General features: G+C 49.6%; 2 protein-coding genes across 8 annotated transcripts; one reads left to right on the top strand and one right to left on the bottom strand.

Annotated features, from left to right (window-relative positions):
* The first annotated feature begins 17,001 nt into the window (after positions 1–17,001).
* SLC4A5 (solute carrier family 4 member 5) lies at positions 17,002–79,016 on the top strand. Of its 7 annotated transcripts, XM_084901277.1 has the most exons (27): positions 17,174–17,266; positions 20,287–20,367; positions 22,171–22,353; positions 29,949–30,078; positions 40,508–40,668; positions 41,623–41,778; positions 43,092–43,187; positions 43,999–44,054; positions 47,592–47,749; positions 48,402–48,489; positions 49,632–49,786; positions 50,179–50,364; positions 51,475–51,649; positions 54,026–54,159; positions 54,825–55,096; positions 57,689–57,747; positions 60,534–60,734; positions 62,637–62,750; positions 63,698–63,859; positions 64,847–65,025; positions 66,739–66,811; positions 69,299–69,367; positions 70,274–70,447; positions 72,023–72,178; positions 73,671–73,755; positions 74,736–74,803; positions 76,649–79,016. In XM_084901277.1, the coding sequence occupies exons 2-26, from the start codon at positions 20,289–20,291 to the stop codon at positions 74,768–74,770; spliced, it is 3,336 nt and encodes a 1,111-aa protein (XP_084757403.1). In that variant the 5' UTR covers positions 17,174–17,266; positions 20,287–20,288; the 3' UTR covers positions 74,771–74,803; positions 76,649–79,016. The 7 variants fall into 7 exon arrangements, 6 of the variants coding, with proteins under 6 accessions (XP_084757402.1, XP_084757399.1, XP_084757401.1 ...); XM_084901276.1 differs by lacking the exon at positions 29,949–30,078 and having other exon boundaries at positions 17,002–17,266; XM_084901274.1 differs by lacking the exon at positions 73,671–73,755.
* Positions 79,017–79,264: 248 nt separating this feature from the next.
* Positions 79,265–95,668, bottom strand: MTHFD2 (methylenetetrahydrofolate dehydrogenase (NADP+ dependent) 2, methenyltetrahydrofolate cyclohydrolase). Its single transcript, XM_084901305.1, has 8 exons — positions 95,488–95,668; positions 88,868–89,052; positions 86,786–86,908; positions 85,358–85,510; positions 84,648–84,755; positions 83,640–83,732; positions 82,898–83,023; positions 79,265–80,402 (listed from the first exon to the last, which is right to left on the bottom strand). Exons 1-8 carry the CDS (start codon positions 95,586–95,588, stop codon positions 80,239–80,241), a joined length of 1,053 nt encoding a protein of 350 aa, XP_084757431.1. The 5' UTR covers positions 95,589–95,668; the 3' UTR covers positions 79,265–80,238.
* Positions 95,669–110,256: the final 14,588 nt, after the last annotated feature.

The raw sequence follows: 110,256 nt of genomic DNA, 5'->3' as shown, positions 1-110,256 counted from the left end.
GTTCGGAGGCCCTGGCCGTGTCTGCGCATGAGACCTGGGGTCCCTCTGAGGGAACGTTGGCCAAGTGAGGGAAGACCAAAGGAGCAGACTGGTGAGGAAAAAGTTGCAAAGTCCCTCTACAAATTAGTGTCTGGGGCGTTTCTTTAATGTACACATTTCTTTTTTTTTTTTTTTTTTTTTTTTTATATGTAATATTTTATTTTATTTTTTATTTTATTTTTATTTTTTTTAAATCAAACTTTATTGTTCATATTATTACAAAGGTTCCTCATTTCTTCCTCCCTCCACCAGGTTCCCACCCCACCCTCTGCCCCCTCCCCATCCCCCATTGTCCTCATCCATAGGTGCACAGTTTATGTTCAGTCTCTTCCTCCCTCCCTTTCCCCGATAGTAAATCCCTTTTCAGATAGTAAATCTGTTACTTAGCATTTTCTCATATCAATAATACCTCCACATGCCCAATGATACACTTCACACAAAAGACATTTTCAAATAGGTCAACCAGCCTCATCCAGGCCCCACCCAAGGCACTCACAGATCAACACCCCAGCGCTATACTAACTCAACACATCCAGATCTAAGCCTTCATCACTTGATTCAGCAGACCCTCAAGTTCCCGCAAAAGTTTCCAGCCATGTCAGAGGCAGCCGTGGGCAGGTACAGGCGAGGAGCAAGCTGTTTCGGGCCTGGCTGCTCCGGGCCTGGCCTCTGTTGCTCTGGTTCGTTCCACAACCAGCTGCTCCGGGTCTGGTCACTGCCGCTCCCGACCTAGTTGCTCTGGACTTGGCTGTTGCTGCTACAGGCCTGGCCGCACCCGACCCGGCTGCTCTGGGACCGGTTGCTCCGGTCCCGGCCGCTCCGGGCCTGGCCGCTCCCAGCCTGTCAGCCGCTGCTCCGGGCCTGGCTGCTCCCAGCCTGGCAGCCACTGCTCCTGGCCTGGCCGCACCAGACCCGGCTGCTCCGGGCCTGGCCGCTCCCAGCCTGGCAGCTGCTGCTCTGGGCCTGGCTGCTCCCAGCCTGGCAGCCGCTGCTCCTGGCCTGGCCGCACCAGACCCGGCTGCTCCGGGCCTGGCCGCTCCCAGCCTGGCAGCTGCTGCTCCGGGCCTGGCCGCTCCCAGCCTGGCAGCCGCTGCTCCGGGCCTGGCCGCACCAGACCCGGCTGCTCCGGGCCTGGCCGCTCCCAGCCTGGCAGCCGCTGCTCCGGGCCTGGCCGCACCAGACCCGGCTGCTCCGGGCCTGGCCGCTCCCAGCCTGGCAGCCGCTGCTCCTGGCCTGGCCGCACCAGACCCGGCTGCTCCGGGCCTGGCCGCTCCCAGCCTGGCAGCTGCTGCTCCGGGCCTGGCCGCACCAGACCCGGCTGCTCCGGGCCTGGCCGCTCCCAGCCTGGCAGTCGCTGCTCCGGGCCTGGCCGCACCAGACCCAGCTGCTCCGGGCCTGGCCGCTCCCAGCCTGGCAGCTGTTGCTCTGGGCCTGGCCGCTCCCAGCCTGGCAGCCGCTGCTCCGGGCCTGGCCACACCAGACCCGGCTGCTCCGGACCTGGCTGCTCCCAGCCTGGCAGCTGCTGCTCCGGGCCTGGCCGCTCCTAGCCTGGCAGCCGCTGCTCCAGGCCTGGCCACACCAGACCCAGCTGCTCCGGGCCTGGCCGCTCCCAGCCTGGATGCTCCGTGCTTGGCTACTGCTGTTCTGGGCCTGGCTGCTCCCAACCCGGCTGCTCTGGACCGGGCTTCTCCGGGCCCAGCCACTCCGTGTCTGGGTGTTCCTGGACTGGCCACCCTGGGCTTGGCCGCCTCTGCGTCAGGCCTGGCTGCCACTGCCCCAGGTCTGGCTGCTCCAGTGCTGGCCGTTGATGCTCTTGTTCTGGCTGCTGCTGCTCTGGGGCCTGGCCACTGCTGCTCCGGGCCCAGCTGCCACTGTCTTGTGCCTGGCCACTCTAGGCCTGGTCGCCGCTGTTCCAACATTCTGTCCCTTTTTTCTCCTTTTTTTTTTCTTTTTTTAAAAAAAAACAAAACGCATTTATGTTGCAATGTTGGCTGGTGCGTTGAGTTCTGACTTAGTCTTTGATTTTTCAAGATCTTCTTTGTATTCTTTCTTAAGTAATTTTACTATCATTTGCTCTCACTTGATTTCTTCACATTGAGAACTTCTTTGGTTTCTTCCTCCTTGTCCTGGGAGCTCAGCAGGTTGGCCTGTGGCACCCCTTTGTTCTCCGCGGGCTCCCGCGCTGCTCCAGCCTGTTGCCGGGGTCGGCGCCGCCCAGGAAGCAGCCCCCGTCCTTGGCTCCGTTGCCAGCGCTCAGCAGTCGAAGGCTCAGGGGCACCCCCCCCACTGGGGGCCCCGTCGCCCGGCTCCTTGCTGGCGCCCGGCTGGCCGGTGTCCGGCAGGGGCTCCTGCTCCTCGTGGCGTTCCTCCAGTCTGGAGCTTTCTTTCTCCCTCCCACTAGGGGAGTCCAGGATCAGAGTCAACAGACTGTCCTCTGCGCACAGTGTGCGCGACTCCGGGGGCTCGGCCTTTCGCCGCGCTCCCAGGACTCCACCTCACAGCTCTGTCTCCCCCTGCCCGAGCCTGGGTCCCCAGGGACTGGCCCAGACCTGGAGTTCGGGGTGGTCTGGACTGAGGCTCAGAGCTGCCGCCGGAGGCTTTGTTTCTTCCGGCTAGGGTAATCCAGCATCAGAGTCAACATTCAGTCCTCTGCGCGCCATGTGCGCGCGACTCCGGGGGCCCCGCATTTCGCCGTCCCCCGGGATTGTCTCCCCCTGCCGGAGCCTGGGTCCCCAGGGTCTGGCACATATCTTGGGGCTCAGCGCTGCCGGTTCGGGGGTTCAGCCCAGGCTGGGGGTTCTATTTCCTTCCTGCTAGGGAATGCCAGGCAGCACCCAGCCCTCTCCTCCTCTCCGGCTGCGACCTCTCCGCGCGCGCGTGCGTGCGAGCGCGCAGCATGTCTCCGTACCTTAGGCTTTTTTTCAGCTCCTCTGATTTTCCTTCTGGTTTTCTCCCTCCTTCCTATTGTAGAGTTTTCAGTCAGTCGACTACCTGTAGGTCTGGGCAATGTCCACTCTACATTTTAGTTGTATTCCCTTGAAATTGTTGTGAGCTGCTGCGGCTAGGTGTATACCCGAGCAGCCATCTTGGATCCCTAATGTACACATTTCTGAGCCCTGACCCAGACCTGCTGAAATCACATAGATTTAAGGCCCTTAGGCCAGGACCCCAGCATTTTAGAGCTTAGACCAGTTTAGTTCTCTTATTCTTCCCCAAGGCCTCCGAACCAGTTGGAGGAAGAACCCCATGGCACTTAGGAGCATCTCCAGCTAGGCCAGGCCTCTCCGCGTGCTTCCTCCAGGGCAGGAGGGAAGCCACAGGATGAGGAGTTGGAGCCCAGTGCCCATGGCGCTGGGCACGTGTCCAGTTGAGCACCATCTGGGGAGGGCAGACGCTCTCTGGTGTCTGATAGCTGTGTGGTACCTTAGCCTTTCTCACCTGGAGTTCCAAGAGAAAACGATCTGGTGACTTTCCTCAGGGCTCTCAAGGGTGCTTCGTAGCTAACACCATTCTAGATGCACAGGAGAGAATCTGCGCCACACGAGGGACACGGTGGGGTGTTAGGGCTTAATTCTCACAGAACTGATTGAGAAGGGCTGCTGTGTCTCCACACCGGAGTCTGCACCTCACCTCTCCTAACCAGGCTTCTGGAAGCAAGGACAGGGCAGCCACTGCCCTTCCTTTGGGATTGGATTGTGTTCCTGTCCTCTGCCCAGCTGCTGGCCTGCCCTCTGTTGGCGGTTAAGGCACTGAGGGCAGCTCCCGGAGGCTGGTTGAGAAGAGGACAGGGCTTGTTCCTTCTTTTGCCTCGGGCTCACCGCTGCTCTCTCAAATGCCAGACTCACTCACCCGGTTGCCTCAACATCAGCATATCTAAGCCAGAAATCATCTTCCATGTCCTGGGTGCGAAGAGTCACAAACCTGGATTTCTGACGCCTTCTTTGCTCTCTCTAGCTAATTTAGTTACTCAGTCCTGTTTAGTATTTCCTTCATTACTATCTCTCAAATCTGCTCCCTTCTTTCCAACCCTCCGCTGCTAACTTTGTGTACAATTTCTTGCTCTGTGTTCTTCAGCAGTCTGTCAGCTGGTCACTGCCTCCCTTGTCTCCTCTCAACCAGTTCTCGTTGGTGCCAGAGGCACCTCTCAGAGTGCAGACCGGGCCATGCCACTCCCTGCTTTAAAGCCCCAAATGGTTCTTCCAACTAGAATTGGAAATGGAAATTCACTAGAGTGGCACATCCCTGATTTGGGTCTCGTCCAGCCTCTCATACAACATATGCTTTAGTTGTATACATCTTAACTTTCATTTTCAATGGGTCAGCACTTCGAATATATCCTATATTATCCTGAGAATACAAACAATACAACATGGAGAAGACAGAGAACAGTGTCCCAGGACTTGGTCACTGGTGAGAATAGTAACATTCATCTATTCCTTTAAATACAATAGCAATCCTTATTTTAAGCTAAGTGCAACAATAATTGAATACAATATAGCTAAATACATACAATTTGTATTTCCTGTACTACAGGGAGTCGGATGAGTGGTTTTCCATAGCCATATTTGGTTTCAGGGCCTTTGGACATCTCAGATACCTGTTTTGCTCACTTGAAATGATTCTGCAAAAGGATATTAAAGGCATTGTCCTGCTGTATGAAGGGAATGCCAATGAAAGCACTATGTCCAGTGTCCATCCGGGAACCAGAAGCTAGAATCTGTCACTGTCTCCTCAACAGTGCTAGGGCATTCTTCTACTGGTGCCTGAGCAAAGAGCTCACGTGATATTGATTTTTTACAGAGAGGAAGGAAGAGGGATAGAAAGTCAGAAACATCGATGATATCAGCTGCCTCTTGCACACGTGATATTTTATACTCATGTTGACACAGGCACTCTTCCCATTTAAAGTGACTTCCCATGACCAGTCTAAGCAGTTTGGGCCAAATCCTAGACTCTATCTGCTGCCGAAGGCCACGGCAGAATAGAAAATGTGGGCATACAGCTCCACATGCAAAACTAGCTGTACTCTGGGAGCGACTAATTCCTATCCCAGTGGGGTTAGTCAAGGTCACCATCTGGGTGGGGTAAACTATTGGGGTGGCTGTAGGTGAAATTCTGGGTGAGGTAGGGGTTGGGCTATCGATGTGTTGGCATACAGGTATTTCTAGGTTTTTATTTCCTAACAATGAAGAAAAAAAAAAACTTTTGAAAATGTCAGAACAGTTGGAATGATGGGCCTATGGTTAGATAGTAACTTAGCTGATTTAACATGCTTTGAAAACTATATGATGACTAATGGTCCAATATTCCTTGCCTTTCTTTTTTTAAAATATATTTTATTGATTTTTTTACAGAGAGCAAGGGAGAGGGATAGAGAATGAGAAACATTAATGAGAGAGAAACATTGATCAGCTGCCTCCTCACACCCCCTCACTGGGGATGTGCCCACAACTAATGTACATGCCCTTGACTGGAATCAAACCCGGGACCCTTCAGTCCGAAGACCGATGCTCTATCCACTGAACCAAATCAGGGCTGTTCCTTGCCTTTCTCAGGGAAGTGAAGAGACGAGTTTTCACTCTAAGTGCTTAGGCCATCAGATTGTGACACTTCCCATATGACAAGGGAGCTTAGGTGTGGCAGCTCCTCCTCTGGAGCTCTAGGTCTCCTGAGTGCTTGGCAGCCAAGGGCACCCCCTGGTTTAGAAAGACCCTTGGCGGGCCCTCCGGCGGCGGCACTAATGGCTTGTCCAGTTTTCGTAAAAAGTGAAAGCCATGCTGAAACCGGTGTGGCTCAGTGGATAGAGCGTCAGTCTGTGAACTGAAGGGTCCCAGGTTCGATTCCAGTCAAGGGCATGTACATTGGTTGGTGGTGGTGGTGGGGGGTGTGTGTGCAGGAGGCAGCTGATCCATGTTTCTCTCATCGATGTTTCTGGCTATCTATCCCTCTCCCTTCCTCTCTGTAAAAAGTCAATAAAATATATTTTTTTAAAAATGTGAAAGCCAGGCCGTTTTGCAAGAAGTGACACTTCTGTCTTTAGTGCGAAAGGTCAGGCCAGGGCTGGTCATCCTGGCAGGCAACCAGGACCTCAAACAATTGAGCAAGGACCGAAGGTAGGACTGGACCTCATGTACTCAAGGAGTAAAAACAACTTGCTTACCCAGTTGTGAAATCGAACTTTGTTTTCCAAAGCCCCAGGGAACAAAATCCAATATACATTACTTAAAACCCGTCTTGATACTCGTTTGTAAAAAATGAAGAGGCCAAAGGTCGCCGCGGGGAAACTGGGATGAGCTGGTCACGTAGTCTGGCGTCTTTGGTTCCATGGATCATTGAGAGGAACTAGGTTGTGGGGTGACTGGTATGTCAGCCACAGGGCTGCTGTTCGTGGCCCTGGGCCCCAGGGCGTGGTTGCTTCACCGAGGGAGAACTTGGCCTTACCTAGGGAGAGAGTGAGGACTTTAAACCAGAAGATACATTTCCTACCTGAAAGGGAAAGCAAACCACAAGATATGGGCCTGAAGGCACTTAGAATCCACAGAAGGGCCTGAGGAAGAAAGAGGCAGAGTTCATTTTTTAATGGAGCTTCCAACTCCTGCTCTCTCTCCAATGTCTAGGAGCCCACGGGCAAGTAGTATTCTCTGAGTCTTATATCTACAAGGTTGGGGATGAAATTCTCTTTTCATAGGACAGCTGAGAGAGTTAGATGAGGGAAGGCGTGTGTAGTACCAGGCCCAAACCTGGCACTTGGATTTGCCTCACTGCTGGAGATTTCCCAGAATGCTCCTCTTCACCTCTCCCACCTACTTCCCCCTCACTGTCTCTTCCTTTGTTCCTCTCTCCAAACGTCCTGTTGCCCACTTCTTCCTCCTCCTCAGATCTTTTCGAAAAAAGAAAAGGAGGGAGGATCCAAGATGGCTGCACAGGTAAACACCTAACCGCAGCCACACACAACAATTTCAATAAAATACAACTAAAATATAAAATGGACATTGCCCAGAGCTACAGGAAGTCATCAGATCTTTCCTACTTGCTGAAGAGGAATTAATAAAAACGAGGCCAAAATCAGCATAAAATTTAGAAAAACCATTCGTAATGTTTTTTTCTTTCAGGGTTTGATTTGTTCAAATGACTTATTGTCCTTGTCTGTATCATTCTCTGAAGAATCAGGATTTGGGGTTGGAAGAGCTAGAGTGGAGGTGGGATTTGGGAGGTTCTGGCCCATGGGGAAAGGAGGCAAACAGTCTGACATTTTTCTTGAGAATTGTCTATTTTAGAGGAGCCCATTCTACCCAGGGAACTGCCTTCGCTGGCTCCATGGTGACTGGATAAGTGAATGGGGCACGTAATAAACCTCCCTAGGACATGCTGATTAGATAAACCAATGAGAATCATGGAAAACACTGACAGTAGATTAAAAAGCATAAGACCAATGTTACTTTTCCAGTGTCTATGAATAGACAAAGACCTTTTGGTTCTAAAATGGTTGGTGAGGCAAGAGAGGAGGGGCTATGCTAATTGCAGAGGTAGGCAAAAGGAGAGGCGGGTGGATCCCAACCGCAAGACCTACCCAGGAGCTGCGGGCCACTGCAGGGGTGAGTACAGTGGATTTTAATGATTGAGTTAACAGATTTGTAGGTGCTGGTTTGGGATGTGAATGAATGAACTCAACAGTATGGAGAGTATCCCCCAGCCCACTGAGGGTCAGGTCAGAATTTGATCCCTTTTTAAAAAAAATATAAATACATTATATTGATTTTATACAGAGAGGAAGGGAGAGGGATAGAGAGTTAGAAACATCGATGAGAGAAAAACATCGATCAGCTGCCTCCTGCAACCAAGGTATATGCTCCTGACCGGAACTGAACCTGGGACCCTGCAGCCTGCAGGCCAACGCTCTATCCATTGAGCCAAACCGATTAGGGCTTGATCACTTTGCCAAAGGCCTGTGCTCATCGATTTAGAAAGATAAGGGACAATCTGTTTAAGTGAATCTGTAGCTATTCCTACACAGTAAAGGACAAGTAGGACAGTGGCCAGGTTGTCTGGAGCAGTGTCGCTTTCTATGCTCTTCTGTCCCCACCTTCGGAGAGGGGAGCATGTCCCTGCCTGGGCAATGTCAGGCCTGCAAGTGGGAGGCTGAGATCTATGCCTGGTTACATTCTCCGCACGGAGATCGGACTACCTCTCTTCAATCTAGGCTTCTCACAGTGGTTGGTCCTGTGCCTACTTCACCCTTCTTCCAATTCAATCAGGTCATTTAGGGCATCATCCTGGGAGCTCCTAAGAGCCCAGGAGGCACGGACTTGTGTAAAAATCCCCACTTCAGCCAAGCTGGTGTCCTTTCACTGCTTGTTGGGCTCTTTAGGGGATGAGAGGAGAGGGATGCCTGAGAAGCCCGGAACCAGTCCACATCTGTCTCCCGGGATGTCACAGGCTGCGCAGTTCTTGCATGTCAGGAACCTGGAGATCGGTTAGCTTTCCAAGAAAAGGGTCATCCAGCCCTTCATGGAATTCTGGCTTAGGAACACAGAGCCCTCTGTCCCCAAGGCGGGGGGTTTCACCCCCCCCCCCCTAAGCAGGCGCTGGGGCACTTGGAACTGAGCCTTGAGCTCATGATCTGGGGGATGTTCGCAGGAGTACCCGGATGACCCACCAGCTATGCTTCTCCTCCCCTTTCCCCAGCTAAGGAGAGCCCTGTAGGCGCTCTAAGTGGCTGTGGCTTGACTGAGTGCCTGCTCACTCTCCTTGCAGTCAAGTGCCTCTTCCCAGAGAGGCAGGAATGGAGCACTTAGACCTAGCAATGGAGGCACTCAAACACCTTTTTCCCTTCCCTGCTCCTAGACCAGGGATGGTGGCCATGGCAACAAAGGAGATACATCAGCATGAGTGATGTTGGCACAGGAAATGGGTGAGACAGTATGTTCTCCAATGTTACCAATCCCCAAACCAGAATCAACTGGCCCTGGCTTTCCTCTTCTTAAATGTAGAAAAGTTTGCTTTTTGAGCTTCTTGAGATCTCTGTCCCTATCTGAAGAACGGGGCTCTGTGTTTCTGCTAGTGTATTATCTCAGAAGTACATCATTTGGGATGGTTGTGTATAACCCTGAGGACAGGAGCCCTTCAAGATTCCTTTACTCAAGGCTTAGCTGGTTTGACTCAGTGGAAAGAGTCTCAGCCTGTGGACCAAAGGGTCCCTGGTTCAATTCTGGTCAAGGGCACATATGTCATCTGTAAATGAGTGCTTACACTCGCCACGCACTATTCTAATGTTTTATGTATATTAGCCCATTTTATCCTGACCATAAACCTATGAGATACATAGTAAAAGCTCAATAAATTCTAGGCTGATATTTTAATCATGATTTTTGGTCATTTGCATCACAAATGTCATTGGAATTGCATTTAAAATGTATAAAAATTTTCTGAATATTTAATATATTTGCCCTATTCAGTTTTCCCATCCAGAAATATGATACCTTATTTTATGTTTCTTAGCAAAATTTTATCATATATCCTCATATAAGACACTAGGGGCCCAGTGCATGAATTCATGCACCTTGAAAGGAACTGTGGGCTGTGGTGGGCACAGGGGCGGGTCTCAGCCCATCCTCCATGCCCCTGCCCCCCATTCCCTGTTTACTAGCAGCCCTGCTCCCAACACTGTTGCTCCCTCCACCACCACTCCCACCACTGATGGCGCCAGCAGTGGGGGCAGGAGGGGCTGGCACCATCAGTGTGTGGGAGCTGCGGCTGCTGCCCTGATCACCTCTCAGGAGCAGGGGGAAGCAGAGAAGCCCTTAAGGGTGATAGGGGCCAGCAGCCGCCACTTGCACCCACTGATGGTGCTGAGCGATTGGTGCTGGGTGCCAGCAGCAATTGCAATTGGCAGCTCTGGCGCCGGCTGCAAGTGCGAGTGGAGCCAGTGCTGGTAGCAGGTGTGAGTGCAAGATGAGACCGCAGTGCATGGAACAAAGAATTTTCAGTAACCACCAGAGGCTCGCCCTAATGACAGCGACTGGCCCCTGCCTTGGTCTGGCGCCCCAGCTCACCTGCTCCACTATCCCGCTGCGGCCAATGCCCACCATGTTCTATGTTCTGCTGCCTGCTGTTAACACCTGCCATGTTCCATGCGTGCCCCCTGGTGGTCAGCGCACATCATAGCAACTGGTTGTTTGTTTCTGCTGTTCGGTCTATTTGCATATTAGGGTTTTATATATGTAGACATGCATTTCTAGATAAGTTCATTTATATATGTTTTAGGAGTTTTGTTACTATTGAAAAGAAAATATTTTCCACATTGTCTTTTTTTAATTAAAAAAGTTTTTCAATTATAATTGACCTACAATATTACATTAGTTTTAGGAATACAGTATAGTGATTAGATATTTATATAACTTACAAAGTTATCGCCCCAATAAGTCAGTACTCACCTGATGCCATACAGTTATTACAATATTATTGACTGTATTCCCTACCTATCCCCATGACTATTTTTATAGCTTTCCCCTCTATTATATCTTTTAATCAGTGTTGGTGTTTCCAGGTTGTCATGAATGAATCCCACCTCTGCTCCCCCCAGAGGGCCCACAGCCCTCTCATTTTAGGTTGACAATGTGAAGATCGCATACCCTCTGGTAGAAAATGAGCCTCGGGTGGCCAGAGAGCTGCCCCATGGCCTGGGAAGTATAGCCTGGGGTGGGGAGGTGTGGGCTAGCGCTGAGTCTCTCCTGGGGCCTGTCTGAGGGATGAGTTCCCAGGTACCTGCAGTTCCTCTGTGACCTCAATTATTCCAAACACGTCTGCCAAACAATGGCTCCAGTGGCAGCCTTCTTAAGGGCCAGCCCGCTTAGATAAAGGGTCTTCTATCCAGTAGTAAAGCCTCATTCTTCTCTGGGAAATACAGCATCTGTAGAGTCCCTAACAGTCCACCTTTGCCAGATTCCACCCCAGGCCTCCAGAGGGCAGCAGAGAGCAGGCGCAGAGGAAGGAAAGGTGCCTGGTTCTGGACCTGCAGGGGGATCTTGGTTCCCTGAGAAGCAACAATGACTGCTCCACTCCTGCAAACTGCCAGGAATACCTCTCCCACCTCCTCACGATAGACATGCCGTGAGCTTCCTGGGAGTGTCATAATTATAATAATATTGCTAGTTAACACTAATCATTTCCTGTAGGCCAGACATTAACCTAAGATTATCCTATCTAATAAAAAAGTAATATGCAAATTAACCATCACTCTGCTACACCCACCAGCCATGCCCACCAGCCAATCATAGCAAGCATGCAAATTAACCCCAACCAAGATGGCTGTGGCCCCAGAGAGTAGGAGGGAGGCTTGGGTTTCCCTGGCAATGGAGGAAGCCAAGCTTTCCACACTCCCTGGCGGGCCCAGGCCTCCACTCAAGGCTACAAACTTTCAATTATAGAAGGTAAATAAATTCCAACAGAAATGGCAGCAGTCATGGAACTGGAAAAGCAGGAGGCTAGAGTTGCCCCGGGCAATGGAGGAAGCCAAGCTTCTGTAGCCCTGGCTGGTTCAGATCTCCACTCCAGGTTACAAAGTTTCAATTATAGAAGGTAAATAAATTCCAGATACCAGGGCTTCTGCTTGGATCACCCAGAGGAGGGAGTAGGTGGTGGTGGCTGGCTTGCAAACTACCACAGGCCCCTTGCCCAGGCCTCCCCATGCCCCGGGGGAACCCCTACCCTGATCCAGGACATCCTTCAAGGCAAACCAGCTAGCCCCCACCCATGAACCAGGCCTCTATCCTATCTAATCCAATCTAATAAAAGAGTAATATGTAGATTGACCATCACTCCAGCACACAAGATAGCTGCCCCCATGTGGACACAAGATAGCCAGCAGGAGAGGGCAGTTGGGAGGAACCAGGCCTGCAAGGGAGGGCAGTTGGGGTTGATCAACCCTGCAAGGGAGGGCAGTTAGGGGTGACCAGGCCGGCAGAGGAGGGAAATTGGGAGCAAACATGCTGGCAGGAGAGCAGTTAGACATTAATCAGGCTGGCATGGGAGTGGTTAGGGGTGATCAGGCTGGCAGGCAGAAGTGGTTAGGGGCAATCAGGAAGGCCGGCAGGCGAGCAGTTGGTAGCCAGCAGTCCTGGATTGTGAGAGTGATGGGCAGTCGGACCTAAATGGGCAGTCAGACATCCCTCAAGGTGTCCCAGATTGGAAATCGTGCAGGCTGGGCTGAAGTACCCACCTCCGCCTATCCACCCCCCCACCACCCGACCTGTGCACATTTTATGCACCTGGCCTCTAGTCCAGTGTTTCTCAACCTTCTCTCATGATGAGAATCACCTGGTGGAGTTGTTAAACCACAGATTCCTGAATCCCAACTAAGAAGTGCTAAACTAGAATTTTTGGGAACATATAGGTAAAATTGTATACTTAACTAGTGCTCTAAGACAGATTTTATATACAGAGCACTAAGTTAGGTATGCAATTTTACCTATATGTTCCCAAAAATTCTAGTTTAGCACTTCTTAGTTGGGATTCAGGAATCTGTGTTTTAACAACTCCACCAGGTGATTCTCATCATGAGAGAAGGTTGGGAAACACTGCTAGTCTTACCTAGTAATAGACAAACATGTAAATTGACTGTACCTTTGCTATGCCCATAGCCAATCAGAGTGAGTGTTCAAATTAACCTAACAAAGATGGTGGTTAATTTGCATATGTGCCTGGGTCCTGGGACCATCCTCGGCACCAGGTCACTCCCAGCTGGCCAATGGAGGAGCGGGGGTGGAGGGGCTGCCCAAGCCTAAAGCCTCGGGCCAAGGCTTTGGGCTTGGGCAGGGGCTCAGCTGGAGATCGAAGGGGCAGAGACCAAGCCTGCAATTGGAGGGAAGGTGAAAAAAAATCAATGGAAACATATTCTCAGGTGAGGATAAAAAGAAAAAGAAAGAAATGTCATAGCCTATGAAAAACTCATCTTGAAAATGCCTAAAGAAAGTTGTCATTTTTTCATGGTGAAGGGACAGGAGTCCATGTTGATCAAAATATCTTGGCAGCTGCAGTGACTGGCAGTGGCTGCAGCAGCAGGGTGATGGGGCTGGTGCCTTCCCCTGATCAGCCCGGTCACCTCCCGCAAAGGGAGGCCCAACTGAGGCTTAGGACATCCTTTGAGGGCTCCCAGTCTGTGAGAGGGGGCAGGCTGGGCTGAGGGACCCTTCCCCTGTGCACAAACTTTGTGCACTGGGCCCCTAGTGTATATATAGTTCTCATAACAACTCAAGGTAGAAACTCAGTGGTAGAAATTGAAGAGAGAGACGGGGGGCGGGGGGGGGAACTTATCCAAGATCCCATAATTAATAGAGCCAGTATTTGTGTTTGGTTCCCCCCACCTCTCACCCAAGGATATTTTTCCATTGATTTTCAGGGAAAGTGGAAGAAAGAGGAAAAGACAGAGAGAAACATTGATTAGCCCTGACCGGGACCAGGGGAGGAGCCTGCAACCAAGTACATGACCTTGACTGGAATCGAACCCGGGACCCTTTGGTCTGCAGGCCCACACTCTATCCACTAAAATCAGCTAGGGCTAGAGCCAGTATTTGAACACAACCATTTATGAACCTCTATCCAGGTACCAGGAATACATCAGTGAACAGGACAAAGTCCCTGCAATGTTAGAGGAACAGACAATAAATGAGTAAACAAATAAATACATAATATGGTTTTGAGCAGAAATGCCATCTAGACAAAAGCAGAGTTAAGCACTAGGGAGGGGCATTTTGAAGGTTGGTCAGGGAGGGCCTCTTTGCGTAGATGGCATTTGACCAGAGAGCTGAATACATACCCACGGTTGGGGAGACAGTACGTGCAAAGGTCCTGAGGTGGGAATGAGCTTGAGGTGTGAGAGGAGCAGCAGGATGTGCAGTTTGGCTGGTGCAGAGTGAGCTGAGGTCTGAGCTGTTGCTGGCTGGTCCCAGGTCACAGCAGTGATGGGGGGGAGGGGTAGATGAAATGGGGCAGGGAGAGGCCCTGTCCACCTCTTTGGCCTCCTCAGCTTCCCTATAATATATCTAATCTTTTTTTTTTTTCCCCTCCTTTGCGGTTTTGACACCATCACAGTATGTTCCCAACTCAACCCTGGATGCAGTTCAAAAGCCGCTAAAGTCGACAAGAATCTGGGACAGCCAGTCTTGTAGCACCCGCCAAAGCTTGGCGCAAACAATCCGAGAGCCAAAAATTACACACACGTACTGAAGTAGTCTTACCCAGCTCACAGGGACTTTCTTGTGGGTAAATTCTTGATAAGCCTGCTGGGGCCCTCAGTGAACTCATATGGCCACCAACACCCGGGCCTGAACCACAGGCCTCCCCCGTTCTCTCTTCATGGAGCCTTGCCCCACCACATGCCAGGGCCCCAGGTCAATCCTGCCTGAACCCTGCCATGTGTTAAGCATAGGTGGGTTTCTGATGGCATTTGGCCAGGAGATGGAAGGAAACCTGTCGCTGTGAGCAGCCACCCCTGTCAGCCAGATCTCTAAAGGAAATGGAGGCACAGAGGCCAAAAGCTGCAGATTACCAAGGCTCTTTAACACACACACACACACACACACACGCACACACACACACACACACACACACACACACAGACACATATGTGTGTGTGTGTGTGTGTGTGTGTATATATATATATACATATATATATATATATATATATATATATATATATAAATTGATTTTTTACAGAGAGGAAGGGAGAGGAATAGAGACTTAGAAACATGGATGAGAGAGAAACATCGGTCAGCTGCCTCCTGCACACCCCCTACTGGGGATGTGCCCGCAACCAAGGTACATGCCCAGAACCAAGGTACATGCCCTTGACTGGAATCGAACCTGGGACCTTTCAGTCTGTAGGTCGATGCCACCTCTGGTCTGGACCTCACTGTGAGGTCCAGACCAGCGGTGGCAGTGCACGAAGCCACGAGGGACTATGGAGGGGGAAGAGGAAGATGTTTGAAGACTCAAGGTCTTCACTGGATTGAAAAGCAGGAAGGAAGAGAGTCAGAGGTTAGGAAGTCATCCACAAAGTCTCAACCTTCACCCCAGCTCCATAAATGTCTGTTATGCTCCAGAGACACAGATTCAACATCACCTGATGTTAGAGCTTGAAGGAAACCTAGAGACCATTTAGTCCCTCGACTCCACGCAGGTTCTTTGATTGATCCATTGGCTTTGGAATTTGGGGATGATATTTACTCACAATCTTTCCCTTGTGCTTGAAATCAAATGAGAAATACGATACAGAAGTCAGACACCTAGAACTCAAGATAGCTTTATAACATGTAAAGCTGATGGGAGAATTTGGTTTAGGATGTATATCAATCAAGCTTCCTAACTTTTCCCTAGAATCAAATGTATCTATGTAGCACTGGAAGACTCCCTACTTGGGTAAGAACCTGTCCTGGGAAGTTCACTGTAAAGAGGGGAAGTGCTTAGAGGAAAAGGGGAAGTGCTTGGAGAGAGGTGAGTTCCCCATAACAAGCCACTATTTACTAAGCGGGAGCTCTGCTCCACACAGCTCTGGGGACAGAATAAGGTTCACTAGACTCCTAATGCCGAGGCTTCACCATTTTATTCTTTTATATACTCGCAGCAGGTCACATGAATCTCCTACTTCATCATTTAAGAGGTCTTCTTGTCCCTTCCTCCAACACCTTTCTGCTTCCACCATCTCTATCTTCATCTCACCACCACCATCTAGATTTCTACCATCTCCATCTACACCTCCATCTACACCTCACCACCTCCACCTACCCTCACCACCTCCATCTACCCCTCACCACCTTCATCTACCCTCACCACCTCCATCTACTCCTCACCTTCATCTACCCTCACCACTTCCATCTACCTTCACCATCTCCATCTACACCTCACCACCTCCATATACCCCTCACCACCTCCACCTACCCCCCACCACCTTCATTTACCCCTCACCACCTCCATCTACCCCTCACCACCTCCATCTACCCCTCACCACCTACACCTACACCTCACCACCTACACCTATACCTCACCACCTCTACCTACCCCTCACCACCTCCACCTACCCCTCACCACCTCCATCTGCACTTCTACCACCTCCATTTACACCTCACCACCTCAATTTTTGCCCAATTACCATATTGCCACACCCACCATTTCCACCTCTGCCATTTCCACCATCATTACTATCACTTTCCCTCTGTTAGCAGGCAGCCAGCATGGACCATGTGGGTGGAGAGGCAGAAGTGAACTAGAAGGTTACTTACAAGGCTCTGGTCTCAAAAAGTCTTCAAGTCTTTGAGATCCAGCACCTCTCCAGCTTTTGATCTCCCCTGATCCCTCAAAAAAGATAACCTTGACCGAAACCGGTTTGGCTCAGTGGATAGAGCGTCGGCTTGTGGTCTGGAAGATAACCTTGGAGTATTTAATGAAGATTGTGATAAGGATAAGAAACATAAGTACACATGTTTATACAAACTCAACATTGATCACGAGTACAGATTGCCACAACTTCTAAGCCATGTCTGATTCTGATAGGTGCAGATTTAGGCACCTACAATGTGGTAAGGTGTTCTATTGGCACCTCAGCAGTTCTCATAGGTAATTACTTACAGGTTAAAGATATTCAAGGAAGTTGTAATTTTGGGTGCCAGCCATCGGGGTCACCTCAATAGGTAATGCCAGACCCAGGCCTCTGCCGGCTCCTGGATAAGCCACCACTTGTCTGTAATAATGGGTGACCCTGGGATGGGGCTGGGTCATCGGTAAGGACTCTCAGACCTCCACCTCTAACATCCCTGCAAGACAGAATCTGAAAAGTATCTGGAATACCAATAGAAACTATGCAGGGAGATAAAGCAACCCTTCGGAATCCAGGCTGAGACCTCACACTCCCATAAAAAGATCACCACGTTAAAAATAAATGAAAATAAAATAAGAGATCACCAAGTTAAAATCCAAGAAGAAATTTAGAGCAAAGACATCTGCCTATGATCTCGGCCTGTCTGTGAGCCAGCAGGCTCACCCTGCCGGACTGTGCCTGCCCCCACCCTGGTCACATGGCTGGCCGCCTCGAGCCCACAAGTCAATCTCCCATGCCCCAAATCCCGTTCAGCCTAGAAATCACAGCGTGTCCCTCTTGCCATCCAACAGCAACAGAGCGAGGGAGTCTGGCCTTCTGGAGACGTGGGCCGTGGTTCCTGGGGCTAAGACTGTGGAGGTGAGTTTGCATCTCGGAGCTTCTGGGGTGGTGGACAGTGCTGTGAGTGCAGGGCATTTAAGACTGAACTCCACGCACGCAGAAAGAAAACACCATGAAAGGTGGATAGATGCTCCCAAAGGCCATTGGACATTTGCCTTTCCTTAAAAACGATGATACTGTATTAGTCATCCTGGCACCTTGAGTTCGCTGGTTTGGGGCACAAAACATCACTCCATGAGAACAGAAATGACAGGAGACTCATTTTCTCTGACACCCTGGTGAGCTAGTTTTTTGTTTTTGTTTTTTGTTCTCTGATGGAGCTGAGACTTTTTTCTTTTAGTCATGTGCATTTCTATTGTCTTTGCCAAATTTATGAGACTGGCTGAAATATTTATAAAGTAGGAAAACCCCCTGAGATTTTCCTCTTTCCAAGAAAACTATGGGAAAATAAATCGCGTCTGTTAATGTAACATATTGGGGTAGAAACTGAATCATGGCTGGCCTCCTTCAATTACAAATTTCTTTTTAAAAAAATATTTTATTGATTTTTTTTTTTTTATAGAGAGGAAGGGAGAGAGTTAGAAACATCTATCAGTTGCTTCCTGCACACTCCCTACTGGGGATGTGTCCGCAACCAAGGTGCATGCCCTTGACCGGAATTGCAGGTTGACACTCTATCCACTGAGCCAAACCAGTTAGGGCTCATTATGCATTTCTGTTGTTAGGTCTTGAATGCAGTACCTGTTTTTGTTACTGGTAGTTTGCTTAGGGATATTCTGTTTGTTTGCTTTGTCTTTCTTCTCCTGGGGTATGCCTGGGGTGGGGGTGGGGGTGGAAGGGAAGGTGCAGGTGCAATGTTGAGTGGTAGCCTTTTTCTAGCTTCTAGTTTAGCTTTTTTTTTTTTTTTTTTAAATACTTTTTTAAATGATTTTATTGATTTGTAGAGAGAGAGGAAAGGAGAGGTATAGTGAGATAGGAACATCAATGATGAGAGAGTATCATTGATCCGCTGCCTCCTGCACGCCCCCTACTGGGGATCAAGCCTTACTGGGAATCAAACCGTGACCTCCTGGATCATAGGTCAACGCTAACCTCTTGGTTCCTGGGTCAATGCTCAACCGCGGAGCCACACTGGCCGGGCTCTCGCTTAGCTTTTTAAAGCCCAGCATGACCCTGTGTCATTCTTGTCAATTTGGTTTATAAAATAATCCCAGATGAGTCCTTCAATGAACTACTTCGGGCTCTCAGAGGGGCTCCCTGGGTGCATTGCTGGGCTGGTCCCATTTTCATGAATACAATAAGGTCAAATGGCTTAAAAGATAGGATGGGAGAAAAAGCTCTCAAAAGACTGATGGACATGGCACAACCTAGTTAATTTTCTTCCAGAGACATGATGCCTAATCGTTAGGGCTTTTATCTCAATGAGGACCTATTATGCCCCTCTTCCCTAGCAATTGAACTATTTGTTCTGCTTCCAGTGTCTACGCAAACACCTGGAACAAAGCAGATGTGTTGGACTAAGTGGATGTACCCTTGTGGATGGGGGCTGGGTGGGGGGAGTGTTAAGTGGCAGGTGATTTGGTCACCAGGGCTTTGATGGCCAAAGTGTGCTGACCATCCATAAGGTTGGCTGTATCTCCATCTCCTTGTTGCAGGAGATGAGAAGGCCGCTTGGGCAGGGGCCCTGCATGTCTGTGTGTGGGTGTGGCACCCAGTCCCTAACCTTACAGTAGGATTCTCAGGGAGCCCAGATACGGTTCCAGGCTGCTGGCAGGGGCGGTAAAGCGGAATGGGGCCCTTAAATGACTGAGCACAGAAGATACTTTGATCTGATCTCTCACTGTCAAGCCATGTTTCCCACCAACCATCCCTGATCTAAAGGTGGGTGGAAAATAGCCGGTGGCTGGTTGGGCAGTAGAGGGGCTGGGGTAGGGAACACTACTGCTACAGGTTCTTTCATTTGCTGCGTGGCAGGGGCTGGTGTGTTGCTGACACAATTCCTTAGGTGACATTTTACTGTGGATGGTTGTATTGGTGAATACTCATTGGATACAAGTAACTCAAATCAATGGAAGGTAGCTGAAGAGAAAAGGGGGCTGCTGGGAGTGTCAAGAATTGCTAGACCTGCCGAAGCCGGTTTGGCTCAGTGGTAGAGCGTCGGTCTGAGGACTGTAAGGTCCCAGGTTTGATTCCGGTCAAGGGCATGTACATTGGCTGCGGGCACATCCCCGGTGTGGGGTGTGCAAGAGGTGGCTGGTCAATGTTTCTCTCTCATCGACGTTTCTAACTCTCTCTCCCTCTCCCTTCCTCTCCGTAAAAAATCAATAAAATATATTAAAAAAAAAAAAAAAAAAAGAATTGCTAGACCTTAGGAAGGAAGGGCCTGGAACCCCGAAGTGGGGGGCTTACCTAGACCATCTTCCCTCCCATCTCCCATGTCTCCATTTCTTTCTGTCCTCCTCTTCCTCCCTCCCATCCTTGGATCCAGGAATCTGGGAGATTCCGATTTTAATCTTGGCTCCAACATGCCTGGCTCTGTGACACAGAAAAAATGGCTTAATTCTCAAAATTCTTAATTCTTCAAAATGTACTGAGGCTTTTCTGTGACCTGGTAAACATGCTCTCTTTGTAAATGTTGCATTGGTGATTGAAAAACAGGTGTGTTCTCTTTTTGTTGGACATAGTTGAGCTTTTTCAATGGGTCTATACATTCTTTTTAAAAATACATATTTTATTTATTTTTTACAGAGAGGAAGGGGAAGGGACAGAGAGTTAGAAACATTGATCAGCTGCCTCCTGCACATGCCCGCCACCATGGTATATGCCCTTGGCCAGAATGGAACCTGGGACCCTTCAGTCTGCTCGCCGATGCTCTATCCACTGAGCCAAACTGGTTAGGGCTATACATTCTTTTGCCTGAAATTTTTAATCTGCATTAAAGTCTCCCACTGTGTATGTAAATTTAACCATTTCCCCTTGAAATCCTAGCTTCTCGTGTCGTACACATACTGAGGCTGAGTTTGTCTTTTACTTTACAGTCATGAAGGTGGAGGAGGAGAAGGCTGGGGTGGGGAAGCTGGACCCTGCGAACTACAGGAGGCGATGTCAGGACCAGCAAGGTAAGGTCGCCTTGAGAGCTTGATGCAGATCCCACGAGGGTCTGAGAATCCCTTGAATATTCTTAAAACAACCTTTCCAGCTGGTGAGTCTGGAGAGCTCGCCCCTTTTCCTGACTCACCCACATTGTCTCTTCTCCATCCTGTAGAGCCAGCTTTCCCTGGATCTTAAAGGGACCACGTGGTCAGGCTGAAGCTAGGAAGTGGCACTTTGCTTGTGTGGATTAGGGCACAAAAATAAACTCACCTAATTTTACAAGATCTACAAACCATACTAAATGCCAAGTATCAACATGTTATGGATTCTAAAAATGGCAGTTCAGTTAAAACCAGTTATATGCTATATATATATTAGAGGCCTGGTGCATGAATTTGTGCATGGGTGGAGTCCAGCCAGCCTGGTCAGGGGGAGGGGACATGGGCTGTTGGCCACCCTGCCTGCTGGTTGAACTCCTGGTCAAGGGGACAATTTGCATATTAACTTGTTATTATAAAGGATATACACTGAGTGGCCAGTTTATTATGTGTTCAGATAATAATCTGGCTACTCAGTGTATATGAATATTATTCAGTCATTAGAAAGAAGGAAATCCTGCTACTTACAACAGCATGGATGGGTCTCAAAGGCACTGTGCTAGGTGAAATAAGTCATACAGAAAAAGACAAATACCGCATGAGCTCATTTACTGGTATATGTGCAATCTAAAAAACCCAACTCATCGAAAAAGAGAACAGATCAGTGGTTGCCAAAGGCAGGTGGGGGGGAATGGACAAAATGGGTAAGGACTGTCAAAGGCACAAATTTCCAGTTATAAGGTAAGTTCTGTGATGTCAGGTTCAGCTGTAGTTAATCTGTGGTGTATACTTGAGAGTTGCTAAGAGAGTAGATCTTAAAAGGACTCATGCTAAGAAGAAAACGTAACTGTGTCGTGAAGGATATTAACTAAACTTACTGTAGTAACCACTGCACAGTGTATACACATATCACATCTTTATTTTGTACACCTGCAATGAATGCAATGTTATATGTCAATTATACCTCAATTAAAAAAAATAGAGGGAACTTTGTGGAGGTGGGGGCATGGGGGTAGCTACATGGAATTCTATGTACTATCTGCTCAATTATTCCATATGTCTAAAACTGTATTAAACAATCTATTAATTACTTTTAAAAATTGTCTGCAAGACAGCACTGATGAGAAGCTAGGCAGCTCATCCTTCCTCAGGGCTGGGAGAATTCCGGCTGTCTCTGTGGCCCCAACGTGGGAGGCACGGCGGTGTGTGTGTGTGTGTGTGTGTGTGTGTGTGTGATTGCGCAGCAGCCAGCCTTCCTAGTAAATATTGAATTTAAGGTTCCTGGTGACTATAGTTCTTGAAAATTCTAGTTTACACAACCAGCTTTGAGAAACCCTTAATAACTTGCTTTTCTGGTAAGTGGTTCATGTAGCCCTTGGGTGTTAGTAAAAATGGCCCTCGATGGGGGTGCACGCGGCTTTTCTGTACCAGCCAGAGGGGCTTGGCATTTTGGACTAAGCCTGGGACTCCCCCGAGGGCCTCTGTCCTGCGTCATAGGCCGTATGTGGTCATCGCTGCCCGGATGAGCAGGGAGCTGGGAGCTCTGCTCATGCTGCCAGAGTTCTAGTGGCAGCGCCAAGGGTAGCTTTTCCTGCAACACCGAGTGGGGTTTTGTCAAGCCCAGGCCAGGAACCCCAGGTCTCCCTTAGCTCTCTGTGCCCGGAGGCTGTCAAGGAGAAATGTCAACTTTTCGTCACTCCTGGCTTCCCCCCTCTTGTGTTGTGCCCACAGACGGCCATTCCATCCACGTCGGGCTTTCAGTCCCCAGTTACTTTCAAAGGAAGAGAGACCAGAAGGGACATCCTGCAGGCCAGCAGAAGGTCTGCTGGGGCCTGTGGCCGGACAGGGACCCGACCGGCATGGGGAGCAGGGCCAGCAGCCGGGACAGCGGTGTGGATCATGCCAGCAGGACCCGTGAGTTCTGGAGGGGTGCATTCTGGGGAGCCGTCCGCTGTGGGTGCAGGCGGGGCGTGGCCAGGCAGGAGGGAGTATCCCGAGACGTGGCTCCGTGTCCCATTCCCCCTCTGCTCCGTCGCTGCCATTGCTGATTTATTTTATTTTATTTTTAAAAATATATATTTTATTGATTTTGTACAGAGAGGAAGGGAGAGAGATAAAGAGTTAGAAACATCGATGATAGAGAGTCATCGATCAGCCGCCTCTTGCACACCCCCTACTGGGGATATGCCCGCAACCAAGGTACATGCCCTTGATCGGAATCGAACCCGGGACCTTTCAGTCCCCAAGCCGACGCTCTATCCATTAAGCCAAACCGGTTTCGGCGATATAAGAAAAATTTTAAAGATTATCATCAAAATGGAAGCACAAACTTTAAAGCTTTCCATAGAACCCACCTACCCCTAAGAATACATTCCAGACCCAGTTCTAGATGCGCTTGACTTAAGGGAGCCACAAAGCCTGCTAACGAAGTCAGCAGCTGACCTGTTCCTGCCGTTCTCCCTGGGCTGTGAAGGTGGAAGAATGACCCCTCCATCATTCACATCTTCCAAGCCACTGGGCACTGCCTCTGAGGCAGATACAGTCCCTGCTCGCAGGGCCAGGGACAATGACCTGCAAAAGGAGGCAAAACATGGCAGAATAGCCTGGTCCCTGTGGCTCAGAGACTGAGCGTTGACCCAGGAACCAGGAGGACACAGTTCAATACCCAGGCAGGGCCCATGCCCGGGTTGCAGGCTCAATCCCCAGAGGGGGCATATGGGAAGCAGCCGATTGATGACTCTCTCATTATTGACGTTTCTCGATCTCCCTCTCCTTCCTCTCTGAAATTTAAAAAAAATAAATAAATAAATAATAAAAAAAAAATATATATATATATATAATTTTTATATACTGATATATATATATTTGCCAGAATCCTTTTACCTGCACCATTTAGATCTGTGGTCGGCAAACTCATTAGTCCACAAAGCCAAATATCAACAGTATAACGATTGAAATTTTTTTTTGAGAGCCACAGTTTTTTAAACTTAAACTTCTTCTAACACCACTTCTTCAAAATAGACTCGCCAAAGCTGTGGTATTTTGTGGAAGAGCCACACTCAAGGGGCCGAAGAGCCGCATGTGGCTCATGAGCCGCAGTTTGCAGACCACGGATCTAGATAATTGTCTGAATCTCCCGCTTCTCCTTACTTTAGAGCACCTGACCACGTGTGTTTCTCCTCTCTGAGTGCCCTGTATATTCTGTGAATCCATCCAGACAGCCCAGGCAGGAGGTCCAGCTGGCCTGGCCACGTAGGCCCAGTGGGAACTCCCGCTACACCAGACGGGGTCCGTGCAGAATGTGGGGGCCTGGGCCGGGCCGGGCGGTTAGATGTGGCAGGGCCTGAGCGTAAGGCGGGCTGTGCGGATGCAGAACTGACAGGAGTCACCTTCAGCTCCCGCCTCCCGGAGTGACAGCCAGGATCCAGCGAGTTGTACCACGAAATGGCAGTTCATTATAATTCTGTTAACCGATTGTATAGTATTCGCAACAGGGAACTGTTACTCTCCCATCTGCAAATGGAGACATCAGGGCTCCAAGGGTGAGTGTGACCCTGCTGTAATCAGTGAAGCTGGGGTTTGAAAACAGGGCTGTTGACTCCAAAGCCTGAGGGTGCCCCTCCGGCCCCACGGCTGTCCTTGCTGAGACCGCGTGGCTCAGTCACCATATTCCGCACAGGCTGCAAGGCCACGCTTCCAAGCAGCCGGCTGCCGTGCGGTGAAAGGAATGGGTAGGTAGTGAATGAAGTGCCTTAGCAGTTGGTTTGTTTATTCTTTCCCTCTCCGTACCTCCCCTTCCCCCAATGGGAGTATAATTTTAGAAAGTCAATACTCGGCAGCCCATCGATTGAAACTCAAGCAGAGCGTAAATGGGGAACAGAACTGTTAAGCTGTGGTGAGAGCCAGTAAGAGCGATGCTTCCTGCCCTGGAGACAATGCCTGTTCTGGCCCCGAGCGCCTCCGGAGAGGCCTGAGGAGCAGGTGGACAGAAGCAGCGTTAGAAATGGGGTTGCATTTCCACTTTTCTAGGCCGGTGATAAGACCCGGAGCCAAGATCCAAGAGAAACACAATCAGCCAAGCCCCCCAGGCTGTGCAGTCCCTGGAGTCGGTATCTTCATCTGTAGACGGGGAGATGGTTGTGGGATGACCAACTGCCTCCGTTTGCCTGGGCCCCTGGGGTTTTCCAGGACAACGGACGTGGAACCTGCAGTGCTAAGGCCAGGTCAGTTCCAGGCAAACCGGGACGGGTGGGCACCCTAAGGTGCTGTGTGTCACTAAATGCTATAGAACGCTGCACGTTACAGCCACCTGGTCCAGGAGCCCAGCACCTGGTGGGCTAACCCTCCCCGGGGCGGGAGGGAGGGGCAGACAGAGGAGAGGGGTGCAGGGTGCAGCGTAGGAGATCGCCTTGGGGGTACCATGGCAGTGTAGAGGTTAAGGAGGATCGAGCCCTTGGAGTGTTAGCAAGGCCAGGCTGGAGATGGTCATCAGGGAGGAAGGTGTCACTTGTTGGCAACAACAAAAATCGTGACGTCATTTCTTGGGTGGCTGGTGCGTGCCCAGCACTGTGCCAACCACACCGCGCATCGCATCTCATTGTCCAGCACATCCAGCGAGGGGAGTGGGGAAATTCCCACTTTTTAGATCATGGGGAAACGAAACTCAGAGAACGTAATGCTTCGCCGAGATCCTTCTGCTCGTAACGAACGGGAGTCAGGAGTGGAACCCAGATCTGGGCTGAGGAAGAATCACGCGAGTGGAGAGAACCCTCTGGCACCTTGGGTGGTCTCTGGCATTTCTCGGAGGGTCCAGGTCGCCCACAGCGCCCGGCGTGCGGTGTGCAGAGGCTGCCCTGCGGTGCAGGAGGGGCTGGGCCCACAGCAGCCCCAGCGTGGTGTGAGCCGTGGGCCTGGGGGCCCCAGAGGGGTCCAGCCGCTCAGGGTCCTGCCTGCTGAGGAGTCTGCTAAGGCAGGAGCTCCTGGATGGCGGGATTTGCTTAGATTCTGCGCCGAAACACATGCCCCTGGCCCTCTCTGCTGTTTTCTCAGCTTTAGAGCGACCATACTAGACCCTCGAGCTTCAGGTCTGGAAATGTGGTGAGTGAGGCAGCCAGTGGGGTGGGGGACGGGGGGGGGAAGCACGGGGGGGGGACGGTCAGCAGACTGGGCTCTCCTCCAGGCTCCCCTCGCCCGGCCTGAGGGCCCTTCTGTGCCGTACACTGGGGCTTGGTTTGAAGGCTTTGTGCTGGGCACCTGCTAAGCTCCCTGCCAGCTCTAAGCCTCCGTGAACTCAGGCTTCAGTGCACCGTGGAGCAGCCTCCGCGCGGTGACCTCTAGTCGACCTTGGCGCGCTCTGAGTGCTCAGTGAGCACCCGCTGGACTGAGCCCAGGAGATTAGGAATTTCTCGGCAGAGCAGTGATTCCCGGTGGGGTTTGCCACGCTCCCAGAGTGACCGGTTCCCACCGTCCGTCCGAGGACTTGCAGGGAGCTCCCCCTGAGTGGTGACATCTGGGACTTGTCTTAGTTAGAAGTGGCTGAAGGGGAGGAGAAGCGTTTAAAGTTAGGAGGAGAGAAACTAGCACCAGGCGTGGTTGCTGTGAAATGTGAGAGACCCCCAACCCCTCCTGCCCCAGCAGCCTTCTCCCCAACACCCCACCTCCACGCCAGGGCTATGGGGCCTAGCCCTGCCTGCCAGGCCACTCCAGCCAGCTCACCTGCCGCCAAGGCTCTTAAGGAGGCCCCGGGGAGTCTCAAGGCAAATCCTACCTCTGCCTTATAAAGGGGCTGAGGAGAGGTGCCCGGGGCTCCAGGAGAGCCGGGCACTGTGGGAAGGGCTCATGGGGGAGGGGGAGGGGCAGTCTGTCAGGCCCCTCAGAGCCGGGGCTGCCTTCCTGAGCTCTGCTGCAGCCACGGAGCCCTTCTCTCCCAGGACACCTGAGTCTCCCTCCCTTCTCTCTCTCTCTCTCTCTCTCTCTCTCTCTCTCTCTCTCTCTCTCACACACACACACACACACACACACACAATCTCTCTCACACGTACACACTTCTCTCATACTCACATTATCGTTATTTCCCTTTCAGTATAGTTTTTCTCTCTCACACTAACTACATCTCTCTTCTCTCTCACAGCTAGTCCTCTCTCTCCAGCTTCCCAGTCACTCATCCTTTTCCTTCTCTCTCTCCCCCCACCTCCCTCGCCAGCCTCTCCTCACCCCATGCCTCCTTTGGTGCTTAACTGGAAACAAAAGTGAGTTTGTTGTGCCTCGGGAAGCGGACCTGTGGAGGCAGTGGTCGGGGTGGCAACAGCAGAAACAGGCTGGGGCCAGAGGCAGTGCCGGCAGCCGGAGACCCCCGCACTCGGCCGTTCCAGGGAGCAGGTAATGCCCGGACAGGGCTCCTTCAGGGATCCTCTCCCGGCCCTGTCTCGTCTTTCCAACACTTTTCCATTTATTTGCTTTCTTATCTGGCCTGGAAGGGAGAAAGGGGCTCCGGACTCAGGGAATTGTAGGCGCTAAGGTCCCAGGAGTGATCTGTCCTTCTTTTCAGAGAACTGTATGTGATCGCTGTGTCTGGGTCAAGGTCATGTGGGGTGAAGGATGGCTGGGGTCTAGGGCAGTGTTTGGCAAACTGCCTTAGGGAAAAACACTTAAAAAGAAAAACACATTTTAATAATGTACTAAAGTCGTTAACCTGAAGTCAAAACTTCTGGGTAAGGGTAATGCCTTACCCAGTGGTCGGCAAACTCTTAGTCTACAGAGCCAAATATCAACAGTACAATGACTGAAATTTCTTTTGAGAGTCAATTTTCTTAAACTTAAACTTCTTCTAACGCCACTTTTTCAAAATAGACTCGCCCAAGCCGTGGTGTTTTGTGGAAGAGCCACACTCAAGGGGCCAAAGAGCCACATGTGGCTCTCGAGCCACAGTTTGCCGACCACGGGTCTAGGTTATCTGGGTTCAAGTGTGGCTGGAGTCTGGCATCAAGGATGGCTGGGGTGAAGGGTGGCTGGAGTGAAGGGCGGCTGGGTGAGGGCCATGACAGAACCTAGAAAGACAAGTTAGGTCCAGATCACAAGGAATGTTTGAGCCATGCCATTGAAGGTTTTTCACCTAGAGAGTAACGTGACCAAAACTACGTTGTAGAAGAGTACCGGTAGTTCTTGAACTCTGATCACACGGAGAATTAAGGTGCTAGCAGTCAGCCTTCTCCCAATTAAAAATAAAAGTGAGATTATTTGTTCAATTGTTAGTTTTTCTTCTATAAAGTTTCCTTAGACCTCTGATGTTTGCTAGCAAGTGTCAGCTTTTAAAAAGCCAATGGGGCCAAAACCGGTTTGGCTCAGTGGTAGAGCGTCGGTCTGCAGACTGAAAGGTCCCAGGTTCGATTCCGGTCAGGGGCATGTACGTTGGTTGCGGGCACATCCCTGGTAGGGGGTGTGCAAGAGGCAGCTGGTTGGTGTTTCTCTCTCATCGACGTTTCTAGCTCTCTATCTCTCTCCCTTCCTCTCTGTAAAAAATCAATAAAAATATATTTAAATTTAAAAAAATTAAAAAAAAAAAAGCCAGTGGGGGTGGGGGAGTAAGTTTAAAGTAATAGAAAATAAAACAAATAAAGTCTATTTAAATAAATGAGATCTATTGAACTAGATACAGATACACAAATAGTCTTTTCTGCTAGTAAAATTCTTTCTAACTCATATGCACAGTACTTCATGGTGCTGGCCTGATTCTCTGGAGTCTGCCATGTGAACAGGTTTGAAATGTTATAAAAGCAAACTCTGCTGCTACATAGGAGATGGAAGTGGATGGGGCACCCAGAAGCTGTGGGGGCAGTTAGGTGGCTAATGCAGTGACTGGAATAGGAGATAATGGGAACCTGAGCCAGGACTGTGGCAATGGGAGGGTGGGGAAAGAGGGAGCGGGATAAAAAATATTGAGGAAGCAAATGAACGAAGTCAGGGTCTGATCGGATTCTGGATGGTGAAAGAGAAGGAGGCTTCTGGAGTGAGTCTAGCATTTCTCCGCTGGGTGGCTGGGTAGCTAGCGGTGTATTAATCAAACAGAGGAGGGCAGGGTTGGGGTGTTGCAAGAAGGGATGCAGATCTGTTTTTGAATATGCTGAGTCTGACTTGATAAATCCCAGGTGGAGCAGTCCAGTTGGCAGTGGGAGACGCTTGATTCAGGCAGGGCCTGGAGACATGGGTGACCTGGGGAGAATCAGGGAAGAGGGACCAGGGAAGGATAAGGCAAAGCAGTCCTCAAAGAGACAGGAAAAAATATCAAGAAAGTGTAGCGTTGTGAGAGCCAAGCGTAGCATTTCCGTTCCGAGGGAGTGGGCAGCACCACTGATGTCCCAGAGAAGTACAATATAATAAGCCCTAGCATCGCTGTATAGTCCTGCTGGTTTGATTGCTTGTATTAACTTACTGGTTCAAGAATAACAAGAGATAGAAACATCAATGATGAGAGAGAGTCAGGGATTGGCTGCCTCCTGCACACCCTCATTGGGGATCGAGCTCGCATCCCAAACAGTGGCTCCTCCTTTTCATCACAGTTCAAATACCCGCCACCCCCTTAAAGAGGCCACTCCTGACCATGCTAACGCAGCTCCCGGTCATTTCATTTTATTTTTTTCAGAACACTTATCACTACCTGAAATAATTGTTTATGGATTTGTTTATTGTCTGTCTCTCCCACTATTTAAGAGAGCAAGAACATATGAGCCTTCTTCATAGCTTTGTTTTCCAACACCTAGAACAATGCCTGGTGCATAATATACAATCATTAAATATTGAGAGAAAGGAAGGGAAGGAGAAAGGAGGGAAGGGAGGGAGGAAGGGAGGGAGGGAAGAAGAGGGGAGGAAGGGGGGAAAGGAAGGGGGGAAGGGAGAAAAGGAAAACAGGAGAAGCATGTCTGGGGAAGGGTACATGTTCAGTGTCGGAATGCCAACTTCTGAGTTTCCGGAGAGTCATCTGAGAGATGACATCCGCGGGCAGCTGGAAAGCAGACGGAGCTCAGGAACAGGCTGCCATCTTGCCCACGTAGGAAGCTGGCCCAGGTGGCTCCTGGTGAGGCACGTCCTTGTGCGTGGCAGTCTCTCCTTCAAGGCCACCTGTGGGAGGTGACTGGCGTGGGGCCGGCGGGAAAGAGGTCCCTCTGGGTTTGTTGCACTGAAGTGAGGCCGTAGATTTTCTCGCTTCACTTTTCTATCCTGTTCTCCGTCCTCGCTGCTGGCCTGGCGCTGGCCACTTCCCATCCTTCATTATCAGCTACAAGACCCTGGGTTTTGAATGCAGACTAGATCCTTTCATCTCTGTTCTCCCAAAGAATATCTCACGCACATGCAACTCACGGAGGCTTGAACCCAGCTTGGCCCAGAAGCCGGCCCTAGTTTTACTTACTTAGGAAGTGTTTTCCCTTGTGCTTGGCTCCTGCACCATTTCAGTCGGCCTTGCAGCCCTCTGTTCCCCACGGGGCGCTCAGCGGGCCTGCTGTCTCCGTTTGCAGGGTCTCCAGCTGCTGAGCAGCTCCAGGACATCCTGGGGGAGGAAGATGAGGCTCCCAACCCTACCCTCTTCACAGAGATGGACACTCTGCAGCACGACGGAGACCAGATGGAGTGGAAGGAGTCAGCCAGGTGAGGAGGAGACTGGGATAGGGGGGCGGCCCACTGCAGTCTGCCTAGGCCCAGGCTGGGCTGGCTCTTCTGGTGGGAGGATCATTGACCAGTGGTGCTTGGCAACTTGAGTTCTGCAGGGCATTTTCTGGCCCATAAAGACCTTCCCATCTGCCTTCCTTGGTATCCAGAACTGGGCTGGACACCAAGGAACAAACAAAGACTTATGACCTCGTCTTTATCCTCAAAGAAATTAAAATCCAAATGGGAAGATAGATCTGACACCCATGAGACCATGAGAGACTAATACAAGGGCATATGTTATTTTATGTCAAATGGCTCAAACTAAACGCTACAGGAGAAGGGGCTGCACTAAGCCAGCCGGGGTGGACAGGAAGGGAGAGAATGTGTGTCAGGAAGAATCCAGATGGTGTGCTCCAGTGGGTGCTGGAGCCTGGGGCAGAGTGAAGCTTGTGTGGGGAGCAGAGAGCTGTCTAGGGGGCAGAAGAAGGAAGAGAAGAGCCAGAAGGCCGGAGGGGGGAGCCACATGGTGGAGTCACAGGCGCCAAGGGAAGATCGGGGTGAGGAGGAGTGCTGGCCAAACCCTGGGACAGAGTGACCTCTGAACTGGACTGGTCAGCAGTGCCGAATGCTGCCAGGAACCCAAGGAGAAGTAAGGATATGGTAGGAGGCAGCAGGAGGGGCTGGTGAGAGGTGGAGGGAGCCTGGGAAGGAAGTTGAGAGACTCTGGAAGACAGACCATACCTATTTCTTGACCTTCTTTCTTTCTCTTTGTATATACCTATTAATTGATTTCAGAGAGGAAGGGAGAGGGAGAGAGAGAGAAACATCAATGATGAGAAAACATCATTCATTGCTTGCCTCCCACACACTCCCTACTGGGGTTCAAGCCCACAACCTGGGTGCATGTGCCCTTGACTGGAATAGAACCGGGACCCTTCAGTCCATAGGCTGATGCTCTATCCACTGAGCCAAACCATCTAATCTTGACCTTTTTACAATTAGCGTCCCCACGCCAAGGAAATTTTAATGTAAGCTAACTTTGTTAAATTAGAATTGACTTTATTTCTAATGAGAGAATTTGTTAAATAAAGAATTGACTTTATTTCTAATGAAATACTACTAAGAAATCAGATTTTGCCAGGGAGGGTTGAGCTTTGGAGTGCCACAACCATGGTAATACCTAAAACGTGTTTGCTCCTCCAAGATCCATGTTCACCCTGTCGGGGCTCACATCTCCCAGTAGAGAATGCATGGACCACCTGTGCCCAGGACTGGCTCGGCCTGGTGGCTGCCATGATGCCCAGAGCCTGGCAGCTGCTCCCAACCATGGCCTGAGTCCTTCCCTGCCCACCACCCTCATTCACCTGGGTAGTTGCTCTGCAGAGCACAGAGAAACGAATTTTAACATCCCCAGCTCCGTCGCTCTTGGAAGAAAGGCCATTGGGAGGACTAGCAGGTCCTTGTTGGCCTCAGGGAAGGAAGGAATTTCTAGCCTTATGGCTGGGCCCAATCTCTATCTGGAAGCCACGAGGCCTCTTCTAATCAGCCCATTCAGTGAGCCCTTATCACGTGCTGAACAGTTCACAGGCTCATCTCATTCAGGCTGCACAATGACACTACAGAAGGTGGGAACCATTATTATCCCCGATTTACAGATGAAGATGCTGAGGTTCAGAGGGGCAAATAGCTTGCAAGGGTCAGAGTGTGCAGGTAGCTGATCTGGATTCCAGCCCAGGCCTGTATGACTCCCCAACTTGAAGACTTAACGCACTTTGTCATGCTTTCCTTGTTTTGCCAGTCGCCTCTCTCTCCTTCCTCAAACTTCCAGGAATTCTTGATGCCCATGGGAGGACATAAATCTGGAGGTAATTCCGCTGAATGGGAGATAAAGGGGGGCAGCCACAGAACCTGGGGAGTCTATCCAGGTCTGACAAAAGTTGGGAGGACATTCAAATGACCAGGGCCCTGCCTGGGCTATTGTGGCTTAATGCCTGTGAGGGGCTAGTGCCTCCCTGAGCAGGGGCCTTTCTTGTTCAAGCGAACAGATAGAAAGAAGGGAAATTGAGAATGGCCTTCTCAGGAGCCTAGGGAAGGGTGCCTTCTTCCCACCATGGCCAAGGTCTGCATCCAGAATCCTGGCAATAACTCCCAGAACCAGACTTCCCTGAGGGCCTCTCTCTCTCTCTCTCTCTCTCTCTCACACACACACACACACACACACACTTGGCCCTTGCTGCTAAGGCCTCAGGGCCCTCAGAGACCAGACTGTCCATCCCCATAAATAGAATACCCACATATAGTCTCTCAGAGACCTGATTGCCCATCCTTGTAGATAGAATACCCACTTTCCAGAATCCACCGAGCATCCACACTACAGACCTGGCAATGAAATTGATAAATTATAGATGATGACGTTCCTAGAAGGAGGCTCCTGAAATACAAAGGTGCCTGCAAGCTGGTGGCTTCCCACAGGGTAGGTTTCCTAAGGGCAGCATCGAAGGATGCTGGGGGTGGGGAGCGGGGCGCAGTATAACTTCAAACTAATGGTGAGAGGCAAGTGGTGACGTAAAATGGTTGAACAGCCGAAACCTGTTTGGCTCAATGGTAGAGCGTTGGTCTGCGGACTGAAAGGTCCCAGATTCGATTCCGGTCAAGGGCATGTACCTTGGTTGCGGGCACATCCCCAGTAGGAGGTGTGCAAGAGGCAGCTGATCGATGATTCTCTTTCATTGATGTTTCTAACTCTCTATTCCTCTCTCTTCCTCTCTGTAAAATATCAAATATATATATATATATATATATATATATATATATATATATATAATAAAAATAAAATAATAAAATAAAATGGTTGAACACATTCCTGGCAGATCTGAGAGGCAGCAGCTTGAGGGACGACCTGGGGGTGAGAAGTAGTGGGAGAAGGGGAGTCAGGGCCTCCTTCCCAGGGTCTCCTTTCTCTGCCCCAGCCTCCTTTGATCTTCTCTCCAGCTAATCCCACCTACTGGGGCGTGGGGTCACGCCTTGCCCAGACACGCAGGCCCTGAGAGGGTCCCTGCCCACGTCAAAGATGACGGGGGAGGGGACCCTTTCATAAAAGGACTTAATTTGCTGCAGGGGTGTTTGCTTCCTAGCGTTAGGAGATTAACAGTGAAAATCTCAAATCCGCAAGGAATTTTCCCGGCAGCGCTTTGCTGGGGGTCATTCGTGGGGGGGGGGGGGGTGTTTCGGGACCTTGGAGAAGTCACCGTGGGCGGATTGAAGTGGCTTTTTGAGCTCCTCTGGGCCTTGCCCCTCGGAGCACAACGGGGACTGTGTGTGTAGGCATCAATGCGAGTGTGATCGATGCCGGTAGGTCACGCTGTTCATGAGATAGATTTTTACGGACGCTGGCTCTTCAGCTTTCCCGGGAGGGAAGCGCAGTGGCTGCTGGGACTGACCTTGCCCGGGGGGTAGGGCTGTGCCAGGTGGGGTGTGGACAGGCGACCCTCCCCGACAGCAAACAGTTCCCCCAGAATTCCATCCTGTCTTAAGCCCAAGTCTGCCTGGGTACGAGGGCCGGAAGGGAAGGAGAGTGGCCTGAGCTGGAACCCGCCCAAAAGTGGAGGGCTCTTCGGTGTTACTCAAAAACGCCCGGAGCTGAGAGCCTTCCAAGAGCTCCAAAAGCCATTTCAAACCCAGGCGCCTCTGACCTCAAGTCGGAGGAGACCAACAGCAGGAAATCGACAGACGTTTCCTGTGAGACACACAGCTCTGAGAACATGTGACGGGAAAGGGACAGGGAGAGGGGCCGGGGAAGGAGGTCAGCTGAGTTGGGTCCATCCAGATCCGGACATTTTCAAAAGCCCTGATTGGTTCTCGGCACGTAGGTGGGGATGCTCTCTCCCTCTGTGCCTGAGGAGAAAGCCTGAGCTTCATCTCGGCTCTGAACTGCTCCTGTGCGAGCTCATGTAGGCTGCCCTCCTACCATCATGAAGCCCTTAGTCTGGGACAGAACGCACCCCAGCCCTCTGCTCTCACCACTCACCTGGGGTCACCCTCTGAGGCCAGAGCTGACCACTTCATGCATAAAGCAGAGGAGGAAGCTGAGAGCTCTTAGCGCCGAAGTTAACACACCTCACCCATGCGTTCAACTCATAGGTACTCAGGGTTTACTACTGTGGGCCCGGAGCCAGGAGCTGGAGGTACAAAAATCCACACAGCAGGTGCCGTTTCTCCTCTCAGGCCAATGAGGCACGGAAGTGAACAGTGGGGCGTTTGGTCTGGGGGTTCTCTGTAAGCACAGCACAGTGGCACCTACACAGACACGGGGGGCCAAGGGAGGCATCCAGGAGGAGAGGTGGTCACACTGAGACCTGAAGCGTGGGCCGAGGTTGGCCAGGAGAGGGTGCAGGAGGGGGAGAGGCCCTGGAGTGGGGAAAGCAAGCACACAGAGGAAGGGGCAAGCACACAGGAAGGGGCACAGGTCCCTGTGCTGCACTCCAGAGCAGGGCCTGGGATGGCAGAGGCTGGCAAGTCCTAGGCAGGCCATGTTGTGGGGTTTGGGCTTGATAAAGCACAGAGTTCCCATAGGCTGCAGAGGACCGCTGAAGGGTTTGGGGAGGAAAGAGACGGGATTGACTGTTTGAAAGAGATCAGTCAGGCAAGACCTGGCCAGTTAGGAGGCTGGTTCAGGTGACACATGACAAGACCCTGAACCAAGATGTTGGAAGTGAGAATGTTACGCCCAGACTTCGTGATCCCCAAGGACCACCAGGGAGCCGAGTCCGATGCAAAAACAAAAGAGCCTCTTCCATGCTAGCATGGGCTCTGTCCCACTCACGCCGGCAGCATGGCGGAAGAGAGCAAATTTCGCCAAGCCCTGGGGTTTTACTCCGGTGGTGATGTCACTGCTTTGGCTGACCCTGATTGGGCTAGGGTCCAGTTAATGGAGGATAACTCCTCCCTGCCCCACAGTGGAGTCAGGAGTTTTATCCTCGCCCCGCCCTGCCCTCTCATCAATAAAGAAAGGGGGTGGGTTGTAGACATATTTTTTTGAGCAGATAATTTAATATTATGGATCCTTTTTTAAACTATATTTTTATTGATTTTAGAGAGGAAGGGAGAGGGAGAAAGAAACATCAGTGATGACCTAGACTTGTAGATTTAAAGGCATTTTAGCCATGTTCATGTGCAACCAAGTTTAAGAATTGTCGTTCCAGCCGAAACCGGTTTGGCTCAGTGGTAGAGCATCGGTCTGCGGACTGAAAGGTCCTGGGTTCAATTCCAGTCAAGGGTATGTACCTTGGATGTGGGCATATCCCCAGTAGGGGGTGTGCAGGAGGCAGCTGATCGATGTCTCTCTCTCATCGATGTTTCTAACTCTCTGTCCCTCTCTCTTCCTCTCTGTAAAAAATCAATAAAGTATATTTAAAAAAAAAAGAAGAAGAAGAAAAAAAAGAATCGTCGATCCAGGAGAGTGGTTCTTAAAGTGTGGTCCCCAGAGCAGCAGCAGCAGCAGCACCAGTGCCAGGGAACTTGTTAGAAATGTCCACATTCTTGGCGTTCCCTCCCCTCCACCCCAGACCCATGAAATCAGAAGCTGAAATCTGCATTTTCCCAAGGCTTTCAGATGACACTGATGCCTACTTAAGATCAAAAACCCTGTCCCAGGTGTTTGTTATAGGAGAAATAAGGGGGATGTGTGAGAGAGGCTTTTAGGAAAGGTGATCCCCAAGGACCACCATGAAGACTGAAGGGTCCCAGGTTCGATTCCGGTTAAGGGCATGTACCTTGGTTTGTGGGCACATCCCCAGTAGGGGGTGTGCAGGAGGCAGCTGATTGATGTTTCTCTCTCATCGATGTTTCTAACTCTCTATCCCTCTCCTTCCTTCTTCTCTGTAAAAACAAACAAACAAACAACAACAACAACAACAAAAAAACACACACAAACTCAATAAAAAAATATATTTAATAAAATAAAAATCAATGGAGAAAATACCCTCAGGTGAGGAGAATGGGACCCATGTGCCAGAGCGGCTTGCCTGCGGTGGGAACCCAGACAGGTCCAACCACCCCTCGTCACACAGCAAGGCCTCCTCAACCTCAGGGCGCAGTCAGATAACCTAGGAGCTTCCATGGCCAGGCCGCCTCCTGCGGGGCCACCATCCAGGCTGCAGGGTTTTCTATTCTAACAGGCAGTCAGCGTTGGAAACCTCTGTTGCAGGGGTTGGGTCCTCCGTCTGTCCATGTCCCACTCAAGGTCGGAGTGAGCTCTGTCTCTAGCTGTCGCCATTAAAAACACAAAATTAATGTTCTCTGGAACTAACCAGAACCACCACTCAGCCTCCTTTTCAAACTAGAGAATAAAGATTTGGTTTTAGAAAAAGAAGAAAACCCCCCCACACACACACAAAATCAAGTTCCAGTCGCAGGCTTGCTGTTTCCACATCTTGATTCCCAAAACTGTTGCAAGGAGAACGGGAGAGGTGTTCCTCCTGAAGTCCTCGGGTGTTTTTGAAGTCGTCATGTGAACTTTTGGAAATCAGGTTAGGGGTGCCAGCGGCAGAAACCTAGCTCTGGCATTTTCCCTGAGCCCAGGAATGGGTAACTGGGCTTTTCTGCAGACAGCTCGGGCGGGTTGGTGCTCTGGTCTGAGTGTGTGTTGAACTGATGCTTTGTAGGTGCCAGACACAGTGGAGGTGGAGAGGACTGACTGTCCTTGCTATCTGGAGTTAATAAGAGGGTGTTTCAAAGAGGAGGTGTGCTCTCACCCCTCCTTCCAGGCGGAGGTGCACTTGGGTAGGTGGAAAGCAGAAGAAGGGGATGTCATGGAGAGAGCTTTTTAGAATGTCCCCCAGGATGTTTGGGGGGACAGTGTAGAGTAGGGGTGTCGAACTCAATCAGAGAAGGGGCCAAAATCTAAAATCCAGCCTAAATCGCGGGCCGAATGGTTTACTGAACAGTCATAAACTGACAATGTCATAAACTGACAGCGGAGTGCAGTGATGACAGCGCGGTGCGGGCCACATTGCAAGGCCTGGCAGGCTGGATTTGGCCCGCAGGCCTTGTGTTTGACACATGTGGTGTAGAGAGAAAGCAACTCAAGTGCACTGGGACACATCACCTTTGGGGGAACAGAAGGGTGGGATGGGGGGGAGGTGGGAGGGGAATAATGCCAAGGAGTAGCAATAGCATCTTCAGTGACAAAGTAACAGTATAATTTATTTTTTGTATTTTAAACAAGATTTTTTAATTGAATTCAGAGAGGAGGAGAGCGGGCTAGAGAGCTAGAAATCCAATGATGAGAATCCTTGATCGGCTGCTTCCTGCACGCCCCACACTGAGGACTGAACCCACAACCCAGGCATGTGCCCTGACCGGGAATTGAACCGAGACCTCCTGGTTCAGAGCCGTGTCGGCTGGGCTATTCTGTGCATTTTTAAGAGGGAAAAAAGGGGGAATGTGATTGTTGAGTAGAAGAAAGACTCTCAGGGAGAAGGTGAGCATCTTCTTGACCAAAACATTTGACCTTGTTCTTTCGTCTCTTCCTTGCAAGTCCTTATGCTAGTAAAATGTTTAGAAAAGCTTTGGATCAGTATCACACAGACTTGGATCTGCTATAATTTAAATGGTGTTCGCCGAGTGGAGCTCCCCACTTAAAAAGTTAGCTGCACTTTGGTGAGTCTCTGACAAGTGTCTGCGTGGTCTCTGCTCCAGCCCCTGTGTTTTAGGTCTTCACCTGCCAGGTCTCCTCTAACCAAACCGCCCACCCTGTGTCCATTCCAGCCCTCCAGGCCCCACCAGGTGCCCGGTTAACTGATGTCAAATGAGGATACTGAATCAGAACATTAAATATTGATAATGCAAAGTGCTCATGCAATTGTGTCCAAAGGGAAGCTGGCAAAGGAAACCATTTTCAACTCCATTAGTAACCAAAAGAATGCAAATGTAATATGATTTTCAGTTCCAGAACAAAGGTGAAAAAATGGCAATGCTAGAGTTTGAGAGACTTTGGAGAAATGTGAGGTGACCTAGACGCTGGTGGAAGGTGTAAATTGGCACAATTTCTGGAGGACAGTTTGGCAATGTATGCCATATACTTAGAAATATGCAGACAGCATTTACCTTTTAGAGCTTATTCTAAGGAAATTATTGGGCAGGGGCCAAGGACATCCAAACCAATCTATCTATACTAATAAAAGGGTAATATGCAAGTTGGCCACGACACCCTCACAGTAACAACCGAACAGCAAACTACGTGAGGTAACCAGGCTGGCAGGGGGGTTAGCAAAGGACAACCAAATGACTGACCAGCAGGCTGTGTGGCATCCCAGGCCAGCAGATAGGGCAGTTGGGGGCGACCAGGCCAGTGAGGGGACAGCTGGGGGTGATCAGGCCAGCAGGGGAGGCATTGAGAGGCGACCAGGCTGGCAGAGGGGGACAGTGAGGGCAACCAGGCTGGTGGGGGTGGCAATTGGGGGCAACCAGGTCAGCAGGGCAGCAGTTGGGGGCAACCAGGCTGGCAGAGGGGGCAGTGAGGGGTGACCAGGTCAGCAGGGGGAACAGTGAGGGGCAATCAGGCTGGCAGCTGGGAGACAGTAATGGGCGACCAAGCCAGCAGGGGGGGGGAGTTGTGGGTGACCAGGCTGGCAGGGGGGGGGGGGCAGTTATGGGTGACCAAGCCAATGGGGTGGGGGGGAGAGTTGGGGATGACCAGGCTGGAAGGAGGGGCAGTTGGGGGTGACCAAGCTGGCAGGGAGGTGGGGGGGGGCAGTTGGGGGCTACCAGGCTGGCAGGGGGGGCAGTTAGAAGCAATCAGGCTGGCAGGCAGATGCAGTTACAGTGATCTGGCTGGCAGTTAGGGGCAATCAGGCAGGCAGGTTAGGTGAGCAGTTAGGAGCCAGCAGTCCCGGATTGTGAGAGGGATGTCTGACTGCTGCATCCAGAGAGGGTCCAAGCTGGGCTTAGGGGACCCCTCAATGCATGAATTTTGTGCACTGGGCCTCTAGTTTATAATAAAGAATAATTAGAGAGAATCTAAATAAATGTCCACCAAGTGAGGATTATTCATATCAATTATGGTCCATTCATACAACAGAGTACCAAAGATCTTTTAAAATGATATCAGTTTAATAAACACGAGAGGATGTCCATGAGATATCATCCCCCAGGTGTCCACAATGTAAAATTGTGTGTGCACACATGTGTGTTCATGCACACAGAGGTCTACAAGGATAGTCATCACAATGTCAACCATGGTGTCTTCTGGTTGGGAGAGCTTTGAATGGCTTTACCTCCTTATTTTTATTGTTTCTAACATTTTGAAAGCAGTGTGTCCTGACCTGGAATCGAACTGTGACCTCCTGTTAAGAGGTCAAGGCTCAACCACTGAGACACGCTAGCCAGGCAGGTTGGTCATCTTTAAAACAGCTCCTCCATCAAAACCCAAATTCCCATGGGGGTTAAAGTTGTTTCCGTCTGTCTTTATCTGGACTGGAACTACACGTTTTAATGACTGAAGCCTTTTAGAAAATTTTCTGTCTACTGGAATGTCCCATCCCCGTTCTTCTCCTTTTACAGACTTTCCTCACCGTTCTCAGACGGTGCCTTTTTCAGAGGAACTTTAGAATTAGGCAGCCATGGTCCACAAGCACTCCCTTGGGGTTGATTGGAATAGCTGGAAGCTCCCCACTAATTTGGGGCTGACTTCTTACAGAGCTGGGCTCGTGGGCCTTGCTCTCCAGGGGCGATCAGGTGCTGCCCTCTGCAGGGAGGCCCAGGCAGGTGCTACCTCTGTCCGGGCCTTCCCACTTGGCCCTCCCCACCCAGCCTGATTCCAAGGCTTCTAGAAAGGACAACTTCTTACACATCCGTGGTTTAACGTCTTTCCTTCCCCAGCTGACATTTGGATTTTAACCTGAACATTCAGGATAAAGACCCAGGGCACATGCTTGGGAACCACAGGTCCTGCGGTAGAACCCGTCAGGAAGTGCTCCCAGCAACCTCAACCCATAAGGCAGACACTGCACACACGAGCCCCAGGTAACCGGGTTCCAATGGAAGCTTGAACAGCTTTGTTGTTCCAGAACACCTCAAAGGTCCCTCATTGTAGGTGTGCAGTTGAAGGCTTTTTGGTACATGTGCGAAGTGGTGCCACCATCACCAAATCCAGCTCCAGAGCATGCCCACCACCCCTGCGGAAGATCCCTGTGCCCGCTGGTGGTCACCCTCTGGATGCCACTCTGCCCTGAGCACAGCCCCACGAGGAGTGTGGACAGGGGGAAAGGTCCCTGAGAGATGCCCTGCCTGTGAGTCTACAGCCAACGCCCCAACGCCGTGCACAGAACAACTTGCAGGGCAGCACCCTCTCCCGAGGAGACCCAGCGAGGCCCCCCCCCCCCCCCGAGGACGCCGCCCCGCTGAGCCCCATCCTCCCGCCTTCCAGGTGGATAAAGTTCGAAGAAAAGGTGGAGGAAGGAGGCGAACGCTGGAGCAAGCCCCACGTGGCCACGCTGTCCCTGCACAGCCTCTTCGAGCTCCGCGCCTGCCTGCAGACCGGAACGGTGCTGCTCGATCTGGACAGCGGCTCCTTACCGCAGATCATAGGTGCGTGGGGACCCCGGAGGCCCCCCAAAACCAGGGCCCTCTCCCCCCTCCCGCCTCCTGCCCATCCCCAGTCCATTCTCACCTCTGACGCTGCCTGAGGCCGCAGTGGCTCCGGGGTTCAGTCCCAGCGGAGGAAAAGAGCATCCTCTGAAGTGCAGTGTGGCCACCGGGAGAGGGCTTCTTCGTGCGGTTGCAGACACCTGTGGCCGCGGCAAGGTGTCCGAGTGTCTGTTTAGGCCCTGTTTAGATCAGCTCCCGTTTTGCAGAGCGGCAGAAGGAGGAGGCGGCTTGCCTTGTCATCGCTCAGACTTTTTGTGAATTTTGTTCTAGCAACACTCAATGTTGCCAGAAGCATTCTGCCCAAAATACTTTCCTAAAGAGACTTCATGTTAGGACTGAAGGTCCCATACCATGGCACTTTTGTGCTTTTAAGGGTATTTCCATATGTCTGATTACATTTACTTTAAAAATATATATTCTAAAATTGATTTTTGAGAGAGAGAGAAAGGAAGAGAGAAACATTGATGTGAGAGCAAAACATCAGAGGTCTGCCTCCTGCAGGCCCCTACCAGGGATCCACCCACAGCCCCGCCTGTGCCCTGGCTGGGAATCCCACCGGCAACCTTTCGGCGCACCGCGCACAGGATGCCGCCAGCCAACTGAGCCACACCGGCCAGGGCTGGCTTCACTCACTTTTGAGATAGGATTGATAGAGCAGAGGATTCTGCTCAGATGCACACATGCCCACACGCGTGCACGCACATGCACACTCACGGACATGGGGGAGGCTGAGGGTTCATGATGAGCTCGAGTTTGTGGGTACAGCTGGGACTGTGTCCGCATCCTGCCTCCTTCAGCTCACTGTTAATCCCACAAATGACAGATGAAATGAAGACCCTCCACCCTGCTCATTCTGTCCGGTTCTGGGCGGACGAGGCGTGTTTGTTCCCTTAGATGACGTCATCGAGAAGCAAATCGAGGACGGCCTGCTGCGGCCGGAGCTCCGGGAGAGGGTCAGCTACGTCCTCCTGCGGAAACACCGGCACCAGACCAAGAAGCCCATCCACCGCTCCCTGGTGGACATCGGAAAGTCCGTCTCCTCCCCCACCAGTGAGTGGGGCCGTGCTGGGCGCCCCGGCACGGGGGAGGGGCTGGTGCCGGCCCTGGTGCCAGCTGATCCCAGTCAGCGAGAGCCTGGGCACCTGGGAAGCTTCCTGCACTTCACAAAGCCGGAGACGTTCTGGGGGTTCCTTTACCCTCCTTCTCTAGCCGCCTGCAGGGACCCCAGCCTCACCCCGGTTTGTTTCCACCCACAGCGTTTCTAGGAAGAGAGCTGATTCTCAGCCTGGGCTGGGCCTTTGGATCCCGGGGGTGGAGGTGGGAGTGGGTGCAGGGGCTGTGGGGACATGGCATGTGTCCTAACGCCTCGGCCCCACCCTGGAGAGTGGTATTCGGTTGGTCTGGGGAGTGGCCTGGAAACGGGGCTTTGGAACGCTCTCGTGAGCAGCCGGGGTTGTAAAAGGCTGTAGAGATGGCGTGTTTATGGTAAGCGCTTAAAGTTCTTCCCACTGAGCCCCCCAAGAACAGCCAGGAGCCCCGAGAGAAGGTGACCCACGTTGAGATGGTGGAAGGGGCTGGGCCATCTCAGGTGCCAGGCCCTGTAACCCTGGCAGCTGGTCATTCTGATTAGCAGAGGCGGGGTGGGGTGGAAGGGGTGGGGGCGGGGGGAGCACTGGGGAGAGTGGCTTGTTCCATTCACACATCTCAAACCTGCCACCCTCCATCTTGACCTCCCAGAGTTGAGATGCCCAGACACTACTAGCCTTGCTGGACCTGCTGGAGAAATGCAGTCCGCAGAACCAAGTAGCGAAATAGTGAGCCTTGAGGAATTTCTTTAGGAACCGTCTGAAATGGGGGAGTGTTCAGTGTACCCTGATAGCGGCAGGCACACACGCGGCACCTGCCGTGTTCCAGCACTGAAGAGTGGCTCACACCTCACCATCACCCGTGACTAGCTACTGTTCTCATCCTCCCCATCAGACACATGAGAGGCCTGGGGCACAGAGAAGTTAAGTTACCTGCCTAAGGTCACACAGCCGAGCCAGAGGTACCACCCGGGGTAAAGCCAGGCCTTCTACAACACCTGTGCCTATTTGAGGACTTGGTCATCTGTCTCGCGTTCAACAGTACAAATATTTAATCTTGTTCAGACTGTTAACTTGCTTCCAAAAAAAAAAAAAAAAAAGACCAAAAAACAAACAAACCCCCAAAACAAGAACAAGAAGCAGAACTGCCAAAAACACCCTCTTTCCTGGAAGGAGAAAGGACAGGGCTTGTAGCCCAGCTTTATCGAGGAGAAGTGACAGTACACTTAGTGCCACACGGACGGGGGCGGCAAACCCCCTCTCTCCTCCTCCTCCCAGGCCGCAGCCTCGCCCGGAGCCCCCCGGCCGGCCCCAGCCTGCACCGCTCCACCGAGGACCTGCGGCTGCAGCCGAGCGTGAGCTACGGCCACCTGTGTGAGTGCGTCCCCGCCGCCGCCCACCGCGCCTTCTCTCCCCTCCTCTCTGAAATCAGTGAAAATATATATAAAAAGAAAAAGACTCACATGGGTCATGGAGGATGGAGGTGAAACTCATCTTCTCTCCCCAACAAAGTCCAAGCTTAGCGACGCCTCCCCGCCCCCAGGGTCTGGCACAGAACAGACATCTGTCTCTGCCCAGGAAAGGCGGGTGAGGGTAGAGACAAGAATACAGCGGGCTGAGTAGTGAGAAGGGAGAGCCTGGGGTCTGGCAGCTCTTCTAAGAGCGCCGCCAGCCCTGGCTGGGCAGCTCATTTGGTTAGAGCACATGTGTCAAACACAAGGCCCGCGGGCCAAATCCAGCCCGCCAGGCCTTGCAATGTGGCCCGCACCGCGCTGTCATCACTGCACTCCGCTGTCAGTTTATGACATTGTCAGTTTATGACTGTTCAGTAAACCATTCAGCCCGCGATTTAGGCTGGATTTTAGATTTTGGCCCCTTCTCTGATTGAGTTCGACACCCCTAGGTTAGAGCGTCGCCCCAATAGGCCAACATGTTGGGTTCGTCCCCGGTCAGGGCACATGCAAGAATCAACTGCTGACTGCGTACATAAGTGGGACAGCAAACCCATGTCAATAAATTAAAATCTAAAAAGGGAGAGAGCTGCCGTTGGAGGGAAGAAGAGAGAGCGGAGGCCAGCTCGGGGGGCTGCAGGGTGAGGGGAGAGGGGCTCTTCCTTTGCTTATGAAGACGGAAAGCCATGCGAGCCCGGCTTCCCCTCATGGACCTGCTTTTCCTTCTCTCCCAGGCCACGTCCAGAGCAGAAGCATGAGTGACATTCCTCGCACCCAAAACCCAGACCAGGTAGTAAAGCCCTCGCCCTGGGCTGCAGGGAGGGGCCGGGGCTGGAAGAAAGAAGCCTTTGGCTCCAGGGGCAGGGAGTCCCTGTGGGCAGGGCTTCATGCCCATGAAGGAGCGGGAGTCTCCAGGAAGGACATGGGAGTGTGGGGGGGGTGCTCTGGGCGGCCTGGTGATTCTTCCCACTTCATCGCTTGGGTGTTGACTGAGCCCCAAGTACTGGCTCTGTGCCTGGCCCTGGGAGGGGTGGGGGACAGAGCAGCTTGCCTCTGAGCTTGGGATTTGTTGGGGAGAGACCAGCACACAGTTCCACCTGCCGTGTGGCACACAAGTACCTCTAAAGATGGAGCGGGTATGGGCCGGTACAGACTCGCAGTGGGGCCTCCCTGGGGGGACAGCAGGGGTAGGGAATCGTTGGGACCGCCCAACAGCTCGTCTCCTCTGTGGCTGGGCCAGGAGGGGGCAGGCCGTCTCCCACCAGCCTGACTGACATCTCCTGATGAGATTTCCTGCAACAGGTTGAGTCCATGTTCTAAGGCCCACAGCCCAGGAACCCTGTGGCTCTGCCCCCCTTGGGGAATTCCAGAGGAACCCCCTCAATTCCAACCCCTGCACCCCTCCAGGGCAGAGTCTCAGGGTCCCCTTGCCTGTGCCCCCAGGAGCAGGGAGAAAGGTTATGAAAGAGACCTGGAATTCGGTGAAGACTTCTCAGGAGCCCAGGCGAAGGCCTGGCCTTCAGGGCACCCCGAGTTTGGTAGCTGGCAAAACAAAAGCAGCCCCTCCCGTCAGTATCACGAGGACCGTGCTGTGGCCAAATAATAAAATAGCAATAATAAGAGCATCAAGCCAGCACTTAAACCCACACACAGGCGCGCCGCCACGCATGCATCTGAAGGTGCTATATCGTCTCCGGTCTCCCGGGGAGAGCGTTGAACCTTAAAGCAGTTGAATCACGTGCCCACGTCCATGCAGCAGAACCATGACTTGACCCAGACGGTCTGCCGAGAGCCCTTCATTTGGAAGTGACCGAGCACTGAGTATTCTGGGGTGTTATTTAGAGAAGATCCCCACTTTAGCACACAGACAGCGGGGCCAAGATAAGAAGGCGCTGCCTAGTCAGTTTTTTTGTTTTTTTAAAAATATATTTTATTGATTTTTTATAGAGAGGAAGGGAGAGAGATAGAGAGCCAGAAACGTCTATGAGAGAGAAACATTGACCAGCTGCCTCCTGCACACCCCTCACCGGGAATGTGCCCGTAACCAACGTACATGCCCTTGACCGGAATCGAACCCGGGACCTTTCAGTCCGCAGAACTCTGCCACTGAGCCAAACCGATTTCGGCCTAGTCAGTTTTAATAAGTGTCCCAGTGGTGATAAGAATAGCAGCTGTCAGAGCGTTGGCTTGGGGACTGAAAGGTCAAGGGCATGTACCTTGGTTGCGGGCACATCCCCAGTAGGGGGTGTGCAAGAGGCAGCTGATCAATGACTCTCTCTCATCGATGTTTCTAACTCTCTCTCTCCCTTCCTCTCTGTACAAAATCAATAAAAATATATTTTTAAAAAGAATAGCAGCTGTCACTTTCCCGGCAATGCTGCCTTGACTTAGGGACTGGAGCCACGTTCCATGTCCCTCTCTCCTGACTGACCAGCTGATACTGCTTCTCGGTACCATTTGCAGTTGCAAAGGCTTGTTGTGGGAACAGCGTTTTGTCTGCCAGGGGGCGCTCTTTAGGCTCAAGCCCAGAGGCGTTGGCTCTGCAGGCTCTTTCTTCATGGCTCCATGCCTGTCCGTGGGATCCCGGTGAAGCAGAGGGTGGATTCAGACACCATAGTTGTGTGTGTTCACTCAAGAGAGCTGGACCAGACTCCCTGTGGGTTCAGCAAGTAGAGTCAGCAAGGCCCCGGTCCAAACCATGGCCAAAGCCAGGGGCCAGAGCGGCAGCATGGCCCGTTTCTGGGATGTCCCCGCCCCAGCCAGCCTCTCTAACGAACCTGTCACCACCTGCCAGGGAGGACCACGGCCCCGTTCCAGCTCCTCCCCTCCCCTGGATTCTGAGTGTGCTGTTGAGCTGCCCCCACGCCTGTTGCTTTCAAAGACTCCTTCTCCAGGGCACTCCTGCCACCCCTCCACTCCTCCTGTCCCCTGGGCCTGCTCCCCGCCTGATGCTTGTGGGCACAGAGCGGGCAGGGGGCTGCGGCTGCCCTGGCACACCCAGCCCTCCATCCTGAAGAACGCTGCTTATGAATCCATCAGCCGACTGGCTGGGACAAAGGGACTTTCTGAATTGTGAGACCGCTGGCCTTCGCACTAACTCCTGGCCTCACTTGTTCTCACTGCGTTAGGGCCTTGGGGCTGCTGCCTGGGTGGCTGTACAGAGTTTTCGTTTGGGTTTGGGTGTCAAAGATTCCAAGGGTGCAGCTCTGGCTCACGTGCCCTTTCTCATGCTGGTAGGCCACCCAGCCCAGTGTGCAGCGCACCCACCATGAGTGTGAAGCGGGGACATTGAGCTTATGGGAAACGGACGTGGCTGTGCCCACAGGAGAGACCTAGCAGAAATGGGTGGCAAGCTTGTGGGGTCTGGAGGATCTCTCTGAAGAGCTCACCTCTGACTTCCGGGCCCTTTCTCCCTTTGATGGCCACTGTGCACTTCCACCAGCCTGCCCTCCCAGATGCTCCCCCCTCCACCATCTCTGTACAAAGCTGTCTCTGTCCCTGGCCCAGCCCCTTGCTGCCCAGGGGAAAGCGATCTGAAAAATGAGAGCATCCCAAGATGTGAGCTTGTATGGGACCCTCCCTGGGCGTTTTCTTCCTAAAAGAGGGCCCAGACGGAATGGCGTCATGAACGCAGGCGGCGGGAATGCGTTTGGGAAGAGGACTGTCTCCAGCACCTCTCCCCTCAGCCCCTTGCTCTGTTTGACCTCCTGTGCTGCCGACACTGGCCAGAGGGGCTGGCGAGAGGGCACCTGGGAGGTCTCAGTTGTAAAGTCTCAGACGCTATGAGTTTCCTGGGAGGTCCCCTCCGGGTGACCTGGGGGCCCAGAAGTCTCCCACAGACTTGGAGGTGTGGTCCAGGGGTTCCTGTGAGCCAGGGAGCGGTGGCAAAGGGAAAACACGGTGCATGAGCCTGGCCATCGGAAGGGGACCCATCCCTTCCGCGGCCACCCAAGGAGAAGGCAGAGGGGGAGAGGGAGGAAGCTGCAGTGCAAGGCCGAGAGTCCCTCTGCTTGAGCCACAGGGGCTGCGGGATGAGACGGGACACCCAGCAAGCCCTCAGCTCACACTTCGGTTGAGCTAAGTTTTTACTCAACAAGGAATGTCTTAGGGATGAGTCCTTGCCTGCTCCTCCCCGTCTTCACAGGCTTCGCTGGTGCCTGGGGTTGAGTCTCCTCCCCTGCAGAAGCGGGGACAGTGGTTATTTCTCTCTGAGACAGGCTGGGGAACTTTTCCAAGGTGGGGCTCCACAGCCATCTGCAGGGGATGCGGGAGAGCTGGAGCCCCTGCAGGTGAGTGACCATGGCGCCCCGCTCCCCTCCTCGGCCAGCGGAAAAACAAGTTCATGAAGAAGATCCCCAAGGATTCAGAAGCCTCCAACGTGCTGGTGGGGGAGGTGGACTTCCTGGACCAGCCCTTCATCGCCTTCGTGCGGCTCGTCCAGTCGGCCATGCTGGGAGGGCTGACCGAGGTGCCGGTGCCCACCAGGTGAGGGCCGTTGAGATCTGCCCCCCACGACTGCCTTCAGGCCACTAGCTGTCCATGCAGGCAGCATGCGGGGCCGGTGAGGACAACCCTAAAGCAGAGAGGGACCACAGGGAATTGGCTGCGGAGGGAAGTCTTTTGACGCGGGAAGAGTTTTAGAGTGTTTATTTAAAGCAATCACTCGAAAGCAGGAGCCCACAGCTGGGAGAGATGCTGTTGGTGGCTCTGGGACACCAGAACAGAGCGAGGACGCTCGGGGGAGAGCTGTGGGAGTGAAGAGAAAATGTCTCTCCAAAGCAAACATGGGCGTCAAAAGAGGGAAGGGGCCCAGCTGCTGTGGCTCAGTGGTTGAGCATCGACCCATGAACCAGGAGGTTATGGTTCAATTCTTGGTCAGGGCACATACCCAGTAGGGGGTGTGCAAGAGGCAGCTGATCAATGATTCTCTCTCACCAATGTTTCTCTGTCTCCCCCTCCCTTCCTCTCTCTGAAAATCAATTTAAAAAATATGTTTTAAAGAAGGAATGGACACATTTACAGCCAGTTAAAAAGTTAAGAATGGATACTGTTTGGAGCCAGAGAACCCTTCTCTTCACCTGCTTCTGTTTTTCCTTCTCACATCCCTTCTCCTCCTCCTCCTCCATTCTCCTTGCAGATTCCTGTTCATCCTGCTGGGACCTTCCGGGAGAGCGAAGTCCTACAATGAGATTGGCCGAGCCATTGCCACCCTCATGGTCGATGATGTAAGTGGGAACGAGGAACGTTATCCCAGTGTCATGGCTTCTGAGTCAAGCCCTGAGCCTTCACTCATTCATTTAGCCAATAGGCACATTGAGTACCTACTGTGCGCCAGGCTCTGTGTAGGTGCTGAGGATTATGAAGATGAGGGAATAGTCATCCTCAGAATAGTTGATGCCCTTTAGGAGCGTCAACTGGGTGGGGAGACAGGCCTATAATCCAGGAAGTCCCAGCAGGCTCCACACGTGAGGGGCTTTGAAGCTACGATGAGCCGGAGGAGGTAGGTAGACCCACTATGAGCCCGGGAGGCAGGCATTCCGGACAAAGGCACCGGGGGCCAGGGTTGGGAGACAGAGGAGCTGGATGGAAGTGGTTCTATGTAGGCTCAGTGTTAGAGCTTCAAGAGCAGGAGGTGTCTCAGAGAGGCGAGTCAGAGACCAGCTGAGCCTGTGGGCGGAGCCGAGCGTGGGCTCTTCCAGGAGTGACGGGAGCCTACAGGCCTAACCACAGGCAGATCTGTAAGTCAGAACGAACACTCTGGAGACGCTGTGGAATGAAGCAGTGGTCGGCAGACTGCGGCTCGCGAGCCACATCCGGCTCTTTGGCCCCTTGAGTGTGGTGGCTCTTCCACAAAATACCACGGCCTGGGCAAGTCTATTTTGAAGAAGAGGCGTTAGGAGAAGTTTACGTTTAAAAAATGTGGCTCCCAAAAGAAATGTCAATCGTTGTACTGTTGGTATTTGGCTCTGTGGACTAACGAGTTTGCCGACCACTGGAATGAGGCAAGGATGAAAGGCTGGGGCGGTACAAACAGATTTGAAAAAGCTGAGCTTCTCGCGCGGGCTCTGCTCAGGTTTCCTAATGAGCGTGCTCGGAGCAAAGCCGAAAGCAGAAAGGTTGCCGCTCAACAAAAGTCCGGCAGCTGGACCGCGGAGACCCGGCCTTCATACCCAAGAGGGACCGCCGCCCTCAGGCTGCTGCTTCCCAGTGGCCTCGTAGCACCTGCCGGGTGGTTGTTCTCATTTCAAAATCCGAGAGCAAATTGGCCGCAGGAGCCGCGGATCAGCGTGATCTCCTCCGGGCGAGCTCCCGGGAGCGGGGAGCGCGGAGGCGCCGCGGAGAGCTGACCGTCCCCTCCTCACGCCAGCTCTTCAGCGGCGTGGCCTACAAGGCCCGCAGTCGGGAAGACCTGATCGCTGGCATCGACGAGTTTCTGGACGAGGTCATCGTCCTTCCCCCCGGAGAATGGGACCCCAATATCCGCATCGAGCCCCCCAAGAAGGTGCCCTCCGCAGACAAGAGGTGAGCACGTGAACGGAGGGGTGGCGAGGGCAGGGAGTGGCACAAAGGAAACTTCAAGTCTGGCCCTTTTTTTTTTTTTTTTTTTTTTTGTCTCTTTTTGGGTTTTAAAGGAAGATGTCAGCATATTGGGGTTTATACCACCCCACCCCCCTCCAAGTTTCATTTTATTTATCTCTAAAAAAAAAAATCAGAAGCAAAAATGCTGAATTTAAACATCTATAAAACCTGGGTGACCTGTGTGTGGGTATTGTTCCATCATTTTCCACATTTCTCTCGGTAGTTTGAGATATTTTATAATTTTTGTTGGAGACATAAGAGGTATTCTGGGACAGTCCTGGGGCAGGGGGGAGGGTTGAGAGCCATACTGCCCCCCGTCCCCCTTCTCCTTCCAGGAAATCCGTGTTCTCCCTGGCCGAGCTGGGCCAGATGAACGGCTCTGTGGCGGGAGGCGGTGCGGCCGCAGGAGGAGGCCCCGGAGGTGGCAGCGGCAGTGGCGGGCTCGGCGGAGGGAGCAGCACGGATGACGGAGAGATGCCCGCCAAGCACGAAATCGGGGAGGAGCTTATCTGGACAGGAAGGTGCCCACCCAGGCCTGGCATCCTTTACACGTGTCTTCTTCCCCCCCTCCCTGGAGGAACCTCCCCCCCCCCCCCACTCCCTGCAGCGCCCGCTCCGCACCCTGAGGTCTGGCCCGGGGTCTGGCCATTGCCCTCTTTCCTTCCTCATACCCTCAGAGCCCCTCCTGCACCCAGCAAAGTGTTCCCCAGGAGAGGACAGGCGGGACCCAGCACAGGAATGGAGGAACCCAAACTTTTCCTTAGACGCCCCTTTTACCTCCATTAGTTTTCTAGGGCTGCCACAAGCAAGTGTCACAGTCGAGGTGGCTTGAACCACAGAACTTTATTCTCTCATAATTCTGGAGGCTAGGAGTTCCTAGTCGGAAGGTCAGCTGTGCTCCCTCTGAGACCCTGGGGAGAATGTTATGCTAGTGGGCACAGAGCGGGCAGGGGGTTCTGTCCTTGCGTCTTCCTAGCTTCTGGTGGTGCCGCCAGGCCTCTTGTTCCCTGGCAGCAGCTGTGCCGTGCCCCCCTCTGCCTCCATTGTCACACAATGTTCTCCCTCCTCCGTCTTCACATGGCATTTTCCTCTTATGAGGACGCCAGTCATATTGAATTTGGGCCAACCCCAATGGCCTCATCCTAGCCTCACTGCACCTACAAAGGCCCTGTTTCCAAATGAGGTCACGTTCACAGGTGCCAGAGGTTAAGATCTGGGAGAACACGATGAACCTGTGTTATGCTCAGGGCTGTCTCTGCCTCAGCTTCGGACACAGCTGTGTTTACCGAGCACAGGTGCCCTGCGGATGACCAGGGACGTGAGGGGGCGGCCGTCTGTGGGCCCCATGGAATGTTAGGTCCACCCCAGGGCATATTCCCATCAGGCCTTCCCTCTCCCACCCACACTGTTTGTGACCACGCTTCTCCTGGGAGATGGCGCCGACCACAAACTCTCAGCCCTGGTCCTCTTCGTTCCCTGGTCCTCAACGTTCTGGTGGGAAGATCCTTGCCCCCATCCACGCCTAGTCAAGTTCCCTCCCTCTCCCCGGACGCTGCAGACTCCTGTGAGCGGCCCTGCCCCCGCCCTGGGGTTGGTGGGGAGAAAGCAGCACGTGGGCCTGTCTTAAGCAGGTGCTTCGGCGGCCTGTGCCTGGACGTCAAGAGGAAGCTGCCCTGGTTCCTCAGTGACTTCTATGATGGCTTCCACATCCAGTCCATCTCCGCTGTTCTCTTCATCTACCTCGGCTGCATCACCAACGCCATCACCTTCGGAGGGCTCCTGGGCGATGCCACTGACAATTACCAGGTGTGTGTGCAGGACGTGCGCCAACCTCGGTAAAATCCGCTGCCACTGGGTGGCAGTAAGGAGCTTGGTCCTAGAATCTCCAAACCAAGTCTGCCATCCAGGCTCAGACCATCACTTTCAGTAATCCTTTACCCTTCAAAAGGTTAGTAACAAGATCTTTTTATATATACCGGTAATCAATAATATATATATATATATATATATATATATATATATATATATATATATATATATATATATATATATAATTGATTTTTTTACAGAGAGGAAGGAAGAGGGAGAGAGAGTTAGAAATGTCGATGAGAGAGAAACATCGACCAGCTGCCTCTTGCACACCCCCTACCGGGGATGTGCCCGTAACCAACGTACATGCCCCTGACCGGAATCGAACCTGGGACCTTTCAGTCCGCAGGCCAATGCTCTACCACTGAGCCAAACCGGTTTCGACTAGTAATAAGATCTTAAAAGATCTAAGGCTAAACCGTGTTACTAACGACTAAATTTAAGGACTGTGTAAACCAAACGTTTAAGGGGAATCGTCTGCTCTGTTTGATACTTTCCACACTGCTTGAGTGAACTGAATCAACACAATTAACGAGTTGTTGGTTGTGGCCTTCTCCTCACCAATCTTAAACCTTTAACTTGGAGTTAAGACATTTTTAGAATGATGGTAAACTGTTGCCATGACAATACAGGCCTCCCTGGGGAAAACACCCGCTCAGCAGACATTAGCTTGAGCTCCAAACAAGGGTCTTCTCTGAAGGGGGCCCTCAAGAGAGAACCACTAGAAAGCTCAAAACATTAAGGTGAAGACACGGTTTCCCAGATAAACTGAGATGAACCCCTATCACCAGCCCACTCCACTCTCGAGCTGCAAGTCCAATATCCAGCTGCATCTGACCATATCCATATGGAATCCCCCAACTCACAGGGTCTACATGTGACCACCATCTTCCCTCCAGACCTGCTGTTCTACCGTCTCCGCCGGTGACACCGTGGTTCACCCCGTTATCCACATACTGACTCATAACCAGCTTTCCCCAGTGGCCCTCGTAGCATGGTCATACCTGCTCTCACATCGCATCTTCCAGTGTTTCCTTCTCAGATCCCTGTCCACCACGCTCATTCTGCATTGATTTCCATCAGCCTTTTGTCATCGTTCAGTTCCTCAAAGCCATGCTCTCTTCAGGTCCAGCCTTTGTATAGAGCAGTGGTCGGCAAACTACGGCTCACAAGCCGATGTTTGCAACTCTGTTGACTAATGAGTTTGCCGACCACTGGTATAGAGTGTTCCCTCTTCCCAGGTCACTCACATCACTCCATTTCCTCTCTTCTCAGTGTGTGGGTATCAGCTTCCACATATCTATCTCTGGAGAGGCCTTCCTCACCACTCCTTTACTCCTACTGTGTGCTCCTCTGGCACTCTCGCCTGATCCCAGCTTCTCACACTCCTTAGCAGTGGTTCTCAGCAAGGGATGGTTTTGACCCACCAGGAGACATTGGGTAATATCTAGAGATAGTGTGGGTTGTCATAACGGGAAAGGGGTGCTACTGGCATTTAGTGGGTAGAGGCCAGGGATGCTGCTAGACACCCTGCAATGCACAGCACAGCCCCCACACAGCGACTTATCAAGCTTGAAATGTCGGTAGTACTGAAGTTGAGAAACTGCTGTATAGAAATTGCCTGGTTACTTGTCTATATCTCCCACTAGACTGAAAAGGCATGATCTTGTTTACTGATGGGTCCCCAATAGTTAGCACAATGCCTGATACTTAGTAGGCACTTAATGAATCATGAATGAATGAATGAATGAATGGTCTAACCTCCAAAAGCACCCAGCAGAATGACTGAGAGACTGAATGGATGAATGGGCTGTCCTCTGGGAGGAGAATGGGCACGGGGACAAGTAGGAACACTGGCACCCCTGTTTCCTAGGTCCTAGGGTGCGGAAAGGAAGTCACGCAGGACCTCTACCCCAATGGGATTGTGATGTGGGGGATTTTGGAGGAGGATATGGGGAGCAGAACTTGGGAAATAGAGGGCCTAGAACCATGGTCAGCAAACTGTGGCTCGCCTGCCACATGCGGCTCTTTGGCCCCGTGAGTGTGGCTCTTCCACAAAATACCACAGCCTGGGAGTCTCTATTTTGAAGAAGTGGCATTAGAAGTTTAAGTTTAAAAAATTTGGCTCTCAAAAGAAATTTCAGTCGTTGTCCTGTTGATATTTGGCTCCGTTGACTAACGAGTTTGCCGACCACTGGCCTAGAATAAAGGGCAAGCACTGTGGCCTGGGTCCCTGGTGAGAGAGGTGTGATGTGTTTTGTGCCATAAGATGCCTTCTGCCTCCATGGAGCCTCACAGTCCTTGTGCCCCCAGGGGGTGATGGAGAGCTTCCTGGGCACTGCCATGGCCGGCGTCCTGTTCTGCCTCTTCTCGGGACAGCCGCTCATCATCCTGAGCAGCACGGGGCCCATCCTCATCTTCGAGAAGCTCCTCTTCGACTTTAGCAAGTAGGTGTTCCTCGGGCAGTCTGCCCAGACCGGGGCGGGGGAAACCCCAAAGGGGAGGCCGGGCGAGCAGGTCCAAAGCTGTCTGTACCTGTCCAGAGAGAACCTCCAGGTGGTCCCTCTGACTTCCTCTAGCCACCTGCCTCTGAGTCACCTTGGTGTACATTAGCATAGCGGACAGGGAGACATCCAGGCAAGACGGGAGGAGAGAATTCACAGCACTCTGCTTGTGAGCAGTGATGACTTGGAAGTCAGTGCAGGGCATGAAAAGTTGAGCTGGAGGTCAGAAGGCTCCAATCTAACCTGGGCAGCCAGGAAGCCATTCTAAGGCCTGCCCAGCCATCAGTCTGAAGTTCTTCTCTTCCTTCTCTTACCCACACGCCCCCCCCCGCCCCGCCCCATTCACGATTGTTACCAAAATGTGAGAACTGAGGGCACCTTCCTGTCACCCCATGAGATCCTTTTTCAGAATTCTCAAAGACCAGACAACCCCACCCAGAAACTGTCCCAAGTGTCCCTGTCTCCAGTCCTCTTGCAGCTCCTAGGAGGGCATCTGTGCCAGAGGAGTCATTCAGGGACAGATGAGGAGTCATTCAGGTGGTGCCTGGGGAGCCAAGCACAGCCCAGAGCCCCAGGCTGGAGGCCCTCCACTTTCCTCTGCCTTCCAGAGGCAATGGCCTGGACTACATGGAGTTCCGCCTCTGGATTGGCCTGCACTCAGCCATCCAGTGCCTGGTCTTGGTGGCCACAGACGCCAGCTTTATCATCAAGTACATCACCCGCTTCACTGAGGAAGGCTTCTCCACCCTCATCAGCTTCATCTTCATCTATGATGCCATCAAGAAGATGATCAGTGCCTTCAAGTACTACCCCATCAACACGGACTTTAAGCCTGACTCCATCACCTCCTATAAGTGCGAGTGTGTCGCTCCGGATACAGGTGAGCAGTGACCTCAGTGGTGCCCTGGGCCCCCACCCACCCTCCTATCCCCTTCCCCTCCTCTTGTGTCTCTTCTCAAATGCAGGAGGGTGAGCTTGCTTGGAATGGGCACCTACTGACCCAAGAGAGCAAATGCAGAGTCTTGAGCCCCGTGTTTGGGAGAAAACCTGAGGGGACAGTAACTCTAAGGAGGGTCATGCCACCAGAGCCCCAGGGTGTAATCAGAGAATAAAGGAACGGAAACCAGGACAAGTTGTTTTGAGTAGAAAACTATGAAAAGAAAGAAAGTTCTAGACATGTAGGAGACTGGGGAGGAGGTAGCTAAAAGAGGAGGGTTTCTTTCCCAGCCCACGGACCACTTGCTTGTGAATGGTTCCATCTCCCCGGTGTTCCTGCAAAACCGAGTCCGATGATGGCATAGTCACTCACTGTCACTCTTCATCACAAAGGCTTGTTCGGGGCACTTTCTTTTTAAATTTCACCTTGTTTCCATCGTAACTGGTTTGTATTCTGTTTATGGATGCTGCACACACTGACTTGGCTGCTTTCAATCCCAAGTGAGTACCATTTGCAAACACTAGAATTTCAAACCGTTTGATCCTGGGACACTCTCTGGACGATTCCATGCTATAATCCTTCCTTCTTCATCTCAAAGCGGCTTTCCGATAAATCCTACAAAGTTCCCTATATAAAAGAATGGCTAGCCTAAGCTGGTTTGGTTCAGTGGATAGAGGATCGGCCTGCGGATTGAGGGGTCCCAGGTTCGATTCCGGTCAAGGGCATGTACCTTGGTTGTGGGCACATCCCCAGTGGGGAGTGTGTAGGAGGCCACTGATCGATGTTTCTCTCTCATTGATGTTTCTAGCTCTCTATCCCTCTCCCTTCCTCTCTGAAGAAAAAAAAAAAAAAATCAATGAAACATATTTTAAGAGAGAGAGGGGGAGAGAGAGAGAGAGAGAGAGAGAGAGAGAGAGAGAGAGAGAGAGAGAGAGAGAGAGAGAGAAAAGAATGGCTAAGCCTAAGCAGAGGATGCCACAGGAGTATCTGGTGTGACTGAGCTGAGGGGTAGACTTGAGCCTGCCTTCTTGCCACCTGGTCTATTCCGTTGTTAATTATGCATCACGCCTTCTTGGTCAGTGGCGTGAGGAAAGGCAGCAAATGTCTCTGATTTCTAGGAAATGAAGCTTTCCTCAGAATAATGGTAACAACCCTCTAGAGCAGCCTTTCGGACCTCACGGGCCACCCGTGATCCACGGATCACTGGTTGGAACCACCAGTTGGCGACCGCTTCTCTGGGATGTGAAGTTGCTAGGAGTGTTGTGACCCAGGTCGAAGCTAAGTCCCTTAGCCACATCCAGCCCAGTTTACCCGGAAGTGAGCAACTCAGAGGGCCCTGTGGTCACATCCACCACGACCGCTTGTTGGGGCTGATGGAAGCTTCAGGAATAGCCTCTTCTGCCCTCTGGCTCCTAACCGCAGCCAGCAGGAGCTAGATGGGGCTGGCAGCGCATTTCAGACTTGTCACCAGCAAACTGGCGGGCAGGCCTGCTCCCTCCCCAAACCTGCTGCAGAGGTTCTGCTCAGTCAGCGCCCCCTGGAGGAGGAAGGCGGGAGGACGTGGCCCTTGCGCACCCCTGCAGGGCAGGACAAGAGGGAGGGCAGCAGTGGCCCTCCAAGACCTGCCTTGGTAATGAGTGGTCACAACCCCCAGGGCAGGCCTCACAGTTCCTCTCCACTCTTCTCACTGCCCTGGTGGGCCCCTCACATGCTCCACTCAGTGTTAGGGAAGCTGAGGCTGGAGCGGGTTTAAGCTTCCTCTGCTTCCACTGGAGCAAGCGCAGATTAGAGAAGACAACAGCAAAGCCAACCAGCTCCTCAGGCCAGCTGACCTAAAAACCAGCCAACCAACCAACCAACCAACCAAACAAAAATGGCACATGTGGGCGGGGCCAGGCCGGGGAGAAGGGAGTGTGTGGGGAGAGGAGGAGGACAGGAAGACGCTCGCTGGGTGAAGCTGGGAGGTGTCTGGGCTCTGGGCCTGCCTGGGATGGGTCACGGCTCCTCCAAGTACGCGCTGTATGACCTTGGGCCAAGGGCAGGCTACTTGACCTCTCTGGGCCTCAGTTACCTCATCTTTAAAATGGGGGGACTTCTTTCAGATTTAGGCACTTAGCCAGATGGTGTGTGTAAAGGTTTGGCAAGGTGCATGGCACAGAGTTAGGTTCTTTGAAAATGTTTGAAGACGTGAGTCCAGTGGCCGGTAGGGATGCACAAGGCACGTTATTCACTGATTTGTGTCAGCCCTGGGTCTTGGCAACAGCTCCCTTCCTTCAGGCTGTAGAGCCAGCCCTCCAGCCTCAGAGAGCGGCTGCCTTAGCCTGGCCACCACCACCGCCTCCCTGCCCCTGCTGTCCCTGGACTAAGTGGGGAGAGTGCAGAGGGCAGGGCTCGATGAGGACCCTCACCACGGAGCCAATCCCTGGCTCTATGGGACTGGAGGAGGATGGGAAGGGTGGGGGCCCTGTTGGGGGGGAGTCACAGGCCCCTGCCCAGCAGTTGCTGACCCTCCCCATGTCCTACGCTCGCCCACAGCGAACATAACCGGGTTCAATGCCTCAGCCCTGCTGCCGCCAAACACCAACACTTCTCTGGTAAGTCCTTTCTGCTTACACTTGAGAGCTTTGTGGGGAGAGTGGGAAAGTTGGGAAACTGAGGCCATCTTATGGCACCCCAGACTGCAGAGGTCACCCAGCTGCCCGTCAGGGTCCCCTGTGGAGCCTTTTCAATGCACATTTTAATTTTATGTACATTCTGTCAAAATCCCTTTTTAGAACATGCCTTATTCCATAAGATGTATGTGCATAAATATCACACACACACACACACACTCACGGGGGAGGTGGACATGTGGAATAAATAAGGCTGCATAAACAGTGCTGTGAACAGTTTCCCACCCATCTTCCTTCCTCTTCCAGCCTCTCCACCTGGGATCCCCAATTCCCACCTGCAGGCCCCTCCCTGTTTACTTCCTATTCATGCTCCCCCCTCACTGTCTGATCTGTCCTTGGTGCTCAGGGGCCCCAGGCCCTCAGACCTGGCCTGCTTTCCCCAATAATAATAAGCAGTAGCCCTCATGATTAGGACAGTAATTTATAGTAAAATTGAATGTATATTGTAAAAATTGAATGTGTAAAGATTCAGGCTCCAATGGTGGGAAGTCCAAAACCAGGTGAAGGGTAGGTTGGCGCTTGGGGAGGTTCTTGAACCTCTCATGTCCCCAAGGTCTCTCCTTCAGGCACCCCCACGCAGGTAGCTGCCAGCTCAGTTGGCAATTAACCTAAGATTTTTCAAATATCTGATCGTGAGAGAGGAAGAATGGAATCAGCCAGCACCTGTGTCTGCATACTTGTTATCTGCAAGGTGCAGTGTGTGCTGTGAGGGCTAAGGAGACATGGAGGAAACAGACCCGGTTCTGCCCTCACACTTGCTTGTCCTAAGCCTGTGGAGACGGACTGGAAAGTACTGGACAGCATAGGCAGAGCATGCCATGTGCCAAACACAGGCCGTGTGTGCTCCCACGCTAGAGAGGAAGGCCTCCCGGAGACCCTGGAACGCCATCTGGGCTGGAAGGTCGGGAAAGTTGCTTCTGTAGAGAGAAGCTCATTCCCATTCCAGTTGAGGGACCAGCACAGACAGAAGGGCACAAAAGGAAAAGCACAAACCTGTCCAGGACAGTGAGTGGACCGCTGGGCTGAGACAGTGTTTGGTGGGGGTTGTGCAGGGAAACCCCAAGAGATGAGCTGGGAGAGAGACGCTGGGCCAGGCCAATGGAAAGTAGAGGCGTACTAACCTGCAGGGGGCGTTTTTAATTGCGTCAGTGATTCGGGGCACCTGACAGGAGATGGCTGGGCCTCTCTCTCCGTGTGGTTTTCCTCCCGCCCTGAGCTTTCTCACAGCACCGTGGCCTCAAGAGCGTGAGAGCAGACACCGCAAGGCCCCGTGAGGCCGCAGCTCAGAACCTGCGCAGAGCCACTTCCTCTCCCTCCTGTTGGTCTCAGCAGGCCCTGGGGTGGAGAAATAGACTGCACCTCGATGAGAACTGTCAGTGTCACGTTGCAAAGGAGTGTGGACACGGGGAGTCATGATTCATTAGGACATTGTCATTATGGCAGACTACCACTCTTCTCTCAATCCACACATCCATTATAATTGCAAGCATCTGTTTACTTCGTTATGTAGGTTCCAAAAATTTACACATTAAATTTTAAAAATACATTAAATTTTATTACAAAACACTCTCCTTTTATTCTTCCTTTTATTATACTTAGGGACATATATGAATATATATGTACACTTATGTACATTTAGGAACATACATATGTATGTATATAGACTGAGTGGCCAGATTATTATGATCTCTGAATGCATAATTATCTGGACACTCAGTGTGTTTGTGTGTGTGTGTGTGTGTGTGTGTGTGTTAGAGGCCAGGTGCATGAATTCGTGCATGGGTGGGGTCCAGCAGCCTAGCCAGAGGGAGGGGACATGGGCAGTTGGCCACCCTGCCTGCTGGTCAAACTCCTGGTCGAGGGGACAATTTGCATATTAGCCTTTTATTATATAGGGTAGGGGTGTTGAACTCAATCAGAGAAGGGGCCAAAATCTAAAATCCAGCCTAAATCGCGGGCCGAATGGTTTACTGAACAGTCATAAACTGACAATGTCATAAACTGACAGCGGAGTGCAGTGATGACAGAGCGGTGCGGGCCACATTGCAAGGCCTGGTGGGCTGGATTTGGCCCGCAGGCCTTGTGTTTGACACATGTGATATAGGGTATACACTGAGTGGCCAGAGATCATAATAATCTGGCCACTCAGTGTATATGAATATGTGCATAGGAATATACATAAGAATATATACTATACAGTCCTCCATATTTATACATGTAAAATGGTCGTGTGCCCTGGATTTTAGGCATCGGGGATACCAAAGGGGAAGTGCCTGAAGCAGCTGATCTAAGAAGGGTCAAACACGGGTGGGGTATGAGCCCCAATATGTGAGAGGGTGTGTACAGGGACAGGAAAGGGAAGAGTCAGAGTGAGACACTCCAGGAAGGAGGTGGCCTGAGCTGGGAGCGAGGCCTGCTGAGGAGGAGGGCATCCCACCCTCTGTGCTTCTCCTCCGTGCTGACAGCAGTGCATCCCAGAACACATCTCCGCTTCTAATCGCCCAACGGAGCCTCCTGTAGGTCCTTCCTTAAAGCAGCCTGTCTGCAGGAGCATCTTCTGTTGCTGGGCCATGGGGCAGAAAGGCTAGGGCCCCTCAGAGAACAGGAGGGGCATGTGGGCTGCCTAGGGACGGCGGGGCAGGGGCAGGGGGCACAGTTGACCCATGAGGATGGCTCTGACCCCTTCTCTCCTGTGCTTGGTCCCCAAGTACAACCCCCTTAACCTCACAGCGCTGGACTGGTCCCTGCTGAGCAAGAAGGAGTGTCTGAACTACGGTGGGCGCCTGCTCGGGAACTCCTGCCAGTTCATCCCCGACCTGGCACTCATGTCCTTCATCCTTTTCTTCGGGACGTACTCTATGACCCTGACCCTGAAGAAGTTCAAGTTCAGCCGCTATTTTCCTACCAAGGTGAGCTCACCCTGCAGTTAGGAGGGGGCCTAGAGTCAGACTGTTCACAAGATCTCCCTGGAAAGATTCCCACCCGCTCGCAGGATGGACACATTAGCACGGGCTCACTGAGGTTCTTCAGGTAAATAGCCCAGACTTGGAGTCAGAGAGAACTGGGTCCCCTTGTTGATAACACTTGGTATTGTCAGACTTTTATCTTTTGGGGGAGTAACACCTCTTTGTGTTTTTTAAATTTCCATTTCCCTGATGTGTTGCAACTATCTTCTCACACTCTTTTATTGGCCTTTGTAACTTTCTTAGTGATATCTTTTTATTAATAGAAATTATTAATTTTACTATAATCAAATATATCAAAATTTTCCTCAAGGAAAATATTGGACAGAAGATATTCTCTTATGTCATCTTCTAAATGTTTTATTGTTTTCCTTTCATATTAGATCTACAATCTATCAGAATTGCTTTTGACATATAGTATGAAATAGTATTTCTTTCTTTTTTTAAAATATATTTTATTGATTTTTTACAGAGAGGAAGGGAGAGATATAGAGAGCTAGAAACGTCGATGAGAGAGAAACATCGACCAGCTGCCTCTTGCACACCCCCTACCGGGGATGTGCCCGCAACCAAGGCACATGCCCTTGACCGGAATCGGACCTGGGACCTTTCAGTCCGCAGACCGACGCTCTACCACTGAGCCAAACCGGTTTCGGTTGAAATAGTATTTCTTTATTTTTGTATAGATAGTCCATTATTCCAGCACTTGAAAAAAATCTTTCCCCCACTGCTCTTCAATGCTTCCTTTGCCATTTATCAAATTTCACACAAGATGGGGTCTATTTCTAGGTTCTTTATTCTGCTCCATTGGTTTATTTGTATGCCAATAACACAATCTTCACAATCTTATAAGTCTGTATATCTTGCAGACCAACCTCTTTGTCCCTTTTTTCAATAATCCCTTGGCCTTTTGCATTTCCACATAAGTTTTAGAATCATCTTAAATTTCACCAAAATAAAAACTTATTGGAGTTTTGGTAAGATTATATTAACTCTACATGTCAATGTAGGGGAAAATGGCAACCTTCAAATTTTGAGTCTTCTGATCCATGAATATGATATACCTTGCCTTTTTATTAAGATCTTGTTTCTTTCCATAATGTTTTAAATTAATTACATATGCTATTTTAACACCAATTTTAAAGGGGAGTAGGAGGTACAGGGAACAAATTCATTGTGCCATATGTAGCCTCCCCCTGCTCCTCCTAATTGCTTTCCCTATTGTTCTCTGGAAACTGCTGTCTCTGAAGAGAGACAAAAAAGGTGACAGGGTAGCCAGTGGTGTGGAAGGGCAGGGAGATAAGGTCCAGAGCCTGGCCTAGGATGGGCCTTCTGAAACAGTGAAGCAAGAGGTCACGGACTCTTAGTAGGAAGAAGGTCTGAGGGTAGCCAGGGGTCCTCGGAAGAGTTGGGGGCCTTCCCTCCCAGCCCGGGGGGCAGTGCAACAATCTGTCACACATTTCTAGGAGCTAAGGTTTCCTTCAGAGCTCAGCCGTTGTCCTTACCACCACTGCTGGGTGACCCGGTTCAGTCTGTCATACCAAAAAATGTCAGCGATGGCTGCCATGCCTTGTGCATAACAGCAGTTCCCACTGGACTAATAAATTCCAAGCCCTTGGAATGCACTGTAGCTCATTATGCCAATGAGGTAGGTGTATCCTTATCTCATTAAACAGATGAGGAAACCGAGGCTCTGAGGGATGATGAGTTTTCCCAAGATCACATAGCCAGAGAGGGCTGAGCCTAGGTCAAGCCCAGGCTCTTAACCATCCTCCTCTTTGCTGCCTGGGAACTAGACCCACCTGCAGGTGGGCGGGCAATGTCAATCACTTGCTCATCTTTCCGCAGATCCGGGCCCTGGTAGCTGACTTTTCCATTGTCTTCTCCATCCTGCTGTTCTGTGGAATCGATGCCTGTTTCGGGCTGGAAACCCCCAAGCTGCATGTGCCCAGTGTCATCAAGGTTTGCTCTGGGCAGTAGCTCCGCCGCTCACCGGCTGCAGATCCAGTCCCCTGTACCCTGATCCGACCGTCAGGACTCTCAGCCGAGTGACCCTGCGAGTTCTCTGTGCATGCTCCACCCTTCCTGGGCAGAACGGCCTCCCGGGGGAGATCCTATGAGCTGATGGGCTGGGGCCATATTCACAACGAAACCCCCTGTGTGGCCACAGGGTGGGGAGGTGATGGAATCTAGCTGAAGCCCTTGATTGCCACTGGAGGGCCTACAATACCCTGACTCCAGGCAGTCTGCAAGCCTGGTCACCTGAGTTCTGTTGAAAAACGACCCTTTAGAACAGTGATTCTCAAAGTGTGGTCCCAGACCAGCATCAAGAGAACCACGGCTTCACAAATCCTCCCCCCCTCCCCCACCCCCAGAGTCCACAGTTTGTGCCATTTGCTTGTAGCTAAGTTTGAGTCCCAGCACCCTCCTTCTGTACTGGGCTGGGAGGTGCAGGTTCTAGAACTGGCCCTTCCTGACTGAGGACTTGACATTCACAATGTCACTTCAAGATTCTTCTAAGGAGCTCAAGTGCACCCCACAGGGCAGTGGGCCCATCCAAGTCTTTATTCTTGCCTGTTGGGCCTCACTGCTGCACCTTTTTAGTTTGCAATTAAGTGGTGGCTGCAAGCTCCCTCCCAACACCTGTGCACCCTGTTTCCTAATCAACCCCTGGCAGCTGCCACAAAGGACCCCCTTAGTTCTGCAGACACAAGGGGTCCTTCCTTCCCGAGTCTGTCTGCCTCAGGCTCTCTTTGTTCTGTAATTGCAGGTGTCCATGTCCTTACGGGTAAAGATTGGACTTGAAAAGTGCCCCAGGTGGAGGCAGGAAGGCGGGGAGGGGGTGCCTGGGTGGCCAGTGCCCTGGGACAAGGGAGAGAGGCAAGGACCCTCTCTGTTTGCTCCACTAGCCCACACGGGCAGACCGAGGCTGGTTCGTGGCCCCTTTTGGGAAGAACCCCTGGTGGGTGTACCCAGCGAGCATCCTGCCTGCGCTGCTGGTGACCATCCTGATATTCATGGACCAGCAGATCACAGCCGTCATCGTCAACCGGAAGGAAAACAAGCTGAGGGTAAGGCTGGTGCTGGGAGCAGGGGTGCAGCCTCCCTCATCCCACCAAGTCAGAGGGAACTGAGCGGGTAGATGGTGCGTCTATCAGAACTCTGGGCCATTTCTGAAGCGATATACAAGGCCAGAAGACTGAGTTCTGGTGTGTGGGGGAGACACGTGACCTGCAAATGCAATAAGGCCACCAGGGCCAGAGGGACTTGATCCAAAGACCAGGACCAAGTCCAGCGTGGGCCCCTGGGCACTTTCTCCCAAGGAGACCCTCCAGCTCTGTGCCTCCTGACAGTGACCTTGGGAGTCAGAGCAGATCCTAACGGGATTTTGACTCAGAACCATGAGGCAGAGGAGCATCCTTAGTTCTTCTGTTCCTGCAACTCCCCACCCTGCCCCTGGGTCTGGGGAGATTCAGGCTACCCTCTCCCCCATCCCAACCTGGACCACTCTGGGTTTGGTCCAGGGCCCGTCCCAGCCAGGGCCCCATCCAGGAACTGCAGAGAGATGGTGGCCGCTGGCAGAAGCCCTCCTCCCTAGGGACCCCAGCCCAGGGCCTCTTTGAGTCTGAACACCCCTCTCCTCCCTCACCTTGCCCCTTCCCTGGTTCACCAAACCCTGAGGCTGATGAGGCCTGGGCACTGTAGGATGGCAGCCCCTCAGCAGACCCTCTAGAACAGTGTTTCCCAAACTTTTGACATATGTGTACCCCTTCTATAATTTTCGTAACGCTGAGTACCGCTCGTACTCATGAGAACGTAGAATTAGGCGCAGCTAAGCACGGTGCAGTGCATATCCCCACCAAACTCCGGTGCAACGCGTACCCCCACCAAACTCTTCCCGTACCCCTGGGAAAAACTTTGGGAAACACTGCTCTAGAAGGTCAAGCGGAGCCCTGAACCATGCTCCACCAAATGACTGCTTCGGGGAGATTTCTGTCTAAACCCCTCCCCCCGCTGCCCCCGTCAGCAACAGCCGCCCCTCCCCTGCCGCCCTGCAGAAGGCTGCCGGCTACCACCTGGACCTGCTCTGGGTGGGCCTCCTCATGGCCCTGTGCTCCTTCATGGGGCTCCCCTGGTACGTGGCGGCCACCGTCATCTCCATCGCCCACATCGACAGCCTCAAGATGGAAACCGAGACCAGCGCCCCCGGGGAGCAGCCCCAGTTCCTGGGGGTCAGGTAGGTGGGGCGCTGGGCTCGGGGACCCCCTGAGCAGGAGTGGTCCGTTTGGGGGAGGGGAAGCAGGTTTCTTTTGCCATCGGGGTATTTGGGCAAAAGGGGCCCCTGCTCTAACAGCTCAGGAGCCACAAGATATTCCTGAAAGGAGGTGAAAATTCAGTTCTAAGTGATGCTTTTTAAAAATTTTTTTATTATTTTTTATACATATATATTTTATTGATTTTTTTTTTTACAGAGCGGAAGAAAGAGGGATAGAGAGTAAGAAACATTGATGAGAGAGAATCATCGATCAGCTGCCTCTTGCACACCCCCCACTGGGGGTGTGCCCGCAACCAAGGTACATCCCCTTGACCGGAATCGAACCTGGGACCTTTCAGTCCGCAAGCCGACTCTCTATCCACTGAGCCAAACCGGTTTCGGCTAAGTGATGCTTTTTGTCCCAATAGATTCCAAGCACTACCACGGCCCGGCCCCTATCCACACACTCAGCTCTCGCCTATATGGGCCCCTCAAGAGCCCCTCAGGCCGCTTCTGACCTGTCCCTTTGTCTCCTCTCCAAAATACCCTGTCCTCGCTGTCCCCGAAGCCCTCCTTTGGGTCTGGGTCCTGCTCACTCTCCACTCCTTCAGAGAGCCTTCCAGATCGTCCCCACTCCTGGGCTGAGGCCCGAGGCCTGTCCCCTCCGCTCCTCTCATGCCCATGTCAGGCCCCTGATCTGCTTCAGACACAGAAGCACACCCTCCCCCTCTGAGGTTTTCCGGGTTGAGCCCACCCCACACACTGACCTTCTCAGAAGTGGCTGTCCTAAGAGCTTCCCCCACTGCCCCAGGAGACCCCACTTCCCCAGGCTGCCCAGAGGGAGGCTTCTCTGATCAGGGCAGGAGCCCCTCCCCGACCCCCAGCCCCCAGACAGAGGGGCCTGAGCAATCTGCCCAGAGCCCCCAGCTCCCGCCTGCACCATGTCCGGACCTGGGCACACGGAACACACACCTGCTCTCCCACCCCTCGGTCAGACCTGCTCCACCAGCAGCCAGGCCCCCTCCCCCAATCCTCATTGTGCCCTACAAATTATTATAGGATCTTATTATAGCCAAAGGGCAGGTGTAATAAGCACTTTATATATATATTTTATTGATTTTTTTTTTACAGAGATAAAGAGAGAGGGATAGAGAGTTAGAAACATCGATAAGAGAGAATTATCGATCAGCTACCTCTTACACACCCCCTACTGGGGATGTGCCCACAACCAAGGTACATGCTCTTGACCGGAATCGAACCCGGGACCTTTTAGTCTGCAGGCCAACGCTCTATCCACTGAGCCAAACCGGTTTCGGCTGTAATAAGCACTTTATATCCCATTTCATTCTCACAACAACCCAGCCCCCAGGTGGGTGCCACTCTCTCTCTCTCCTACAGAAGTGAAGACACTTAGGGCCTGATGCCACACTACCAGTTAGCGGCAGAGCCCCCACTGTTAGTCACTGCAGTGGACAACCTCCCGGACACCCCTACAGAAGACCCTCGCCTCTGTCAGGCTCCCCCTCTCCTCCTGTGTGTGCTCAGCTGGGCCTTGAGCAGCAGGCTTACTCTCTGGAATGGGGGAACAAGGCAGAGGCCAGGGCCTTGGCCATGACCTTGAGGTGCCCACAGAGGGTCACGGGACGGTCACGGAGCATCTCCCAGTCTACCTGACCATGTGCTCTTCTCTGCCAGGGAACAGAGAGTGACCGGCACCATCGTCTTCGTCCTGACGGGGATCTCCGTCTTCCTGGCTCCTGTCCTCAAGGTGAGGCCCCTCCCCCTCCCCCAGGACGCTTTCTGCCTGGGAAGCCACTGGCCTGATGCCCCCAAGGTGGGGCAGGGTCCCCCTTGGCCCCTAAAAAGGCAGGATTCTATGAGGTCAAAGAGACGTTTCATCATCATCACTGCTTTCTGGAATAGTGTCATTTATTTCAGCAGCCATTGGCCTCCCTGTTCTATCACCCCTCCCAAGGGCCACCTCACCTTTCTGTGAGACGCCGCCCTTAGAAAGTTCTGCCGAGGCCCATCGCTTAGGCCAGGAGCTTCCCGAGCTGGCTGTGTGTCCACGTCGCTGTGTTTATGGCCTCACGAGAGGCCTCCTGGCTTTAAAACTTGCAGGGAGGCTTCTGTACGTGTCCTCGGGGCCTATTTCCTGCGTCTCTATCCTGCGTGTATTGGGCACATAGTGACTTTTCCCAACACAACACGGTCTGGAGCTCCTCTGCTCCCATCCGTCCCTCCGGAGCAGCTGGAAGAGACGAAATCATCCAATGGGAGTTCCTTCGGAGTGTGTCCTCACTCCGAGATCCTGGGGGTTACCACTTCCGCATGTGAATTTTGGGGACACAGTTCCGCACAGAACACCTGTCAGTGGCCCTTTCCCATAATCATTGCCCACAAAGACTTTGCTGTCTGGAGTTCATCTTAGTTGTAGCTGGCCGTGCCCCCCCCCCCCCCCCCCCCGCCATGAATATCTCAGAATGACCCACCCATTCAGGGTGCCGTGTGAAGAGCAAAAACGGGAGACCCGTGGTGTTCATTGGTTCCTTTGCCGCGGGAAGTATTTCTAGCTTGAGAACTGGTGTTGTTCCTTTACAATTTACCGTGTTTCACAAAACAGCAAACACCTCCCAAGCTGCGTCCAAATGGAATGACGCCTTGGCCCCACAGTTCCTGTCTTTCAGCTCAGATGTCATAGGTTTATGGCATTATGGGTCCAAGCCATGCTTTATGTTCCAAAAAGGAACACAGTCTGATTTCTTTGAAAGAGAGGATGTTTGGCTAGATTTATTGACCTTCTGAAACGGGGTCTGACTGTTGGGCGTGGCACTTTGGTTCTTCCACATCACGTGCTCCAACACGAAAACCCCGGGAGTGAGGCAGAGCAGCCTGGCTCATAGTGAAGAGCCGCAGGAGCAGCTAAAGTGAAAGGAAAGTAAAAACACGGCATAAAGAGACCGTGGGGAAATACCTCAAAAGGCTTCTGAAGAGCCATAATGGTGACTACAGGACAGTCCAATGATATGATGCCGTTGTTGGAAAAGTACTAAGCCATCTACCTGTGAGCACTAGTGGTGAGCTGGTGAGAAGTGGTGGTTGGCATGTCCCCCTTGGCCCCTAAAAAGGCAGGATTCTATGAGGTCAAAGAGACGTTTCATCATCATCACTGCTTTCTGGAATAGTGTCATTTATTTCAGCAGCCATTGGCCTCCCTGTTCTATCACCCCTCCCAGGGGCCACCTCACCTTTCTATTTATTTGTTTCTTCTTGTTTTCTTTCTTCTTGTTTTCTTTCTTTTTTAAATATATCTTTATTGATTCCAGAGAGGAAGGGAGAGACAGAGAGGTAGAAACATCCATGATGAGAGAGAATCATGGGTCGGCTGCCTCCTGCAGGCCTCCCATGAGGGATCGAGTCCACAACTCAGGCGTGTGCCCCAACCAGGAATCGAACCGTGACCTCCTGGTTCATAGGTGGATGGACGCTCAGCCACTGAGCCATGCCGCCGGGCTCCTCTTGTTTTTTTCTTTTTAAAAAAATATATTTTATTGATTTTATACAGAAAGGAAGGGAGAGAGATAGAGAGTTAGAAACATCGATGAGAGAGTCATCGATCAGCTGCCTCTTGCACACCCCCTACTGGGGATATGCCCGCAACCAAGGTACATGCCCTTGAAGGGAATCGAACCCAGGACCCTTCAGTCCCCAAGCCAACGCTCTATCCATTGAGCCAAACCGGTCCCGGCTCCTCTGGTTTGTTTCATGTGCTCGTGTGTGATGAATGGGCTTTGTTAGCAGGTGCAGGTCACTCGCTAAAGACTCCCAGCTCCCTACAAGCTGAGCCTCCGCGCTTTGGGCCTTCCGCTGGGGCTGGAGGCGGGAAGGTGCAGACAGGAATAAGCAGGGGGCTCTCTATGGAGCTTTCCCACGTTCCAGAAGCTACATCTTCAGACCACATGGCGCTCCAGGGCCCGAAGCAGGGGGCCAAGCTGGGGAGCACTGCACACGGGACTGCCCACCCAGCTAGGAAGGCGGCAGAAGCGCCCCAGAGGCCACCGCCTTCCCCAGTGGCACTCTGGCTCCACATCTGCTCTCAGACCCTCCGGTCCTCCACGCCCAGCTCCTTCCGCCCGGGGAAGCCGGGCGGGCGGGCTGCCTCTGTGACTCGGCAGACAACTGCAAACAGAACAGGGCAGCCCACAGCTGGCCCCGGGCAGAGGCTCAGCCCAAAGCTGCTCCCCTCTCGTTTCAGTACATCCCCATGCCCGTGCTGTACGGCGTCTTCCTCTACATGGGCGTGGCCTCCCTGAACGGCATCCAGGTAAGCCCTCCCCTCCCCGGGGTCCACGCTCCGCGTCCAGGTCCGTGTCACCAAGACCCCAAGTGCTCGCTCTCCCAGGTCAATGAAATAATGATGGTAATAATAAGACTACCACTGACTATGTATGTGCCAAGTAAAACAACTATCCCAGGCACTTCACAGTGTTATATAATCAAATCTGTGTAAGGAGGCCCTCTGATACCAATTTTATAAATGAGGAAATAAGAGGCTCAGAATTCAAAACTCAGCAGGTGGGGCTGACTCCAGTGAGCATTTCACTACACCTCTGACTTCTCTAGGGCAACTCACAGAACACTGTTTCATTCTTTATGTGTGTGTGTATATATATATATATATATATATATATATATATATAGAGAGAGAGAGAGAGAGAGAGAGAGAGAGAGAGAGAGAGATTTTAGAGAGGAGGGAGAGAGAGCTTGAAACATCAATGATGAGAATCATTGACCAGTTGCCTCCTGCTCGCCCCCTACTGGAAATGAGCCTGCAACCCGGGGATGTGCCCTGAGAATCAAACCCTGACCTGATCCACAGGTCGACGCTCAACCACTGAGCCACACCGGCTGGGCCTGTTTTGTTCTTCATTTACCATGACATGTCAGGATGTCTTGAATTACTTGTGTTGCAATTAAGTTGCATTTTCTCTGACTGTGGCCGGTCTTCATCTGTGGCCAGTTCCAGGGCCCAGCCCTCCCCTGAGCTCTCGCTGAGTAAGATCTCGCTGTATGTCCTCCTAGACTTCGGTTCTCTCTCTGCGCATGCTTAACGCCTGACCCAGGGCTCCCTTCTCTGAGGCCCCCCACCCGCTGCACAGCGCTCCCCGCTCCCCGGCCCCCAGCAGGGCTCCTGTCCCCGCTGCTGGCTGAGCCTCTGCTCCCTCCCCAGTTCTGGGACCGCTGCAAGCTCTTCCTGATGCCGGCCAAGCACCAGCCGGACCACGCCTTCCTGCGGCACGTGCCCCTGCGCCGGATCCACCTCTTCACGCTGGTGCAGGTCCTCTGCCTGGCCGTGCTCTGGATCCTCAAGTCCACGGTGGCCGCCATCATCTTCCCGGTCATGGTAAGTGAGGCGGGCTGGCTTCCCTCCCGCTGGAGGTCCGCTCTGGCTTTCTCCTCCCCGATGGCCTGACTCCGGTCAGGCAGGCCCAGCACAAGAGTGGAGCTGTGAATGCAGGTGGGTGGGGCGGGGCAGGTGGCGAGGAGGGCCGGGAAGGTGGTCTGTGCGGTGGACAGACGCTGCTGTGGCTCCCACCACCGCTCAGCTCAGGTGAGAGTGCAAAAGCCACCCAGCCGCCCGGCTCTAGGGCAGGTGGCGGAGCTGGGCAGATGTGACTGAGGTCCGCACTGCTGACATTCAAGCCAAGTGCAGAAGTAGATCTTGCTAAATAGAAACCCTTTGCCCTGGCCAGTTTGGCTCAGTGGATAGAGCTTTGGGCCTGTGGACGGAAGGGTCCCAGGTTTGATTCTGGTCAAGGGCATGTGTCTCGGGTGCAGGATCCTCCCCGGCCTTGGCTGGCCTTGTGCAGGGAGCAACCAATCCATGCTTCTCTCACATGGATATTTCTCTGTCTTCTACTCTCCCTAAAACTCAATGGAAGTTATCCTCAGGTGAGGAATAAGGAAGGAAGGAAGGAAGGAAGGAAGGAAGGAAGGAAGGAAAGAAGGGAGGCAACCTTGCTTCATTCAGACTAACTGAATTTGAGAAGCTACCTGGGGGATGAGAAGAGCTAGAATCAGAGATGAAGAACTTCAAAGTCCATGTCATTAACATCACATTTGGGGAAAGGACATGAGAGTTCTGTGGCTGTTCTGGCAAATTTTATGTAAGTTTAAAAGTATTCCAGCCGAAACCGTTTGGCTCAGTGGATAGAGCATCGGCCTGTGGACTCAAGGGTCCCAGGTTCGATTCCGGTCAAGGGCATGTACCTTGGTTGAGGGCACAACCCCAGTGGGGGGTGTGCAGGAGGTGGCCGATCTATGATTCTCTCATCGATGTTTCTAAATCTCTATCCCTGTCTCTTCCTCTCTGTAAAATAACAATAATATATATATATATATATATATATATATATATATATATATATATATATATTAAAGAAGTATTCCAAAAGAATAAAAAGAAAAAAGCCAAAACCATGTTGCCTCTGGCTTCTAGAGAAGCCCAGCACAGGGGAGTGGCCCCAGGTGCTGGTGGCCCCAAAGCCTGCAGGGCTGGAGCCGGGGCCAGAGAAGACAGGAGGGGGATGTGACATGTGCCCTCCTGGAGGGCTCTCTGTAGTGATTTTTGATCCAGGCTTCTCAATAGGGTCTCCCAGCACCCAGCAGTGTGGGATTTGACGCAAGCTTAAGTCTGAGGACCACTGATTTAAAGGATAATTGTAGTTCTCCGACCATGGCTGCCACCTGGCCCCCCGCCTCAGCCACCGCGTGCTCTGTCCCTGAGGGTCACGGGTAGGCGTCGCCACTGAGGAAAGCCAGGCAGGATCCAAGGCGGGCAGTTGGTGAATAACGGTTGTGGGAGCTTTGGGATGGCTCCGAAGACACTGACCAGATGTCCTTGAACATGGCTGCTGAGGGAGAACTGTGCCCAGGTGTGGGGACCTGAGCCTCCGTTTCCTCCCGCCTCTCACTGCAGATCCTGGGCCTCATCATCGTCCGGAGGCTGCTGGACCTCGTCTTCTCCCAGCACGACCTGGCCTGGATCGACAACATCCTCCCAGAGAAGGAGAAGAAGGAGACAGATAAGAAGAAAAAGAGCAGGAAAGGGGTCCATGAGGCCAGTGACAAGGAGGTGGGGAGGATATGAGCCTGGGCCTAGCAGGGGGATGGAAGGGGGGCGGGACTGAGACCCTCCCTCCACATCAGCCAGGGCCAGGGATGGGATGGCCTCTCAGGCAGCCTGCAGCAACCAGTCCAGGATGGGCCGAGGCTTCTGCTTATCTTGGTCTGGGTGCTGAGTGCTTGTCTGTTTCTGTGACGATCATCAGGGTGGGCCAGAGTGAAGGAGCCCCCACCCAGGGAAACGTTGGTCATTATCAACAGCAGTGCAGTCCCCGAAAGGAACAGGGCAAAGCTTGGCTCCATCACAGCGGTGGTTAGGACTGGCCTCCAAAGAATGGAGCAGGTGGTGGAGTGGTTCTGACGGGAGCTCACTAGGAGACTGGACTCTGGGGCAGACAGGAGGGTGAGGACAAGGTCTGCTTAGTCCTGCCCCTAGGGTGTCAGGGCAGGAGGTGGGGAAGAGGCACAGTCCTCACTGAGAGGAGAGGGGCTACCTTTCCCAGATGCCTACACTCGGTTGTCCTGACCACCCCTCCTTTTTCCCATGTCTCCTCCCCATTCCACCCCCCAAACACTTAGGGAGTCAACAGACAAGAAGCCAGTCCAAAATTTATAGTAAGTCACAAATTGCTAGGCAGAAAGATTGTCTAGTTCAAGTGCTCACTACTAAAGGGAAGGGATTCACCCAAGATGGACAGAGCTAAATGCCTTAGAGAGAAGTAAGACAATCACTCCTGACTTTGCATCTGGTCATCTCCAGTATACCCAGCTGCCCATGACCGCTCCCAATACCAGGCCTGGCCCCCCTTCTCCCAGTTTGACCTAAAACCACATCCCCGCATCATCCTTGAATTGTTCTAGCGATCTTGCCTTTTGCAGATCAAAACTCTTCTTACTAAATCCTTGCTGACTGATTGGTGTTGATTCAACCATCTTTTGATGGAAGTGAGGGCCCCAAACTCCCTGGTCAGTACTATACTCTCCTAGGAAGGGAAGAGGCCCATCATTCATTCATGTTTTTCTTTGATGGTTTAAACGATTTTCAGACAGGTTCTAAGAACAAAGAAACCAAGTCGAAGTGCCTTTTAGAGACAAATACTGTTCTTTCAGATTCACTCAATAAATACTTGAATGGCTACCACGTGCCCCGAACTATTCCAGGGTTGGGGGAAAATATCTCTGGATTACATGATATATCCAATGGAAAAGGGGGATTCAATTTACACTAATTCATTTCACACACGTCCTTACACACAACTGAGGTTCACTCCCAGGTGACTGGTCACCTGAACAGTTGAAACCGTTCTGAGTAACGCTCCCGGTAGTTTCATTCTGTCTAGGACAGCGGGCTAACCGTGGGATGCCTCTTGGCGGCAGCCCCTATTTAGTCTGGAGGCAAGGATGGCACTGTGCACACTGTGGATGATGTATTTTCCATCTTGGCCAGAAAGGCAACGCTGTTGTATTGGTGTTCATCAGCTTTTCCCACTGTTTCTCTCCAGCCCCAGTTCCCTCCTCCCTCCGTTATAAAGATTCCCATGGAAAGTGTCCAAATAGACCCCCAAAACGGTATCCACTGCATTGCCAGTAAGTAAAACGCATGGTGTTTCCTCCTTTCTAACCCTCCGCCTCAAGGAACGTCCATCTTGAATTCAGGGAATCCGATGGTCTTAGATGCTAGAGGACCACTGAGCTAGGCAGGACATGTTTCTTGGTGAAGGTTGAGATAACGAAGAGCTCAAATCCAAACTGAGTTGTCCTTTATTTTACGTATTTTTAATATATTTTTATTGATTTCAGAGAGGGAGATAGAATCATCAGAGAACCATTCAAATCAGTTATTGGCTGCCTCCTACATGCCCCACATGGTGGGCGGGGGCAGGGGGGTGTAGAGATTGAGCCCACAACCCAGGCATATTTCCTGACTGGGAATCAAACGTGACCTCCTGGTTCCTAAGCTGATGCTCAATCAGTGAGCCATGCTGGCCCAGTGAGTTGACCTTTAGTGAAATAGGTAGCATGGCACTCGGGAGTGTAACTTGGTTCACAGTAGTTGGGCTTATTCTGTACATAGCAAGCATCTTCTGCCCGCTGACAGGGAGGCTTCCTGGAAGGGAAGATCCTGGGGGATTCTGTTGCTGCCTTTACCCGCTCCTAGCCTCAGCTCCCTATTGGCAGACAGTCCTGTCATTGAGACAAGACAGCTTGAGATCACAACCTGGGTCCAGACCCTGTTGCTCCTAATATAGAGCTTGCCACTGATCCTGCCAGAGCTTCCCATCACACTCATCATCAGAGACTTTCTTTCCCCACTTCCCATCACCCTTTCTCGCTCTTCCCTGGTCCTCCCCATGCCTCCCACCTACCTTACCCGGCTGAGCCTTCTAATGAAGGAACAACTAAACCACCCACCCTAGCGAGGGCCCCGTAACCCTCTAGTGCAGTGTTGGCCCTGGGGCCAGAGAACAGAAAGGAGACGGAATGGGCAAGGGAAGCGCTGGAAAAAGGATCTCCTCTAGTGGAGTCCTCAAATCTGCTCGCCTCTGACGTTTTACTTTTCCTGCCAGGGAAAAGATCTTCCAGTTGGAGTTACTCGTTCTGACTCTTCCTTCAGTGACTCAGAACTTGACCGAAGGTAACGGCCATGACGTGTCCTCCTGGGGTGTTGGATAGGAAACTAAACGGTGGCCAGGAAGGTTGAGGGACTAGGAACTCAGCAAAAGGCCTTTGTTTTGTGGCCTGCCGAGGAGAGAAAGGCTGACAGTCCGGATTAGTGGGTGTCCAGTAACAAAATTGTCCTCTAGACATAAAAACATGATTACAACACACAAAGGTATTCAATTTTAGGGAGGAATTTATCATAAGACATTAGGGAAAGTGAAAATGAAAAGTAAATACTGAAAAACAGAAAACAACATAAGAGGAAAACCAGATGTGGCTTAAGTACTGTATATTATGGAAAGCCAGGATAAGGCAACTCTAAGGGCCCAAGCATCAGGAACCCTAATACTCTGTGCAATCAAATGATAGCATGGTTAACTAGCAGTCGGGGGAGGGTATCAAGGAAAAAGAACTGAATATCAAAGATCAGGGGAGACAAGAACAGGCCAGAAAGCATTCAACACAAGGCGGTTCCTATCTGATCTAAATGAGAGCCCCCCATGCAGAAAGGGGGGCTCCTTGATGGCTGAAAACAAAGGAGGCTCAAAAATGGAAAAGAACAACTCAGAGGCAAACCAGCCTGTCTCGGTTAATACTAGGGAAGGTAGGGCCAGTCCTGCTTACACTGTGCCCCACACTGGACGGAAAGCCCTCAGTACTGGGTCACAGTGAAGGTGTCTGGAGGCAGATAACCCTCCACTTACACGGCACTCTCTCAAGGGTTTGAGGAAACACGTACGGGATCTTCTGAGCTCTAAGTCAGAACTGCTATCACAGGCCCCGCTGAAAGGAATCTCGTCACCAGGACGAGCCTCCCTCACAGCTGGCCGGGGCTGCTCCAGCCCAGGAGTGTCACACGCCCCAGTATTCCCTGCCCGCCTTCTCACCCACCTCCCAGCCAAGGCTCTTCTACCCTTTCCACTGACCTTTACAGAGAAAGGTGTTAGAAGAGCAATCTGTCCGCCCTGACTTACGTTCCCTTTAAAATAGCCTACACCAAATTGAATCTCTGATTGCCCCAATTTCAGTCAGTGGAGAGGAAATTTGGACCAAGATAGGGCATTTCAAAAACGCTGTTAAATTATACAAAGCATGGGACAAATGTGGTAACTGGCAGCGGCACCTCCCAACTGCACTGGTGTTTTACCAAACCCGTGAAGGCGGAGACCACGGAGCAGCAGGAGAAAAAGTGGAGACAAAGGCTCAGCAACATGATCTAATTTAACAAAGGTTAGCATCATAAGCTACCAAGCAGGAAGGCACGTGGACAGGGACGCACAGCCCCCTGTACCAAGAATAATGGACAGCGGTGTAAGGATCGATCTGCCTTACCTGGAGCCCCTGGGAATAGTACACAGGAGTCCACCAGCCACTAGAGTGAGGAAAAGGGGGGAAAAGGGCATTCCAGGCACGAGAACAGACCAGAAATGCCATTTGAAAATGCACACACACACACACACACACACACACACACACTCAGGCCAAAGAACAGTCAAACTGCAAGCGAACAGGAGGGTGAGCACAGGAGCCTGTGCGCCAAGGTGCTCGGTGCTACATCTTGAAGTGGAAAATCACGGAAAGATTAAAGTGGGGAACCACAGACAGGTTTGTGATCCAGACAGTTCGCTCTGGCAGCAATGTGAATAGGTTGAAGCAGGGCAATAGCAGTGTCTATAGCTGAAGGCCAAGCAGGTAGGATACTGCTAGTTGCTGTGATAAGATTTCATAAGACAGAACTACTTGTGTTAGAGCCCTGCTCCGGGGGATGGCATGAAAACCACCAAACACTGGATAAACCACGCTCCCTTTCCTCACTCAGCATCACCTTGCACTTCAAAATTTCCTGTCCTGCTTCACCTGCTTTCAGCTACTCTCAGAGGCCAGTGTTCATGGTGCCGCAGGTGAAGATAGAGATGGAGTCAGACTGTGACTTCACAGACATGGACATGTATGGAAGAGACGCTGTCGGCGAGACCTCCCTCTAGGAGGACACAGTGTCCCAGGGGGCTGGCGGGGGGGGGGGGGGGGGGGGGGAAGGAGGGGGAGAGGGCATGGTCTAGTCTTTATCCTGAGGGCCTGGGCCACAACCCTGAACTTCTCAGAACCCGTTTCCTTATTTACCACAGTCATTATTCCAGTTGATAAAAAACTGGGAATCGTCAATGAAAAGCACTACTTAGGTGCAAAATCTCCTTTCCTTTGTAGTTATGCAATAACTAAAGCAACATGTTATATGTTATTTTAAAATGCAAGTCAGCATAGAAATTTTAACGTTTCTTTTGAAGAAAAAAAAAAAATGCTTACCTCCCAAAACTGTGGTTAAAGGTGCAACAGTCCATTTTTATTGAAAATAGGTGTTTTTTTTTTAAAGTGTCTAGATGATTTTGAAAGAATTATTAAGATACCTGCACTTTAGTAGAGCAAGGCTGAAAAATTCATCTTGTAATTTTTCACATTACAAGGAAACACTTCAAAGTCCTATCTTTCCACTCCATCTCGTTCCATTTGCTAAGGATCATTCAAAAGGCCTGACCTCTCTGCATTACGGGCCTTGCTCCAGCACAGAAGTGTGACTGGGGCTTTCCCAGACCGAAAAGTCTGTTAATAAAAGAACCAACACACTGGAGAGCATAAATATTTTAAAAATAAAAGTTGGTAGAGTAAAACCTCAGATCACATTAAATCAACAAAATGATTCTCTGAATTAACATCACTGATTTTTCATGCCCAGAATCGAATGTCGGGACACGTGGGTAGGTCCTTCCTGCAAGTTTTCAATGGCCCCATCCCAAAGTCAAACTCCCATTCACATCAACATTGCAGTTGGGCAGAGCTGATGTCAAATTTGGAAAGATTATAACTTTGTAATATGAGACTAATGCTTTCAAGGAATGATTGGGAGCAAGTTGGGTGGATTAAAACCCATCATTAATGAAGCAAATCCTTTCCTCAAGGAACAAGATCAGTCTTTATCTTTACTTCATGTTTAGCCAACACCAACCAAGTTTTCATTTAACAACTACTATGTGCCTAATTGCCACAATGCACCTGACTTAAAACAACTAGGATTTGAATCTTTGAGTAAATCACTTTGGCTTGTTACATTTATTCAAGGTGACAAATGCAGGTGCTCTTTCTTAATTCCTACTTTTTAGACAAATGACACAAGATTGTTAACAACTTGAGTCAACAGAACAGTTAAAGGTTTCTGTAATTCCTAAAGCCTCGTAGTGACTGGTCCACAGAAAGCTCTTATTAAATTAAATCTCAGAGCTCCCTTCCAGGGGATACTGCCAAGAGGTAAAACTCTAAACCTGTTACTTCTATAGCAGCTGAATTAGTTCGCTGCCCACTAATCTAGAACCATCACCTGAGTTTAAGTATAAAGTCTTTATCTTCAGCTGAACCTACCCTTAACATCTCACTGTTAGAACTTGGCTGATTTTCAGTAGCACTTTGTCCAAATTGAATTGTAGAGATGTTATGGATTCAGGAGTAAATGTGCTGGATTAATCAAACAAACTGAAAAACCACAATGTTAATTTTTTTGTTCTGTAAATTGATCAGTGTAATTTTCACCTCATATGTCATTTATATTTTGTATATACACGAACATTTTAACATTTTAGCTTTGAACAGGCTGACATGTTACTTCTCCGTGGGTCAGTCCATTTTCCCGCTTGTAACTGCAGTTCAATAAAATATAATCCTGTCTGCTCACCTTCCTCCGTGTTTAATAATTTAGGTAAGTCAGCAGGCATGGCTTATGGACACCAGCTACTCTCACTTACAAAAAAACATCTCTAACAAACTAGCGTCTTCTTTCATCTCCAGAAAATCATCAAAAGAATCAAGGCAGCTGGCAGAGGAACAGGAGGGAATAGGTCAACTCCCCATTGTTCTCCCTTCTCCATCTGCCTCGAGCTGCCTGGAGCCACAGCTGCTTTTGCCTGCGCGAGAGCCAGAATTCCCAGTCCTGGTGGGACCTATCCTAGCCTCAAAACGTGCACCAATACCTTCCAATCTGTCATCAATTACACACACACACACACACACACACACACACACACACACACACGATGAGAAAGAGAGGAGAAACTTGGGAAGCACATCAAGTTGTTTGTAAACAGATCAATGTGTAAATTGAATGCATGGTTTAGAAAATACTCAGAACAACATTAACCACTTACGTGAATCTCACCGATTAAGATCCCGGCTCGGCACAACCTGTTGGAGGTTAAGTGGACTAGGCTGGTCTCTCCACAGCTCTTAGACCACTTTGTGGAAGGCACGGGAGTGGGTGTTACCACTTACAGAAATAGCTGGATCGATTATAGCCACTGAGGACACTGTGGTTAGGTCACAACTAAGACAATACAGTAGCAGTTACAGTATTTCAGAAACTCATTTTGTACTAGTCAGTGTTTTATTTAAAAAAAAAATAATAATAAAACAAAAAACTTAATCAGAAAGTCTGATTAAATTCAATATTAACTCAAGCTCTCAAAAACCTATCGGGGAAAGCCAATAGGTACATCAGAGAAAGCAGGCAGCAGGCTGGCAATTCTTTGGTGGAAAAGGCAATTGCATACTAACACAACCGCCCTCATGATGATCAAGCCAAGTTTTGTTATTCAAAAATAGGTTTCAAGATCTACTAAAGAAACCATACAGACCTCCCAAACAGTACAAAAAAATTAACAATTAAGGAAATAGGAAAAACCAAATATGACAATACACGTGAATTACTTATAAAATAAGCTTTTGACCCCAGAAAATCAAAAGGGGACCTCATCAATGGGAACATGCATAAAATAAAGGCTAATAGCACACAGACATTTTCCCAATGACTAATGTAGCTTTAAAGCGACAGGACACTATTAACAGATGGCTTTTCTTCTGGTTATCAGTCAGTATAAAATTAGGGTACATTTTTTCTCCTCAAATTACTATCATTTCTTCTTTTGTACTGTTTCCCTAATTTTCTCTAGCAACATTTTTCCTTTGGTTTGACCAGTTGAGCTCAAAAGGTTTGGAACCTAAAGTGAGCATCAACTCTTATTGGAATAGCACTTGGGAAATGCAATCCTGGAGAAGGCAATTTGTAACTGAAGGTCTGACAAAGCAGAGCAGCCCTTCTCTATTGAGTGTCCACCACCATGCCACCACCAGGCTAATGGCTCCTCTCCTGGCCAGATCACATGACCCAGCATGATAATGGCACGGTCCCTGGTGAGGTGCTGGGGAGAGCTACGTGCACAAGCACCCATACATGTGAGCTTTCAATAAATACAAAGCATTGTTTAAAACCCTGTCAGCAGAATAAATAAGAGATGCCGCATTCCTATTGGCCTGTTTTGCCTCTTGAGCTGGCGTGGAGCACTGTTCATGACCCGGAAGACATAAGAGTTAATTAGTTGCCACTCCAAGCTCTTTAGACCTCAGTACCACCTGCTCTTCCAGCCTCAGCACCTTTTTGGCAGCGATAATGGTATTCTTCATTAGCATCGCCACTGTCATGGGACCAACGCCCCCAGGGACCGGAGTGATGTAACCGGCTTTTTTCCGGACTTCTGTGTAGAAGAAACAAGACAGCAGACTGCTTTAGTTATGACAAAGCACATGTGTGTATTTTAACATATCATGGGAAGCACTGGGGGGGGGGGGGTAAAAAAAGCAATAATATACATAAGCACCTTCATAAACCTCAAACTCGTATTAATCACATCTAATTACTCAAGAGTAAAGGCTTTTGAACATACTAACAAAATAACATGTACATGCTAAGCAAAGTTGTTCAAGGAATATTTATAAATCTAAATCACCTATAATCTACCAGCCACACTTTCCTCCATAGCAAGTCTACTTAAAAAGAAACATCTCGCCGAAACCGTTTTTGGCTCAATGGATAGAGCGTCGACCTGCGGACTGGAAGGTCCTGGGTTCAATTCCGGTCAAGGGCATGTACCTTGGTTGCGGGCACTTCCCCAGTGGGAGGTGTGCAGGAGGCAGCTAGTCAATGTTTCTCTACCATTAATGTTTCTAACTATCCCTCTCTCTTCCTCTCTGTAAAAAATCAATAAAATATATTAAAACAAAACAAAACAAAAAAACAAAACATCTCAGTAGACTGACTGTATGGGTGGTCTACTATAAGCATTACCTTAATTAATACCTGACTACAACATTTTCTTTTTTTTTTTTTTTAATAGATTTTTATTAATTTCAGAGAGGAAAGAGAAACATCTTTTTTTTTTTTTTAAATATATATATTTATTGATTTACAGAGAGGAAGGAAGAGGGATAGAGAGCTAGAAACGTCAATGAGAGAGAAACATCGACCAACTGCCTCCTGCACACCCCCTGCCGGGGATGTGCCCACAACCAATGTACATGCCCTTGACCAGAATCGAACCAGGGACCTTTCAGTCCACAGACCGATGCTCTATCTCTGAGCCAAACCGGTTTCAGCAACATTTTCTTAATTTTATATGCTATATTTATTCATACTGCTTGCCCAAAATACCAAGCAGAGCAATTTTCTGGAAAGAAACAACATTTTTTAATCCAAACTTTTAAAATTGATTTTAGAGAGAGGAAGGGGGAGAAACAGAGAAACATTTATTTGTTGTTCCACTTATTTATGCATTCACTGGTTGCTTCTTGTATGTGCCCTGAGCAGAGACTGAACCTGCAACTTCGGTGAATCGGGACTATGCTCTAACCCAGCGGTCGCTAACCGGTGGTCCGTGGACCATTGCTGGGTCCGTGAGGTCCGAAAGGTGGGTGACCAGTGCTCTAACCAACTGGTGAGCACCTGGCCAGGTCTTTAACTCAATCTTAAAGAAAAAAACAGTTGGTTACCTAGGCTTGGGTCTGACTGCTTTAATAGAAAGGGAAAGCTAAAAATAGCGTAAAATTCAGATAAACATAATGCCTTATGAACTGAAAGGAAACACCTACAGTACTAGGAAGTGCCAAATTTTCAAGAACATGGCTTTTTCCTGGACTGTTTTAATATTCCAGGTCTGGGATCTCCTCTTAAAATGAGACATCTGTAACACTTTTTAGGAGACTCAATGGTTTAGGGCAGTGGTCGGCAAACTCATTAGTAAACGGAGCCAAATATCAACAATACAATGACTGAAATTTCTTGAGAGCCAAATTTTTTAAACTTAAACTTCCTCTAACGCCAATTCTTCAAAATAGACTCGCTCAGGCCGTGGTATTTTTGTGGAAGAGCCTACTTTAATTAGGGGCCAGAGAGCCAAAGTTTGCTGACCACGGGTTTAGGGAAATCACTTCATTAAATTTTCAGACTTGTTAAAAGTCTTAAAGATGGCCGAGATCGGTTTGGCTCAATGGATAGAGCGTCGGCTTGGGGACTGAAGGGTCCCGGGTTCAATTCCAGTCAAGGGCATGTACCTTGGTTGCGGGCATATCCCCAGTAGGGGGTGTGCAAGAGGCAGCTGATCGATGACTCTCTCTCATCGATTTTTCTAACTCTATCTCTCTCCCTTCCTCTCTGTACAAAATCAATAAAAATAAAAATAATTTTAAAAAAAGTCTTAAAGATGTTTTAATTATGAAATAACACTATGGAAAAACAATTTCCTGAAAAGTTTATACCTGCTGTCCATAATGTTATGATATAAACAACTAAAATAATTCTAGAATGTCTATAACTTTTTTTTTTTTTAATATATATTTTATTGATTTTTCTTACAGAGAGGAAGGGAGAGATAGAGAGCTATCAATAGAAACGTCAATGAGAGAGAAACATCGACCAGCTGCCTCTTGCACACCCCCTACCCAGGATGTGCCCACAACCGGAATCGAACCCGGGACCTTTCAGTCCGCAGACAGACGCTCTACCGCTGAGCCAAACCGGTTTCGGCTAGAATGTCTGTAACTTTAAAAAACATTTCTTAATTCCTGTTGAAAGCCTTTTAAATGGTATTACCAGAGTAACATGAGCTTAAAACTTATATGAAAATGATTAGTCCTAAAGGACCACTAATGGTGGTAGTTATTGATTTTACATATTTTTTTAAATTATACTATTTACCTTCAAAATCCACATCTCCAACCAACTTGGGTTTAGCAGTAACGGGATCCTGAATTCTATTTATTCCCACGTCAATGATGGCTGCTCCTTCCTTGATCATATCTGCTGTGATCAAATTTGGAATGCCTGGGGAAATGGAAACAGGAATGATCGATCACCTTACTGAAACATCAGAAATCGCCTGTCAGATTTACTATCTGAAAAGGGATTTACTATCGGGGAAAGGGAGGGAGGAAGAGACTGAACATAAACTGTGCACCTATGGATGAGGACAATGGGGGATGGGGAGGGGGCGGAGGGTGGGGTGGGAACCTGGTGGAGGGGGGAAGAAATGAGGAACCTTTGTAATAATATGAACAATAAAGATTGATTTGAAAAAAAAAAAAAAAAAAAAAAAAAAGAAATCGCCTGTCAGATTCTTATCTAATTTCAATTTCAAGAGACCTGGAAGAACTAGTTAGCTTGTTTTATAAATACCTACAAGAACCATTCACCAAGGAAACGTTTAAACTTCATAGAGTAAATAGAAATCCTCTGAGACTATAGAAATAACTTTCATCCCATCAAGTCCATGATGAAATGACAGAAACCACTATACCAAGCACAACTCTTTCCTCATCTTTGCAGGCGGCTTGGTGTCATCCTGGGGCACTAATGAAAGGAATGGCAGTGGAGCAGGCAAGTTCTAAGACAAGAGGTCCATCTGCGGATGTCCTTCCGTCCCCTTCCCTGGTGCTCTTACCTGCAGCAGAGATCACAATATCTGCAAGAATGGTATGTTTCTTCAGCTGCTCTTTGGGGGTGTATCGGTGAGATATTGTAACAGTGGCATCACCTATGAATTAAAAAGTAAATGTCTTGATTTCTGAATCAAAGCTGGGATTTGGAGGAGGTGTCAACTAGGCAAACCATTGCAGATACTCAATGTCTGAGAAAATAATTGGCTTAATTCATGAGCCATATTTTCTAGAGAGCCAATTGTCTTTTTTTTTTTAATTAATACTCAATTTCTTGTAACTTTTACCGAACTGCCTCTTAATTCCAACTATCAAAGCCATAACTGAAAACTTTTAATGCCTACAACCATGCTTATACTTATAATTTTTTAGGCTTATCCATTTCTGAACTAGTTCCATAATAAATGAATATAAATAAACTTTCAGGTGACACTAAGTACAGCTTCTCCTACAAAGATTATACCCCAAACTAGAGGCCCGGTGCACGAAATTTGTGCACTGGTGGGGGGAGGGGAGATCAGTCTGGGACCACTTGAGGGATGTCCACCTGCCGGCTTAGGCCCGATCTCCAGGGGAAGTCAGGCATCCCTCTCACAGTCCGGGGCTCATGCAGTCCAGGACCCTTGGCTCCTTACCACCCGCCTGCAGTGGAGGCAAGAGAGGCTCCTGCCACAGCTGCTGTGCTCACCAGCCATAAGCCTGGCTTCTAGCTGAGCGGCCACCCCCCCTGTAGGAGCACACTTACCACCAGGGGGCAGCTCTTACGTGGAGCTCTGTCCCCTGGTGGGTCAGTGTGCATCATAGCGACCGGTCGTTCCGCCAGTTGTTCCACCGTTCGGTCGATTTGCATATTAGGGTTTTATTATATAGGACATCTTTTAACAAAATTACAACAAATGCAAACAAATACAATGTTCCTTGGATGTCTAACGAAGCGAACACTTGGTCCCCAGGACTGCCTCTGAAGGTCTCCCAAAAGGGAGAAGACACCCTTCTGAAAGCGATTCGCTTACCTCCAGGACGTTCGTGCGCCCCATCTGTGTGTAGCAACATTGCAATGGGCATCCCAACATTTTTGGACCTTCCAGCTACAACCACATTCTTCCCTCGGGTGGGAATGCCTATTTAAAAACAAATAGGGGATCAATGAGGGGAAAAGTGGGACGTACGTAGTACTCTCAACAATAAAGAATTATTTTTAAAAATAATATATATTGAAAAGTAAGGCCAGACTGTCTTAGGGCACCAAAGGAAAAGGCAGACGGCCTAGGATGTGACTTTAATTATAATAATGAATGAAGTCGCCAGGCTGATTGCCTCAGTCAACTGGCCCTATCACTTCAAGACTTAAAGACAACATCTTGTAAACTACACAATGTTACATAAATGTGCACTATCACCACTACCAAAGCTTCCTTCTCTGAGGCTTCTGTCCGCAGAGAACAGAACAGACGTAGGCACAGAGAATAGCATGGGGAAGGCCTGGGTGGGGTGAGGGTTGGGTGGAAGGGGTCAATAAGGGAAAAAATGGGAGACATCTCTTAATATTATTGTATCAACAATAACATTAAATTTAAAAAAATAAAACAGTCATAGGCAACTGCTAGAAAGGCTCTGGGGAGTAAGACTAGAGGTCACGGGTAGGAGTTTTCACTCTTTTACAATACTATTTGCAAGTACTACTTTCATAATACTAACAGATACAATTGTGGGATGGACCTACCAGTTCGCTTAATTATTTCCCACACGCCCCACGGGGTAGCCGGTAACATGGAATACTGGTCCAAACACAGCCGCCCCACATTAATCACATGGAAGCCATCGACATCCTTGTCTGGAGAAACAGCGTTGCAGATCTTCCTCTCGTCGATGTGCTCTGAAAGAGAGACCAGACCAGTGGCCTGTCACTGCTGCATAGTTACTCCTGCTTGACCCCAGCCTATCTGGTTTGTTGTGCAAACCGGTTCTCTTTCTACAACTTGCCTCTACGTGCCTCGATGATTTACTTCTTCCATCAAGCAAGGCCAAATGCCAGTATTAAAGCCAATGTCCTCTTGTATGACTGCTTCCCTGCACTGTTCCTGGTATAAAGATCTCAATGTCAAATCAGGGAGTAATTGGTATTCTGATGTGGGAAAGGAAAATGTATCTTTCTAAATTCTTCTGGCTGGACTAATAACCAAATTAACATAATATTGATTAACAGGAGGAAAATGTCCAAACTTATTATGTATGTGTATTCCAGGATTCCATAAGAGCAAGACACTGGCCCTGGCTGGGAGCTCAGCTGGTTAGTGTCCTCCCAACCCACCAAGATTGCAAGTTCAATCCCTGGTCAGGGCACACACTGGAGTCAACCAATGAATGCATAACCAAGTGGAACAATGGATCAATGTTTCCTCTCTCTACCTATCTCTCTGATCAAAGAAAAATAATGAGACCCAGAACAGATTAGGGAGTTGAGGCTTATTTGCTATTGTGAGCTAAGGAGAAAGGAGGTTGTGGTTGGGAAAGGGAAGGTAACTCACGTGGAGATGGAAAAACAAACGTTTGGTGAATAAATGTTTGTTGGACCATCTTTAGCAATGGGACTGAGAGAAGACTTTGATTAAAGGGGCTTGCTAACCTTCTCTCTGCTTATCACACCAGGTTCATATCTCTGATGCTATCTCCCTGCCTGGAGCAGGACCGCTATCTAAATGCCCTTAGGCAGTCAGAGGGAAGGGTTTCTTGCCGTATAAGTCCACCCCCTAATTTTACAGTTAAAGCATAGGTTTAGGCCTATATTCGCTGTATAAGACTACCCCCCACTTGAAAGAAAAGACTTACTTTGCCGTCAAGATCTGCAGGTAATTTTTGTGCAATTTTGGTCTTTTGCCCCCGATTTTCGGTTGACTTTTTTTCCATTTCAAAAGTCATCTTATACGCCGGAAAATACGGGTAAAATAATCAATATCCCCAAAGCTGTATTTTAGGGTGGCAAACTCTGTTTCCCCTCATTGAGTAAGTCTGCCCCATACATAATAAAAAATGCACTTTCTGGACTTTACCTCTCCTTTGAGTCAGATTCACACTAGGGGCCAGCAGTATAAAGTAACCAGGCCCCTCCACTCCTCAGAAACCGTTTTAGATAGTGGAGCCCAAAACTCACCAGGGAGTGGCAGCTGAACCAGGAGGCCATCGACGTTATCATCATTATTTAGTTTATTGATTAAGTTCAACAGTTCTTCCTCTGAAATTGAAGCGGGCTTCAAAATTGTCTCACTGGTGATTCCTATAAGAAAATTTCAAAGTTAAAAAATATTGAGGCATGCCCTAGCCAGTTTGGCTCAGTGGATAGAGCACCAGCCTGTGGACTGAAGTGTCCTGGGTTTGATTCTTGGTCAGGGCACACGCCTGGGTTGCAGGCTTGGTCTCCAGTAGGGGGGCATGCAGGAGGCAGCTGATCAATGATTCTCTCTCATTATTGATGTTTCTATTTCTCTCCCTCTCCCTTCCTCTCTTAAGTCAATAAAAATATATTAGAATATATATGTATTGAGGCATTTAATGAGCAATGCAATGTTGCCTGCCAGTCTTCTGCATTGAGGTTATTATCATATCCACCTGTAGCCGAAAAGCATGAATCAGCTCAAAATGAACCTGAAACAGTCATGTCACAAATTTATACACTAGAGAATGCTAGCTTGATGTTTCTGTCTATTATTTATGTAATCCTCATTAACCTCATTTTGTGGACAGGAGACAGGCACAGAGAAACTGAAACAAGCCAGCTAGTAGTGAAACCAATCTTCCAGTTTCAAAGTCCCCGTCCCCCCTGCAGCATGGTGCCTCCCAATGTCTTAGGAAAGCACGGCTTGCTATTTTCTAGAGGATCTAAGGGTTTTCTATCCCTCTCTTCCTTTCTGTAAAAAAAAATCAATAAAATATTTTTTAAAAAAGAAAATAATAGAGTTTACCAATTGAAAAAAATAGTTTACCAATTGAAAAAAAAGTATATACCAAGTAGAGTCCAGTAACACTGCCCAGTCACGCCAATCCTTTCACAGCCCTTCAGAAGGACAGACAGGGCACCTGCTCAGATTACCGACCCACAGACAGCCCACCCACCTCTGGTCTACCCCACAGAGCCTGTGCTACAGCGAGACCTAGACCACAAATCTCCCACCGCCCACCCAGACCCATGCCTTCAGCATTCAAAACTTCAACCACTTCTAAACTGCAAGGTTCAACTGGCTTTGAAACCAACCGGTGAAAAAATCAAAAGCTATTTCCCAGAAGTCAGTTATTCATTTCCTTCAACTCTATGCTGTGGCCTAGGCTGCATCCCTGAGGTCTCCTCAATCTGCCCCACCCCCACTCTACTGCCTTAAAAGGCAAGTGCTCAAACACCTCAGGCAGATACTCTTATTGCTCAAGAAAAGAAGTGTTCAAGGACACCCGGTCCAATGTTAAAACCAGAGGCAAAGATAAGATAAACCAAATCATATTTTTTTTGTCATAGTCTATAAGCTTCCCTAATAAATACACCCTGTTTCTGACAAAGATTTGTCAGTTATTCAATCATATTAATTTCTTCTGCTTGGGTCTCTAGTCAGAAAAAAAAAAGGGTAATAAATGACATGGGGTTTGCCCCGGAGAAGCCTCACTCTAAAAGCAGATGCCTCGCCAAAACCGGTTTGACTCAGTGGATGGACTAAAAGGTCCTGAGGACTAAAAGGTCCTGGGTTGGACTCCGGTCAAGGGCATGTACCTTGGCTGCAGGCACATCCCCAGTAGGAGGTGTGCAAGAGGCAGCTGATTGGATGTTTCTCTCTTATCAATGTTTCTAACTCTCTATCCCCCCTCCCTTCCTCTCTGTAAAAAAAAAAATCAGCCGGGACCGGTTTGGCTCATTGGATAGAGCATCGGCTTGGGGACTGAAAGGTCCCGGGTTCGATTCCGGTCGAGGGCATGTACCTTGGTTGCGGGCATATCCCCAGTAGGGGGTGTGCAAGAGGCAGCTGATCGATGACTCTCTCTCATCGATGTTTCTGACTCTCTATCTCCCTTCCTCTCTGTACAAAATCAAAAAAAAAAATATATATATATATATATATATATATATATATAAAAATCAATAAAATATATATTTTTTTACTAATATATATATATTTATTTATATGTATTTTAAAAAAGAAAATAAAAGCAGAAGCCTCACATAAAGTGATCGGGATCCGAGAGGGACACCTACCCACGTCGGCAGCAGCCTTGGCTTTGTTGAGGACGTAGGAGTGACTTGCAGGATTCTCGCCGACCAGAACCACGCTCAGGTATGGCCGCCTGTTGCCTGCTGCCACCCACTCCTCCACCTCCTGCCGCACTTCCTGCTTGATCTGCTGGGCGAGCTTCTTTCCAGAAATGACAACAGCTTCATTTCTGCAGGATGCAACAGTCACAAAACCAAATACTAGCTTGAGTTTTTATAAAAAGTGAAGATCAGACTACAAAAAAAGCGTATGAAATACCCCCATTTTGAGGGAGAGGAGGGGGAATTGGAGGAAAGTAGTCAAAAGGCACAAATTTCCAGTTAAAGATAATTAAGTACAAGGAATGAGATTCACAACGTGATGCCTATAGTTAACACTGCAGCATGATACAGAGGAAAGCTAGCTGTTAAGAGAGTAGACTCTAAGAGTTCTCAGCACAAGGAGAAAAAATGTTTTTCTTTTTGTTGTGTCTGCATGACGTGATTTGAATGTTAACTAAACCTATTTGGTAATCATTTCATAATATAGACAAAGCAAACCATCATATTGTATACCTTAAACTTATACAGTGGTGTATGTCGATTTCTCAATAATCATAGGGGGAAAATACCCAAACCTAAAGTTTAAATTAAAATACATGGTGCCTAACCTGAGGACCACGTGCAATCTGAAGAGCAAGTTCCAAGTGGGAAATCTGTATTCAGCTACATATAAAATTGACTGATAGTTAGTCAGAGGGTTTAAGTGACTGACAGCTGGTACCTGGCGAAGGGGGTCTGTCTCAGTACTGAGTGTGGGCTTTCATTTTATTTATTTGTTTGTTTTATTTATTAAATTATTATTTTCATACATATACCCTTCCCCCCCACCCCCCGTACATACCCTCCCTCCCCAGAGTTTTGTGTCCATTGGTTGTACTTATATGCATGTATACAAGTCCTTTGGTTGATCTCTTATCTCCCCCAGATCCCCCCAACCTCCCCGCTGTAATTTGACAGTCTGATTGTTGCTTTACTGTCTCTATATCTATCTTTTGGTTCTTCAGTTTATAATGTTCTTTATCATCCATAAATAAGTGAGGTCATGTGGTGTCTCTCTTTCATTGAGGGGCTTGTTGCCTGAGTGTGGGCTTTTAATGCCACGGCCTCTCCTGCACATTCACAAATTGATAGGCTAAATAAACAGATAAATAAAATCATTGTTTTATTTTTCCCCCTCCCCACTGTGAGGTTAAACAGTTCTTCCTATGTGCTGATTTATCATTTGTAGTTTGTGCTTCGCCCGTTTTGTTAGCATCCAGTCACAGGACAGAGGGAGGAGCAGTCGTGTTGGAGGGAAAACTGCTGGTTGGGGTGGGGCAGTGAGGAAACTCAGGACCGGGAGGAACCTCCAGTCAGCAAAACCGTGTCCAGATCTTGGAAAGGCTGTCTCTTCCCAACAAGAACTGGGAGCTGGTCAGACAGCTCTTCCTGCGTTCCAATGTGAAGGCTCCTGGTTTCCTTATTTCCACACAAATCCTTACAGCAAAGTTCCCGTTACGTAAAGTGGGATAAGCATCTGCTCCTTAAGCACAAAGTTGTCACTGAAAACAAGTCTTTCCCTTTAGATTTGTGTCCTCCGGGTCATGAGGAAGGCTCTAATCTCAAGACCAATGAAACACAACTGTTTGAAACATTAAAACAATCTTATTTCCCCTCGTGGCACTTTAAAAAAAAAATTTTTTTTTCTTTATTTCAGGAAGGAAGGGAGAGGGAGAGAGAGAGATAGAAACATCAATGATGAGAGAGAATCATCGATCAGCTGCTCCCTGCATGCCCCACACTGAAGGCTGAGCACACAACCTAGGCCTGTGCCTCACTGGGAATCGAACCATGACCTCCTGGTTCACAGGTTGACACTCAACCACTGAGCCATGCCAGCTGGGCTCATCACACATATTTAATTCTCAAGGACAACATCAAGGTACTGGATGGTTTGTATGGTCAGATATGATTAATTCTCAAGGCCTACTAATTAAAATAGAATTTTTAAAATAGTTTTTTTTAAACATTTTTATTGATTTCAGAGAGGGAGAGAGAACGATAGAAACATCAAAGATGAGAGAAAATCATTGACCATCTACCTCCTGCAAACACTCTATTGGGGATGGAGCCGGCAACCCGGACATGTGCCCTTGACCGGAAATGAACCTGGGACCCTTCAGTTGGTAAGCAAAACCCTCTATCCATTGAGCAAAACCAGCTAGGGCAAATTTTAAAGTTTTAACAGTCTTTAAGCCTTTATTGTCTTTTTATTTGCATTATGATTAAGTACTTTACATCTCAATGTCTTAGATACAAAACAGTAATTTTATTATTTTTTTAAAATAAATTTTATTGATTTTTTACAGAGAGGAAGAGAGAGGAATAGAGTTAGAAACATCGATGAGAGAGAATCATCAACCAGCTGCCGCTTGGACATCCCCTATTGGGGATGTGCCCGCAACCAAGGTACATGCCCTTGACCGGAATCGAACCCGGGACCTTTCAGTCCCCAAGCTGACGCTCTACCACTGAGCCAAACCGGTTTCGGCCAAAACAGTAATTTTATATCTAAACCTTATGTTAGTCTGTATTTGCATCTTGTGAGGTTTTAAGAAGATATCAAAATATAGCACATCAAATACTTTTTTTATAACCAAATACTTTTACCCAGATTATATCTAATAGTACTAGCACAGCACAAATTAATATCATTTCATATAGATCCACGGTACATTAAGGAATTGAAAACATGTTAATGTTTACAAATCCAGTTCAGAATTAGCTGAAGTTGAAGGGGACTTCATTAAAAGGGCTTTGCTACCCTAGCTGGTGTGGCCCAGTGGATAGAGCGTCAGCCTGAGGACTGAATCCACAGCTGGGGCTGTGCAGGAGGCAGCTGATCAATGATTCTTCCTCATCACTGGTGTTTCTATCTCTCTCTTTCTCTCGGAAGTCAATAAAAATATATGAAGAAGAAATAAAGGACTTGGATGATACAAGTACCCCTGGCAACATGCCTGATCTGTATTAGTACCAGGAATACCCCACCTCCACCAGGTCAGAAAAGCATTTTGCAATCTTAGGACACTATAGAGTGAAAAACTACGGAGGGCTTAGGACACTCATTTATATTGAATGAAATAACATATAAACTTCCAGGCATATATATTCAATAAAAATTAATTTCTTACTCTCTTCTATTGGTTAGATTTATATTCACACATACATACATACATATGTAACCTTAATATGCAATAGATATATTTATCTACTTATATACTCATAAGGATATATCTATACTAATAGAGGAATATGCAAATTGTCCAGGATGCCATCACAGTAATGACCGAACAGCAGCATGGGGGGACAAGGCTGGCAGGGGGTTCTTGAGGGACGACCAAACGAATGAACAGCAGGCTGCATGGGGTGACAAGGCTGGCAGGTAGGTGAGCAGTTAGGAGCCTGCGGTCTCAGATTGTGAGAGGGATGTCTGACTGTCCCCAAGGGGTCCCAGATTGGAGAGGATGCAGGCTGGGCTGATGGGACACCCCCCCCTCTGCGCGCCCCCCCCCCCCCCCCCCCCGCCTGCCCGCCCCAGTGCACAAATTTCATGCACCAGGCCTCTAAAAAATACACACACACACACACACACACACACACACACACATCTCCATCCACATATAAGTATTCCGTGAGAAGGACTTAGCTTGCAATTCATTAAAAAATTCCTTTGAGCCAAGACCGGTTTGGCTCAATGGATAGAGCGTCGGCCTGGGGACTGAAGGGACCCGGGTTCAATTCCGGTCAAGGGCATGTACCTTGGTTGCAGGCATATCCCCAGTAGGGGGTTGCAAGAGGCAGCTGATTAATGACTCTCTCTCATTGATGTTTCTAGCTCTCTATCTCTATCCCTTCTTCTCTGTACAAAATCAATAAAAAAAAATATATTTAAAATAAAAATAAAAATAAAAAATTCCTTTGAAAGCAATAAACTTAGACTGTAACAGCACATCTGGGCTAAGAATGATACACTGAATTCAAGGACACAAAACTGCCGAGACCAGTTTGGATCAGTGGATAGAACGTTGGCCTGCGGACTGAAAGGTTCCGGATAAGATTCCGGTCAGGGGCATGTACCTTGGTTGCGAGCACATCCCTGGTGGGGGTAGTGCAGGAGGCAGCTGATTAATGATTCTTTCTTGTGGATGTTTCTAACTTTCTGTCCCTCTCTCTTTCTCTCTGTAAAAAATCAATAAAATATACTTTTAAAAAAAGACAAAACTATCAAAGAATAACAAGAATCAAAACAGAAAAGCCACACTGCTTTTCCTCATACTGTAACCGTTCAGCCCTCCTCTGCACGCCACAGCTCAGCAACGTGCGGAACAGCCCGCACAAGTGAGTCATTACTTCCCATCATCTTTTTTGCCAAAGGGCAGATACCTCAAAATAAACAAATACAGACTCAGTGCCATGGGAAACCAAAAATGCATTAACTATAGTAGCTAATACCTATTTCGCAATTTAGTGCTTTCAGGATGTGTTTAGGAAACTTTCCGTTAAAATTAAGAATTAGAAAGAAGTCACGAGGATTATTCAAAATCAAAACTAAAATTCTAGTCAGTAGTACCTCCACTCTCCTCCTAATCCAGTTAACACCAGGTGCATTTTTTCAATTCACGATCAGATTATTTTAGAAAGAATTCTTTTATCCACTAATGGGACCAGAAATGAATGAAGACAGACACAAAGTGGGATGGAACTAATCTCTATTAGACACTAGGTATTTTGCTAAGACTTTTGCATTCATTACTCTGTTACCTTGGAGCTGTTATAATAACCTTGTTATGCAGAAGGGGAAACTGCAGACAGTAGATACAAGATACAAATGCAAACCTCTGCCTCCAAAAGTACAGTTCTCTCCCTCTCTCACCGAGTTTATGTTCGTGAAACTCTCAGACCAAACCCCTAAAAAAAGAAATAAAGGTAGCCTCTTTAGAAATAATAATAATAATAATAATAATAAAGTTTTTGAAAGTTCTACATGCCAGCAGTAAAGCAATACAATGGGACCATGAATACCAAACTGAGCATTGCCCTCAGAGATGTGGAAGTTTACTTGTTCATTCAAAAAGTAAGTAAAAGGAGGGTATTTGTTGCTGAAGCAAGCAAACTGGTCCAGTTCTGTAGGCAAAGGACAGTTATAAATCTCTACTTAGTCATAAAAGCCACGGCCCAAGTGACCGGAACTCAGGAAGGGAGGAAGGAGGAGAACGGACTGTAACAGAGATACTGGAGAGGCAGGTCAGGGTCAGACCAAAAAAAGCCTTAAAAAAAAGGAAGAAAAGCCTTGAGTGTCCCCGCCCAAGCCCATGTCTTCTTTCAGGAGCGCATGAATCCGCATTCTGTGCTTCTACAGCTCCCTGGTGATGTCTCTAATAACATTTTTACACCGAGAGGAGACGACACGCGTGTGTCCTGCCCCTGGACAGGGAGTTGCACTAAGGAGCAGTGTTCATCACCTCTGAATTCGCACAGGGGCACAGCACCGCGCCTGCAGGAGAAAGGGCTGCTCTTACAAGGCTTAGGTCGCTGGCAAGGCTAAGGCTCCAAAGATGGAAAAGCGCACAGATTTTTAGGGAAAGAAATCAGCTACTCTAAAGGCTCTGCAATCTAGGTTTAAGATGGAGAGTGTGAGGTCCAGGAAAAACAAACAAACCCCCCGGGGGGGTTGGGGGGGACACAAACTATTACCTCCCAATGGAAACGCACAGAGCTCCCCTCCTCCTTCCTGGCATTTATCCGCTCAAATGACACTGCCTGGCATTGACCAGCTCTTGGGCCGGCTGCAGCCAAAGACCAGGTGATCACAGCGTGTAATCCCCCGGGAGGGACAGGGCCGGGTGGAGAGCCACCCCACCCCCAGGAGCCGTGGGAAGTGGGGTACCCCGGAGCGGGGCGGGTACCCCGGAGCGGGGCGGGTACCCCGGAGCGGGGCGGGTACCCCGGAGCGGGGCGGGTACCCCGGAGCGGGGCGGGTACCCCGGAGCGGGGCGGGTACCCCGGAGCCGGGCGGCTCGGGGATTTCATCAGACTGCACCGCCCGCCGCCGCCGCTAGGGCCCCGGGGAAGGACTGCCGCCGAAGCTGCTCACCCTGAACCCTTCCCAGCGCGCCAAAGCGAGTCTCCTCTGCTTCCCCCAAGACCAAGACGGATCTTGGCATCACCAGGGCAGCCCAGAGGTCCCGCCCGGTCACCCCGGCATGTTCCTGTCCATCGGGGCGCCCCAGAACGCGCCGGCGCCTCTGCTCCGCCCCGGGGACCCCGTCCCGCCAGCGGACTGGCCCCGGGAAAGATCGACGCCCCGAGCCTGCAGGGAGACAGGCTCCCTCCGAAAGGCTGGCATGGCCACACTGGCCACAGCCCTCCGCGCCGGGCGGGCACCCCGGTCTCAGGCTGCAGCCGCGCTCGGCTGCCACGTCGCCCCGCCGGTGCGCTCGGCGGACAAGCCGCCCCGGACGCAGATGCTCAGGAAGTCAGTCCCTCGGAGCCCGGGCGGGACCCGCTCCCTGCTCTCTTACCGAACAGCCGAGAGATGGAGCGGACGGTGGCGGAAGCAGCAGTTCCGTGCGGGCCGGAGCAGCCGGGTGGCCAAGGCGCACACGAGGGATGAGGCGGCCATGCCCCCGCGCCGGCGTCGGAGCCCGAAGGGAAGCGCGCGCTCAGGCAGCGCGGTTATACCGCGGGCGCGTGCCGGGCCCCGCCCCCCGCCGGCGCCCATTGGCCCCTGTCTGGGAAAGCCTTGCTTGTGATTGGAGCAAGGAGAGCACGGAGCGAGGCCCTAGAAGGCTCGGGAGCCTCGGGACCACGCGGTGATTGGCTGAGGAAGGCAAGCCCCTGCCAGGCGCGGCTAGCTGGTCGCCCAACACAACCAACCTGAGCATTTATTGGTTCATTCGTTGCTGGGACTAATAAGTACCTGAGCGCCTACTGTCCGCCTGTTACCTTAGAGTGGCTAAAAAGGTGGGCAGGTAAAGTGCCAACTAATAAATAAGCGTAAAAGAGTGATGGAGTCAGAAAACAACGATTTTGGTGAACCATTGATTCAGAATCGTCAATGGATGTCAAAACAGTTGGGTTGAAGTTGGATCTGGAACAAGATAGTCACATGTAGGGTTCCCAGGTCCTGCAAATAAAAATACAAGATGCACCGGAAACTAATACAAAATAATATTGAATGTATACTGTCATTGAAAAATTAAAATTAAGTATCTCTTATTTGCTTGAAAAAAAAAAAAAAAGAGAAAGAGAAAGAAAGAAAGAAAGAAAGAGAAAGAAAGAAAAAAAGTACAAGCCAAAACTGGTTTGGCTCAATGGATAGAGCGTCGGCCTGCGGACTCAAGGGTCCCGGGTTTGATTCCAGTCAAGGGCATGTACCTTGGTTGCGGGCACATCCCCCATAGGGGATGTGCAAGAGACGGCTGATCAATGTTTCTCTCTCATCGATGTTTCTGACTTTCTATTCCTCTCTCTTCCTCTCTGTAAAAAATCAATAAAATATATATTTAAAAAAAAATACAAGACACAATGAAATTTGAATTTTAGGTAAATAATTTGGGAAGATGGTCATACACTTTTTGAAAAATACTTGTTGGTTATCTAAAATTCAAATAAATGTGGGCTTCCTGTATTTCATCTGGTTGCCCATTGCGTATTCTCAGAGTATTGCTTCTACGAAATACTCTTCCATAGCAAGAATAAATTTACAGTCCAGAACCCTACAATCATCACTTTAACCAAGTGATCAAAGTAACACCACCAGTAATGGGATAAACATATATTGTATGCCCCCAGGGATGGTGCAGTGAAGAGGACACATCATTTCATAACGCTTAACAAGTCTGAAAGGGCCTCAGTTTGAGGGGAGAATGAAAATAGAAATAGTCAAAACCTGCCTGAAAAGTCTCCAGTTCGATTTTCAAGGTACAAAGGGCATGTACCTTGGTTGCAGGCACATCCCCAGTAGGGGGTGTGCAGGAGACAACTGATCAATGTTTCTCTCTCATCGATGCTTCTAACTCTCTATCCCTCTCCCTTCCTCTTTGTAAAAAAATCAATAAAAATATTTTTTATTAAAAAAAAGAAAAGAAAATAGAAATAACAAGCATTGCAGCCGAAACCAATTTGGCTCAATGGATAGAGCATTGGCCTGCGGACTCAAGGGTCCCAGGCTCGATTCTGGTCAGGGTCACGTACCTTGGTTACAGCTGATTGATGTTTCTAACTCTATCCCTCTCCCTTCTTCTCTGTAAAAAATCAATAAAATATATTTTTAAATAGAAAAGAAAAAACAAGCATTGCAGGCATTTCCAGCCAGGATCCCAGCCTGCCTGCTCCTCTCCCAAGCACCCCTGTGCCCTGCCACCCCTGAAGGCTGAGAGCAGGCAGCATCTGTAGCGCTGAGGCAGGATTTCAGCCGGGTCTTGGGGCTGCTGGGCCGCCTGCTTGCTCCACTGTCCGTGTGGTCTCTAGGAGAGAGGTGGGGCTGGTGACACCTCCTCAGGTCTCCTTTAAGGACAGAGAACCCCTCTCACACCCTTGGCAAGCCTGAGGCCTTGTTCCCTCCCTGGAGTGGGGAGTCCAAGTGGAAATGTATCTGTGTGGGGCCCCCTATCTCCAGGAGCCAACAGCTTCAAACAGTCTCCGTTTTTCTGTGGCAGGACTGCAGCTGAGGGAGGGGCGGGAAGCCCAGGGTGCAGGCTGCCCACGGGGGGAGGTAACTGCAGGTGCTTGGGCCCAGCCTTGCCGGCCTCCAGGACTAGCTTTCCCACGGGGCCACCTGCTGTTCCTTACTGTGCTGGGGGCCTCCCACCTCCAGGCCCCTGCCCATGCCTGTCCCTCTGCCTGGAGTGCCCTCACCCTGCCTCTACCGGATGGAAAACTCCCTCCTCAAAGCCCAACTCAAGAACCAGCCATAGCCGAAACCGGTTTGGCTCAGTGAGTAGAGCGTCAGCCTGTGGACTGAAAGGTCCCGGGTTCGATTCCGGTCAAGGGCATGTACCTTGGTTGCAGGCACATCCACAGTAGGGGTTGTGCAAGAGGCAGCTGGTCGATGATTCTCTCTCATCGATGTTTCTGACTTTCTTTCTCTCTGTAAAAAATCAATAATATATATATATATATATATATATATATATATATATATATATATATATATATATATATATATTTAATAGGGAGTTTCCTTTTAAAAAAAAGAACCAGCCATGTCCAGAAGCTGCCCAGGCAACCTGGCTGGGCATGGCCTTGCCCTCCTCTCACCATCCATAAGTTTTTGTCTTCAACCACGTTCTACCTCAATGATAGTTCCTGGTACTGATATCTCAGCTCCCCGCCAGGTGGGGCCTCTCAGAGGGCCTAAAGCACCATCTCATAACAGTAAAAACAGTCCAAGCAACTAACACTCACCGACCCCCTCCTACTCGGTGCCAGACTCTCCCTGTTATCTCTGCTAGTCATCCCAGGGACTCCGTGAGGAAGGTGTGGCTCTCCCCACTTTACAGATGAGGAAAACGAGGCACAGGGAGCAAAGTGACCTGGCCACGCCACAGGCTGGTGGTGAGTGGCAGAGCTGGGGTCTGACCCATGCCTACCCATGTGGCACCACACCTGCACCTGTGTTCCCAGCCTGAGCACAGGCAGGTCTGGCCCCGGTAAGGGCTCAGCAGAGGTTTGTTGAATGAATCAGTGATCCACGGCACGGGGAAATAGGGCTCAATCATTCATGCTTCCCTGTCCCCTCACCCATCTGAGACTCAGTGCCACGGAGTGAATGAATGGGCTGCCCACCTCCTGGGGGTCCCAGAGGTTCCAAGGCTGGGCCTGGTGTAGAATGCTGTTTCATTCTCACTGCTGTGTGACATGCCATCGAGTCTCCTCTCCCAGCCTCACTGTCCTTACCAGGCAGGTGGGTTAGCAGTGTCCAACAATTGTTGCGGTGACAAGCAAAGGACTGAGCACCATGGCCCTGGGGGGTGGGGGGAGCCGCCTCCTCCTTGTCACTTGTATCCAAAGGAGCCGCCACATGGAGAGGGCACGTGGCCTTTTCTTCTCTGCCCTGAGCAGAGCGGTCTGATGCAGGCCCGGAGGATGGGCTGGGAGGATGGGGCCCAAACGGGTAGGTTACTTCTTGTGTGCCAGTCAAAGGCATGCCCTGGGTGATGGAGACAGGCTGCAAACTGGGCTGGCACAGGGCATGTGTGCCTAGGCTTGCTCCTGGTCAGACCTTTCAGGGTGTGACTGCCTGCCACCAGCCTTGGCAGGAGGAAATCAGATTTAGAAGCCAGTGGGTGCAGTTAAAAGAGGCTGGGGCTAGCCGAAACCAGTTTGGCTCAGTGGGTAGAGCGTCGGCCTGCAGACTGAAAGGTCCCGGGTTCGATTCCGGTCAAGGGCATGTACCTTGGTTGAGGGCACAATCCCCAGTGGGGAGTGTGCAGAGGGCAGCTGATCGATGATTCTCTCTCATCGATGTTTCTAACTCTCTATTCCTCTCTGTAAAAAATCAATAAAATATATTAAAAAAAAAAAAAACCAAAAGAGGCTGGGGCTAGAGGGAGGCATGGGACAAGGACATGGGTTGGAGAGGAGGGAGTGAGTGTGCAGAGGGCCCAGAAGCCAGCAAGGAGGAGGCTTTCTAGAGTCGGGGAGGGGAGCAAGCAGAAACCAGGAGAACAGGACAAGCCCAGGCCATGGTCTATGGGGAACTGGGGGAGGGCTTTTCAGCCAGTGCTGGCTTCTGGGCTTTCCAGCCAATGCTAGCTCCTACCCCAAGGGAATGAGTGCTCCCCTCCTGGACAGGTCCCAGTGGTCCTTGTGGTGCCCAGCTCCTGGTTGTCCCCGGAAGATGGGTCCTGTTTCTATCCCACTCTACAGAGTGTTGAGAGCTTAATCATGGTCACACTGAGGGCGGTGTGCACCAGACGCTGGCTCGCTCAAAACTACACCTCAGGGCACATTTATGTCACCATTTCTCACTCAAGAATAGTACACTTTCAGAAAAAGCCTCCAATGAGTATCGCAGGACGTGTCCTGTGACAAAGGTTTTCTTCAGTATGTCTGGCTCCTGTCTGAATCACTTATAGCTTCTCTCTCTGACCCAGGGCAGTGGAGCGTGAGGATGAGAACTGCTGTGAGAAGAGTTCCCCACAGCTATTATTATTATTTTTTTTTTTAAATCCTCACCCGAGGGTATTTTTTTCCCATTGATTTTTAGGGAAGTGGAAGAGAAAGAGAAAGACTGAGAGAAACATTGATGTGAGAGAAAGAGGTCAATTAGTTGCCTCCTATACAAGCCCTAATCAGGGCCCCAGATCGGGGAGGATCCTGCAACCAAGGTACCTGCCTTTGGCTGGAACTGAACCCAGGACCCTTTGGTCCACAGGCTGACACTCTGTCCACTGGGCCAAACTGGGTAGGGCCCCATGGTCATTACTGTTATAACCTTTCCCTTCAGTCCTCATCTAACTGGAACTTTGAAGATCACGTCATAGAGTTGACCCCTCTTTTATTCTTCAACACTCTGCTCTTGCTTTATCACATCCCTTCCTATTTCTCTGACTGTTCCTTCTCAACCTCCTTTGCCACAGCCTTCTCCTCTATGTGGCCTTTAAATATCAGAGTTCATCAAGGTTCTCTCCTGGCACCTCTTAATCTTTACCTTCATTGTTGGCTGTGAGAATGGCACCGGGTGTTAGATCAGACCAGACCTGGGTTCAGCAATCTCAGCACTTGAGTTCTGACTAGGAAAGAATTCAGAGCCAAGACTCAAACTAAAAGACAAAGATTATTTAGAGCCGAAACCAGTTTGGCTCAGTGGATAGAGGGTCGATCTGCAGACTGAAGGGTCCCAGGTTCAATTCTGGTCAAGGGCATGTACATTGGTTGCGGGCCCATCCCCGTTGGGGGTGTGCAGGAAACAGCTGGTCGATGTTTCTAGCTCTCTGTCCCTCTACCTTCCTCTTTGTAAAAAAAATCAATAAAATATATATTTTTAAAAAGATTATTTACAAAGTCACAGAGGTAGAAGAAATGAATGGTAGAAGACATGGGCTCAGGAAACACATTACAGAAGCAAAAGAAAAGGGCCCTTGCAACTTGGGAGAAAAAGAGGCAAGGAAAATACTCTGGGTGGAGATATGGGGGAGGGAGAGAAGAGGGAAGGGGATAGCTGTTCCTGCCTGAGAATGAGCACTGGGTCTTCATCCTAAGGGCCTTATATATATATATATATATATATATATATATATATATATATATATATATATATAATATATTTCATTGATTTTTTTACAGAGAGGAAGGGAGAGGGACAGAGAGTTAGAAACATCAATGAGAGAGAAACATCGATCAGCTGTCTCTTGCACACCCCCCACTGGGGATGTGCCTGCAACCAAGATACATGCCCTTGATCGGAATCGAACCTGGGATCTTTCAATCCACAGACCGACGCTCTATCCAATGAGCCAAACCGGTTTCAGCAGGGCTTTTTTTTTTTTTTTTTTATTGATTTTTTACAGAGAGGAAGGGATAGGGATAGAGAGCTAGAAACATCGATGAGAGAGAAACATCGACCAGCTGCCTCCTGCACCCCCCCACTGGGGATGTGCCCACAACCAAGACACTTGCCCCCAACCGAACCGAACCCGGGACCCTTCAGTCCATGTTGGAAACTGATCAGTGTCTCACTAATAGAAAGATGTAAAAGGCTGGTCAACCTTAAAGCTCTGAAAGGTCAGAGCTAACCATTCCCTATCTAATTGAGACAATGGTAACTGAGGCAACTTCCCCATCCTGTAATCATGTAAATCCTTACTGATATGATAATCCACTTATTACCTGCTTAAGGGTAAGGGGTGTATCCTATAGTCTCAATAAAAGGGATAGCGACCCAAAACTGGTTTGGCTCAGTGGTAGGGCATCGGTCTGCAGACTGAAAGGTCCCAGGTTCGATTCCGGTCAAGGGCACGTACATTGGTTGCAGGCACATCCCCGGTGGGGGGTGTGGTCGATGTTTCTCTCATTGACGTTTCTAGCTCTCTATCCCTCTCTCCTCCTCTCTGTAAAAAATCAATAAAATATATTTTTAAAAAATAATAATAAAAGGGATAGCAAGGTCAGAGCCCAGAAGCAGTCCTCCCACTAGACCACCTGGCCCCCAATATCGTCAAGTTAAATTTCTTCTAGTCTCTCTTGTTTTTGTTTTTTTTTTAATATATATTTTATTGATATGTTACAGAGAGGAAGGGAGAGATATAGAGAGCTAGAAACGTTGATGAGAGAGAAACATCGACCAGCTGCCTCCTGCACACCCCCGACGGGGGATGCACCCGCAACCAAGGTACATGCCCTTGACCGGAATCGAACCCAGGACCCTTCAGTCCGCAGACCGACGCTCTACCACTGAGCTAGTCTCTCTTTAATTTGCATGCGGCCCTTCTCCAGAACCCGAACCCTGAGCTGGAAACCTGAACCACATGGGACGTGAAAGGGGTTCCCATAAGTTCAGAGGCTAACGCTCTATCCACTGAGCCAAACCGGTTTCGGCCATTCTAAGGGCTTTTAATGGCTGGACATTAGCGGCAGTCCCTGGGAAAGATCTCAATAGAATATTCATCAGCTTTCCAGCAGTGTCCTTTCAGGGCATGGTTACCACTGATTGGTCAGTGCCAGGCAGGACCCGCTGATTGGTCAGGACCCCCTGCATGGTCATGAGTCCCTGCAGCGGGTCCTGAGGTCAGCAATGGCCTATCTTGTCTGGTTTTGCTGCTTTTCTGGGCCTGGAGCTGAAACTCATCTGAGGCCTAGATGTGTTTGATTTGGGTCAAGATCTCACTGTCCTGGGGGCTTAATGCTTAAATGGCTATTCTCCACTCCTCCCAACTCATTTCCTCTCCTAAGGGGTCTAACCTGCAGGACTAGCAACATGCCAGGGGAGGAAAGGTCAAGGGAGGGTCTGAATCACGTGATGAGCACCAAAAGGTCAGGTGGCCTAAACTGCATGACCAGTGATATAGAGGAGGAAAGATTACAGAGATGGGGGGGGGGGGGGGGGGGGGGGAGGGGAAAGAAGCGGTGCGGAGGGTTTTCTACCCTGGTGGCCTTCTATACCTGCTCCATCATCCTTGCTCTGCTCCCATCCGTCTAACTGCCTATCACACTCACCTCAGCTATTTGAAAAATATATATGTATTTTTATTGATTTCAGGGATGAAGAGAGATAGAAACATCAATTGACTAGAGAGAATCATTGATTGGCTGCCTCCTGCATGCCCCATTGGAGATCAAGCTCGAAATCCAAGCATGTGCCCTAACCGGGAATCGAACTGTTTTCATAGGTCGCCGCTCAGCCACTGAATCACACCAGCCAGGCTTACCTCAGCTGTTTTGTCCACTGCCATGCCTGTAACTGTCTATATGCTGACAATTCCCAAATTTATCTCCATCCTGGACTCTTTTCTGAATTCCAAATCTGTATATACCTGTACTATTGACACTTCAGAGTTAATACATTTACAACAGAACTGAGCTAACCCCAAAGCTGCTTTTCCTCCCAGTCTTTTCCATCTCAGTCATTGGTAACAACCGATTCCCAGTTAACTGGTTGTGCCAGAGGCACAGAAGAGTCAGCCTTGACTCACATCCACTGAGACCTGTGTATGCTTTTCCCAGAACAGATGTCAGTTCCATCTACTTCTCTTTATTGATCTGGTCAAGGTCAACTCCATCTGCTGCCCAGACAGCTACAACAGACATAGTTGAATCTTAACTGATTTAGCATTTAATTTTTTAATTTTTATTTTTTTAAATATATTTTTATTGATTTTTTACAGAGAGGAAGAGAGAGGGACAGAGAGTCAGACACATCAGTGAGAGAAAAACATTGATCAGCTGCCTCCTGCACACCCCCTACTGGGGATGTGCCTGCAACCAAGGCACATGCCCTTGACTGGAATTGAACCTGGGACCCTTGAGTCCACAGGCCAATGCTCTATCCACTGAGCCAAACCGGTTAGGGCAGCATTTAATTTTTAAAAAATGTATCTTTATTGTTGAAAGAACTACATATGCTCCTTCCTCCACCCCTTGCCTCCCTTTGACCCCCTGATTCTAGGTTTTAGACTGCAGATGGCGTCATCCTTCCCTTGGAAACCTTCCAGTGGCTGGCCACCTTGCTTCAAATAAGAGCCAAGATTCTCGGTGGCTGGTTTCAGTCCCTTTCACTGTCCCCTCACCTGCCACATTCTCATCACTCTGACTTTTTTCAGTTCCTGGATCGTTGTAAACTCTCACTTTAACACCTTTGCACATTGTGCTGACTCTGAGCAGAGCATCTTCCTCTTCTTCATTCAGTTAGCTCACCTTCTGGGGTCTTGGCTTGAATACCATCTCCCAAGATTCCCCAGTCTCTTGGATCTCTCCTGCCTGTTCTACCCTCTTAATGTTCCTTTAAAAAAATATTTTTAAACTGATTTTTTTCAGAGAGAGAGGAAGGGAGAGGGAGAGAGAGAGAGAGAAAGAGAGAGAGAGAGAAAGAGAGAGAGAGAGAGAGAGAGAGAGAGAGAGAGAGAGAGAGAGAGAGAGAGAAACATCCATCAAGAATGGAGCCCCCCTGGGTACAGGCCCTGTCCTGAACCAAACTGGTGAAGTAGTGCAGTGATCTGCAAACTCGTTAGTCAACAGAGCCAAATATCAACAGTACAACAATTGAAATTTCTTTTGAGAGCCAAAAACCGACTTCTGTGCATGGTCCACGAAGTTTCAATCGCACTGTATGTGTGTGCCTGCACGTGGTATTGTGTGGAAGAGCCACACTCAAGGGGCCAAAGAGCCGTATGTGGCTCGAGAGCCGCAGTTTGCTGACCATGGAACTAGTGTATGGGACAATGCTCAACCAACTGAGCCACACCTGCCAAGACTCTTTTAAGATTCTTTTTTTTTTTTTTTTAATATATTTTATTGATTTTGTACAGAGAGGAAGGGAGAGAGATAGAGAGTTAGAAACATCGATGAGAGAGAGTCATCGATCAGCTGCCTCTTGCACACCCCCCACTGGGGATATGCCCGAAACCAAGGTACATGCCCTTGACCAGAATCGAACCCGGGACCCTTCAGTCCCCAAGCCAACGCTCTATCCATTGAGCCAAACCGGTCTCGGCTCTTTTAAGATTCTTAATGCATTCTGTGATTTTCCTCTTAGTCCTTATGGTGTAAAAATTTGATTAATATCTCTCTTCTCCAGTTGAACATAAGCTCAAAGGGGCTGTGTATTTTATTCACCAATGTGTATGTGTATATAATTGACAGAGGTCTGACTTAGACTTAAGACTGAAGTGGAGCCAAAACCGGTTTGGCTCAGTGGATAGAGTGTTGGCCTGTGGACTGAAGGGTCCTGGGTTCGATTCCAGTTGGGGGCATGTACCTTGGTTGCAGGCACATCCCCAGTGGGGTTGTGCAGGGGGCAGCTGGTCGATGTTTCTCTCTCATCGATGTTTCTAGCTCTTTATCCCTCTCCCTTCCTCTCTGTAAAAAATCAATAAAATATATTTTAAAAAAAAGAAAAAACTGAAGTGGAAACTTTCATCTGGCTTCTTTGCTGAGTGAGTCTTAGTTGTCTGATAAATTGGGACTTTTCTTTTACAATCTTCTTCCTGAGTCCTGAGATGACAGACAGGGACAACTGAGCCACTTGTCCCAAGTAACATTTCTATAAAATTTACCACAACACAACTTTATTATGTGTCTGTCTTTTTTTTACCCACTTTTGATAGGGTCTAAAACACAAACTGCTACCCTAGCTGGGTTTTTTTTTTTTTTAATTATGTATTTATTTTAGAGACAGAAAAACATTGATTTGTTATTTCACTTATTTATGCATTCATTAATTGATTTTTGTATGTACCCTGACTAGGAATCTAACCTTGGTGTATTTGGATGACACTCTAACCAAATGATCTACCTGGATAGGACTCAAAAGTTTTCTCATCAAATATCCATGACAACCCTTTTAAGTTTTTCTAATTTTATAGGCAAGGGAGACACAAAAATACTAATTATTTTTCTCATAATACAACTAAATAAAGACCATATTATACAAATAGAATCTATGCTTATATCACACTTCACAAGGGTTATTAATTTACTTTTTCAGGCTCATTGACACTGGGAAGGGAACCACACAAAGCAGACCTCCAGTAATCACCACCACCATCATCTTACCATCATCTTTAATGTCTATTCCATGTTCCCTGTGTGCTATCTGCTGTGCCAAAAACTTCAGAGTTTTGTTCCTATTTATTCACAAGGACAAAAGTAGTGATTCAGAAATATTAAGTAACACAGAGACAGAGAGTGAATAAATAGTGGAGCCAGGATTCCAACTCAAGTCTAACTCCAAAATTATGTTATTTATCGGAAGTAGCCCCTACAAAATTATAATATATCCTGTACTCTTAAAACAAGAAAAGCATTCTGTGTTATAAAGTGAATCTCTGTGAATGTGGTTAGTGTTAGTTCCCCAGAGCCTTATGGTTTCTAAAATGTTTATAATCAGAGCCGAGGATGGGAGAAAAGCACTCCCAGTTTCCTCTCTTCTCCTCTCTGAACCTCGCTCTCACGTCCTGCCCGCCCTGTCCCCCTGCCGCCTGCTCCCCCCCGCCCCCCAGAGCAACTTCCACCATGTCCACCTCAGCGAGTTCCCACTTGAACAAAGGCATCAAGCAGATGTTCATGTCCCTGCCTCAGGGGAATAAAGTCCAAGCTATGTATATCTGGATTAACGGTACTGGAAAAGGACTGCGATGCAAGACCCGGATCTGGACAGTGAGCCCTACCCTAGCTGGTTTTGCTCAGTGGATAGAGCTTCTGCCTGTGGACTGAAGAGTCCCGGGTTCAATTCCAGTCAAGGGCATGCCGGAAGCAACCAATCAATGTCTCTCTCTCACATCGGTGTTTCTCTCTGTCTCTCCCTTTCCCTTCTACACTCTCTAAAAATCAATGGAGGAAAAATATCCTTGGGTAAGGATGAAAATAAACAAGTAAATAAAACACAAGCTGCCCAGAGGGGCAGAAACCTTACTGTGGGCACAGTGGGCAGAGGCCCTGCGTGAGCCACAGTGGTTGCTAGGGAAAGACAGGACGTTGACACAGAGTGAAAATGCAAGGTTGCAGATCCTGCCTGAGTGAGCGAGCTGGAAAGGGGAACTGGGTGATGAATGGGTGTGGGGGAGGGAAAGGGGGGTAGCAGTACTGGTGGCTTTATAATTTACTGCTTAGCTTCTGCTTTCAAGCATCTGCTGTGACCAGATGGTGTGCAGAGATCTCTCTGACCAACTGATCCAAGGAGAGTAACACCTTTCCAGTCTTTGTAAACTATAGGCTGTGTCTGGGGAAATAGCAGTAAACTGCCCTGAAGCAATTAGCACCTGTTCTCTCTCTCTCTCTCTCTCTCTCTCTCTCTCTCTCTCTCTCTCTCTCTCTCCTTAAATCTTATCTTTATTTAAAAAAATAAATTTATCTTTATGAATACTCTGGTCAAATGTTGATCTAGAATTTTCCCCAAATCCCCGAGGTTCCCTGCCTCTCCCCATCACCCCAAATCTAGCTATCCTGAAAGGTTTTCCAAATGTGTAATCAACTTTTCATATCCTTGGTGAGTATCCAGTTTGAAGAACAGTGCGTTAATGGGGGTTAAGAACTTGTACAGACTCCCTTCTCCCCATGCTGCCACGATGTCTGGAAATACTTTTATGATAAATAACATTATTTATTTAGTTGTATTAATAACAAATCATTATAAAAGTACAAATCTACACCCTTGCTTATAGCTTTTATACCACCACCAAATCGCACAGTTATAAATTAAACACCAAGAAAATGACAAAAGTTCACATAAAAATAATATCATTATTTAAAGTGACAGGCGATTTTTTGAATGAGATAAAATCACTTGCGACATGAACATGGTAGTGACAGGTACTGGGCAAGTTCTTTTGGGATGGGCATCCTGTATCACCATTTGCTGAGCTGTGACTTCACTCTCCCACAGTTTTTCTTGTCCTTATTTCTTCATTCCACCAAGATGTCATATGACTGTCCCTTGGTGCTACCATGTAGTTTCCTTATTGTGTGCTTCTGTTAATGTTTCCTTAGACAGTAACAACTTGGCATTTTGGTACCAACAAGAGCAAGTACAGACCTAGCCGGTTTGGCTCAGTGGATAGAGCATCGGCCTGTGGACTGAAGGGTCCCTGGTTCCATTCTTGACAAGGACACATGCCTGGGTTTTGAGGCTCAGTCCCGAGTAGGGGATGTGCAAGAGGAAGCCAATAAATGATTCTTTGTCATCATGGATGTTTCTATCCGTCTCCCTTCCTTTCTGAAATCAATAAAAATATATTTTAAAAAATAAATTTTAAAAAATAAAATCTTGGGGGGGAAAAGCAAGTTTAAATGGACCCATGGTACTGAAATTATGTTTAAAAGAACATACATATGATCTAGACCTGCACTGTTCAATATAGCAGCCACTAGCCACATGTGGCTATTGAGCATTTGAAATGTGACTAGTCCAAATTAAGCTGTAGATTTAAAATATCTTCACATAGCCCTAGCCAGTTTGGCTTAGTGGATTGACTGTTGGCCTGTGGACTGATGGGTCCCAGGTTTGATTCTGGTCAAGGGCATGTACCTTGGTTGCAGGCACATCCCCAGTAGGGGATGTGCAGGAGGCAGCTGATTGATGTTTCTCAATGTTTCTAACTATCCCTTTCCCTTCCTCTCTTTAAAAATCAATAAAATATATTTTAAAATAAAATGAAATACCCTCACATCATACGTTGATGACTTAGAATGAAAAAAAATTAAATATCTCATCAAAATTTTAAAAACTGATTCCTTGTTAAAAATCACATTATTTTCACCGAAACTGGTTTGGCTCAGTGGATAGAGTGTCGGTCTGTGGACTGAAAGGTCCTAGGTTCGATTCCGGTCAAGGGCATGTACATTGGTTGCAGGCATATCCCCAGTGGGGGGTGTGCAGGAGGTGGCTGGTCGATGTTTCTCTCTCATCAATGTTTCTGGCTCTCTATCCCTCTCCCTTTATCTCTGAAAAAATCAATAAAATCTATATTTTTAAAAATCACATTATTTTGGATATGTTTGAGTTAAATAAAATATATTATCAGGATTAATTTCACCTGGGATTTTGCTTGTGTTTATTTTTGCTATATATATATATATATGTATATATATATATATATATATATATAGCTTTATATATAATTATAATACTTATATTAAAATAAATATAAAATTACATATTATACTTCTATTAGACCACAGAGTCAGAAAGTGTGTACGACAAACAATATAAAACATTCTCATAGAGCCTGGCCAGTGCTGCTCAGTGGTTTAGCATCGACCCATGCATCAGGAGGTCCCGGTTTGATTCCTGGTCAAGGCAAATGCCCAGGTTTGTGGGCTCGATCCCCAGTAGGGGATGCCATTGATGATTCTCTCTCATTATTGATGTTTCTATCTCTATCCCCCTCTCCCTACCTCTCTCTGAAATCAATAAAAACATATTTTAAAAAATTCTCATAGAAAACACATATGCATCCAAGATGCATAAATTTAGTTTTCAGTGTAAACCAATGCTCTAGCATTTAATGGCTACATTTTTTTATATATGTATTTTTATTTTTTTATTTTTATTTTTAAAATATATTTTATTGATTTTTTCAGAGAGGAAGGGAGTAGAATAGAGAGTTAGAAATATCGATGAGAGCCGAAAACCGGTTTGGCTCAGTGGTAGAGCATCGGTCTGTGGACTGAAGGGTCCCAGGTTCAATTCCGGTCAAGGGCATGTACATTGGTTGCGGGCACATCCCCGGTAGGGGGTGTGCAAGAGGCAGCTGGTAGATGTTTCTCTCTCATCGAGGTTTCTAGCTCTCTATTTCTCTCCCTTCCTCTCTGTAAAAAAAAAACAAAACAATAAAAAATATATTTAAAAAAATAAAAAATAAAAAAAATTTATTAGATTAAAAAAAAGAAAGAAATATGGATGAGAGAGAATCATCTATCAGCTGCCTCTTGCACACCCCCTATTGGGGATGTGCCCACAACCAATGTACATGCCCTTGACCGGAATCGAACCCAGGACCTTTCAGTCCGAAGACCAACGCTCTCTCCACTGAGCCAAACCGGTTTCGGCTATGTATTTTTATTTTTAAAAATATGTCTTTATTGACTTCAGAGAGGAAGAGAGAGAAAGAAACATCAAAGATGACAGAGAA

Source organism: Pipistrellus hanaki, assembly GCF_964339955.1.
Source record: "Pipistrellus hanaki genome assembly, chromosome: 12".
In the NCBI taxonomy this organism is placed as follows: domain Eukaryota; kingdom Metazoa; phylum Chordata; class Mammalia; order Chiroptera; family Vespertilionidae; genus Pipistrellus; species Pipistrellus hanaki.
The sequence above is the reverse complement of the archived record's forward strand: the minus strand, read 5'-3'. Positions and strand labels throughout refer to the sequence as shown.

Bases quoted from the DNA above. Each gene is read 5' to 3' on its own strand.
- SLC4A5 (XM_084901273.1), top strand. From the start codon at position 17,106: ATGGCTGGCCGCCTCGAGCCCACAAGTCAATCTCCCATGCCCCAAATC. The intron at 20,368-22,170 runs GTAAGGTCGCCT...TTGTGCCCACAG, and splicing joins GCGATGTCAGGACCAGCAAG to ACGGCCATTCCATCCACGTC. The intron at 51,650-54,025 runs GTGTGTGTGCAG...TTGTGCCCCCAG, and splicing joins ATGCCACTGACAATTACCAG to GGGGTGATGGAGAGCTTCCT.
- MTHFD2 (XM_084901305.1), bottom strand. From the start codon at position 95,588: ATGGCCGCCTCATCCCTCGTGTGCGCCTTGGCCACCCGGCTGCTCCGG. The intron at 84,756-85,357 runs GTAGGTCCATCC...GTTTTTAAATAG, and splicing joins GGAAATAATTAAGCGAACTG to GCATTCCCACCCGAGGGAAG. The intron at 83,024-83,639 runs GTAAGAGCACCA...CCATTTCCCCAG, and splicing joins TATTGTGATCTCTGCTGCAG to GCATTCCAAATTTGATCACA.